The sequence below is a fragment of the Adiantum capillus-veneris genome, chromosome 18 (assembly GCF_014529385.1).
Source record: "Adiantum capillus-veneris isolate H3 chromosome 18, ASM1452938v2, whole genome shotgun sequence".
In the NCBI taxonomy this organism is placed as follows: domain Eukaryota; kingdom Viridiplantae; phylum Streptophyta; class Polypodiopsida; order Polypodiales; family Pteridaceae; genus Adiantum; species Adiantum capillus-veneris.
In genome coordinates, this window is record NC_140948.1 from 101,549,367 (window position 1) to 101,693,545 (window position 144,179).

Below are 144,179 nucleotides of genomic sequence, written 5' to 3' on the forward strand. Positions count from 1 at the left end.
AGTTCATATGCAAAATTTATGGCTAAAATACTGCAAAATACTCAAAAAGCAAGTGAAGGAGATCTTGACACGTGTACAAAAGTGCCATACTTTTGGAAATGTGGCTCCTCCTTGACCCTTAGATCAAGAATAGGGAAACCCTAAACATCCCTTTTTTCATCCAAATTGGCCCTAATGTTGGACTGTAGGGAATCTCTGTCCGTGTGAGGGGTATTTATTGCATAGCTTTCCGAGGAGAAGCCGGCTCAGATCGTAGCTTATAGAAGCTTGTGTGTGTTGAAAATGCATTTGGTTTTGTCAGTGTCGTCCGTCACTCATGCCAAGCTGTTGTGTTTTAGTCGGTTGGGTATGAAGCAGGGGCTTCTGTCCTGCAAGTTCTCCTAGACCTGCAATGCTGTTTTCCCGACTCATTGCTTGGCGCAGGATAGGCCTGTCATGCGCAATGCCAAGATCCAGGAGCAAGGGCTTCTCTCTGATTGCGTGCATGCATGCGTTTTGAAGGCATGGGGCTTTGTGTGACAGGCCTAGTGGGTGCAGAGCACGGCCGAGAGGAGGAGGTGGATGTCACTGGGGAAGGCGCACACCTGCCAGCCCTATTGAGGGAGAAACAGAGATTGCCTCGTTTAAGCAGCATTACAGACATGGAGACAGAGGGCGGAGAGAGAGAGAGAGAGAGAGAGAGAGAGAGAGAGAGAGAGAGAGAGAGAGAGAGAGAGAGAGAGAGAGAGAGAGAGAGAGAGAGAGAGAGAGAGAGAGAGAGAGAGAGAGAGAGAGAGAGAGAGAGAGAGAGAGAGAGAGAGAGAGAGAGAGAGAGAGAGAGAGAGAGAGAGAGAGAGAGAGAGAGAGAGAGAGAGAGAGAGAGAGAGACGGCCATACATATGTGATTTGGCGGAGAGGAGGGGGGGGAGGGGGTCTTTGATGCATGTAGCCAAGCAGGGCGGGACGACGGGCAGACAAAGGGCTATGAGCTCGTTTCAAAAATAGGGGAAAGGGGAGGGAATCTACAGAGATTCCCGCTAATATAATGTGTTTGAGCCATTACTCACTAATATCAAAGTAATCTAAAAATATGTTAAAATTGATGCACTTGGAAGTAGTACGTTGTGGGAAGCTTTTAGACTAGATTCAATGATGGCTAAATATAGAAGAGTTTGGATAAAATTGTGATGATTTTTTCATGGAAAGTTTTTTATTACCCTAATATAGTATTTAAGAAAGATGTGCTATATTTTGTGGGATGGTAAAGATGAACAAAGTAAAAATTTCAACGGTTTGAACTATTCTCTAGAAAAAAGCATCCTCCCAATCTTTTATAAGATGAAGAAACTAGCGTATGGAATGGTATATTGATATGGTTGTTGGGATATGGAGTTTATCCTAGGTGAGAATCACTTCTAGTCTAGATGGATCCTAGGTGGTGTATGGCAAGAGAACCATGGCTAAAAGTGCCCTCATGATGGTATTACCGGGAGGGAGGGGGGGGGGGGTTCATTTTAAAGCATAATAAACCCATTTTGGAGTAGTTTAAGTCACCCAAAAATTCCCTACAAATGTGGATCCAAAAATCTAAGCTTCCTCTTTAGTTTGTGCAATGATCCCAAGTGACAGATGCCTCTACTATTCTATTTAAGCACCCCTCAAAATCTCTCTTCTAATCTAATCAAGTTATCATTTGAGTTTACAGGATTGCTCTCCATCTCTCTCTCTCTCTCTCTCTAAATTATGTACATTAAATTACATCATGTCATCTTGGTCCCATCTTGAAGTACAGTTATGTCACAATTGTGCCATAAACTGCAAACATCTCTCCCGAGATTTGTATCAGAGAGATTGATACAATCCTCCATCATCTTTTTCTTAATGATCTCCCATGGGATAGTGACTTTACACAGTGAGACTTTTTCAAAGCATGCATAATTCGCGGCATTCCAAATCAAAAAAAGTAACCATACTCTTAAGGACTGCAAACAAAACTGCATAGCATCATCTAGAAACTTGCACAATCCAAAAGTCATAGAAAAAATAAAAAATTTAACAGGGACCCAATTTTGCACATGCTATAGAATCCACAACCACCAATGCCTTACATTTTTACAATTCCAAAACATATGTTTGACAGTTTCCTTAGCCTTACATATAGGACATTTTCCACGAGTAATATATTTTTTCGACAGTAGTTCTCCACATGGAAGGGAACCTGTAAGTAGTCTCCGCATACACAATTTATGTTTGTTTGAGAAAGGAAGACTCCATAAAGCAGCCGGTTTCCATATCCACCAGTCTTATGATCTATTAAATCTCCAGTATCCGTTACATCTAACAGATATGTCCACAGCTAGAATGAGCAAACTGTAAAATTGAGTGGTTGAAGACTTCCACCAATCACCTACATTCCCTGGGAGGTTCCAGTCTTTGAATCTCTCCCATAGGTTCTATGTAATGGGAACTTGCAGCCTAAAAGTTTGAATACACAAATCTATCCAACTTCTTCTGAAATCATTGGAAAGTTTGAATTATCTTCTAGCTGCAAAAAAGGGAACAAAAAACCCTGAGAGTCCAACATTTTTTCAATGCACGTGATACCTTTTCTAAACATCCTAATAATAAAAGCATGAGGATTTTTAAAGACAAAGCTCCAGAAGACATTCTTTTTGCCAAGAGAGTTCCTTGCATACCTAAGTTGACCCTGCCATATCAAGTTAGAGTATGTATGTTTCTAGGAGCTGATCATCAGCTAAGTAGTGAGACATCTTGTCTTTAAAGGAGCATGTGAGAACAATTTATCCCATTCATACATATTCCACATCCCATGAAAGTACAAAATTGACAAAGATACAATTTCCCACAGACATCTAGAACAAATAGTGTCTCTTTTGAGCATATGCTTCACCATAGTAGCTCTTCTAGCATGAGCATGTGATTGCAAGTTTAAGACTCCCAAGCCCCCTGGTTCTTAGGACATACAACAAAGTCCCATTTGATAAAAGCACAGGTTTTCCCTTTATTCCTCCATAAAAATGTTGTCAACAAAGTTTGGATCTAACCTAAATGAGTCTTTTTCCAGTCCAACAATGGCAAGCAATACAAAAGATAGGGAACGAGGATAGATTGTATAATTCTGAGCTTGACATGCAAAGGCTACTCATCACAATACCATGCAGCTATTTTAGTTTTGAATCTAGATAATACGCATTGAACGAGCTGGTTGTTGTATGTGTGCACCCCTATAGGGTACCCCAAATACCTGACAATATGACCTTTGTGAACTCTTTTGCCAGCCCAAATGGGATTATCAAACTAATCATCATTTATATCAATAAGTACAATTTTTTTCAAGTTGAAATTCATACATGCAGCCATAGAAAACAGAGCAAATTTAGTCATTTTTAGATTTGTAGCTTGTAAAAAAATCACAGTGTTATCAACAAATCCAAGAGTCTGTAGTTGTTATTTGGTCAATTTTATGCCAGTGATTCTTCCTAAAGTTGCTTGTTTTTCCAGGAAGTAGAATAGTGGATGAGTCCTAACAACAAAGAAAAGAGGACTTAAGGGGAACGCTTGCCTCACATATCTTTGAATATGAACATGGTATGAAAGTTGACCATTCATTATGATCCTTGAAACAACATTTTGACCCAGCAAGAAGATGGAGGCACTCATTTTGGCCTCAAAACCCAATTTTTGCACAATGGCAAGAATAAAGTCCCAAGCTATAGTATCAAAGGCTTTAGCATAATTGAGTTGTAAAATTAATGTTTTCTGGTTAGTTTTGACAGCATATTCAGCCCCCCATTATTGCACAACCATAATGTTATCCATGATGGATCTACCCCCAATATACCCAGTTTGATTCATATGAATATGTTTCCTTAATAGAGGAGACAATATTATGGCCACTGCCTTAGCCAGAACCTTATACAGCAGACCATCATGGTTATGGGTCTTTACAAAGAGAGCGTTGAGAAAAAAAAAATCTTAGGGATGAGTTTATAATCCCCTCCTTAAGAGAGGGTCCATAAATTGTGATGCCTAGATAGCATTGATGACCTGCTTAACCATACATTTGAGGTGAGGCTAGAAATACATTAAGGATTCCTTAGAAATCCCACAAGCTCCAAGAGTTTTTATCATTACCCAACTTAGTGAGATAGCATAATGAAGTTTTCCCTCATCAAAGCATCCCTCAAGCCTCTGGGCATCACAGTTATTAATACAAGAGTCCACTGTACTGATTCTAACATCACATCCATTGCCTACTACCTTTCCTTTGAAACATCCACTGGTTTGTTGAGAATGGCATTAAAATTATCCACACAAGTTTGCATAAGGTTCTGGATGTCAATGACCTCAGACCCATATTTTGTTATTTTGTGATAGATTCTCTATTGTGCTTTGCCTTAAGCTTCAAAAATAACTCCTTAGAGGTGTCATTCACATCAAATAACTCTCTCACTCTACATCTAAACTTGCATTTAGCAACCTCAGTCTCAACTATTGAGAGAAGGGCAGCCCTTTTGTCCTCAATTTCTTTACATATTTGTACAGTTACCCATCCTTTGTGCACCTGGTCCAGCAATGGTTTTAGTTTCTCATTCAAATAAGATAGTCTCTATCTTTTTGTGCAGTCACCATCTTAACCTTATGTCTTATACATTTTTGCATGTCATAGCAGAAAAAAGCCAGGTATTAATAGGGTCAGTATTCAAACCTTTAGCATTGCTAACAAATCTTAATACATCTTCCTGAAAACATTTATTGTGTAGAAACAAATTATTCTTGCTTTACTAGTTTTGACATACATAGCATTAGCATAAAAAAGATTCATAAAGAGAGGAAAGTGATCAGACATACAAAAGTCAACCTGAACCTACATTTGACAATTAGGAGGTAGCCAGACATCCTGCATAAAGTACAATCTATCCAACCTGGACCAAGATGACATATAAGACTTAGAGTGAAAAGTGAATCCATTTTAGGAAACCATTTAACCAGGCATCTGACAACAACTGATGCAAAGATTCTAGCTCATCCCAATAAACAACTTCCTCCTTACACATGACAATGCACGTGGAAGTGGTATCCACCAGCTTAGTTACCATATTGAAATCACCACCAAAAATACCATTTCCTAGATTTAGCAACTTCAGCCATGACTAGAGATCCATTCTATGAGCCCATATGTTAGCAGTATACACATTAACAATATACAATGGTCCCCATTTAGAAACCATTGTAAAAACATAGCATCTCTCAGAAATGTGATCAAGCACCCATTGAGGGTTGAAAGAATTTTTTATAAAGGTAAGCAACCTAGAGTACTCCCCTTCCCCCCCCCCCCCCCCCCCCCCCCCCCCCCCCCCCCCCCCCCCCCCCCCCATAAAGAAAAGAGTATCCTTTAAAGTGATAGATTTATTCAGCTCTTTTATTCCACTTATGTTCTTTTATGAGCACTACATCAAGATCTTTTTGCAGGACCCATTTATTAAGCATGTCCAACCTAGTGGGGTCAGTAAGACCCTTAGCATTAAAGGTTGCAATTTTCATGAGGGGTTATTCATAACAACTTGGGTATTACACCCTCATGAGAACTATCATCACTATCCATCATGTTAACCTCAATATTTATAATAGGAGCATCCCGACTAGTAGGTATGTTTTTAGTAGTAGTACAAGCCTCTTTAATAGCAGCCAAAGTATCAGGTGAAGGCATTTCATGTAGAATATCAAACACATTTGGGCTAATAAACCTTGAGGATTTTTGCCTTGGTTTAAATTACTTTCTAGAAGAAACTGCTTGGAGCTCCTCAACATCAATAGGCCTTTTCCCCTTATCCATGGCTCTACTAAAACCATGAGGGTTAGTAAATGAGGAAGGGCCTTGGTGCCCACTACCAGATTTTGCCCGGCTCTCTACATGGACAGGGTTAAATAGAGGTCTAGAGACCCCTTTAGCATGTCTAGAGACTGTGCTTGGTGCATGAGTATAAGCAAGAGAGAAATTACAGATTTCTGATTCACCACAAGACTACTGCCATTGCTTGGCTGAAATGTAAGAGGAGAATTACCAAATATTTTTTCCCTTGTAACTAAATTCTTACTGCCACGGTAAGAGGGAATTAGATCCCCTGAGGATTGAGACACAGTGGGGTAGCTTCTAGAGAAGTTCCCAAGCTTATTACAATGAAAACAGGCACCTCCTAGAGAATCCTATTTAAGATACAACACCATCCTACCTACATAAGGGATGTCTATATCTATTGGTTGTGAAAAGGTGTTTTTGTTATTCCACAATAGGAAATATTTGTTTCTATTGGGGGAATTAATTGTCGGGGCATACAAGACTTGTCCCAATGTAGCAGTAAGATCCTTAATGCATGGCCACAGAAAGGAAGGAAAGTCAATTTATTCTACCCACATAGGGCACTGGGAAAGCAAGGAATCCTTTATCATTTTAATGGGTTTCCATTCAAACACATGAAAAACTGCCTTAAACAGTATAACATTAGGTTTAGACAAAAAGGCAGATTGATCTTGGGGCTTAAGAAACAATACCTCAAAAAGTCCCTGCCCAACATATAAGATTTTTTCTATAACATGAGCACCAGATCCCTTATCAATGGCCTGTCCTATATCTTTAATCTGTGGCAGTCTGCCAGTAAAAAAGAGAACAACAGCTTTTGCTTCGCAAACAGAGATTTGTTGCCAAACAGTTTCAAAATCCAAACAGATCCCCTTTGATCTGAGGATCGTTAGTGACAGAGTCTTGTAATATATCAAAAGAGCTGATGCGTCAAAGGAGGGAGTGTTATCAAGACTTTCATGAACTAAACTCTGCACTTCTTCCCTAGGGTCTACTCTAAAGGCTGAAGGTAATGTAGAAGAGGCCATTGCAAAGAACAAAGGAAGGACCTGCTTATGTAGGTGATAGTCGTTGAAGCAAGGTGTCAAGGGGAGTGTTGCAGAGTTGCACACAAGTGTTCCGTCCCACACATAAGAAGCTTCATGCTTGAGGTGACAGATCTAATGCAAGGTTTCATCTTCACCCCGCCATCTCTCTCTCTCTCTCTCTCTCTCTCTCTCTCTCTCCCATTGAGTAATTAGCATGTTGATTAACTATGTTATTATTAATGCTACTCTTGCTATTCCCCCTTAGTCTTTCAAAACAAACAAAGTCTTGTAGGACTTCTAGGAGCCTCTAAGAGCTTGTTAGGTGGAAAGGCAAACACCACATGTTTGAGCATAATTATCTTTTCCCTTTGACAAGATTGTATTCCATATTGAGTAGACAAAACTTATCTTTGTATTTCTCTATCAAATCACTACTATAGGTGGATGATATCACTCCTAGAAATCTGCCTAGAGACCACCTGAAATTGCTCTTACCTTTTATGTACTTTTCAGAACCCTTCTAGGTGTTTTGTTGTAAAGACCTCCAACGTGTAGATGGGGGAAAATATATGACCACGGCATATATTCTCATGCCATAATATCACACTTGAGTACATATTGACTCACTTTCATCATGCCTTCATCCTTAGCCCTTATTCACACATCTAGTAGAGATGATGTGAACTTGCATATTTTAACAATTCCTAGAATGACTCACGCCATGAAAAATTAGTTTTTCAACCACACATTCAAGAGATTTGTCCCCAATTCATATGGATTCACACTGGGATAAATTTTAACAAATCAAAACCTACATTGGATGTCCAAAAAATGCTTTTAAAATGTTTGATTCTTCCCTTCATTATCAATTCAATCTCTAGGTTGTATCTCATTTGGAAAAATGCATGATAGTAGTTATTGATTTTGTAGGGATCTCCTTCTTCTCAAGCGGTTACTATTCATGATCTTTACTATCTTCCCTAGGCTGATGAACTCCTAGATGGATTGGGCCACTATCATTACTTTGTATCTTGGGATTTGGCTTCTGGATATTTTCAAAATTCTCGTAGACCTACTAGATTCATAGAAGGTTGTCTTTTGTGTAAAGATTAGGGTGGGATGATAAGTGTAGCATTGACAACAAGAATTAAGTAATGATCAATGGAATCATACACAAGAGAGTTAAGGATTGGAAGTGTATAAAAAATGGGTCACTTAAGTAGAAGTAGATAATGTAGTAAGATATAGTAATACCAATAGATCTAGACCTAGGAGGCACCAAGAGGCAAGCCCATTCAACCCCCCGGGCCCCAAATCATCTAAATGTATTCAGATGAATGACCTGAATGTATTCAAAGAGCTATTCCAGGTTAGTAGTTAGAGTTAGTTCAATTCAAACTCTGACTTCAAATCAAATTTCAGTGCACTGAAAAACAAGAATGAAACTGAAATGACAAGATACTGGAAAAGATTACTAGAATTGGAATTGTATTATTCATATGATAGAGAGTACAATTGGAATTAATATTGAATAAGTGTTTTGCAATGGAAATTGCCTATGAACTTTGAGAATAGAGGAATCAAGAGAATTAGAGTGAGAATTTTTGTGAGACTACTTTGAGAACATAGAGGGTGAACTTAATTACCGGTAGCAACATAACCATAGTACTTAATTAACTTGGCATGAACAATACTTCTTCAAGAGAGAGAGAGTTTAGAGAACTTGAAAATAGTTGAGGATCAGATTTATGTGGAGCCGGTACCCCTTCCAATAGGCTTTTGTATTATAGATTCTCCCATCAAGCACTACAAGAGGCTATTCATATTAGCGACGCTCACACAGCGACGCTCAAAAAAAATATTTCCCGGCGTCGCTATGAGCGTCGCAAATTTACAAGTAAATTTGTGACGCTCATAGCGATGCCGGCTGGGCTAAAAAAAATAACAAAGGGCGCCCTCAAGCAAGGAGCAGGTAACGCTCTCCCTCTCTCTCTCTCTCTCTCTTTCTTCTCCACACACACACACACACACACACACACACACACACACACACACACACACACACACGAGGAGAGGAAGGAGAGCCAGGTATGCTCCTTCCCTCTCCTCACTCTCATGTTCCCTTCCCCTCTTTCTCTCTCTCTCTCTCTCACACACACACACACACACACATACACACACAGTGTTTTTGAGAGAGATAGAGATAGAGAGAGAGAGAGAGAGAGAGAGAGAGAGAGAGAGAGAGAGAGAGAGAGAGAGAGAGAGAGAGAGAGAGAGAGTACAAACATAAACAAAAACGCACACACACATACATAAACAAAGAATGCACACACACATTGAGAGAGGAAAAGAGAGAGAGAGCATGCATAAACAAAAAACGAACACATTGAGAGAGGAAAAGAGAGAGAGAACATGCATAAACAAAAAACGCACACATTGAGAGAGGAAACGAGAGAGAAAACATGCATAAACAAAAAAACGCACACACATTGAGAGAGAAAGAGAGAGAAACTAATTTAACGTCGTAGGAAACTAATTAAAATTAAAAGACCTAAAGATCTAGCCGACGAGGAGTTGAACTCAAGACCTATTATTCAAGAGGGAAATGGCATAACCAATCTATCATACTTGGCATGGGTGATAGAAAGGTTATACCATTTATCTCTTTTTATTGGCACACACATCCACACACGTGCACACACACAAGGAGAAGAGAGTTATAACGTCGTAGGAAAATATCCTAAAAGACGTTAAAGATTAGGTTAGATGTAGACTTACGTTAAATTAGATTTAGGTTTATTTAAGTTAAATTAGATTAGATTTAGGTTTATTTTTAGTTAGATTTACGTTTATTTACGCTAGATTTAGATTTACGTTATATTAGATTAGATTTAGGTCTCCATAGACTGCGATGCCTGCATGAAGCGGGTGAAGAAAGCCCTCAATGGAATATAGGGTATTGCTGCCTTCACTCATGGTGGGCTCCGTCGATCCAAAAGTACTGGTGAAATGTCTTCAGAAGATAGGGAAGAAGGTGGATCATCTGGGCGGCAAGAGTCACTGCATCCCCGACAATGACCATCTAGACAACCTCTAGTCATTCAACAGCAACTTCAAAGTTAGTAACAAGAGCAAGAACGGTCCAAAGGGCCAATTGCTGTCGTCAGATGTGGATGGAGATGAGGCAGCGTCACCGCCGGAAGTTAACTCTCACATCTTTAGTAATGAGAATGCCAACTCTTGCCGAGTTATGTGAAAAATTATGTGTTAAATCAGTTTTAAGGTTCTTATAATCCTTGTTAGTTTAGTTCTTTGTTTTTAATATAACATAATTTACGTTAGATTTAGATTTATGTTATATTAGATTAGACTTAGGTTTATTTAGGTTTACCCACACACACACACACACACACACACACACACACACACACACACACACACACACACATACACAAGAAGAAGAGAGTTTTAACGTCGTAGGAAACTATCCCAAAAGACGTTAAAGATTAGGTTAGATGTAGACTTACGTTAAATTAGATTTAGGTTTATTTTTAGTTAGATTTACGTTTATTTAGATTTATGCTTATTTATGTTAGATCGAGTCCACGCAAGAATTACTTACGGTTTAGGGTTTAGAGTTAGACGAACAGTGAAAAGATCTACTGTGAAAAGATGTTAAGATGCTGTGAAGTGCTACAGCTAGAGAAGAGGCAAAGGGGTTTTGTCCACTACATGCAGTATCATGTAGACGTGGGTCTGTAGATTTCTTGTACCCACAAATATAGGTATTGACCAATAAAGACGAGATTATAACCCGGTGGTTCTGATCTCCGTGCACCTCTAGACCGAGGTGTGCGGGGATTGGACATGACTAGAGAATGTGAGGTAGAGAGAGAGAGAGAGAGAGAGAGAGAGAGAGAGAGAGAGAGAGAGAGAGAGAGAGAGAGAGAGAGAGAGAGAGAGAGAGAGAGGAGAGAGAGAGAGAGAGAGAGAGAGAGAGAGAGAGAGAGAGAGAGAGAGAGAGAGAGATAAGATCAAGAATGCCAATAGAATATTAAATTTTTTGTCCAGGTTATAAGATTTTTATCCTCATTATGAGTAGTGACGAGGATGTGGGACCGTCCAACCGAAACACCTATCTCTCAACGAGGGTCTTATGTCCTTGTAATCAATGCAAGCATGCTGTGCGACGGACAAGACGTGTTTCTTTGCAGCACGTTCAAGAATTTGGCGAGTTCGATCCATCTATTATAGATCGAGTTGTTGCCAATTATAACTCGCCGGACTCTGACGCTTGCCAACAAGCAGCAATCTTGCAACCCAATAGACGTGTTCGCAGGCGCTTTGGTCAAGCAACATATGTGAGGCCACAAGATGTAGCCTCTGACAGCTCGGGGGATGATCATGCAGAGCACATTCCCAAAGAGGCAATGTTTGAGCCCGAGATTGATGAAATGATGGAGACGATCATGGATTCAGAAAGGCTTATCTATGATGATATGAAAAGTGAAGCCGATACGCCATTGTATAATGGAGCACGTATGTCTAGATTGAAAGCACTCCTGGTTCTTCTCAACATGCAGGCAAAGTTTGGATGGAGTGACACTAGCGTCACAGCGCTTTTCAGGTGATCTATTACAATTAGTTTACTTTAATAAAACTCTAAATGTATAATGATCTGATAGATTTTTACACAACTGTATCGTATTTTTATGTTGTGTAGATTGCTTAAAGAGCACATACTACCAGCTGACAATGTGATGCCAGATTCCCGAGATGAAGCAAGAAAGATTTTGCGAAACTTGGGGATGGATTACAATTGTATCCACGCTTGTCCTAATGACTGCATTCTTTTTAGAGGGGAATACATAGACATGGAGAAGTGTCCGAAATGTGATTCCGAAAGATATCGAGTAGATCTCCACGGGACAAAAATTCCACAAAAGGTTTTGCGACATTTTCCTCTGCTTCCTCGCATCAAGCATTTATTCGAATGTAAGTCCATGGCCGCCCTAGCATCATGGCATGAGGAGAATAAATCTTCGGATGGTGTGCTACGAATTCCTGCAGATTGCGCAGCTTGGAAACATATAGATGGAACATGGTCGGATTTTGCAAGGGAAGCTCAAAATTTGTGCTTAGGCCTCGCTATGAATGGCGTAAATCCATTTGGTCAAAGATCAACATCTTACAGTGTATGGCCCGTTGTCATCGTCAACTACAACATTCCCCCGTGGTTGACTACGAAGAAGGGGCACCTATGGCTAAGCTTGATTGTGCCAGGGCGATATAAAGTGGAGAATATGGATGTGTATCTTCGTCCACTATTGGAAGAGCTACAACAATTGTGGATTGGCATAGAGGTGGTGGATATGAGCTCATATTTGGGATTGTCATGTGCAATCTCGGTGTTGAGAAGAAGATGACGGAAGATCTAGAGGCTAAAATCAACCGATTTTGCATGCTTCACAATCCAGTGATGCAAAAGTGGATTTCACAATATGAGGATGCAAAGCAAGAGCGACAAAGGGCACGAATCGAGTGGAGACGGGGAAGACGACCACCGATGCACTATCCGACGGGTCTGGAGAGCCTACCAACATTCATGAGCTTAAGATGGTTGCACAACCAATTGAAAAGCGCACAACAATGCGGTGACAAAGTGACTGAGGAAGAGTGGGAGTACTCTCGCGGTTGCATGACCAAGGTAAGTTTGCAATGTACGAGTAGCTAGTGACTTTATTTCTAAATGTTTGAACGGCCACTCATAATCTTTGTTCGTTGTAGTATAAGTCATACACAGCAGCATGGTGTAAAGGTCGACATTTTAGGGTGGAACGGATCGACAAAAAGTGTTTTACTCAAGATTGTGGAATCATGGCAAAATTTGAACAGTCTAGTCGACGACATTCCTTTGATGCAGATCCTGTGGTGGAGGAACTCACTTACTTCGGCACGCTACAAGAGATTTTGAGGATCGATTACAGAGAATTTTTTGTCGACTTGTTCGACGTGCAATGGTTCAAGATAATCATAGAGGGTCGCAACGCTACCGTGCGTAGAGGAGAGTTTGGTTTTCTTGAGGTGGATTCTACTAAGAAATGGACTGACCTAAGAGACACTTTCGTACTACCCGAGCATTGTGAACAAGTAAGTATGTAAATAGTTAACACCCCCCTTTTACAAGTTATGTGCTCGAAAGCTCTCATGTAAGTTATGTGGCTCTGGAAGGTAATATTTCATCCTACAATGTCTACATCAAACTGGTGGTACGTCATAGAGGTAGCCCCTCGTAGTGCAAGGACGTATGAAGGCTACCATGTGCCAATCACAACGGCATCAATGGAGGAGATCAATGAAGATGCTCAATAAGAATCCGCTGCGGTGGTGCTAGACGAGCATCAAGATGCTACTACTCTATATGGGGTGCATGCAGAGGATCTACAAAATGAAACAGAGGATATGTGTTTAAACGGAGAGCTCTATATAGATATAGGAAGTTATGCTGAGTTATGCGAGGATGAGAGAGAGATCTCTTAAAGCCACAAATATTGTATTTGAAAAATTTTGCTCCGTGTTGTAAAAGCTCTGGCTCTCTAAGTACCTTCCATGGTGTATAACGCTCTTTTCTACTCGCGCTCACATCTTTTGATTGAAAATTCTGAGTTTTTGACTTGCCTCTTTTATCACTCAATTCATTGCGTCATTATTTATAAGCGTCATTACGTCATTGTATTTAATGGTCTTTGCGTCATTGTCTACTCTATTCATTCAATATTAATTTTAAATATTCGTGTGTTTAATCGAGGTATGGATGATGAAGAGTTTCTTTCTTCTTTGTCACCGCAGCAGAGACAGTGGTACGTGGAGCGTCATCGCTCTGGCGCAGCATCACGCGTTCCTACTCCATCCGCATCTCCCTCTCTTTCGGAGGATTCAGCGCGCTCCGAAGCTTCGGTGTCGACGAGACGATCTTCACACTCGTCTAGACACCGACGCTCTAGTGGTGGCGGTGGCGGTTGTTGTGGGGATTCCGCCGCCGATGCCTCCACACCGCCTCGTGTTTGACGAGGCTCTTTATCCTCCCCTTCTTTGCCCGCCCCCACACCACCCACAGCATCGCCATCTACGCCAGGTTTTGCGCGGCTGACTGTTCCAACAGCTACACACCTCTACCTACTCCGCCAGGAGCCACCCCACTCGACACTCCTCGCTTCGGGGCCCAGACGCCGGTGGAGACACCTGACGTCCGTACCCCCATCGACACGCCGCTAGAGACCCCTGCCGGGGACACCCAGGTTCACGCGTCACCGGCCAGAGGGCTTGCCTTACTCCGTCGACTTCAGCGGCGGCATCATCATGGATGATGACGGCAAGAAGGTGATCTCGCGCATGCGTGGTCTTTGCTCTCAGCTGTTTAGACACTACATACTAAACAAATGGAGTGAAGTACCAAGTGATTTAAAAGACAGAGTCATCAGCATACTTCATGATGAGTTTCCCATTCCAACATGGGATCAGCGCTTCAATGAAGACCTGATGAAGATTCGAATGCGCGAATACTGCAAACACAAGCGTTTCGAAGTGCAAAAAGCAATCAAGCATGGGTGGAACAGGCCAGATTGGCTGGCCAAAGAAGATTGGAAGAATGCGAAGAAAGCAGCGCGCGAGAATCCCGACAAGTGGAAGCAACAAAAGGATGCAGCCAGAGCGCGAGTAGAGGCAGGGAGCTCGCACCACTTGGGGAGCGGTGGATGGGCATCATTTGAGGCCGATTTTGTAAGTGTTTTCGCATTGCTCTTTATGTTCGATAGTTTAGGGTTTATGAGTTTTTTAATTCTAACATAATGAAATCTTTGTATGTTTTGACGGTGGTCGATGACAGGACGTGATCCCACACCGTACGAGCATGAGTACGCAAGCAGAAAGGGCTTAAACGCCCTGATGGACATTCTCAGTTCTCGCGGTGGCATGGTTAGTATTAGGGTTTACACTTTTCTATTTTTTGTATTGTTTTATAAATGTCGTTATATGTTTATACTTACTGAAAGCTGTGTTATTGTCTTTTTTTGCAGAATCCGACAGATACGGCGCTTGGACGCGATGAGACGTCTGACTAGACGACGTCAGTTTAGCCGTAGCTAGATAGCATTAGTTTAGGGTTTCTCATAGCTTATGTATCATGAGACAGATTTTATACGTCTTTTTGAACCATGTATATTATTACATTTGTCACCGCAGTTCATTTTGCCAATCAATTCTTTATGCCTATGATGTTGTACAATTGTCATTATTACATTTGCCAATCAATTCATTTTGCCTATGATGTGTACAATTGTCAATTTTACGCTTGTCAATTTTGCAAACAATGCGTCTTGTGGGTGACTATTTTGGGTCTATTATCTACCCTTGCACTTTTTTTAAAAAGTGAATCAAGTACAATATGGTTGATGGGTGGCAGGGCATTCAATGCCCTGTCACCAAAAAAAATTTCTCTCGGGCGTCGCTATAACCGTCACTATTTATGGCTCTGTAGCGTCGCTATGAGCGTCGCTATAGACTTCTGTGTAAACGTCGCTATAACCGTCGCTATGACCGTCGCTATGAGCGTCGCTATGAGCGTCTCTATATAGAGATGCTTATAGCGACGCTCTCGTAGCGACGCTATTAGCGACGATTTTAGCGACGCTGGGGGTTATAAAAACCCTGTGTATTTCCGTCGCTAACAGCGTCACAAGAGCACACAACCTCTTGTAGTGAAGAGAGACTTGGTACAATAAAATCTTTGTGTTCCTTGTGAACTAGGTGATGCAATGAAGATGGAAAGCTTCATGCATCAGGAGGATAATATAGACTTTGTAAAAAGCATTAACCATCCCTGGCCTCAGTTCCAAGGCCTCAAACATCTTCAAAGGTGGAGAGAGATAGCGGGGAATGAGGATAGGGAAGAGGAAGAAGAAACATTCATAGGACAAAGAAATAGTTCCTCACTTATCATCACTCTTCTTGCTTAGCATACATAATAGCATAGTAATGAAGATGGCAAGCTTAAGCATTGGAGCATGGTCTTGGTTGGATTTGCATTCCATAGACAAGAGTGTTGGTGTAGGCTCTCAACTTCTCTACAAACTTGGAGAAGGAGATGGAGCTCTTGCACTTTGAAACTCACACAATGAGTGTGTGTGTGTGTGTGTGTGTGGGGGGGGGGGGGGGGGGGGGGGGGGGGGGGGGGGGGGTATACTCCCCAAGCTAGCCCCCTCCTTGCTTTGGTTGACCCCCTCTTTTAGCACTAGTTTGCACTTGATTGGACCTCCTCAAGCTTGGCCAATCACATTCTTAGTGCATATCAAGCAACAAGGGTTTCAAGTGTCCCCCTTTCCCCTTTGAGAGAGATGACTTGATAATTGCATAAAAATTAACTAAATTATCATTGGACACCTTGGGAGGCCAACCAATAGATTTAGGCACACTATGAGGGCAACATGAAGAGGAGCTTGACAAGTGTCCTATTTGCTTTGTTTGTACCAAGCTTGCCTTGTGTGAGAGTGTGTGTGTTCTCTCTCTAGCTCCTACAAAGAGGGCTCGCCCCTTCATGAGTAGGGATGTGCTTTGACTTTTGAACACCTTAACCCCTCAATCACCTTAGTCATGGAGAACCTTAGCACCTTATTCATTAAGCATCTCAAGCACCTTAGTCAGCAAGCACGACAAGCACCTCAAGCACCTTAGTCCAAAAGCATGATAAGCACCTTAGTCAAAAAGCATGACCAGAACCTCAAGCTTGGGCCAGGTTTCCACCTCAAGCATAGCCCTAGCTTGCGTAAGGTCAAAGGACTTTTAACACTAGCCTTTGGAGGTCTTTAATGAAGATAATCCTATGGTATTTAAGCTCCATTAGCTAGTGTTGCTCTTTGACAGACCATCTCTCATTGGGACCCCTTTTACCATTGGCTCCGTGTTGAGATAGATCCATAAGCACATGTCTATATTCTAACCCTTGTTCCAGTTTATTCTCCCACATTAAATGATCAGTTTAATATGAGAAAATAATTTGGGTTGGTTAGTTACTAGATTTAATTTATGGCATTACCTCTCTCTTGAAATCATAGTCATCCTTGACTATGAGGTAGAAGAGATAAAGTCTTAGTCATTAGTCAATGTTTCTTAGTGGGTAGAGGATAATTTTTTACCCTATGAAATCATTTCAAGATGGATGACTAATCCATTTGGTACTTGGGAGACGTAGCTACCGCAACCATGTCTGATCTTTAGTCCATTTCATTTACCCAATTAGTAGAGTGAAAAATTCTACTTGGTGTTTGAGAGACATCGTCATCACAAACATGATTCTAAGCATGCATACTACTTAAATTTTTCCACAATAAAAAGAGAATTAGTATTATAAGACAAAAAAATTGGTCATTTAAAATAAACATGGACATTTTCTTTCTCTATTGTAGCATTGTAAGCATTGACAAGGTTCATACTATCCTTAAGCTGTATTCCTTGCATCCATCTAGCACCTTCAAAAGGATAATTTTTGAGTTTAATAAGATACCATCAGATAATATTATCATGTCATAGTACCTTGTATTCATGCCGAAGGATAGCTTCGGGTTGTAGCACCTCTTCTTGGTCTTTGATTTCAAGAGGGTCTTCAATAATTGGTTCACTTGGTGGCTCTCCTTTGTAGGGCTTAAATAGGCTAACATGAAAAGCATTGTGTATGAGCCAATGGTTGTAAATTTTGAGTTGATAAGCCATATCATTGATTAGCTTCAAGATTTGGAAAGAACCATAGTATCTTTTTCTTACTTTAGCATAATACTTTTGATGGCACGTAGGATTTTTACTCGTCGTTTGCCTCAATCAAGCCTTGGGAAACTTAAGTAATACCCAATCATTTTCTTTAAATGTTAAGGCCCTTCTGTGCTTGTCAACAACATCTTTTTGCCTTTACTCAGAGATGTATATAGCCTCCTTAATATTTTGGAAAAATTCTTGTAGGTTACGGCTATACTCATTGATAACAAGGCTCTTTCTATGTACTTTAAGTAGCAAGGGACTTTTAGATCTTCCCTCTATGATTTCAAAGGGTGCTTTTCCTGTAGAGGTATGGACAATATTATTGTAAGCATACTCTATAAGAGGTAAGTAATTTTCCCATTGTGAGTGTTGATCTACTTATGTAACATAAGTCTTTAGTAGATCAAGTATCGTAAGATTTTCTATCTCACTTTGGCCATGTGTTTGGGGGTGATAGGCTAAGGAGAAATTCAATCTTGTACCTAGATTTTCAAAGAGACCTTTCCAAAAATTATTGGCCATTCTAGGATCTCTATCTGACACGATGGATGTTGGCAATCCATGGTGTTTGAAAATATGAGATATGAAGAGAGTTGCCATTTGGTGTGCCTTAATAGTCTTGTTGAAAGGAATAAAGTGGGCTTGCTTGCTAAACATGTCAACAATTGTTGTCCATATTCTCGTATTCCCATGGATAGACTTGGGTAATCCAAAGATAAAATCCATGGATATACTTTCGCATGGTGAAGTTGGGATTGGTAATGGCTGGAGTAATCCAGGTTGCTTCCCTCTATCATACTTGGTCTTTTGGCATACCAAACATTTTGAAATATACTCTTGTATGTCCACTTTCATGGTAGGCCAATAGAAGTACGTCTCTACTCCTCAAATAGTAGGTTCAAATGCCTCTATGACCCGCATAGGGAGGAGCATGGGATTCATACTATAACTTTCTCATGAAGGGAGTGGGTAACACATAGCCTATTTCCATGGAGAAGATAACCATCCTACAAGGTGAATGGTTCCTCTTTCTTCCTCAAAGCAAGGACTGACATTATGTTTTTAAAGTCAGGGCGAGTAGCATACTCATCTATCATAGAAGATAGATCATTGTGAGTAGCTATAGACACCGCATTAACTTTTGGTCATCATGAAAGTGCATAGGCCACTTGATTGTACTTACAATCAATGTGAGAAATATGAAAATAAAATTGTAAAAGAAAAATTTCTCACCTCATTTGTTTGTCGGAAGCTTGGTTTGCATCATGAAGTACTTGAGACTTTGGTGGTATGTTTGTAAAATAAATGGAGTCCCAATAGATAATGCTTCCATGTGTCTAGGACATGTAGAACAACTATTTTTAATCTCTTTTTCGTGTATGCCCAAGACTCATTCACTGACATTGAGCCTTCGGATCTCATATGCTATGGCATGCCCTTCTTGAAGCAAGACTGCTCCAAGGCAATCACCTCAAGAATCACATTGGACCTCAAATGGCTTTGAGAGATCCGGAAGCATAAGGACTAGTTGGGAGGTAAGCTTCTCTTTGAGGCTTGTCAAAAGAATTTTTCTCCTTAGCAATCCATAAGTACTTAACGTTCTTCTTTGTTAAGTCATGTAATGGTCCTACTATTTGAGAGAATTTTGCTATGAAGCGTCTATAGTATGCACACATACCAATAAACTTCTTAGATCATGTAGATTCCTTGGATTAGACCATGCTTTTAGTGCCTCCAACTTTGATGGATCCATATGGATTCCATCTTGGAGATAATATGACCTAAGTATTGAATCTCTTGAAGGGAAAATTCACTTTTCTTTTGATTAATAAAAAGCTTGTTCTCCCTCAATGCTTGAAAAATCACTTGGAGATGCTGCTTGTGTTCTTGCAAGGACTTGGAGTAGATGATGATATCATCAAAGAACACTCCAGTGAATTTGCAGTAGGGTCTAAATATTTTCTCCATTAAACAATTGAATGTGGCTAGTGCATTAATCAAGCCAAAAGGCATGACTAGATATTCATAAAGACCAAACATTGTACAAAACACGGTCTTTAGAATATCTTCATACACTATCCTTATTTGATGATAGCCACTTTTAAGGTCAATCCTACTGAAGTAGGTAGAGCCTTGTAGCTTATCAAAAAAATATTTTACTTGAGGTACGAGAAATCTATTTTTGATAGTGATATGGTTTAGTGCTCGATAGTCCACACACATGCGGTATGTGTTGGAGAGGAGAGATGAAAAAGTATTCTTTTCAACGTAGCTTTGGACATGAAGCCCCAACTTCCCAATTAAGGGAGTAATGGAGGCTTGTTGTCCCTTGAAAGCTGTATCAACAGTTATAATATCTCCCATCTTGAATGATTGAATGCCCAATTTGGTGGCCAAATCCATTGATATGAAGTTGTGAGTAGAGCCAGGGTCAAACAAGATGAAGGCGTCATGCTCCTTTACCTTTCTCCAAGCATAGGAGAGAGATGATCCTTTGCTATGAGCATTCTCTTTTGAACACCATTTTAGATTAAATGGGAAAATCCCACAACTTTGGGATTGATTTCAATGCTTATGAAGTCTTATTTCCCATTGGATTTGGGAAAATTTCATGTGATTTGGGAATGTTATAAATAAGCTTTATTGCTGACTCCTTGTAATGCACTAGTCAAAGCGATAACTTCTCAAGAAATGGTGGTGTTTAAAAACACCTTTTATCCCATTGAGGGTTTGGTTTCATGTTGGTTTTAATAAACACCTTATTAAATCATTATTCTGTAGCCAAAGAAAAAAATACACCAAGATATGAATATCAAATGCTATTCATTTTCTCCCATTAAGCTAGCTTGTGCCTTCTCTATAGCATTGGATGGGATCTTAACTGCTTCTGCAAGTCTTCCACCCCTTGGAGTCCATGACCACATGACTGCATCAACACACTCCCAATGCTTTGGTTCAACAAGATTACAACACCAATTCTTTTTCCAACAATCCTCATATTGTTCTTGGATAGTCGGATTTCTTTTTCGATGTTTTGGTGCCCAATAATGAATGAAAAATTTCTTATAGTTAGGAGATGACTTATCTATATCAACGCCTGCCTCTGCAACTCCTAGCCATATTGGATATTTTGGATCTGACAAGAACAAAATTCCCTTTTCTTACATCAATCTACGGCCTAAAAGCTTCTTGTGGCCTTGCACTTTGAGGACCCACAAAATGATCATTCAATTCTTCATAACCTTGAAACTCATCTCTGTCTTCCTCTACGTGCTGCATTTGATGACTCCATGCATTTTTTGGCCAAAATGTTGTGTATTCACGACTGTGTTTGTTGGTTAATGTTTTGCCAATACATAATAATTGGCTCCATGTATTTTGTAGAATCGTGGTCCTTTCCCTTTAATACAAAACATATTTTCCAAAATTCAAGATATATCTGAATCCCTTGAATAACTAGTGGACTACCTCTCACATAGTCTGCTAAAGGTACCACATTTGGGCACCCTATTGGCAATTTTGGTTTCTCTTGATCATCTTTTTTCCACAACTCAATTTTTGACTCCTTTGGCATCCAATCAGGTGATTTAGGGTGAATTTTGTACTACATTACTAGGATTTCACCTTGCATATAGAAACGAAATTGAAGTGTCTTAGAGTGTCCAACTAGAGCATCTTGACCATCACACATGTATCCTTTAACAAAGGATTTGAAGTCAAGAACCTGTGTCATAAAAAATGGTGCTAGAGATGAGCCTTCAATTTTTGGAAATGTTCCATCAAATGTGGAAAAGTGAATGTCATTCCTATTTGCAATCTCTCTGAGAACCTACTAAACATTGCATCAATGTCCTCATGTGTATAACCCACCATTAAGAATCCCAAATGCACGGTTTTGAAAACACCTTTTGCTACTAGCAAGGATAAGTATGCAAATAAATAACGATTATTATTCTCTGTTACACAATTATCTAGTTGTAGCAACAAATTCTCAGGTAATTTTTGGAATGCAGGCGTGACCATGGTACCCATAACACATTGAGAAGAGGCTGATTGAAAGTTAGGGGAGCTAGTAATCTCTTCATTACATCCTTCAATAGTTGATGGTGGTGTTATTGTTGATGTAATCCTCCCACACTCGTGCTTCATTCTGTTTTGGTGGCCTAGAGCAGTCCTTGAGTTTAATGCATTGAATAAAGTTACATTGCTATGTGGCACACCATCATGGCATAAATCTCCTAATCCATGCTTTTCTCTTCTTTTCAAATTCTACAACATAGTGCAAGGGAGCCAATTGTAGCATTGGGAACTGAAGGCCATAGACCATTAAGTGAGAAATTACCATACATCACGTGACCATGTCCATGCATTATCATGTCTGTTAATGATGATACTTGCAATTGATATGCATTTGCATAATCTTTTGAGTTCACATGCAATCTATGTATCGCTATTTTTTTTTGGTCCATTTTATCATGTATAATGCATAAATACTTATCATTCTTCGTTGACTCTAGTTGAGACTTTATCCTACTACATACAACACATTTGGAGAACTCACTTGTTTTTTACAAGGTCACATTGGAAAACTCTATATTCCAAATCCTATTGAATGTAGTGCAAAACATTGGCTTGAGATTCATACTGTCAAGTGTTTTATTGACATCATGTAAAATGTGTATTTGCTTGTACGTGTTTGGTATTGCAAGCAAGGCTTCCCTAGTTCCATCTTCCATAATTCTACTCTTATGTGGCATTCTCTCTGCGTTTTCCTCTACAGAAGAGCGCATCAATGCCCTACCCATTTCTGTGTGCTCTCTTCCCTTTCTTGTGACACCATCATTACCACAATTCTTGTGCTCTATGTTTGTGTGTAAAATGAAGTTTATCACAAGGCCCAAATAGGTGACTGAAAAGGATACCCTATGGCCCCACGACCATAGTTTGCTCTATATAGGTGATCGAGGGGGGTACCCTATGGCCCCAAAGCCATAAGATGCTCTACGTAGGTGTGTGAAGGGACGTTCACCACAAGGCCCAATAGGTGCCCTGGAGCCTATGGCTCCAGGGACATAGGTTGCTCTATACAGGTGACCCAAGGGGATACCCTATACCATATGACTCCAGGGCAATATGATGCTCTATGTAGGTGACCCAAGGGGATACCCTATGGCCCCAATGCCATAGGGTGCTCTATGTAGGTGTGTGAAGGGACGTTTACCAGAAGACCCATTAGGTGACCAAAAAGGATACCCTATGTCCCCAAGGCCATAGGGTGCCCAATAGGTAGGTGTGTGAAAGGAAGTTTACTACGAGGCCCAATAGCTGACCGAAAAGGATACCCTATGGCCTCAGGGCCATATGGTGCCCAATAGGTAGGTGTGTGAATGGAAATTTACCACAAATCCCACTGAAAGTATACTCTATGACCTTAGGTCCATAGGGTGGTCTATGTAGGTGTGTGAAAGAAAGTTTACCACAAGGCCCAATAGCTGACCGAAAAGGATACCCTATGGCCTTAGGTCCATAGGGTGCCCAATAGGTAGATGTGCAAAACGAATTTTACCACAAAGCCCAATAGGTGACCGACACGGATACCCTAAGACCCTAGATCCATAGGGCTATGGCCCAAGGTGTTTGAAGGGAACTTTACCACAAGGCCCAAATAGGTGACCGAAAAGGATACCCTATGGCCCCACGACCATAGTATGCTCTATATAGGTGATCGAGGGGGATACCCTTTGGCCCCAAGGCCATAGGGGTGCTCTACATAGGTGTGCAAAGAGACGTTTACCACAAGGCCCAATAGGTGACCAAAAAAGATACCATATGGCTCTAGGGCCATAAGCTGCTCTATGTAGGGGACCCAAGGGGATACCCTATGGTGATCTATGTAGCCCTGTGAAGGGACGTTTACCACAAGCCCCAATAGGTGACCAAAAAGGATACCCTATGTCCCCAGGACCATAGGGTGCCCAATAGGTAGGTGCTGAGGCAAGCTTTTCCATGCATGGGAACCCCCCATATATTTTTGTCCTTTTACCAAAATATTTCCTATTATATAAGTTACTTTTGATTTTTTCTTCCTTTTTCACGAACGTTTTAGCCTTTATTAAATAAATAAGACTTATGCTAATCAATCACGATGTAGCATAAATAAGTAAGCTTTCTTTGTTGATCTCTCTTTTGACCTTAAATACTAAATATATATATTCTAAATTACATTATATATTTTAGTATTTTCTAATATATTTTTCATGTATGTATATTATTCCACCCTACCAAATATTTTATTCACTAGTTTTCATTTTCAAACCTCAACCCCACTTTCAAATTTCAATAATACCTCCATCTAGATGATTGCCAATCTTTTCAAAACTCTAGGTCATGTTTTCATACACATGAAGGAGCTTACACTTGAAGGCAAGAGAGAAGTCCACTCAAAGGGGACCACCAAAAGAACTTTGCAGCCACAAATAATACATTATTTGGATGAATTTTTTAAGTAAAGATAAACCCCGAATCTGAAGGAGCATTCAACATGAAAGATGTAGCTCGTGATCTCAACTTTTAGCTCAAAATTTTAAAGAATTTTTGGAGTTATGAACACGGAGATATGATTTTTGTGAAACAAGCCATCCGCAATTTTCTTCCCTCTAGAATGGCTATGGTTCTACAAGTCTTCAAACATGATTACAAGAGACAAGGCTCTTTTAATGAGGTATTGGCAAGTCTAGAGTGATTCTTTCACCATTTTTGGAGGATCCATCCTCATCAACAACTATCCACCTTTGACAATCTCTCTTGTAAATTTCTTACCTCTCTCTTCTCTCCCTAATAAGCTTAAGTCTAGCCAAAGCTAGACTATTGTAAATATCTCCTATCCTCTACATCCTACCCACATTCTCTCTTCTTCTCTCTCTATTGACTCTGGTATTTTAAATAATGAGGAGACAAGATGGGAGCCACAGTCACATGCACCCCATTTTCCTAGTCACCGAAGTGGGACACTCACCTCAAATCGAAATAGTGCTAAATCCTCCCCTCCTTCCCTAGATAAGGAGGCCATGAGAGCTCACTAAGGGGGAGAACACACACACACACATACACACACACACACACACACACCTATCCATACACACTCTTGTGCTACATGCTTGTAGCATGAACCCTAATCACATAATCACAACACCATCATCATCACCATCACCATGCACAAAAGATGAGCACCACACTTCCACACCACTCGTAATTAAGGGTTGAAGGCACAATTTCAAGAAGAAGAAGGGTGGACACACTCATGATATTCCTCGCCATCAACTCCCATCTCTCCATTACGCCTTCTACGATCTTGTTCCCTTCTCATTTTCTTGCCATATGCTACCTATTGTATTCATCTTTTGCAAGCAATCAACACACTCCATCTTGGTGCCATACTTTGTGTCGCTTTGGATACATCTCATTGTGAGTATGGTATATGCTTGTTCCTTGCCATTTTTTTTCTGCTTATGTTAAGGTGTGCGGATTTGCCACCATACACACACACACTCTCTCTCCCTCTCATATTCTTATCATCTTGCTACTTCCATCTTGAGGTGTGCGGATTCGCCACCTTTTGTATGAGAAGTGAGCATACTTGCATGTATCCCTGACCTCGTTATCTTCCTTACTACATGCACGAGTAGCGAGCCCATTCTCACTCACTCACCACTCCTCTCACCTTATTCTCTGACCACCCCATTCCACTTTTGGGTGTGGATCTTGAAATTGTTTTCCATGGCATGTTTCATTGTGTATATGTATGCGTCCTAGCCGCATATTTTGCTAGGTGGTGTCCCTATTGTGTATCCCCCATGATGAGGCCATTGTGCATCGTCTTGGTGTAGAGGCCACCAGGTCTATTTTTCACTTCCGCCTCTCATTTGGTGCCCCCACTGAGGAGGGCTCTTGAAAACTTCAGTTTACAAGGCTGACATGTTTACTTCTCTTCATGGAGGTGTGGCTTTTTGAATTCTCTAATTGGACCACTGAAGAGGAGGAGCTTCAAGCAGGTTTGACACAAGTCATCAAGACACTCTTGCCAGGGTGTTGTATTGTTAGCATAGAAGAATTGGTAAGACCCTCTTTCCCTACTCAGATTGTCTATATTTCTCATCATCCCCGCAAGCATAAAAGCAAGACACAAGCTGCATCATGCTCACATTGTAGCCAAAAACCGCACCTTCGACATGAGTGCAACCCAAAGTGAAGAAAAGGCCATCATTTTCTCCCTCGACATCCGCACAGGAGTTCTCACATCATTAGGCTTTCAAGTAGGACCAGGCTTCTCTACATCTACGTACACATCTTTGCCACCTATTCCACCTACGCCCACAACAAGCCTTCACAACTTGAGGAAGCTACTACGAACACGTGGTCCCTCCCTCTCCCTTGCACCAAAAGATTCAAGGGTTTTCCAGCGCCGACAATCACCCCGTCTCCAAAACAAAAGGGTAAATCCTCCAAAGTCTTTCTATACCTCACTCTCATCTCATGAGCTAGGAACTAGAAACAGCAGCATGGATTCTACTTCGTCTACCGAGTGAAGTGGCGGAGCTTGTCATCGACAAGGTCTTTGACACTGGTTTTGCTTGGCGGAAAGACAAGACCCTCCACCTTCAAGGGGTGTTGCTTGTGAATCAAGGCTATGATGACGACTTTACAGCTTGCTATGTATCCATCCAACTTGGATTAATACAAGTGGTAAGACTCACCACCTACCTCATCACACCTGTGTATACACTAGATGGCACTCTATCTTGCAGGAAAGTGAAGTTGCTCAAAGAGAGAGAGTTCAAGCTTTTCCAAGAGCTTGCTAGAGGGGCAGTCCTAGAGCTAGAAGACGAAGACAACCTTGTCCTGTGGTACTATAAATTTGACCTCAACTACCAAGAGCTCTACACCTCCGACTATAATCTTCCACCACAAAGGAGAGAGACTTTCCGAATCACTACAAGAGGCTATTCATATTAGCGACGCTCACACAATGACGCTCAAAAAAAAAATTTCCCGACGTCGCTATGAGCTTCGCAAATTTACAAGTAAATTTGCGATGCTCATTGCGACGCTCATAGAGACGCCGGTTGGGCTAAAAAAAATAAAAGAGAGCGCCCAAAAACTCAGATCTCAGATCTGAGTTTTTCGGCGCCCTCAAGCAAGGAGCAGGTAACGCTCTCCCTCTCTCTCTCTCTCTCTCTCTCTCTTTCTTCTCCACACACACACACACACACACACGAGGAGAGGAAGGAGAGCCAGGTATGCTCCTTCCCTCTCCTCACTCTCATGTTCCCTTCCCCTCTTTTTCTCTCCCTCTCTCTCTCTCTCACACACACACACATAGTGTTTTTGAGAGAGAGATAGAGAGAGAGAGAGAGAGAGAGAGAGAGAGAGAGAGAGAGAGAGAGAGAGAGAGAGAGTACAAACATAAACAAAAACGCACACACACATACATAAACAAAGAATGCACACACACATTGAGAGAGGAAAAGAGAGAGAGAGCATGCATAAACAAAAAACGCACACATTGAGAGAGGAAAGGAGAGAGAGAACATGCATAATCAAAAAACGCACACATTGAGAGAGGAAAAGAGAGAGAAAACATGCATAAACAAAAAAACGCACACACATTGAGAGAGAAAGAGAGAGAAACTAATTTAACGTCGTAGGAAACTAATTAAAATTAAAAGACCTAAAGATCTAGCCGACGAGGAGTTGAACTCAAGACCTATTATTCAAGAGGGAAATGGCATAACCAATCTATCATACTTGGCATGGGTGATAGAAAGGTTATACCATTTATCTCTTTTTATTGGCACACACATCCACACACGCGCACACACACAAGAAGAAGAGAGTTATAACGTCGTAGGAAACTATCCTAAAAGACGTTAAAGATTAGGTTAGATGTAGACTTACGTTAAATTAGATTCAGGTTTATTTAAGTTAAATTAGATAAGATTTAGGTTTATTTTTAGTTAGATTTACGTTTATTTACGCTAGATTTAGATTTACGTTATATTAGATTAGATTTAGGTCTCCATAGACTGCGATGCCTGCATGAAGCGGGTGAAGAAAGCCCTCAATGGAATAAAGGGTATTGCTGCCTTCACTCATGGTGGGCTCCGTCGATCCAAAAGTACTGGTGAAATGTCTTCAGAAGATAGGGAAGAAGGTGGATCTTCAGGGCGGCAAGAGTCACTACATCCCCGACAATGACCATCTAGACAACCTCTAGTCATTCGACAGCAGCTTCAAAGTTAGTAACAAGAGCAAGAACGGTCCAAAGGGCCAATTTCTGTCGTCAGATGTGGATGGAGATGAGGCAGCGTCACCGCCGGAAGTTAACTCTCACATCTTTAGTGATGAGAATGCCAACTCTTGCCGAGTTATGTGAAAAATTATGTGTTAAATCAGTTTTAAGGTTCTTATAATCCTTGTTAGTTTAGTTCTTTGTTTTTAATATAACATAATTTACGTTAGATTTAGATTTATGTTATATTAGATTAGACTTAGGTTTATTTAGGTTTACCCCCCCCACACACACACACACACACAAGAAGAAGAGAGTTTTAACGTCGTAGGAAACTATCCCAAAAGACGTTAAAGATTAGGTTAGATGTAGACTTACGTTAAATTAGATTTAGGTTTATTTTTAGTTAGATTTACGTTTATTTAGATTTACGCTTATTTATGTTAGATCGAGTCCACGCAAGAATTACTTACGGTTTAGGGTTTAGAGTTAGACGAACAGTGAAAAGATCTACTGTGAAAAGATGTTAAGATGCTGTGAAGTGCTACAGCTAGAGAAGAGGCAAAGGGGTTTTGTCCACTACATGCAGTATCATATAGACGTGGGTCTGTAGATTTCTTGTACCCACAAATATAGGTATTGACCAATAAAGACGAGATTATAACCCGGTGGTTCTGATCTCTGTGCACCTCTAGACCGAGGTGTGCGGGGATTGGACATGACTAGAGAATGTGAGGTAGAGAGAGAGAGAGAGAGAGAGAGAGAGAGAGAGAGAGAGAGAGAGAGAGAGAGAGAGAGAGAGAGAGAGAGAGAGAGAGAGAGAGAGATAAGACGAAGAATACCAATAGAATATTAAATTTGTTGTCCAGGTTATAAGATTTTTATCCTCATTATGAGTAGTGACGAGGATGTGGGACCGTCCAACCGAAACACCTATCTCTCAACGAGGGTCTTATGTCCTTGTAATCAATGCAAGCATGCTGTGCGACGGACAAGACTTGTTTCTTTGCAGCACGTTCAAGAATTTGGCGAGTTCGATCCATCTATTATAGATCGAGTTGTTGCCAATTATAACTCGCCGGACTCTGACGCTTGCCAACAAGCAGCAATCTTGCAACCCAATAGACGTGTTCGCAGGCGCTTTGGTCAAGCAACATATGTGAGGCCACAAGATGTAGCCTCTGACAGCTCGGGGGATGATCATGCAGAGCACATTCCCAAAGAGGCAATGTTTGAGCCCGAGATTGATGAAATGATGGAGACGATCATGGATTCAGAAAGGCTTATCTATGATGATATGAAAAGTGAAGCCGATACGCCATTGTATAATGGAGCACGTATGTCTAGATTGAAAGCACTCCTGGTTCTTCTCAACATGCAGGCAAAGTTTGGATGGAGTGACACTAGCGTCACAGCGCTTTTCAGGTGATCTATTACAATTAGTTTACTTTAATAAAACTCTAAATGTATAATGATCTGATAGATTTTTACACAACTGTATCGTATTTTTATGTTGTGTAGATTGCTTAAAGAGCACATACTACCAGCTGACAATGTGATGCCAGATTCCCGAGATGAAGCAAGAAAGATTTTGCGAAACTTGGGGATGGATTACAATTGTATCCACGCTTGTCCTAATGACTGCATTCTTTTTAGAGGGGAATACATAGACATGGAGAAGTGTCCGAAATGTGATTCCGAAAGATATCGAGTAGATCTCCACGAGACAAAAATTCCACAAAAGGTTTTGCGACATTTTCCTCTGCTTCCTCGCATCAAGCATTTCTTCAAATGTAAGTCCATGGCCGCCCTAGCATCATGGCATGAGGAGAATAAATCTTCGGATGGTGTGCTACGAATTCCTGCAGACTGCGTAGCCTGGAAACATATAGATGAAACATGGTCGGATTTTGCCAGGGAAGCTCGAAATTTGCGCTTAGGCCTGGCTATGGATGGCGTAAATCCATTTGGTCAAAGATCAACATCTTACAGTGTATGGCCCGTTGTCATCGTCAACTACAACATTCCCCCGTGGTTGACTACGAAGAAGGGGCACCTATGGCTAAGCTTGATTGTGCCAGGGCGATATAAAGTGGAGAATATGGATGTGTATCTTCGTCCACTATTGGAAGAGCTACAACAATTGTGGATTGGCATAGAGGTGGTGGATATGAGCCGACACACAGGACGACGGAATGCTTTGATCAGAGGCATTCTAATGTGGACCATGCATGACTATCCCGGGCTAACAGAATGCTCAGGTGATCTATTGACACTCCTCACTCAGACACTGTAAATCTTGTGTTTTCCCATAGTTGATCTATTATCATGTGTATACATGCAGGGCTTTAAACAAGCAGATACAGAGCATGTGTCACATGTGGACCTAGACTGAATGCACGTAGGGCGCCCATACTGAAGAAGCAAATCTACGAAGGTATCAAGCGTATCTTCCAGAGAATCATGTGTTACGCCACGGCTTTTTGGGAAGAGAGCCACCAAGGATGTCTGCACAAGCATGGTTAGAGCAGAAGGAGATGTGCGATGACGGATTGCCTCCAGGGATGAAGAGACTATCTCTATGGTACGAGTTACCATACTGGCCCCGACTCATGATCAATCACTTGCTCAATCCAATGCACATATTCAAGAATGTGGGTAATCTACTATGGGACCATCTGACCGGCAAGAAAGATACTTTGGGAGCCAGAGTTGACCTTAGAAATGTGGATCGTATGGAGCAATATTGGCCGCAAACAGCGTCTGATGGATCGATAAAACTCCCTAAAGCACCATGGATTTTCACAGGAGCCCAAGAACGCAAAGTAAAAGAGACCATTCGATCTTTGCGGACCCCCACTGGCGTAATGCACTAGCTCCGAACGTGTTTTACTAAAGAAGGAAACGTGTTTTACTAAAGAACGCGTTTCTTTCTTCTTTGTCACCGTAGCAGAGACAGTGGTACGTGGAGCATCATCGCTTTGGCGCATCATCGCGCGTTCCTACTCCATCCGCATCTCCCTCTCTTTCGGAGCATTCAGCGCGCTCCGAAGCTTCGGTGTCGATGAGACGATCTTCACACTCGTCTAGACACCAACGCTCTAGTGGTGGCGGTGGCGGTTGTTGCGGGGATTCCGCCGCCGATGCCTCCACACCGCCTCGTGTTCGACGAGGCTCTTTACCCTCCCCTTCTTTGCCCGCCCCCACACCAACCACAGCATCGCCATCTACGCCAGGTTTCGCGCAGCTCATTGTTCCTAGCAGCTACACACCTCTACCTAGTCTGCCAGGAGCCACCCCACTCGACACTCCTCGCTTCGGGGCCCAGACGCCGGTGGAGACACCTCACGTCCGTACCCCCATCGACACGCCGCTAGAGACCCCTGCCGGGACACCCAGGTTCACGCGTCACCGGCCAGAGGGCTTGCCTTACTCCGTCGACTTCAGCGGTGGCATCATCATGGATGATGACGGCAAGAAGGTGATCTCGCGCATGCGTGGTCTTTGCTCTCAGCTGTTTAGACACTACATACTAAACAAATGGAGTGAAGTACCAAGTGATTTAAAAGCCAGAGTCATTAGCATACTTCATGATGAGTTTCCCGTTCCAACACGGCATCAACGCTTCAATGAAGACCTGATGAAGATTCGAATGCGCGAATACTGCAAACACAAGCGTTCCGAAGTGCAAAAAGCAATCAAGCATGGGTGGAACAGGCCAGATTGGCTGGCCAAAGAAGATTGGAAGAATGCGAAGAAAGCAGCGCGCGAGAATCCCGACAAGTGGAAGCAACAAAAGGATGCAGCCAGAGCGCGAGTAGAGGCAGGGAGCTCACACCACTTGGGGAGCGGTGGATGGGCATCATTTGAGGCCGATTTTGTAAGTGTTTTCGCATTGCTCTTTATGTTCGATAGTTTAGGGTTTATGAGTTTTTTAATTCTAACATAATGAAATCTTTGTATGTTTTGACGGTGGTCGATGACAGGACGTGATCCCACACCGTACGAGCATGAGTACGCAAGCAGAAAGGGCTTAAACGCCCTGATGGACATTCTCAGTTCTCGCGGTGGCATGGTTAGTATTAGGGTTTACACTTTTCTATTTTTTGTATTGTTTTATAAATGTCGTTATATGTTTATACTTACTGAAAGCTGTGTTATTGTCTTTTTTTGCAGAATCCGACAGATACGGCGCTTGGACGCGATGAGACGTCTGACTAGACGACGTCAGTTTAGCCGTAGCTAGATAGCATTAGTTTAGGGTTTCTCATAGCTTATGTATCATGAGACAGATTTTATACGTCTTTTTGAACCATGTATATTATTACATTTGTCACCGCAGTTCATTTTGCCAATCAATTCTTTATGCCTATGATGTTGTACAATTGTCATTATATATTACATTTGCCTATCAATTCATTTTGCCTATGATGTGTACAATTGTCAATTTTACGCTTGTCAATTTTGCAAACAATGCATCTTGTGGGTGACTATTTTGGGTCTATTATCTACCCTTGCACTTTTTTTAAAAAGTGAATCAAGTACAATATGGTTGATGGGTGGCAGGGCATTCAATGCCCTGTCACCAAAAAAAATTTCTCTCGGGCGTCGCTATAACCGTCGCTATTTATGGCTCTGTAGCGTCGCTATGAGCGTCGCTATAGACTTCTGTGTAAACGTCGCTATAACCGTCGCTATGACCGTCGCTATGAGCGTCGCGGTGGATGGGCATCATTTGAGGCCGATTTTGTAAGTGTTTTCGCATTGCTCTTTATGTTCGATAGTTTAGGGTTTATGAGTTTTTTAATTCTAACATAATTAAATCTTTGTATGTTTTGATAGTGGTCGATGACAGGACGTGATCCCACACCGTACGAGCGCGAGTACACAGGCAGGAAGGGCTTAAACGCCCTGATGGACATTCTCAGTTCTCGCGGCGGCATGGTTAGTATTAGGGTTTACTCTTTTGTATTTTTTGTATTGTTTTATAAATGTCGTTATATGTTTATACTTACTGAAAGCTGTCTTATTGTCTTTTTTTGCAGAATCCGACAGATACGCCGCTTGGACGCGATGAGACGTTTGACTAAACGACGTCAGTTTAGCCATAGCTAGATAGCATTAGTTTAGGGTTTCTCATAGCTTATGTATCATGAGACGGATTTTATACGTCATTTTGAACCATGTATATTATTACATTTGTCACCGCAGTTCATTTTGCCAATCAATTCTTTATGCCTATGATGTTGTACAATTGTCATTATTACATTTGCCAATCAATTCATTTTGCCTATGATGTGTACAATTGTCAATTTTACGCTTGTCAATTTTGCAAACAATGCGTCTTGTGGGTGACTAATTTGGGTCTATTATCTACCCTTGCACTTTTTTTAAAAAGTGAATCAAGTATAATATGGTTGATGGGTGGCAGGGCATTCAATGCCCTGTCACCAAAAAGATTTCTCTCGGGCATCGCTATAACCGTCGCTATTTATGGCTCTGTAGCGTCGCTATAGACTTCTGTGTAAACGTCGCTATAACTGTCGCTATGAGCGTCTCTATATAGCGACGCTTATAGCGACGCTCTCGTAGAGACGCTATTAGCGACGGTTTTAGTGACGCCGGGGGTTATAAAAACCCAATGTATTTCCGTCACTAACAGCGTCACAAGAGCACACAACCTCTTGTAGTGAATTATCATGTGATGGACCCAGCACATCAACCTTTTGCAAGGAATCAAACTTATGCACCACAACGAATTCAATCAATCAAAGTAATCTTGGACCGCAAGATGTTTTATCAGCAGATCATTACAACCATGTTTGGTAGAAAACGACTGCAAGAGATAAACACCTCTTCTCTACCCTTTATCATCCCTATGATTAATCATGAAGTGTCTTTTGATGTAGTTATTTTCATCCTTGTATAGTATGTTTTCCATCCACCGAGCACCCATGTATTGAATCTCTATAAATTTTTTTAATAAAAAAAATCTAAGTCGAGTTAATTTTCTCACTCTCACAATGGCAAGTGTAGCATTTCCAACATTTACTCGTAAGGTGGGTGAGGATGCTGCAAACTTTCTAGACAACTTGGAAATAGCATGTGTCATCTCTGCGAGAGATGATGATGCTTCACGCTTGCGCATCTTCCCACTTCTAATGAAGGTGGAGGCAAGATCATGGTACAAGAAACCAAGGAACGGTGGGACTTATTAAAAGCAGCCTTTGTCAAGCGTTTTGGAGAGGGCACAACATCAGAGAAGCTATGGCAATTGTTGACAGAGTTGAAGCAGGGCAGTATGCTGGAATACGCATCATATGAGTCAAAGTTTGTAGATTTATGGGGGCGATGGGTTGCATCGCTAAGAGAGGATGAGGGGGTACCTGATTTCCTAAAAAAAGATCGTTTTGTGGCTGGGTTATGGCCAACGCTTAAAGAGAAGGTGAAGGGAAGGTTTCCTGCTACGTATGAGCTAGCAGTTGAAGTGGCCCGCCTTAAAGACAAGAAGTTGCGCCTACAAGCCAGGAATATCAATGAAGAGGAAGCCGTTAGGACTCGACCACCTCTAGCACCACCTACAACAGCCGCCCAGAGGATTCAACCACAAGAACCAATTGAAGATCAGCAAGACCTGCTCAATCGAATCACCAATCAACTTGAGAATCTCTCAGTCCATTTGATACAACAAGGGCATGCACACAATCACAACCAAGAGCAAGGGAGAGGACAACGAAGGAAAAACCAAGAATACCATTGCTACAATTGTGGGGAGGATGGTCATGGCATGTACTACTGTCCACACCCAAGGAGGCAAAATTTCAACAGAGGAGCCAGGCAAAACCAGGTTTCACCACCGAGAGCAAGACCACCACCACCAAGGGCACCACAACAAGCACCACCCATGCAAATCCTACAACCACCCATTCAACCACAACCACAACCACCACCACCACCACCACAACCTCTCATTCCACCCTTACCCCCACCACCAGTTGGCAATCAAACAGTAAGCGTCATCAGTCTTGAAGGTAAAGGAAAGGTTAAAGTGGAGGAGGATATGACCAAAGTTAAAGGAGTAGATGCCATAGGGGTAAAACGCGCTAGGCAAGGTGAATCTTCCCAAAAGGAAGAAAAGATGAAGACTAAAGGGGAATCTAGCAAAAAGCCATCGAAGTCACGACGTAAAATTGACATTGTAGATTTCTCTTTGGGTGAATGTTCTAAACCATATGATTTGGTTCAAGATGTTTCTGTGCAGGGCCCAAAAATCACCTGGCCCCAATTACTCCACCTAGCACTTAGGGTCAGGAGACAATGGACAAAGATGGTTAGCACGAGACGACCAAATCCAAAGATAGCTGGGGCTATCTCTGGGAGGAATCTAGATGAAATACTACCAGTGATGGATGCTTACATCAAAGGGAAACACATCTCCAATATCTACATCGATGGTGGCGCACACATATGCGTCATGAGTGAAAAAATGATGCACCGTTTGGGTTTAGAGGTGAGTCGGCCGGCACCATGCATAGCCAAAATGGCAAATAATTTAAAAGTTCAATGTGTTGGTGTCATAAATGCAGTTAGGATAAAGGCATTCAACACCGAGGTAAATGTGGACATCTTTGTCATGCCACACAAAGGGGAGGGCTATCCTATCATTCTAGGGAGGCCTTGGATTATGGCTATGAGAGCTAAGCAGGATTGGGACACCGGCATAATCCAGATGAAGGATGCAAAAGGGAGGCCAATACTTTATGACATGAAGAAAGGTCGGCAATGCGACATGGATCTAAAAACCTCTATGGATGAGTTTTCTAGTGGTGACTCTTTAACCACTTCAAAGGAGTCAACAGTGAGTGAAGAAAGTAACAGTAGCATTGAGGTGATGGGGATCATTCTCAAGGACCCTAAGAAGATGGAGCAACCTAATTTCTCATCATCAAACCAAGGGGAGACACCAGGTATACAACCTCTGGTAGAAGCAAGTAAGCTACATCAAATGCTCTCTAGTGAGTTGTGTGGGAAGGAGCGTGAAGATTATATTTTGATGCTAAGTAATTTTTCCACATTGTTCATTGATGAATATGATAAAATCACTGGCATCACAGTAGTTCAACATCACATTAAGCTCAAGGAGGGAAGTAAACCTGTAGTGCAGAAGCTCAGGCGGCTAGGAGTAATTCAACAAGACGCCCTACTCAAAGAGGTGAGGAAATTGCTAGAAGCCGGTTTTATCTATCTTGTTGAAGACTCAGAGTGGGTTTCTCCAGTGGTAGTCACACCAAACAAGAATGGTAAGTGGAGGGTTTGTGTTGATTACAAGCCTCTTAATGCAGCCACAAAGAGGGACCATTTTCCTCTTCCTTTTCAAGACAAAATACTCAATGAGGTAGTAGGACATGAGCGCTACACGGTATGTGATGGCTACTCAGGCTACTTCCAAATTAGCATCGCTGAAGAAGATCAAAAGAAGACAAACTTCATCACACCATGGGGATGTTTTGCTTACAGAGTTATGCCTTTTGGTCTCACTAATGCTCCAGCCACTTTTCAGCGATATGTGACATTTGTTTTTCAGCCATTCTTTGGAAAATCAATCCGTGTTTTTATTGATGACTTTTGTGTCTATAGTTCTCGCTCTCTTCATTTGGAGAAAGTTTATGAAGGTCTAGCTAGGCTACAAGCTTTGGGGGTCCAACTCAATGTGGAGAAATGTCACATTGGTGAAAGCAAGGTTACTCTTCTTGGCCATGTGATCTCGGCCAATGGCATTGAAGCTGACCCAAGCAAGATTCAAGCCTTGCTGGCTTTGACCTCTCCCACCACAACAAAGCAGTTGGTCTCTTTTCTTCAAAAGGTGAGGTATTTGAGTAGGTTCATTCACTTGCTCTCCCAAGTGGTTCTCCCTTTACAACAAGTTACCCATCAAGAGATCTTCACTTGGAGTGAAGAAAATGAACAACAATTCAATGAGGTAAAACAAATTCTAGCTTCACTTCCCACCATAGCACCTCCAAAGTGGGATGAGCCATTTTATGTAAACCCTAGTGTGGGCAATGACACACTTGGGGCAGTATTGATGCAAAAGGATCCTCAAACTTCGTTCATGCGTCCTATCTACTTCTCTAGTCGAATGATGACTCCATCAGAAAAGGGATACACGGCAGTGGAGCACATGGTGCTTGCATTAATGTTTTCTACCACCAAATTTTGCTCTTATTTATTGTCTAGATCATTCATAATCTTAACAATGGAAGAAGTATTTCCTTATGTAATGCAGCACATGGATGTTTCTTTTAGGATTTCCAAATGGCTCACAAGGCTACAAGAGTTTGACTACACAATGCAAGTGGAGAACTCCACAAGGGCCAGTCTAGGAGGTATTCTCACTCATCGCCACTATGAAAAGAAGCTAAAGATAAAGCCAAATGATCAAGATATTAGACCTGTGTTGGAAGCCCCTAAGGTAAAGGAGGCTCACTCTCTTTTCTTTGATGGAGCCTACAAGAGGAAAGTGGACAAAGCTGCAGCAGGCATTGTCATCTTCAACGAGCAAGGGGATAAGGTTTTCTCCATTGGGAATCTCTTGGATTCTCACTCTAACAATGAGGCAGAATATGCAGCCTTAACTCTTGGGTTAGAGTGGTGTGTGACACAGGGCATTCAACGGTTAAATGTATTTGATGATGCCATGCTTTTAATAAAACAAATACAAGGAACTTGGGCTTGTAAAAATCATAGCTTGCTAGGCCATTTGCACAAAGTCAAGGAACTTTTAGGAAAATTTCAAGTTGTACAATTACATCATGTCCCTCGAGCAGAAAATCAAGAAGCAGATGCTCTATCTAGAGAGAAGCTGCAATATGTTTCAGTGGTGGGTGCTATCAAGTTGAAGCTGCCTCTCTTCCAAGGTAGCGATGCTATGCCTGACATCATGAGTTTCTTGGACACAGGAGAGTGTCCTAAGGATCTTACTAAGGGACAAAAGAAGTGGCTTGTGCGCAAGGCAACAAAATACCGCCTTATCAATGACGACCTCTACTGCAAGGGTAAGGATCAAATTCTTAGGCATGTACCTCTCTCTAGAGAGATTTCTGAAATCATTTCAAGTTGCCATGATGGTGTTTGCGGAGGACACTTTGCACTTGACATCACTAGTAGAGAGATTCTACAAGCCGGGTTTGTATGGCCTAGTCTACATAGGGATGTGCATCATTGGTGTAAAACATGCAAGGAATTTCAAAAGGCAGGGGATAGGAGGCTCACATATGAGCCACAGACTCCTATAATCTCATATGGACCATTTGAGAAATGGGGAATTGATGCTATTGGGCCTTTGCCAAGGAGCCAATCAGGTAAATTTTATATCATCATGGGTGTGGACTACATGACCAAGTGGGCTGAAGCAGTTGCCACCACCCGGATTACAGCTAAGGAAGTGGCTAAGTTCGTATTTGAAAACATTTGTTGCCGTTTTGACACTCCTCTTGAAATAATTTCTGATAGGGGACCAAGTTTTAGAGGAGACCTTGTAGGAGAGATAATGGAGAAGTTAGGTATCTCACGACGACACTCAACTCCCTACTACCCACAATGCAATGGTTTGGTGGAAAAGGTAAATGGTATGATGTGCAAGATCATCACTAAACATGTAAACAATCACAAAAGTGATTGGGACAAGCATCTTATGGCTGCACTTTGGGCTTATTGCACTTCATTTCGCACATCCCTTGGGTTCACACCATATCACTTGGTGTTTGGTAAGGAAGCCATTTTACCCATTGAAGTACAATTGGCTAGTCTCAGGGTGCTAGCTGGGCAGGTGGAACGTCCTAATGCTCATCTCCACAACCACATTCTTGATCTAGAGAGGCTTCAACTAGACAGAGAAGATGCTATCAACTATTATGCAGCACAGGCAGAGCAACGTCAACTTACCTTCAACAAGGGACTTAGGGCAAAAGGTCTCAAGAAAGGTATGTTGGTCCTACGGTATGATAAAAGGTTTGACACTAGGAAGGATAAAAAGTTTTCACCCAGATGGGAGGGGCCATTTGTCATTAGAAAGCGCTACGCCAATGGCAGTTACCGATTGATGGATGCAGATGGTAGGCTCCACAAAACACGTGTCAATGGATGGAGGTTGAAGCAATACTTTTTGAGATTTGATCAAACACCTATGATGGAAATCCCGGAGCAGGGAGACTCCTCCACCTCAATTGAAGAAGAATCAAGTACAACGCTAGAGGCATGAATACCTCTAGCCTTAGGGGGAGGGCTAATGAGGCAAGCTTTTCCATGCATGGGAACCCCCCATATATTTTTGCCCTTTTACCAAAATATTTCCTATTATATAAGTTACTTTTGATTTTTTCCTCCTTTTTCATGAATGTTTTAGCCTTTATTAAATAAATAAGACTTATGCTAATCAATCACGATGTAGCATAAATAAGTAAGCTTTCTTTGTTGATCTCTTTTGACCTTAAATATTAAATATATATATTCTAAATTACATTATATATTTTAGTATTTTCTAATATATTTTTCATGTATGTATATTATTCCACCCTACCAAATATTTTATTCACTAGTTTTCATTTTCAAACCTCAACCCCACTTTCAAATTTCAATAATACCTCCATCTAGATGATTGCCAATCTTTTCAAAACTCTAGGTCATGTTTTCATACACATGAAGGAGCTTACACTTGAAGGCAAGAGAGAAGTCCACTCAAAGGGGACCACCAAAAGACCTTTGCAGCCACAAATAATACATTATTTGGATGAATTTTTAAAGTAAAGTTAAAACCCGAATCTGAAGGAGCGTTCAACATGAAAGATGTAGCTCGTGATGTAAACTTTTAGCTCAAAGTTTTTCAAAATTTTTGGAGTTATGAACACGGAGATATGATTTTTATAGTGGACCCCAGTTTTCTCGTGTAATGGTGACACAGGCCATCCCCAATTTTCTTCCCTCTAGAATGGCTATGGTTCTACAAGTCTTCAAACATGATTACAAGAGACAAGGCTCTTTTAATGAGGTATTGGCAAGTCTAGAGTGATGCTATCACCATTTTTGGAGGATCCATCCTCATCAACAACTATCCACCTTTGACAATCTCTCTTGTAAATTTCTTACCTCTCTCTTCTCTCCCTAATAAGCTTAAGTCTAGCCAAAGCTAGACTATTGTAAATATCTCCTATCCTCTACATCCTACCCACATTCTCTCTTCTTCTCTCTCTATTGACTCTGGTATTTTAAATAATGAGGAGACAAGATGGGAGCCACAGTCACATGCACCCCATTTTCCTAGTCACTGAAGTGGGACACTCACCTCAAATCGAAATAGTGCTAAATCCTCCCCTCCTTCCCTAGATAAGGAGGCCATGAGAGCTCACTAAGGGGGAGAGCACACACACACACATACACACACACACACACACACACACACACACCTATCCATACACACTCTTGTGCTACATGCTTGTAGCATGAACCCTAATCACATAATCACAACACCATCATCATCACCATCACCATGCACAAAAGATGAGCACCACACTTCCACACCACTCGTAATTAAGGGTTGAAGGCACAATTTCAAGAAGAAGAAGGGTGGACACACTCATGATATTCCTCGCCATCAACTCCCATCTCTCCATTACGCCTTCTACGATCTTGTTCCCTTCTCATTTTCTTGCCATATGCTACCTATTGTATTCATCTTTTGCAAGCAATCAACACACTCCATCTTGGTGCCATACTTTGTGTCGCTTTGGATACATCTCATTGTGAGTATGGTATATGCTTGTTCCTTGCCATTTTTTTTCTGCTTATGTTAAGGTGTGCGGATTTGCCACCATACACACACACACTCTCTCTCCCTCTCATATTCTTATCATCTTGCTACTTCCATCTTGAGGTGTGCGGATTCGCCACCTTTTGTATGAGAAGTGAGCATACTTGCATGTATCCCTGACCTCATTATCTTCCTTACTACATGCACGAGTAGCGAGCCCATTCTCACTCACTCACCACTCCTCTCACCTTATTCTCTGACCACCCCATTCCACTTTTGGGTGTGGATCTTGAAATTGTTTTCCATGTCATGTTTCATTGTGTATATGTATGCGTCCTAACCGCATATTTTGCTAGGTGGTGCCCCTATTGCGTATCCCCCATGATGAGGCCATTGTGCATAGTCTTGGTGTAGAGGCCACCAGGTCTATTTTTCACTTCCGCCTGTCAGGGCGTGAAAGGAACTTTACCACAAAGCCCACTGAAAGTATACCCTATGACCCAGGGTCCCTAGGGTGCTCTATTTAGGTGTGTGAAAGGAAGTTTACTATGAGGCCCAATAGCTAACCGAAAAGGATACCCTATGGCCCCAGTGCCATATGGTGCCCAATAGGTAGGTGTATGAATGGAAGTTTACCACAAAGCCCATTGAAAGTATACCCTATGACCTTAGGTCCATAGGGTGGTCTATGTTGGTGTGTGAAAGGAAGTTTACCACCACAAGGCCCAATAGCTGACCGAAAAAGATACCCTATGGCCTTAGGGCCATAGGTTGCCCAATAGGTAGGTGTGAAAAATGAAGTTTACCACAAAGCCCAATAGGCGACTGTCCGACAAGAATACCCTATGGCCCTAGATCCATAGGGCTATGGCCCAAGGTGTTTGAAAGGAAGTTTACCACAAGGCCCAAATAGGTGAGCAAAAAGGATACCCTATGGCCCCATGACCATAGTCTACTCTATATAGGTGATCGAGGGGGATACCGTATGGCCCCAAGGCCATAGGGTGCTCTACATAGGTGTGCGAAGAGATGTTTACCACAAGGCCCAATAGGTGACCAAAAAAGATACCATATGGCTCCACGGCCATAGGCTGCTCTATGTAGGTGACCCAAGGGGATACCCTATGGCCCCAAGGCCATAGGGTGCTCTATGTAGGTGTGTGAAGGGACGTTTACCATAAGACCCAATAGGTGACCAAAAAGGATACCCTATATCCCCAGGGCCATACGGTGCGTAATAGGTAGGCGTGTGAAAGGAAGTTTACCACAAATCCCACTGAAAGTACACCCTATGACCCTAGGTCCATAGGGTGCTTTATGTAGATGTGTGAAAGGAAGTTTACTATGAGGCCCAATAGCTGAACGAAAAGGATACCCTATGGCCTTAGGGCCATATGGTTTCCAATAGGTAGGTGTGTGAAAGGAATTTTACCACAAAGCCCATTGAAAGTATACCCTATGACCTTAGGTCAATAGGGTGGTCTATGTAGGTGTGTGAAAGGAAGTTTACCACAAGGCCCAATAGCTGACCGAAAAGGATACCCTATGGCCTTAGGGCCATAGGGTGCCCAATAGGTAGGTGCGCAAAACAAAGTTTACCACAAAGCCCAATAGCTAGGTGACCGACAAGGATACCCTATGTCCCTAGATCCATACGGCTATGGCCCAAGGTGTTTGAAAGGAATTTTACCACAAGGCCCAAGTAGGTGACCTAAAAGGATACCCTATGGCCCTATGGCCATAGGGTGCTTTATGTAAGTTTTCTGAAAAAGGATACCATTTGGCCCAAGGGGCATAGGTTGCTTTATGTAGGTGATCAAAAAAGATACCCTATGGCCCCAGGGCCATAGAGTGCTCTATGTAGGTGTGCGAAAGGCATTACAACATGTAGGTTTCTCTATGAAGGCACCTTAAGGAGACTACATCCACATCCCAAGGCCTTTGGGCCATAGGGTGCTCGATGTAGGTGCAAAAAGGACACCCTACATAGGAGGGAAAAGTGGTTTCTCTACATAGATGCTTCATGGAGATTATATATGTGCATCCTATGGCCCTAGGATTCTACATGAAGGAGAGAAGTTCACCACATAGTCCAATATTTGACCCAAAAGGATACCCTACAGCTTCAAGTCTACAGGTTTTAGGGGTCACAAAGGGATACCCTATGCCCCTAAGAGAATGTGCTGATGTAGCATGCACACTTGTGCACATACTTTTGTCAAATAAGTAATTATGCATAGGAGCTACACAGGAATGGGTAAGTTCAACACATTTTAATGTGCGTTTCAACTTTCATTCGGATATTTTCATGTAAGGTACAAAATGTTTTTAAAAAGGTGTAAAAGGTGCAAGAGAGTGCTCGTAAGCCCACATTGCACATTCAAATATGTAGGTGTTTCATGAGGAGTAGATATACATTCGATGATACAACCTTAAAGGGTGCCCTATGTATTTGTCACAAAGGGAACCACATATACCAATAGATATCAGAAAATGAAACCCTATGGCCTTAGGGTCATAGGTTGCTCCATGTAAGTGCTTCACAAAGAGTATATATGCAGCCTATGGCCCTAGGGTTCTCTATGTAGGTGTGACAAAACATGTTTTTGTGCCCCTCTTTAACTGCAAGTGGGCATTTGTGTCAAACATTTGTGCAATGTTTTTTTAAGGGTTGCAAATTATTTTAGAAAAAATGTTGCCCGTGCCTCATGTGCGAGTGAATGGTCACGTGGCACATTTTTTTTTTAAAGGGACACATAATTTTTTTATAAATGTGTGGTTGTACAACACATGTAGGTGAAAGTGGGTGTCACACATAAGGGGGTATGTACACATTGCACGTTTGAATTTGCAGGTGTCGCACATCCTTGCAATTGTGCATACTTTTTAAAGAAAATGTGCATTTATGCTGCATGTGTAAGAGCACTCATGCCACATAGTCAAATGTGTGCCCATGCCACACATTTTGAATTGGAAGCCTAACAGGTTGTTAAGTATGTAGCCTCAATTGATTTTTGGGCTTTTAAGAGGTATCTATAGGAAGGCGGCCTAGAGAGGGGAGAAAATATCTCCCCTCCTACAAGTGTTTCTCTCTCGCCACTTCTCTCTATCTCTGTATGCTTGCACAGCTGCCTGAAGGATCTTGCAGTTCAATTCAACACATGTTGACGAGAGATTATCAGGATTCCTTCAGAGGATTATCGCCAAAATGGAGAAAGACAGGTCAACAACAATGATAGTATAGGAAGGAGGATTGATTCAGAGAATTGAAATCTCTCTCTCTTTCTCTCTCTCTCTCTCTCTCTCTCTCTCGTCACCTCTCTTTTTTTCTCTTCCTTTTCTCTCTCCCTCTACACTTGGGATGGAGGGAATGCTCTAGCTCTCTCTCTCTCTCTCTCTCTCTCTCTCTCTCTCTCTCTCTCTCTCTCTCTCTCTCTCTCTCTCTCTCTCTCTCTCTCTCTCTCTCTCTCTCTCTCTCTCTCTCTCTCTCTCTCTCTCTCTCTCTCTCTCTCATGTCTCGTCTCTCGCGTGCTCTCCACCTAGGCTCCATCTAATTCTTGGGGGATGATAACAGGGGAGCACAATGCGTGGCTAAATTGTTTTGAAGGCGAATCAACGTCAAATATGCCATTAAAACTCCAAATGTTTATCTAATTTTTTGCGGCAAATTATAAACAATTACTATGAAATGCCACAAATCGTGAGTGAGATGAAGGGTAAATGCCAAAAGTGAGAGAAGCGCACGATAAAGAGAGGGAGCGAGAAAGAGAGAGAGAAGAGAGAGAGAGAGAGAGAGAGAGAGAGAGAGAGAGAGAGAGAGAGAGAGAGAGAGAGAGAGAGAGAGAGAGAGAGAGAGAGAGAAGAGAGAGAGAGAGAGAGAGAGAGAGAGAGAGAGAGAGAGAGAGAGAGAGAGAGAGAGAGAGAGGGAGAGAGAGAGAGGGAGAGAGAGAGGGAGGAGAGAGAGAGAGAGAGAGAGAGAGAGAGAGAGAGAGAGAGAGAGAGAGAGAGAGAGAGAGAGAGAGAGAGAGAGAGAGAGAGAGAGAGAGAGAGAGAGAGAGAGAGAGAGAGAGGCCATACTCATAGGTTTAAAATTTGAAATGGCCCATAGCTCCGAACTTCAAAATTTTCTTAAAAACTAAACATTATCTCTTTCGCTCTCTTTCTGTTTCAGGTGTAACAGAACTGCCGCTCCCCCTTTCTCTGTGTTCTATTGCGCACCAACAGATCCCGCAACTTGGAAGAGAAGAAGATGCTGTGGATGGTCAACAAGAGAAAGAGCCCAAGGAGAAACTTTGCCATGGCTTCTGCTCTCGCCTGATGGGGACGCTCCCTCTTTCTACCGCCCCCTCTTTATTCCTCTCCTCTCTCTCTTTGAACAACCTCCACCCCCTCCATCCCACCCTCTCTCTCTCTCTCTCTCTCTCTCTCTCTCTCTCTCTCTCTCTCTCTCTCTCTCTCTCTCTCTCTCTCTCTCTCTCTCTCTCTCTCTTTCCACTATCTTCCTACAAGTTGCCTCTTCCTCGACATCGAAGCTGCGTTTCATCTGATGTGATTAGTGCCCTGAAGAACGGGCAAGCTTGTCTACCAAAACTGTGATTAGCGCCCTGGGGCAGCTCTATACACGCCACCACACTCTCCCGTCGGTGTGGCTATTTCAGCTCCCCTGACCCATGGATGCAACTCTCTTGTCCCCCCTTCAAGATTATTCTTTTACTGCATTAAAGTTCACACCTCTAGAAATTTAACAAAAACATGGAAATGGCTACCTCAATTTATTCTTGCTTTTCTTTGTATTGTTGATGTTGATGTTGCTGTTGTTGTTGTTATTGTTGCTGCTCTGATTTCCACTCAGGATGTGTCCTTCTCTTCCTGTTTTGTTGCAACCTTCTAGACCCACTTGATTGTGTCTCCAATTTGTGCTAATTGTTCTACTAGCTCACTTCTAGGAATCTCTTTGCTCAATGGATTGGCGTTTTTCCCCAACATGATAAAATATACCCAAAGGCCTTAGGGATATAGGGTTCCTATTAATAGAGATGATACACATTGTCCTTAGGACTAGAGGCTTTTAAGCTAGAGGCTCTATTCTAAGGGCACCTTATCCACCCTATGGCCCTAGCCATAGGGATCCTTCACATAAGCTAAACTCTAAGGCCATAAGGGGCCAAGATAGAGGCTCTACAAGAGGCACCTTAAGGAGCCTTAGGGAACCTTGGCCACCTTATGGCCTTAGAGCCATACGGTTCCTATTATCATAGAGGACACCCTATGGCCCTAGGGCCATAAGGTGCCAATATAGAGGGTCCACAATGATACGGTATGTAGAGAACACAGAGAATACCCTATGTATGTAGAGCCATAAAGTTCCATGATAGAGGCTCCATTGGGGTAGCTTGGCCACCCTATGGCCCTACGGACACATGCTTCAATCTTCACATAGAGTAAATCCTATGCCCTAGGGCCATAGGGTGCCAAGATAGAGGCTCTACAAGGGGGGACCTTAGGCCACCTTGGCCACCCTATGGTCATAATTCCAAAGGGTGTCTATTAACATAGAGGACATCCTATGGCATCAGGCCCATAGGGTGCCATGATAGAGGCTCAAAAAGGACACCTAAGCCACTCCCCACTGGCCCAAGGTAGTGACACCCTATCTCGATTCTCTAGGCTTCATATGAAGCTTCCCACATGGCCCTAGGACCATATGGTTCCTTCTTGACATAGAGTAAACCCTACGACCCTAGGGTCATAGGGTTCCTTCTTCATGCAGACTAAACCTTGTGGCCCTAGGACCATAAGGTGCCAACATAGACACTCTATTGGGGCCCCTTGGCCATCCTAGGCTCTTCACATAAATAAAACCCTAGGGCCATAGGGTTGCAACATAGAGGATCTACAAGAGGTACCTTAGGGCACCTTGACCACCCTATGGGCTTAGGGCCATAGGGTTCTTATTAGCATAGAGGACAACAATGGTCCTAGACCCCTATGGTGCCATAATAAAGAAGACACCCTATGACCCCTCGGCCATAGCTAGGGCCATAGGGTACCAAGATCGATGCTCCACAAAGACACCTAGGCTACCCTATGACTGTATGGCCATGATGGTTCTTTTTGGACATAGAGGGTCCACAAGGACACCTAGGTCACTACATGTCCCTAAGGCCATAGGGTTCCTTCTTCATATGCCCTAGGGCTACAAGGTGCTAAGGTAAAGACTCTTTTGGGGAACCTTGGCCACCTTATGGTCCTAGGGCTACACGGTTCAAAGTTAGAGGCTCTATTGGATATCTTGGCCATCCTATGGCTCTAGGAGCATATGGTTACTTATTGACATAAGAATAAACCCTACGACCCTAGGGTCATAGGGTTCCTTCTGCAAAGACTAAACCTTGTAGCCCTAGGATCATAAGGTACCAAGGTAGACACTCAATTGGGGCACCTTGGCCATCCTAGGCTCTCCACATTAAAAAACCCTAGGACCATAGGGTGCCAACATAGAGGCTCTACAAGAGCTACCTTAGGGCACCTTGATCACCCTATGTCCCTAAGGTCATAGGGTTCATATTAGCTTATCCATGGAAGCTTGGATTGCTAAAGTAAAGCTTCAAAAAAATCATGAGATGGCTCAGGAGTCTAAATGGGCTTCAATTTTAAAGCTACAAGGTGCCAAGGTAAAGACTCTTCTGGGGAACCTTGGCCACCCTATGGTCCTAGGGCTACATGGTGCAAAGTTAGAGGCTCTACTAGATATCTACCCTCTATGTGAAGAAGAAACCCTATGGCCTTAGGGCCATAGGGTGGCCTAGGTGTCCTTATGGAGTCTCTATCTTGTCACCCTCTCAACCTAGGGCCATACGGCGTCCTCTATGCTAATAGAAACCCTATGTCCCTAAGGCCATAGGGTTCCTTTTAACATTGAAGACACACTATGTACCTAGGGTCATAGGTTGGAAAGATAGAGGCTCCATTGGTAGGTCCATACGTGTTCCTTCTTCACATAGAGTAAATCCTATGGCCCTAGGGAAATAGGGTGCCAAGATAGAGGCTCTATAGGGGGGACCTAAGTCCATCATGGTTCTTTTTCACATAGAGGGTTGCCCTATGGCCCCAAGGCCATAGGATACCCTCTATGTGAAGAAGAAGATCCATGGCCAAAGAGCGATATGGCCATAGGAAAAAGGATGGCTTGGGTTTCCCTGTGGAGTACCTTGTGGCCTTGGGGCTATAGGGTTTCTAGATAGCAAACATAGCACTCTATGGCCTTAGGGCCATAGGGTTTCTTGCTAATAAACAAGAACTTTTTGGCCTTATGATTCTAGTACAGAACCCTAGTACATAAGTCTTTGTATGTATTACCTAAGGCAAATTGATCACATTATGGCCTTAGGGCCATAGGGTTCCTTGTTAACGTAAGGAAAGAAGAGAAGAAGGCACCTTATGGCCATAGGACTATAAGATGTTAAGGGCACCTCAGTGACCCATAGGGTGCAAATACAAAGGCCCTTGTTTTAGTTCCCACAGTCCTGTGTGTGTATGTATATGGCACCTTATGGCCTATGGCCATAGGGGTCCTTATTAACATATAGGTGCAAGAAGATGAGATTGTGGTCCTTAGGCATAGAGCAAAGTACCTTATCGTCATAGGACTATAAAGTGTCAATAATAAAGAGGGTACCCTATGCCCCTAGAGAATAAGATGTAAATATAAAAGCCCTTGCTATAGTTCCGGGAGATTTTGTGTGTGGACGTATTTCACACACATGGACATAGGATTTGACCGATAAAGACGAGATTATGACCCAGTGGTCCTTAGCTCTGTACACCTCAACCAGGTGTGCAGAGATTGGTCATGACTAGAGAGTGTGAGGTAGTTTATTGTTTGACCAATAGCATTTTCTTACCCATGTGTGAATATAAAGGTGCAAAAGAATGATCACTCTATGGTACTAGGGACATAGGGTGTCAACATAGAGGCTCTACATGGGCACCTAGGCCACCCAATGGCCTTAGGGCCATTTAGGAGAGTTTTTATGTAGTACAAACTGCTATAGGGTTCCTAGCTAATGTACCAAAAAAAAAGTTATATTGTTATGCTTAGAGAAATATGGCTCAAACCTCTATAAAGAAAGGAATGCCAAAGTCAGTTCATGCAACGGGCTCCACTCCAAGTTTGTGGTATCTAGATTTTCACATACCAAATGGTGGATCTAATGAGAGAGTCCACTTGTTCTTTAAAGATAAAGAGCAGTCTCCCTTCATAGACTGTGGAATTGTCAAGGAGATAAAGAAAGACTGTTTAGATCTTGATATGTCCCTATGTCTTGGTGTAAAAGTACTCAATGGTGATTGCTACTTGCTAAAGCCCACGACCTTTGCTCAAGAATTGCTGAAAGTTAACAATGATGGAGAGACAATGGTAAAACCAAGGTGGATAGAGATCAAAGAGGACACTCCAAGTAAGAATTTTATAGACATGTGCACTGAAGGCTTCAAGAAAGTTAGTCACTATTTAACCAAATTGAGGACAAAGAAAAGTAGAGAAGCAAAAAAATGAAGATATAAGTGAAGCCAAGCAGAATAAGACTCCAAAGGGGAGTGAGGCTCCCTCAATTGGTGATAACACTTGAAATGTGGAGCATGAAAGGTTTTCACTTGTACCTCTAGAGGCTCCAAAAATAATTGAAGCTAGTTTATTTGAAACTCCTTCAATGGCAGTGGTTGCAGACTCAGCCTCAGTAGTTGTGCTTGAGTTAATTCTACAGCCCCAAGAAAAAGATCTTGATGTCTCTAATCCAAAGAATGATGATTGCAAAGATTTAGAGAATGAAGAAATTGACGATCCATTAGATGAAAGTGTTGATGCCATTCTAGAACTTCTACAGAGAACATGTTAAGTTGGCTATTTTCAAATTTCCCATGATATTTAGATCATTGATATTTGGATTGTTGTTTTTCTTTGATTTTATAGCCTTGAACATCGATTTTATAATCTTGGACATAAATTTTGTTTTCTTTTGAAAAATGTTTATGTATGCTTTTGAATTAGAGTATTTTCAAATTAAATGAATTAAATTTAAGTGTGTAAATATTACATGGACATATGGTGGCAAAGAGCACCCTGTGATGATACAATGTTTATTGTAACACATTTTACATTATACCACCTAAGGCTAGGGGTCTTGTTAAAACCCTATCATCATAGGGTACTTCATAGAAGACAAGTCCTATGGTTGTAACATCATAACATTCTTTGTATACATGTTGTAACGTCATGACATTCTTTGTAGACATGCAACCTTATGGCCCTAAGGCCATAGGGTGACAATTATTTGTAGCCTCTGAATAATTTAGAGGAACCCATGATCCTAAGGCTTAGGGTCATAGGGTGGTGTGGCCAGTGGGTGTAAAGCATATGGTTCGTATAGTACCCTATGGCCTTGAGGCCATAGGGTGTTGACTCTAAGAAACATTAAAGAATCCTAATTAGGAGTGGCAAAACGTTTATCCTATAGCCTAAGAGGCTTTAAGTTGTCAAAAAAAGGGATCCAAAGTGTCTTGCTAGTGACCTTATGGTCATAAGGTGTTGATTGTAGAACACACTTCGTAAGTAGCTTGTAGAAGAACATATAACAAATTATGGCCTTAGGATCATAGGGGTCATACACCACAAAAACCATGGTGGAAATACCTTGGCTCTTGTATGTAGAACATGAATCAACATGACCACCCTATGGCCTTGTGGGGCCATAGGGTTCCTTGTTAACACAAATGTCCTTACCTTCAAAAGAGAGCAGCTTATGGTCATAAAAGCTCTACATAGGTACCTAGGTGACCTTATGTACACCTAATGGCCTAAGATCCATTAGGTGTACTATGTAGGTAGTACATACTCTTGTAGGCCGCTTTGGTGACCATAGGGTTTCTAATTAGAGTAGAAAGCACCCTTTAGCCCTAGGGCCATAGGGTGCCAGTATAGATATGCAATATAATGATCCTATGGTCCCAATAGCTCAAAATAGAGCACCTTATGGACATGAGGTACATGTATGTAGTACATATTACTCTTGTAGGGCCATATGGCCCTAGGACTAGATGGTGTCACTATTGAGGTGCAAAAAGATGAGCTTATAGTCCTTAGGTATAAAATTGAGCACCTTATGATCAAAGAACTATAAAATTTCAATATATAGGGAATCCGTATGACCCTAGGGCCATAAGGTTCCTCACTAACATAGAGAGCACTCTATGGCCCTAGGGCCATAGGGTGCTAGTATAGAGCCAATAAGTGAACTTTGCATGTAGTATGTAAAGCATTGCAATTTAATTCTCAAGTATTAATTTTGTCATTCGGAATCTCAATATTATTTTTTAAGCGCATGACTACAAAAATCCATCACGATTGTAGGTATTTCCAAAGCTAAAAGTAGGTGTTGTTTAAACTTGCAGTTCTTCAACAAGATATTGCGATTCACAATGTTTCATGTGAGGTCATTGGTACAAAGGATGCTCAAGCTATTGAACCTATCGAGAAAGAGTATATCGTTCCCCATTTGAAGCAAAGAGCTTCTAAAGATGATGACAAAGAGCTACAAGTTTTTGAAGGTCAACCATTGACAATTCTCCCATGATACATAGATCATTGATATTTTTGTTATTCTTTGATTTTGTAATCTTAAACATTGATTTTGTTTTCTTTTGAAAAATATTCATGTATGCTTGTGAATTAGAGTTTTTTCAAATTTGATGAATTAAATTTAAGTGTGTAAATATCACATGGAGATATGGTGGCAAAGAGCACCATTTAACCATGTGGCCCTAAGATATGTATGCTTGTGAATTAAAGTATTTTCAAAATAGACGAGCTCAATTTAAATGTTTAAATAACACATGGACATATGGTTACAAAGAGAACCCTTTAGTTATGTGACCATAAGATATATGATGTAATATTGTAAGGCTATGTCGTTATAAAATATACTATGTAGCACTTTTAGGTTGTGTGATGATGTGATGTTTATTATGACACATTTTACTTTGTACCACCTTAGGCTAGGGGTCTTGTCAAAGCACCCTATGATCTATGGATCATAGGGTACTTCATAGAAGACAAGTCATATGGCCGTAACATTCTTTGTAGACATGCCACCCTATGACTCTAAGGCCATAGGCTGGCAATCGTATGTATCCTCTGAAGAATTTAGAGGAATCAATGACCCTAAGGCCTAGGGCCATAGGGTGGTGTGATCATTGGGTGAAAAGCATATGGCTCCTATGGTACCTTGTGGCCTCAAGGCCATAGGGTGTTGACTCTAAGAAACATTAAAGAATCATAATTAGGAGTGTCAAATAGTTTAGCCTATATCCTAAGGTGCTTATACATTTTTTGAAGTTGCCATAAAAGGTTGGTTTCCTTATACTCATAAGGTGTTGATTGTTGTCCACACTTTATAAGTAGCTTGTATAAGAACATATAACAAATTATGGACTTAGGATCATAGGGGTCATACATCACAAAAACCAAGGTGTAAATCCCTTGGCTCTTGTATGTAGTACATAAAGCAACATGACCACCCTATGGCCTTGGTGCCATAGAGCTCATTGCTAACATAAATAGCGCCCTATGGCCTTAGGGCCATAGGTTTCTTGTTATCATGAAGAGCACCCATGACCCTAGAGTCCTAGTACATAGGTGAAAAGAAGATGAGCGTATGGTCCTTAGCTTCAAAAGAGAGCACCTTATGGTCATATAGGCTCTACATAGGTACCTAGGGGCACCCTAAGTTCTGAAGGCCATAAAATTTATGTACACCTAATGGCCTAAGAACCATTAGATATACTATGTAGGTAGTACATAATGCTCTTGTAGGTCACTTTGGTGACCATAGGGTTCCTAATTAGCATAGAAAGTAGCGTGTGGCCCTATTGCATAGGGTGCCAATATTGATGTGCAATATAATGAGCCTATGGTCCCAATGGCTCAAATAGTATGTACTACTCTTTTCGGGCCATATGGTTCCTCACTAACATAGAGAGGATCAAATGGCCCTAGGGCCAGAGGGTGCAAAAAGATCAGCCTATATTCCTTAGGCATAAAATTGAGCACATTATGGTCATAGAACTATAGAATGTCAATATAGAGGGCACCGTATGACTCTAGGGCCATAAGGTTCCTCACTAACATAGAGAGAACCCTATGGCCTTAGGGCCATAGGATGCTAGTATAGAGCCATTAAGTGAACTTTTCATGTAGTACATAAACCATTGCAATTTAAGTTTCAGATATTAAATTTATCATTTGGATACTAAGTATTTTTTTCTAAGCACGTGACTACAAAAATCCATCAGGATTGTAGGTATTTCCAAAGCTAAAAATAGGTGTTGTTTAAACTTGCAGTTCTTCAACAAGATATCGTGATTGACAATGTTTCATGTGAGTTCATTGGTACAAAGGATGCTCAAGCTATTGACCAGATTGAAAAAGAGTATATCGCTCCCCATTTGAAGCAAAGAGCTTCTAAAGATGATGAAAAAGAAATACAAGTTTTTGAAGGTCAACCATTGCAATTGTTGGGGAGAAATTTGAGTGATATAATGGAAGTGGAAGATGATGCAAGTTCCAGAACATATAGAAGGACACAAGAAGAATCTGCTAAAAACATTTTAGTAGCTCAAGATTTGAGCACTAGAGTGCATGGTGAGCCAAATCTTTCATCCAATGATGGACCAATGCTGACTATAATACTGAGCTTGTGCGGATTTCTCTTAAGGCGTTGTTGACAAAAGTCCAAGAAAATGAAGAGCTTAAATTTCGAACATGAGTATATTGTTTTGCTTCCAAGATGCATTGAGTTTTTAAAGAGTCTCCTAAGCATGTCCAATGTAGGGATATAGTTAGCATCTAATGATACACATGTTATGGACATCATCAAGATTTTAGAGAAGGAAGCTGGAGAAAGGTTTCGATTCTTTATGATTTGGGGGCAAAGCCAATGTCAAGAATGTGTAGAATCAAGAATCACTTGCCCCGAAAATCCTAGAGTAGAGGCACTTTTCAAACCTTTGGCTATTGCATCAACAAAATTTGGGATTGATTTAAAAAGAATGCTTCTTATAGATGATGCACCATTAAAGGGATGCGTTAATCCTGCACTGAATTGTATATTTCCACCATCATTTAAGGTTGATGAGAAGGATAATATCCTTCTTGGGGAGCTACTACCATATACCAAACCTCTACATCATGTCAGCAACATTCGTATGTTTACACGATCTTGTTTGTATGGACAAGCACCCATAGTGCAAGGTCATGAACTTTACAATAATGTATCCAAGGTTGTTACAGAGTGGGAGGAGATAAATTTGGTTTGTTTAGGAAAAACCTATTCTACAGAGAGACTACCAGAAGCTCCTCGTCTTCTTGACGAAGAGAATGGTGCCTCATCTAGCACTACTAGAATTCCCACTCGAAGTCGAGATAAGAAAAGTCTAAGCCTAAGCTTCTTAGTTCACACTTAGGCTCAATTTATTGGTAGCTAAAAAGGAAGGCCTAAGCCTTTTAGGGAAAAGGGTAAATCTTTTCAAACCCCTATGACCTTGAGTACATAAGACAAAAAAGGTTCTCTTTCTAGAATGTACCGCAAAAGTGTCAGATAATCCATTGAGTGCTATGTGTAGAATGTGCTCATTGTTTATTAGACACAATTTGATTTGTGGTTGCATGATCATATGAGTTGGAGTGAAATTGTTCAGATGAGTTATTTGTTATCATTTCAAAATATCAACGTTACAATTGTGTTCTAATATGACCTAGCTACATGTATGCAATATAATCTTGTATCTAATATAATATTTGTATGCAATACATAAGGATTTTGTATGTAGTACACAAAGAAACTTGACCACCTTACGACCTTAGGGCCATAGGGTTCTTTGGTAACATAAAGGTGTCATAAATTCATCAATAACATAAAGAGAACTCTATGGTCATAGGATTATATGGTGTCAATATAGAGGGCACCCTATGACCACTAACATAGGGTAATAGAGTTCCTCACTAACATACATAGCACGCCAGTACAGAGAAATTAGGTGAATTATATATGTAGTATGTAAGGCTCTTATATGTAGAACATAGACCCTTTAGCCTTAAGGCAGTAGGGTTCCTTGTTGAGTACATAAAGATCATGCTATGGCCTTAGGGCCATAAGCTTCCTTGTTACCAAAGAGGTGCAAAAAACATTGAGTGAGTTTTGCATGTACTACATAATGCTCTTGTATGTAGTACATAAGACATCTTGACCACCTATGGCCTTAGGGTCATGAGATTCCTTGGTAACATAAGGGTGAAAAAGATGAGCCTATTTTCATAGGACTATGAAAATAGGACCTAAGGTGTACTACATAATGCTCTTGTATGTAGTACATAAGACATCTTGACCACCTATGGCCTTAGGGTCATAAGATTCCTTGGTAACATAAGGGTGAAAAAGATGAGCCTATTTTCATAGGACTATGACCATAGGACCTAAGGTGCCAATATAGAGAGCACATATCACAGTAGGGCCATATGATCAAAATATAAAGACCCAATGGTTCAAAATAGACCACCTTACGGACATGAGGTGCACGTTATACTTAGTATATAGAGAACACTTTCCACTTAGTATATAGAAAGAAATCAATGTCCCTAGGGCCAGAGAGAATCCATATACAAGTACAGAAAGATGAGCCTATGGTCATAGGGTGCCCATACAAAGGTGCAAAAAGATGAGACTATGGTCATAATCACCTTATGGTCATAAGACTATAAGATATTAATATGGAGGGCACTCTATGACCCTAGGGTCATATGGCACAAATATAAAGGCCCTTGTAGTAGTTATTGTAATTTTGTGTATGGATGTATGTCGCACCTTATGACCTTATAGCCATAGGGTTCCTTCTTAATGTAAAGGTGAAAAAAGATGAGCTTTTGGTCCTAGCCAGAGGGTGTCAGTACATACCCATTAGATACTTTTCATATACTACACTTGGTAACATAAGGATGCAAAAAGATGCATAAGGACCTAGAGTGCAAATATAGAGGACACGCTATGACTGTAGGGCAGCCATAGAATGGAAATGTAAAGGCCCAATGGCTCAAAATAGATCACCTTATGGAAATGAGGTGCACTTTCTATTAGTACATAGAAAACACCCTATGGCCCTCGGACCACAAGGTTCCCAAATATAGGTGAAAAAAGATGAGTCTAAGGTTCTCTAGGAGAGAAGAAGCACCTTATGGCCATATGACTATAAGATGTTAATATAGAGTGCACCCTATGACCCTAGGGCCCTATGGTGAAAACACAAAGGCCCTTGTTGTAGTTCCTGTAGTTTTGTGTGTGGATGTATGTGGCACCGTATGGCCTTACATCCATAGGGCTTCTTCTTAACATAAAGGTGCAAGAAGATGAGCTAGTGGTCCTTAGGTATAGAGAAAAGTACCTTATGGTCATAAGGCTATAAGGTGTCAATAATATAGAGGGCACCCTATGACCCTAGGGCCATAGGGTGTAAATATAAAAGTCCTTGCTATAGTTCTTGCAAATGTGTGTGTGAACATATGTCGTACACATGAACATAGGCTTTGAACAATAATGTTTTAGAGGATTCAAAATCTAAAGAAAGAGAGTTGAAACTTTCTTTTATCTCTAGTGTTCTAATCATGTATCCTAAAGATCAACCCCTAAAACTTTTGGCATTGTATATACTTTTTAAACTTTTTATTTCATGAGAACATATGTGGAATAGCTTGAAAAGTGACAAAGATTTGGATTTATAAGGTGCATCATATTGTGAGGATACTTTTCTTATTTAAATAAAATTGTCAATCTAGTGGTTTAATAATTCTAGAATATATTTATGGTTTCCTTCTTAGTTTTTTTTTTTGGGTGATATAAACTACCAAAATGTTATTCAAGAATGACAACACTACAAAAACGGTGTTTGTTTAACACCCTTTGTCTTGGAGATACCATACTTTGTTTTACATGAGATCAAGACCATCAATTTTATGAATTAAGTTGTTAGTATTCTTTGTGTCTACAATTCATATGATTTGGCATAATCTATGTATAAAATTTTTATTAGTCACATTGAATGGTGTTTCTAAACACCTCTTTTCATTGAGACAACATCTCTAGAATTCTCTATTAAAGTTTTAAAGCATGTACTAAGGGGTCAAATATAGCATATTAATATAGACTCCACTTTCCACAAACTTAGATGGAAAGTTCTTATATTGTATTCATATGTCAAGAAAAAAAATTCGTAGTTAGATCCATAAAAAATTATTTATGTAAGTGTCTCATAGAACAATATAGGGTCACAAAAGAATATAGTTTCATATGTGGCATCTTATGTTCTTAGGGCCATAGGGTACTCTAATATTCTTGTTCAGGTTTTTCAATTGCTAAATGTTAGTTATGGTGTTATTAGATACTATAGTGTAATTGAAACTTGAAACCATTACATTTTATTTTTATAAGTGTCTCGTGTAACATTATAGGGTCAAAAAAAAAACCAAATGGCACTATAGGTGTCATATGTGTCATCTTATGGTCTTAGGGCCATAGGGTACTCTATAGTACTATTAAGGTTTTCCAATTGTTAAATGTTAGTTATGGTGCTATAACATGCTATAGTGTAATTGAATCTTGAAAGTCATGCAAAGTCAATAAGTTTAGTATTTTGTTGTACAAGTCCAAGTGAATTAAGGTCATTGATATTATGATAAGAGTTGTTATTGGCACAATAAACCTATATGTTGCTTAGTAGTCATCTTATCGTTGGACAACTCTTTTTTTTAAAGATGCCATCTTTAAATACTTTCACTAAAGTTTTGAAAGAATTTATTGATTGATAATCCTTTTGCAAGAACTTATTAGTAGTTTATTTATAGAATTTATAGAAGAGAAACCAAATTGAGAGGTAGAATCTTGAAATTTATTCTAAACTAAAAGCAAACTGAGCATCATAAAAGTAGAACAACAGACATCTAACATGCTAATGTAGCATTTGGGAAATGGGATTTTCCCAAATTATATAAAATAGTGTTTTTGGAGCTTTGCTAGTGGAAGATCTAGGAGTCTCATTGCGGAAATTTCTCTTGGGGCAAGAACGATAGCCATGTCGTTGCTCCCCACATTTAAAACATTTGCAGTCCTTACTAAAAGCTTCAAGCTTTTTAGGAGAGTTTAATTTTACCTTTGTAAACTTCCTTCTCCTTGGACCAATTGTTGTTGTTGTCGTTGAAATTGCCTTGGGAAGAATTTTGGGTATTGGTTTTCCCTTTGCATCACTTTTGTCTTTGCTTTCCATGGGCTTGAAATTCCTTCTAGCCCCTTTGGAAATTGATGCACAAAGCAACCATTGTGTGGTGGATTACTTCGGTGATAGAACCGGGTTGTTGGGAGTTGACGTAATCGGCCATCTCTTCAATTAATTTCGCACAAAATTATTGCTTTTTCTCGACAAAGTCTACCTTTTGAAAGACAGTAGACTTGAGATGTAAATCCCAAAACTTGTCCACATATTTGTGGATAGACTCATAGGAGAGAAGCTTCAAACTCCACCATTTGGTAATCACTTGTTCCTTTGCATCGCTTGCAAGGAATTGCAAGCGATGGAAACTTGTAGAAGAATTGCTTCATGATGGAAACTTGTAGAGTTTTCCATGTCTTTTGGGTCTTCTTTGTGTTTCCACGAAGGCTAGCCCACCATTGACAAACAGATTTTTGGAAGTGCATAGCTACATGGTGTATCTTGGAGGACTCCGTGAAGACCTCGTCTCCAAAGGCCGCATCAAATTGCTGGATGAAGGCCAATACTTTGTTGGTAGCACCAAAGGTGCCATCATAGGTGAAAAAAGAGATACTCTTTCCTCCCTCTTTGAACTTCTTGAGCTTTTGGGACCTTTGCCATGCAGGGTAAGATTTTTGATGTCCTCTCCTCTTGTATTCTCTAGGAGAATAGCTATTGCTTTCGTCGTAAGGGTAGGAAGGTGAAGAAGAAGAAGAAGATGGTGACCTCTTTCTTACCCTTTTCTTCCTTTGTTTCCTCTCTTCCCTTTTGGAGTGATGAGGAGAAGGATTGTGAGTTGACCATTTCCTCTTGGGAGGAGTTGGCAATCGTTTAGACCACCGTCTTTGTGGAGCCACATCTTCAAAGGAACTTAGGGATTTGCTTTCTTTGGATTCCTCCTCTCTTATGGGAGAGAGTCTAAGTTTTTGGGGTTCTCATCAAGAGGCATCCTAAGCTCTCTCTCCTCTTGGAGAGTAAGGGAAATCCCATAAGCACAAAGTTGTTGAGTAACTTTTGCTTGCAAAGCAGGGTTGGCCATAGCTTGCTGCAACCTAGTAACAAGGTAGCTAACAAACATGGGGGCATCATCATTAGCAGCTTCATGTGAAAATTCAAAGTTACCAATGTTTATTCTACTCTGTTGGTTATTGTTAGCCATGCTAATTAAACTTATGTATATATTACTTTGTGCTTTGGTACCCTCAAAAACCTTAGTCACTACTCTTTTTAATGTTTGAAAATCAGTTCTCAAGCAGCCACATCCGTGGTTTAGACACTATTGATTGCAAAGACAAGTGGAGACCCGAGGGATTCACTCTACATACAAAACGGGACACCACTGCAAGCAGACAACTTTGATAAAACCCCTATATATGACTCATATTAGGGAATATGACCCTCTTTCCATACTTATACGACAATCACTGAAGGAAACTATCATACCCCTATCTTACGTATAAAATTTAGGTCTCACATGATCTAACTGAGTAAAACTAATCAAAGAGTGTGTAGCATAGTGATTGGCAACGTACTAAGGAGCCACTTATATTGATAACTAGATGTACCCTCAATGTTTCTTATCTTGACTTTCAAACTATGTTCTAAATCAGCCTACACTCTGGCTACTACTCCAATTATGACCCATCCAAAGCTGGTGTAAATCAACCCTTGAACTACTCCAAATCAGTCCTTATCTTTGACTGGCTTGATGCAAAATTTGATGTGTGACCTGATAAAAAACTTCCCCAAAATTCATCCGAGTTCTAGTGTACACCGGTGATTAAATGTTACAAGTAATCGTCAGGTCAGTCCCCCCCCCCCCCCCCCCCCCCCCCTCGCCCACAAATATGATACTCCCCTCCCTTATTTTTGAGCTTGGGAGATAAATTATTGGGGGCTTGCCCCTAACTTATACGCTTATGTAACTTGTAAAAAACCCCCTCCCCTGCACTTACATGGTGCGATAATTTTTCCACGGTGAATCCCCTGGGAGTGGAGAGGGTCTAACATTGCTCGGTTGATTATGGTTCCTGTTGAGCTTTCTCGTAGCTCAATAATGGTTAAGCCAAAGGCAAGCCCCGAGAGGATCCATTAGTAAGACTTTAGTTCCCAATGGTGAAGCTCAAATTAAGTCCTTCTCAACCAAGATAATAGATCCACATCCCACTTACCCTATTGCAATAATCAGTCCTAACCTTTCATGTACTACCTAAGGACCTAACTTTTCAAGAAAGAAAAGAGAAACCAATAGCTCTGATATCAATGTAATAGAAATGGCCTATGAACTTTAAGAATATTGGAATTAGGAGAATTAGAGTGAGCATTTTTGTGAGACTACTTTGAGAACATAGAGGGTGAACTTAATTAGCGATAGCAAAATAACCATAGTACTTAATTAACTTGGCATGAACAATACTTTTTCAAGAGAGAGAGTTTAGAGAAGTTGACAACAGTTCAGGACTGGATTTATGTGGAGCCGGTCCCCCCTCCAATAGGCTTTTGTATTATAGATTCTCCCATCAAGAGAGACTTGGTACAATACAATCTTTGTGTTCCTTGTGACCTAGGTGCTACAATGAAGATGGAAAGCTTCATGCATCACGATCATAAGATAGACTTTGTAAAAATCATTAACCATCCCCGGCCTCAGTCCCAAGGCCTCAAACACCTTCAAAGGTGGAGAGAGCTAGCGGGGAATGAGGATAGGGAAGAGGAAGAAGAAACATTTATAGGACAAAGAAATAGTTCCTCACTTATCATCACTCTTCTTGCTTAACATACATAATAGCATAGTAATGAAGATGGAGAAGATGGCAAGATTAAGCATTGGAGCATGGCTCTTGGTTGGATTTGCATTCCATAGACAAGAGTGTTGGTGTAGGATCTCAACTTCTCTACACACTTGGAGAAGGAGATGGAGCTCTTGCACTTTGAAACTCACACAATGAGTGTGTGTGTGTGTGTGTACCCCCCAAGCTAGCCCCCTCCTTGCTTTGGTCGACCCCCTCTTCTAGCACTAGATTGCACTTGATTGGACCTCCTCAATCTTGGCCAATCACATGCTTAGTTCATATCAAGAAACAAGGATATTCTTGGGACAAGTGTCCCCCTTTCCCCTTTGAGAGAGAGGGCTTGATAAATGCATAAACAATTAATTAAATTGACTAAATTGTCATTGGACCCCTTGGGAGGCCAACCAATAGGCTTTAGGAACAGTATGAGGGCAACATGAAGAGGAGCTTGACAAGTGTCCTATTTGATTTATTTGTAGCAAGCTTGCCTTGTGTGAGGGTGTGTGTGTTCTCTCTCTATACCAATAGAGGGATCATCCCCTCATGAGTAGGGATGTGCTTTGATGTTTGAACACCTTAGCCCCTCAAGCACATTAGTCATGGAGCACCTTAGCACCTTAGTCATTAAGCACCTCAAGCACCTTAGTCTCAACAAGCATGACAAGCACCTCAAACTTGGGTCGCGTTCCCACCTCAAGCACAACCCTATCTTGCCTAAGGTCAAAGGATTTTTAAAAATTACCTTTGAAGGTCTTTGATGAAGCTAACCCTATGGTCTTTAAGCTCCATTAGCTAGTCTTGCTGTTTGATAGACCATCTCTCATTTGGACCCCTTTTACCATTGGCCCCTTGTTGAGATAGATTCGTAAGAACATGTCTATATTCTAACCCTTGTTCCAGTTTATTCTCCCACATTAAATGATCAGTTTAATATGAGAAAATCATTTGGGTTGATTAGTTATTAGATTTTATGACATGTTTAGCTTACCGAGAATACAAAGTACATCATCTAATGTCTCAAAATACAAGTATTGGGCTTTGGATTACAACTCTAGGTAAGTAGGAAGAAAGAGTAAGAGAGAGATAAAATGAAGTAGTGGGTCCTATTTATAGCCTTCTTTTGACAGACTGTGTACTATCAGTTACCACGGTAACTATCTTTAGATTAGTGCTTCTAAAATCCTCTGGTGTAGTCACCTATCATTCAATTGCTATGGGTTGTTCCCACCTTCTACATTTCTCCTCCCCTTTCTTGAATTGTGGTATTTTCCAAGTAGCACTCTGGTTTTACCTAGTATCTGTCCATCCGACTTTTTCTTGTCAGGTGCCTTATTTTTACTACGTCTGTGAAGAACTTTGAAGGGTTTAGGAGCACTTGGAGCCACGTTGCTCTTCTGAAACAACCTAAATAGGGCCTCTTGCTCCAGATGCTCTTTCCAGACTGTCGTCATTTACACTTCATAGGGTGTTAGTGGATTCCATGTCTTGGTATCGGGGTCATATATGGTGTATTTGCCTCTTGTTATAGAGTGTGCATCCACCCTTGAGGCAATGGTTGGTTGCATTTGATGCAAGCCTCGAATAAAATCTCAGCCATATCTCTGATTAGGGTTCAGATCTTTCCTTATTAGCTAATTCTAGAGGCTTTGCCCGTTAGCTAAATAAGCTGGTTCATGATCTTAATGAGCCTTTTGATTTGTAGCTTCCATAGCCCCATTAGAGTTGAAACTGTTTTAAGTCGTCAATGAGCTCATTAATCATCGTCTTTATCAGTGTCTCTTGCAGCACTTGATTCCATGTCAGGCACTCTATGGAAGCTTCCTCATATTAGACCTTGATTCCATCTACAATTAGAACAAATCATTGCTGAGCTACTGGCTCAGTGTGAGGCAGATATAGTGTTGGAAAGAAGCGAGGCAACTCTTCTTCTTTAGCTAGAATTGCATAGAAAAGTGCTAGGGAATCAGACACAAACTCCAAAAAGTTCATGATCATCTTGTTCTCCTGCTGCATTTCAACTTTCGAATAAACTAGATGAGATAAACTTTTCAAACGCATTTCTTTCTCACTGAGAGTCATCCTAGTCTTGGGTCCTTGATTGCAAGTTGCATGGTTTTCTACTAAGGTTTTGACCCTTAGATCCAAAACTCTCCTTTCACTTTGCATCTACATCAACATTTCGTTGATCTTTAGACAAAAATATTTCATATATACATTGGTTGGTTTGGTGCCTAATAACATCTCCACCAGTATCTGTAGAGACTTGAGGTCAGCATTAGTTAATTCCTTAATAGCTAGGTTTACTACTTTGTCATCATTGGTCAAGCACCATTCTAGAACTCTTTCTAGTAGTTGGACACAAATAGGATGTGGAGGTAATTGACACACTGTCTGGTTATGGTAACAGATTTCTAGTCCTCTTGAAACATTTGTGTGGCCCCCACATATAACATATGAAACCTCTCTAGATCCGAATAGAGTGTCATCATCTAAGTAATTTTGGATCTAGAGGTGCTTCTCCTTTTGTAAGCTTTTGTTGAATGTGAGTATCTTAGTAGAGTAATTATGGTCAAATTCATAGTCAGGCTCTAGTAGGATGGTCTTACCTTAACATCTCTCCACTGACTATGAATTGCCTCTTGCCCAGTTTGCTGTTGGTCAAGTGGATTCTGTTGTTGGTTTTCACGAGCAGGTGGTGGTTGAATTGTCAGTAGACCGATTTGTAGCATGATCTAGAGGCTATCTCCTAGTGGGTGTTAATACACACACGGTTGACCCTATGTTATGTACATCCTGATTATCATCATAATTTTTATGGTGGTGTTGTTGATCCTCTATCTCCTCCTCTTTGTCCTCTTCTTCATAGTTCTCATCATTGTTTTTTAAATTCTCTAGATACTTTGTTATTGCTTCATTCACCAATGTTGTAGTGTATAACCCAGCCTTCTGTTGTAGGTCTTGCTGAATGGATTCAATGACATTTTCTAGATCGCTCACATTCAGAGTTAAATTGCCATTTTTATCCAATATTAGTACCATATAATGATAAATATATTTCTCACCAAAGCATCCTTTGTAATATGATTATTCTCTTGCAAATTCTTGTAAGTTGCTCATTTTGCTTCTAGCAAGGTTTGGAATCTGTCAACGTCTCATTGAGAAATATCTTTTTCCTCCTCTAGCACCCTGTTTGCATCCATTGGTTTGTTTATCTTCTCTGTTGTGGTGTTTTTGCTGAAGCTGTAGCTCTAAAATTTGTTGTGTCCACCCAACCCTATCCTTTTTTATCTTTTCTAGCTTAGCTTGTGTATCTTGAAGCTCTTTCTGCATCTTATCCACCTCTGAGCTAGAAATTGATGCCTCAACTTCCATCATCTAGCCTATAGAGTGTATAATTGTATTCCAGTCCAATTGTATGGCCACAACACATCCTTTCATAATGGTATTAGGATATGTTTAGTCAGTATTCTATACTGTCATTCGAAACGCATAAGGCAATTTGGTGCGATCCGGTTTTTTCCTGACCATTATTCTTCTCAGTGGTTGCTTCTGCAAGCACTATAGCCTATCAAAATTCATGATGGACATATAGGCTTGATTGGCCTTTGAGCCATTACCTGAGGCCCAGTGCCCCTCCTCAGGTTTGGTGCTAATCTAGGCTTGTTCAGTAGTGTTATATTTGTTAGTGGTCTATGTGTTAGTTTTCCTGCCTTCCTTTTGCATTGTATCTATTAGAGGCTTCTCATTGCCATATGGTTTTTGTACTTTGTCTTAAATCCTTTTAGGATTTCAGTCATTTTCTACTTTTTGCTCGACAACCCATGCCAGCCTCTATCTAGGTTGAGGACCTTTTTTCTCCAGTTGGCACACTCTCTTTTCCTTTGCCCTCAGATTGCTTTGTTGTAGTGTCCGTCATCCGCTCAGCTCTAGTCTTGGTTGTTTTCCCTATTGCAGTCTCTTCAGAGGATGTTATTGTGATTCTTAGCGCCATGTCCTTAGTCACCTTAGCCCAGATTGTCTGAACATTTCCATGTATTAGTGCCAGATATTCCCAATAAAGAAATTACCAAATATACCAGGCTTTAAACAAATTTCTAGATTTAGCCTTGGTAGTCTATTACACTGCCCTAATATACAAGAACTTGCTTATGTTGATACTGGCTGTTGGGTTTTAATTCTTATCCAGTAGCACAACAAACAAATTTTTTGACAGATAAGTTCGGTTATTCTTTAAACTGATAGTTTCAGCAAATGAATCTATATCCTACAGTGCATTCCAGTGCTGCTACTAGAATTTTCTGAGTATCATCCTTCCTCTTTTTTTTTTGGCTTGATTGTCTTGTTTCAAAAATCTACTAACCTCATCAACTGTGGCTGATGTGGGTTTTGGTGCATCTTCAATTCTGAACACGTGAGCCAACTCACCATGTGTGAATTCCAGTTTCCTGTTGTTCACCAATGTTGTGCCCTTGTTAGCTTGGTATGTGGCTAATACTTTCTGAGTGATTCTTACATCAAATGATGGTGTTGTAGCCTCTACCACTACTTCTAAGCACCACAACCTTAATAGAGCCTGCTCCTTGTTTTGAAACATATATTTGGAAATTTTGATGTATGCTACAACTCGTATGGCTTCTGCTATTGAATCTTTCAAACTCTTCGCTTCTATTGCCATGGTGTCTAAAGTCTCTTGCTTTTTTTTTGAGGTTGTCCTTTTGACCATACATGAATCAAATGAACACGTTTGGGTACAAGAACACTTACTTGTTGTGGTGAAAGATCCGTATAGAGAGTAGCTAGGGGTCTTGGGTAGTGTGACTACAATTGTTGAGGGTGTTTGTTGTTGCTGCAAGCTTGAAGAGGTTGCTGCAGGTTGTGATGCAAGCGGCATAAGAGGATGCGAGTAAAGTGAAGATAAGCGAACCCTTCCCATAGCTATATGCACACACACCATGAATGCACCACTCCTTGAACTTATCCAAACGATGTGCACCATTCGTGACATGTTACACATGTAGTGGTCCATTATAATGGTTATTATTGAAGAGATCATTTTGATGATTGTGGCATTTATTTTTTATTGTGATCATTAGGTAATGTGACTAAATTGTCCCATTGTTTTTGAACTGGCTTATCAATTTTGGGATTAGTATGAGGCTGAGTTTGCATAGGTTTTGAAATTGTCCCCAGTGATTTGATATGAAACAAATTCAATGATTCATTATCTAATTTTGATGATACCTTAAGTATCGGTTCTACTAGAATTTTCTCTGTTCTAGCATAGTATAGCTTGATCTTGGCTTCATTGTATAGTAGCAGGAGTCCTAGAAAATCTCTAAATCTTACAATACCATTGGAGAATACATAGTCCACCTCATAGGGTCTTAACCAAGCTATTTTAGATTTGGTTTCTTAGGTCCCAACTTGGGCTGATAAAGCAATACCAAATCACCTTTATTGAATTCTCTGTCCTTAATCTTACTATCATGTTAGTTCTTCCTCCTCTATTAGACTACTGCTTGTTCTAACATGGCCCTCTATCTGATTTTCTCTAGTCCAATATGTGCTTCAAATTTGGATAAAAGTCCATTCTATATTCAATTGCCATTCTTAGACTGGGAGTAGAAAATTCCATTGGTACTACTGCCTTTGTGTCATACACCATCCTGAAAGGTGTCATGCTAGTAGTGACCTTGTAGATAGTTCTATAGGCCCATAATGATGACTGAATCTTAGTGTCCCACTAATGCGGTTCCATCTAAACTATCTTGGTGAGGATAGACTTGCTGGTTTTATTACTACTCTTTGCTTGGCCGTTGCACCTTGGATAATCCGATGTGGATTTTTGATGCTTTACTAAAAACATCTTAGTTAGTATCTGAATAATTTTATTGATAAAATGTGTTTCGTGATATGAAACTATTTCTACTAGACATCCATTGGTGTTTTCATACAAAAATGTAGCTCTTGATTTAGCAGTGTTGTCTGGCAAAGACTTTGCTTCAACCCACTTGTTGACATAATAGGTGGCCATAACAATATACTTATTCTTTCTTGGAGTTATTTTCTTGAATGACCCCATAAATGTAGACCCCATTTCCTAAAAGTTCCTAGTGGGTACACTGGATTCAGTGGTGTCATATCACCTTTTGTTGGCCTTCCTATCCTATGGAAAATATCACACGGTTTGCAAAAATCTTTGACATTAGCCATCACAGTTTGCCACCATAATCCTCGCTAAAGTACCTTCTTATATCAATGATATGAATTGAAAAGTTCCCTCTAGCATCTCCATATGAGCTTCAATGATCACTTGAATTCTCCTTCTCATTGGAACACATCTACAAAGCACACCGTCAATGCCTAGTCTATAAAATGCTCCGACAATCATAGTGAATTTCAATTTTTCCATGATTAGTGATTTCCTCTTATTCTAGGAACAGTCATCTAGAAATAGCCCCAGCTGAAGAAAATCATAAACATTCTATCATTCTAGGTCTGGCTCTTCTTCACTTATTTTCTAGAATAATTCAGCATCTACTGGCTCATCCCTCAATCAAGTTTTTGAACAACCTTATGTGCTTCTAGAAAGAAAGTGTGCTCCACAATGTGTTTTCCTTGGTTTATGGAAAATATTGAATTCAAACTCCATCAGAAACATCATCCACTTGATTAGTCTTCCTTGTATAATAAAATTTTGATTAAAAAAAAAGGAGCTTGATGGGCTAAAAAATGGAAAATGATAAAATCAAGTGCATTCAACAAGCTAGAGTGCCAACCATGGTGTGTGAGTTGAGATCATTTCACGGATACATATAGGAGGTTTGATCATATACTCACAGCCAATACATTACCTTTATATGAACCAACCAAGAAAGGGAATAAATTCATATTGAATGAAGAATGTGAACAAATTTTCTAGTGCTTAAAAGATGTGATTAGTAGGAAGCTAGCACTTTGCCAGCCTAATTGGGATGTTATTTTCCATGGACAAGTAGATTCTTGTAGTATGGCTATGGGAGCCATACTAGCAAAACCTCATGGGAAGATGGACTACACAGTCTACTTTGCTAGCCGCAGGTTAAGCAGTTCTAAACGGGGATACTCAACTAATAAAAGAGAAGCACTAGGATTCTATTCAACGCTACCAAATTCAGACCTTATCTACGGGGCAAGCTATTTCACTTCTATGTAGTTCTCTAGTCCTTTTAGTGTAAAAGAAAGATGGTACATACCGTATGTGTGTGGACTATTGAGCACTAAACCATATCACTATCAAAAACTGATTTCCCGTGCCTCGGGTAGAAGATCTGTTTGATAAGCTACAAGGCTCTACCTACTTTAGTAGGATTGACCTTAACAATGGCTATCATCAAATAAGGATAGTGGATGAAGATATCCTAAAGACCACGTTTTGCACAACGTTTGGTCTTTATGAATATCTAGTCATGCCTTTTGGCTTGACTAATGCACCAGCTACATTCAATCGTCTAATGGAGAAATTTTTAGACCTTATTTTAAATTCACTGGAGTGTTCTTTGATGATATCATCATCTACTCCAAGTCTTTGGAGGAACATAAGCAACATCTCCAAGTGATTTTTCAAGCATTGAGGGAGAATAAGCTTTTTCTCAACCAAAAGAAAAGTGACATTTCAATCCAATTCTTGGACACTATATGTCCTAGAAGTTGTCCTTTCCAAACCATGAATACTGACTTGAAGGGGTTGAGATAGATCCTTTTCTCTTTCCACCTTTTGAACACCATTTCCAAAAACAATAAGTGCATCTCTCCAGTGGAAAAATTTGTGAAGTATTGGCCAAAAACTTATGTAAAAATCACTACAAGAGGTCACTTGAATTCCGGCGCCACATTACCGGCGTCATTGGCGGGTGTCGGTATATGTGTGTGTATTTATGGAAGGAGCTAAGGTTTTTTAAAAAATTCCATTTTCAAATTTCCAACGCCTATTCTGGCAAGTCTTCCGACGCGAGCGCGAATGCGCATTCCGACGCCCCTTCCGTTGACTGTTCCGACGCCTATACCGATAGCTCTGCAAAAACCAAAACCGTGGGTTTTCTATGCGCATTTGTCTTAATTCTTGCACCACATCTCAAGCTCTCCTCTTTACCCTCTCTCATAGATCTGCTGCGATACATGCTGTCGGAGGTGCTAATCTTGCTTGTGGGTTAGCGCATAACACTAAGGTAAGATTGTTTTCATGTTTACTTGTAGATTTAGGGTTTAGGGTTTAACTGTGTTTGTGTGTGTTTTTGCAGGTTCTAGGACTTAGGCGACAACTTTCATTGCTCAAATAGGACTAATGTGAGTGCTCAAATAGGACTAATAGGACTTAGGCAACAACTTTCATTGCTCAAATAGGACTAATGTGAGTGCTCAAACCTTTAAATGCATATTAAGTTTATTTAAATTACTTTGTATATTAAAAAAAGAAATTTTCATGCTTTAAACTTTCAATGCTTTAAAAGAAATTAGGATTTTTTAATGTGAAATTTTATTTTAAATTATGGAAAACATTTGTTTAAGTTTATGAAAAAATATTGTTTTGAAGAAATTTTTTATTGAATTATGTCGTTTTTCAAATTATGTAGTAGATGGGGTTTATGTTTTAGGTTAAGTTTAAGTTATAAGTTAAGTTAGATTAGGTAAGGTTATGTTAAGTTAAGGTACATTGTTATGTTAGGTTATACGTTAGGTTAGGTTAGGTTATCTTATACGTTGGGTTAGATTAAGTTAAGCTACGTTAGGTTAAGTTATATTAGGTTAGGTTAGGTTAAGCTACGTTAAGTTAGGTTAGATTATCTTATATGTTAGGTTAGGTTAAGTTAATCTATGTTGAGTTTAGTTACGTTGGGTTATGTTACGTTAGGTTAGGGAAAGCTACATTAGGTTCAGTTAGGTTAAGCTACGTTTGACAATATGGCAAGCTATAGAGCTTACCCACAACGCATATTGAAAACAACACAATGGCGATCCGTTCGTCAATACGGCAAGCCATAAAGCTTAACCGCAACACATATGCATTGTGGGAAAGCTCTATGGCTTTTCGTACTGCCAACGACTCGCTATTGTGTTGTTTATATGTCCGCGAGCGGATTTCAAGTCCTAAAATAGCACCATGGCAAGCCGTTTGGCAATACGGCAAGCCATAGATCTTGCTTACAATGCATATGCATTGTGGGCAAGCTTTATGGCTTGCCGTATTGCAAAACGGCTCGCCATGGTGTTGTCTATATGTTTGCGAGCGATTTTCAAGCGCTAAAATTACCTCGTGCCTCTAAAAACAACACAATGGCGATCTGTTTCGCAATACAGCAAGTCATAAAGCTTGCCCACAAGGCGTATGCATTGTGGGAAATCTCTATGGCTTGCCATATTGCCAATGGCTTTCCACTGTGTTGTCTATATGTCTGTGAGCGGTTTTCAGGCCATAAAATCATTTCGCAACTCTAAAAAAAACACAATGGTGACCCGTTTGCCAAATTGGCAAGCCATAGAGCTTGCCCACATCGCATATGCATTGTGGGCAAGATCTATGGCTTGTCGTTTTGCTAAACGCCTCACCATTGTGTTGTTTTTATGTTAAATTCAGCTATGTTAGGTTTAGGTTATATGTTAGGTGAGATTATATGTTAGTTTAGAGCTATCGACGGCATAATAGTCGAGAAAATACAAACGGACTTCGAATATGACTCGTGTACTTCTAAAAACGCAAACAGACTTCGGTTAGAATAGGTTATAGGTTAGGTAGATGTTATAAGATAGGTTACATTAAGTTAGGTTAGGTATAGGTTTTATGTCATTAAGAGAAATATGAACCTTGCATGGGCCTTGTAAGGAATCCTAATTTTTAGGGATTAAGGCTAATGTTGTGTGGGGTTAGGGGGCAAGGGCATTGAAGAAGGTAGTTTTGAGTAGGCTTTTCTAGCCTTTTTTTTAGACAAATGTAGGATGTGGACCTAAAGGGTTGCTTTCTCTCTCTAGCTTTTTTTAAAGTGAAGGAAGCATAGGGGTGTGTCCACATCAGCAATTCCGTGGGTCAAAAAGAGTCAAAATTTGACTTTTTTAAAAAAAAATCAGTTTTATTTGTTTTTTACTTAAAAATCCCTCCCAACATATATACATATCCAAAAATCATTTTTTGACCCATTTTTTAACCCAGAAGCTTAGAAAGTCCATTTTTTCAAAAATCTTTTCCCCCAAAAAGTAATAAATATTTTTTTCTCTCCTCCTCCTCCCTCCTCTCTCCCTTTTCCTCTCCTCTCCCTCTCTGCCCCTACCTTCCTCCTCCTCCCCAATCTCTCCCTCCCCCCCCCCTCCCTCCTTCTCTCCTCCCATCCTGCTCGGCCTCTCTACCCTTCCCCCTCTATCTTTTCATCATTTGCTTCCTCACGCAATAGCTTCCATGGTGCTCACGGACATCACAAATGGTTTTCTTCCACCACCACGTACTCCGCACACCAAAAGCATACATATTCGCTTACCCATGGCATTTGCACCGAAGACCACTAGTGAGGGTGATCAAAGGTCATCACAGGAACGTCGCACCGCTTGTGAGACCAATGCTGACATTTGGGTGGATGGCCATTTGTACCCTTACGATCCTATAAGCCGCTTCCACCGCCACGTACTCCACACACCAAAAGCATACATATTCGCTTACCCACGGAATTTGCACCGAAGACCACTAGTGAGGGTGATCAAAGGTCATCACAGGAACGTCGCACCGCTTGTGAGACCAATGTTGACATTTGGGTGGATGGCCATTTTTACCCTTACGATCCTATAAGCCGCTTCCATCAACCGTTTAATAGCCTTTCCACATTTCTTCAATTTCTTGGGAGGGGAGAAGCAAGCTTGTTAGGCTATTGCAAGCGGCTGTGTATGGGTGCAGGTGCTTCTTTGCATATGTGGATGCACGAATGTCAAGATCTTCACCTCAAGACGACGGCATTACAAGAGAGTGTTTCCTCTTCCAACAAATGCAAGAAAAGGAGTCCCACATCCAGAAGCTTACCAACACCATCACATACTTGAAAGAAACACCCCTTGGTGCAAGGGAATGCAAACGCCCGTATTCATCCATTGAAACTCTTGCACATTCCGGAGGAGCACGCAAACGACGAGTTACAGCCACAAGGTGATTTGGTCTTTACTTGCATGATGCATTCTTACTTCACACTATTTTCTAACATTTATGTTTATTTGTTGCCAGAAACTTCATCCAGGATCAGGCATGCGGTGGAACAAGCCAAGATAATCGAGTCAACCTTATCACTAGTTGTCTCAATACCGAGGACGTGATTTCTATCTTACAATCACCTGGAGGTCAGCACATTAAGGATGCAGTCACCAAGGACCTTATGCGTAAATTAAGAAATGTGGTTAGTGATGATGATGTTCAACAAGCTTGTGATGAGGCTGGAATCAGCACCAAAGCCTATCAGGCAATTTTTCAACTCCTAAAGGATGCCCTCAAAGAACATGGCATTGTGGAAAACCTATTTCCCGTTCCTCACAAGGTCAAGCTCGCAAAGAAGGCAACAAACGAAGATGTGTTCTCCCGCATTGGGACATACCTACACATTGAGGACACAATGCCAACTTCCCTTTATGCTTTGTGTGCAACAAAGACAAGGGAAAAAGGTAAGAAATAATCCATAAGACCTTCGGAGAAGGGCTTTCCTTACACAATGTGGAACAATATTTTCGTGGATCTTAGAAGGCTTCAAGAAGCCATGCTTAGATTTTACGAGTTACCTGAAGAAGGTGACACACTTTACTTTTTTCTTTGGTATTATTCTTATCATAGACGCTGAAGTTTAAGGTCTTAGCACTATTTATTTTGTAGTGCTTGGCACAAAAGTTGCTTTTGTGCTGAAACTCGATGAGTGTAAAATAGTGAAAGACCGAAGGTTAGAGAGGCTAAGTGTCACTCTAATGAACGAGGCCCTTCTGCAAACCAAGCGAAGGGATTCAGTCGAGCCATATCCCACCCTATCTTTTAGCGTGTAATCAGAGAAATACATTTGGTGGTTGGGTGCTATTGAGGTGCCCAAAGAGACCAATGGAGTACTTTCATGGATTTTTGAGAGAACTCCATGGATCACAGAAGTAATACACTCCCAAATTGTAGGTCAGAAGTTGGAGATTGAGGGCTTTGGTAGTTATGATGTGGAGTGGCACTTAGGTGGGGATTTAAAGACCATAAAGTGTTTGCTTGGATGCAAACAAGGGGCTTCTTCTCTCATGCCTTGTCCATTTTGCACTCGAGGGTACAAACCTAATGGACAAAAATCACATAAGAGCACTGCAAAGGCTGGTTACATGCTTCCATGGCAAGGGCATGGAGAACAAGGGTTAGATTGTCATGATGTCAGAGATGAAGGTAGAGAATAGGAAGCGTCTATTCTGAGATGTCCCATGCTCAATGCCCCAGACCATGATCAAAAGGACCACGCCTGGAATCCAATCTTTCGATTTCCTCTATCGAATGTACATTTTTGTACATTACACGCATTCGTGCGCATTTTTGATAGGCTATTGAAGCTCCACATTGACTATGCTTTCACAATGAAACCGTTGGAAAATTCCCCGAAAGCGATCGAAAGAGTGGAGGTACTCTTGAATTCCATTGGCTGTCACGGTGGAAATGTGTCTATAGTTGCTGCAAAGAACACAGGGGAGGCCCATGAAATTGCTCAACAAGTGTTAATGAGTGGACAAAAAGCTAGACACTTTTTGAAGAGAGTTTCCCAAGGAAAGCCAAGTCGATATGATGCTCAAAACAGCTCCAACCAGCAGGCAGGTAACCTTTGGGAGCTTTGGAAGGAGTTATGCAAAGCTACTACTGACAATGATTCAAATGGCAAGCTTGCAAACAAGCGCAAGCAAGTTTGGGCCCATTTTGATAAAATGGTCAAGCTTATGGACCTTAACAGCACAACAAAAGAACAACGTCAATCATTTCAAGAAGCTTTGGCGGATTTTACCAAGGTCTTCACCCTTTCTTGGGGTGAAAATAATATCACACATTACATGGTAAGTCATTCATGGTGTATTCATTACAAGGGATTGTTTTTATTTAATAATGTGGATCGTTTACTCATGTGAACAACATATCTTGTTTGCGCATGGTGCATTTTTTATGCACAAGTATGGATCGCTTGAAATTTTTAGCACTCAAGGCATGGAGAAGTCCCATTATCGAGCAAGGGGAGTGTACTTCAAAAATACTCGACATGGTGGTGGAATGGTGCAATCCAATTATTTGGAGGAGATGTTCAACTGATTTTTTCGCACAACATTTGCTCGTAAGCTCACAATGGAGCGTGCGCGACAATCCAAGATTGCTATTGAAGTGCGCAAATGGAGTCGTCAAGAGCATAGCAACAAGTGGCAAATGTCACAAGGTCCCACCAAGCATGCTGATTGGTGGCGATGCAGAGTGCGACAAGGATCAAAGTGGATACTGCGCAAGTCACTAAACGTGAACGCAGGGTCCAACTCTTAGCGACATGTTTATTTAAAAAATAATACTTCTTTTAAAAAAATTAGTGTGAACAGGGCCCTTTTTAAATGGGCCCTTATAAATATTGCATGCTCTCATAAATCACTCATTTCTTAAGAACAGGTGAGCTCTTACCAACGAAATGGCGTGCACCAAATAAACCGCGAAAGAGCATCCGCCTGCTAACAAAAACACCCTCCAAGGATGTGAGAAGCCGTCATGGCTTAAAGGCACAAGAAAACAACCACGAACACCTGGCCGTTCCAGGAACTCTTCTGGTAGTGGGCATGGTGGTAGGGCACGAGAGTCATCAAGGACTGTTGACTCTCCACCTCCTCAAGATATAACACCTAGAAAGAGAATGAAGCAACGTGCCCAGCGCTGGAGAGAAGCAGAGGGCCAGCAAACATCAGAGTCCGATAGGGAGCAGCCGTCGCGCCCCCAATCACAAGCAGGACCATCCAGGACTCGGGTGGTCCATACAGACACCGAATCAGAGAGTGAGCCACCATGGCTGCGAGAAAAAATACCGCGCACACACCGGGTGGCCGTTGGGGGGAAGACATTGCCTCAAGGCTAGGGAGCTCTCCCCACACGACAAGATCGGCAACCAAGGGAAGAAGAAGAATCAAAAGAGGCTGTAGAGCCAACCCCTAAGCATGTAAATATGAGCAAGTCTAAGTTTTTCAAGAAGCCTAAACGCTGCCCGCCAGCAAATGTGCAAGTGCCCCCAAGACAACCGCAGCGGCGCCAAAAAATAGCAAGGGCATTTGCAGAAATCCGCCACTACCAGAAGACGACAGAGCTCTTGATTCGACGCGCCCCCTTTGCTCGCACTGTGAAGGAGGTGCTTCAAGGCTATGGAAATCAGTATAGAATGCAAGCAATAGCGCTAGAGGCTATTCAAGAAGCTGCAGAGGCCCACATCATTTCGGTGTTGGAAGATACCAACCTATGCGCCATTCATGCAAAGCGAGTGACAATACAGCCAAAAGATATGCAGCTTGCATGTCGATTGCGATGAGACTTCGAGCATTAGCCGAAGTTACCCCTCTTTTTGTATTGCACACCCTTATCTTTGTAATGATTTGACTTTCCAATGACAATATGATCAACAATTGTGTCTACTCTGTCTATTATCTTTGTAATTTCAAGTTCTATATGTAATTGCAGTCAATTTCAGTAAATTTGTGCATTTTAAGTACCCTTGGGGGTAGATAAGCCTATAAGGGGCCAAAAAAAGGCCCATCCAAAACTGATGGATGGGCCATTTGCGCGCCCTTGTGGCCAGGCCTTTTTCTGCCCCTTTTAGGCTTATCTACCCCCAAGGGTACTTAAAATGCACAAATTTACTAAAACCTATTGGTTTTGCATCAATATTTTACATGGATCCTTGTGGACACCTTTTTTTGGTCATTTCAAGCTTTGAATTCCTTATAGGATATCAAAACAAATAACATATTGTGATACCAAGTGTCTATGCAACATTAATTTGGATTTTTCAAATGTCCAATGTAATTGGACTTTTTGGTGGAGGGGTGTACTAGGTAGAGCTAAAGCAGGTGATAGTGTGCTGGAAAATTCATTTCATAATTGATTTCAGCTTTTCTAGTGTCCTTGAGTCTGAACATATGCTGGAATTGCCATAAAAAGGGTGCATTTAAATGAATGATGCAAAACCAATCCATTGCAGTATATTTGTGCTTTTTAAGTACCCTAGGGGGTAGATTGGCTTATAAGGGGCAAAAAAATGCCTGGCCACAAGGGCGCGCAAATGGCCCATCCAAAACTGATGGATGGGCCATTTGCGTGCCCTTGTGGCTAGGCCTTTTTCTGCCCCTTTTAGGCTTATCTACCCCCAAGGGTACTTAAAATGCACAAATTTACTAAAACCTATTGGTTTTGCATTAATATTTTACATGGATCCTTGTGGACACCTTTTTTTGGTCATTTCAAGCTTTGAATTCCTTATAGGATATCAAAACAAATAACATATTGTGAAACCAAGTGTCTATGCAACATTAATTTGGATTTTTCAAATGTCCAATACAATTGGACTTTTTGGTGGAGGGGTGTACTAGGTAGAGCTAAAGCAGGTGATAGTGTGCTGGAAAATTCATTTCATAATTGATTTCAGCTTTTCTAGTGTCCTTGAGTCTGAACATATGCTGGAATTTCCATAAAAAGGGTGCATTTAAATGAATGATGCAAAACCAATCCATTGCAGTATATTTGTTCTTTTTAAGTACCCTAGGGGGTAGATTGGCTTATAAGGGGCAAAAAAATGCCTGGCCACAAGGGCGCGCAAATGGCCCATCCAAAACTGATGGATGGGCCATTTGTGCGCCCTTGTGGCCAGGCATTTTTTTGCCCCTTATAGGCCAATCTACCCCCTAGGGTACTTAAAAAGCACAAATATACTGAAATTGACTGCAATTACATACAGAACTTGAAATAACAAATTCACCAATCAAAAAACAATTCATATCACCAATTGAAACAATTTTCAAGATTGACAAATGAGATTCAAAAGAATTTTCAATATAGAGAGACAATTTCAAATATTTTTTATTCCTTCCAGCACGGTGATTTTACATCATGTATCTGAGGAGTTCATAATTTTTTTGACCATTTCCTGGCGCCTATTTTGCGCGTAAGGCAACTCCCTAGTCAAGAGAGACTGCGCTATGGCATTTGGGTCAGTTGAGCCAATGGAAGCATGTATGCCTATCTGGGCAAGCACTTTACCACGAAAGCCAGTGCCAAACGCTGTGCATACAAGGAATCTACGCACTACGAACACTTGATGCGCAGTTTGAGCAATGGTGCTCAAACACAAAAACTTGCTCAAAGCTTTTAACAACCAAGTCATAAAATGGGCTTGGGGAGTAAATTCATTATGGATAATGGCCACATCGCCAGGGGGGAGTTGTCCTAGGTAATGCGCAAGGGAAGCTTGAGGTCCAAAGCCCGTCCGCTTGCCACCCGTCCTTGCAGCAAAATCATCAACCTCCACAACATCCTGTCATAAAACGATGAAGGTAAAGAAAAAAGACAATGAAGGATAAAATAGTAACATGAAAATTAGGATACATTTTACCTCCTCCTCCTTGTCGTCCTCCTCCCTGTTGCCCTTTGCATCTAAGTCAATGCTCCCATGCACCACAGATACAAGCTTTGGATCATCAGATGGGAGGTCGCATAATGGCATAGGCATCCTAGCAGCCTCAACCTTGGCTTGCGTGGCTTGGAAATCTTCATCAACCACGTGCAACTGCTCTGCTACCAGGACCTCTGCACATACAATTGCAATAGTGTCAGCAACAGAGTCCCCATCTGGCAAGAGCTTGCTTTCTAGGGCATCTGGAGTATTGTCTAAGGGACATTTGCTGCTGTTGCATAGCACGCTCAAGCATTCATCCATGCGCAGGCCAAATGCTTTTTCCAAATCATGGAGGAACACATACTCCTCCCCATCCACTAACACTGAGGAGAAGCGGCTGATTTCTACCTCTGGGATTGCCACATCTGTCAGTGGTAGTGGCACTGGAGTGTCACTAGGTCCAGCCGCAACTATGGATTTCTCAACCTCTTCCTCAAGACCCCTAAGGTACTCTAGCCGGTGTGCTTTTCCTTCTGCTGCAGGGTTCATGGGGATAACCTGCTGCTCCTTGGTGTCCTTGATAAAGGACCCAACTTGAAGGTGTGGTAAGCGGAGCTCCTCCAAATCAGGTTCCTTGCTCACTAAGAAGATAAATGTTGCTAGCCGAGAAAGGTACTCCACCCCCAACTTGCGCTTCTTGAGCGCTGACACCCCAGGGGCTTGCTCGTCCAAGTAATGGCCTGCATCGGTTGCAATTTCTTAGAATCGTTGCAACCGCTTGGAGAATGGGCGATCACCTTTGTGTATATAGCGCAAAAGATCGCAAGGCACCCAGATCCCTGCATGTGGGGGGATAGATACATAATATTTTATGATGTGCTCCTCCATGAATGCAGAAATCTCCTCAAATGCATCCATGTGAAGGGAAACTGTGGCGTCAAGGTCAGGGAGACGAATAAAAAAGGTGTGGAGGTCCAACTTCCCTTTGTATTTGGTGTCCTCAAGGAAGATAATGAAGCGTGACAAAGGGGTGGATGTGGGTGTAGATGCAGAGGCTGTGACAGCATCCGTGTCTAGCTCGGGGTGTGGATAGAGAGTGGAGGAGCTCAAGAGTTGCAAAAGTGAAAATAGTGAATGAGTTAGGTGGCCCCCCTTTTATAATGGACACTTTTTTTAAGACATAAAAAAAAGGCACTTTCACCAAAAAATGATTTCTCATCCCAATGCAAAAAATTATATTCAAAGGCATTATTTGCCAAAGCAAATCATGTTGATTACAGCGGGGATCAATATGAAAATTGCAAGAGCTACAAAGTTATAAGATCGATAGCATAGTTCCATCTATCCCCCAGTCCTCCTCGACCTTCAATTTGTCTTCCATTCTCTTCCCAATCTGCGGACATTCATTACAATAAGCATCTAATGATCGACAAACCATGATGTATTGAAAATGTGGTGGAAGGATTCTCACCTTGTGACCTTGTAAACGAAATTGTGCTTGTTGAAGGGCCTCAAAACCCATAATAACCAAATGTTCTCGAACATTACTGAGAGTCCAATGCTTGTTCACTTGGACTGCCTCCAATTAAGCATCGTTGGGAATCTTCACTGCAATGTCAAAGCTTGCAATAGCGCCGTCTACACTCTATAAGGGAGTCCACACTCCAAGATTGCACATCCAACGATCATAGTGAAATCGTATGTACAAGGAGGTGCAGGATTTCAAATAGTGCATTCCAATACCTGAAGCTCCAATCTTACAACGGTACCGGTCCCCGTTGTGCATGCCCTCCACAAAACCCCAGTCCTCTTCTAAAAGCCTTCCTAATTCCTCGTAATGCGCATCTTTACATACAAGCATTGTGGTAGTCTCCACAAATCCAAACTCTTTAAAAATGTGCACAAAACAATGAATAGGCAAACACCAACTCAAGCCCACAGACCTAGAAGATTTAGAGTATTTCAAAGAGTTTTGGACATCCATTATCATCTTTTGCTTGAAAGATGCTACCGACCACAAATCTGGGACCGGCCACTCCATACTTAATAAGGAAGTTACTTTGATGGGTTCAAGCGTTCCAAATGCTTGTGTAGAAGTAGGGACAATATAGGAGTGAAAATAGAAGAAAATCCTTCTTTGAACCAGTTTGGTTTTGCAAAGATGTGGGAACATTATTGCTCCAATATCCGCATGTATAGCATTGAATGTGCCGGAGAGACTATGTAGTGGCTGCTCCTCCACCAACGTGGATGGAAATATGACTATAAATGCATGACAAATGTTAAGTATGAATCCATAATAACATTACACTGTGATTTCACAACTAGCTTTGTATTCTCAAAACATGTACTCACAATGTGTTGGAAATCGAGGTGGTTGTTGCAAGTGCATGGTGGACATTGAGAAAACATGTTGCACAATGGCTACGGTCCCCTTGTCTTTGCGGTTCTTGAAGCCAAGGAGCTTTCCTTTCCAACAAAGATCCAAGTTTGCACGATTCCGCACATGATGAGGGCCAACAGCAGATGGTTGCATGTATACCCAAGCACCTTTGGTGAACTCTTGTGGCACCTACTCATCATCTACACCTCTAGTGTTGTGGCATGCAAGTGCTGTGACCTCATCCTTTGGCTGCCTTTGCGAAGTAGAGTTGGCCATGGTTGAGCAAAGCAAACTAGGAGAAGGAGAAGAACCTTGCTTGTTGCTACAATGTAGGTGGGATAAAGTGATATGAGAAAGTGGTTAACCCTTGTGGCAATGGGAGGAGAAGGTGGACAACCCTTGCTTGGTGTGGCACTGGGAGGAGAAGGTGGATAACCCTTGCTTGGTGTGGCAATGGAAGGTGGTAGGGGAGGAGAGAGGAGCTTCCTTGCTGCAGCAATGGAGATGGTCTAGAGAGAGAGAGAGTGTTGGAGTAGAGGATGAGTGTGATGGTTGCAACCAAGGAGGGGCTGGAAAAGGGGTTCTAGAGAGAGAAAATCACTTTTTGCCTAATAACTACTTTTGGGGGAGCTCTGGATAGCAAAAAAATATTTTTAAAAGGTTTTTAAAAAAATTTGAATTTTAGGGTTTTTGGATGCACGTTTTGACTTTTTGAGATCAAAAAATGCTTTTTTGACCATAAAATAGTTTTAGGGAGTTTTCAGAAGATGAAATTTGAGTTTTGAAAAATTTGAAAAATTTCAAATTTTTGGGATTTTTTCAAAACCGGATAAAAAAGGAGGAAAGTTGGAGGTTCCATATGGCCCACCCCCCCCCCCCCCCCCCCCAACCCCACCTTCTCACTAGGTAAGAGCCCATTTAAGAAGTGTAAGACTACTTTGTCCCCCTACATTTTTGAGGGCATAGAGTGTGTCCACCACCCTCTTCTCATTGGCTGGCCTCTAATTAACCTTAATCCCAAAGGGCCCGTAGAGGGTTCATATTTTTCCTAATGTTAGTTTAGATTATATTATAGGTTAGACATAATGATTATAGGTTAGGTTAGAGCTAGCGTCAAATTAATAGTAGTAAAAACGCAATCGGATTTCGAAGATGACTCGTATACTTCTAAAAACGCAAACGAACTTTGGTTAGGTTAGGTTATAGGTTAGGTAGATGTTGTAAGTTAGGTTATATACATTAAGTTAAGTTAGATATAGGTTTTATGTTAGGTTAGATTATAGGTTAGGCATAACGATTATAGGTTATATTAGGTTAGAGCTATCGTCAAACTAATAGTAAAAAAACGCAATCGAACTTCGAAGATGACTCGTGTATTTCTAAAAATGCAAACGGACTTCGGTTAGGTTAGGTTAGGTGATAGGTTATAAGTTAGGTTATGGTTATGTTATAAGTTAGGTTAGATTATAGGTTAGGTTAGAGCTAGCGTCAAATTAATAGTAGAAAAAACGCAATCGGACTTCAAAACTGCACACAGACTGGAAGAACCTTAATATATAGTCATTGACCAATAAAGACGAGATTATTACCTTGTGGTCCTAATCTCCATGCACCTCTAGACCGAGGTGTGCAGAGATCGGGCCTGGCTAGAGAATGTGAGGTTGTTAGAGCTAGCAGAAAATAGTTGAAAAAATGCAATCGGACTTCAAAAGTGCACACAGACTTCAAGAACTTTAATATATACTCATTGACCAATAAAGACGAGATTATTACCCTGTGGTCCTAATATCCATGCACCTCTAGACCATGGTGTGCGGGGATCGGGCCTGGCTAGAGAATGTGAGATTGTTAAAGCTTGTAGTTATAACAACTAGAGTGTTTTAATTATTTGTTGCATCATTGGTAGATAAAGTATGGACAATAGGATGGCGTGTCCTTGTGCGCATTGCAATCATCATATATTTCGAAAACAAAAAATCTGCGACCAACACATACGCAATCATGGTCTCTTTCTGACAGAGCAAGTACAAGACCCGCGTTATCAATCTCATGGTCTAGACATTGAAGGTCAAAGTCCGCAAGTAGATATTGCTCCAACTTCATCCCAGAGAAGACAATTTTCAAACGAGCAGCCATCAACTGAGTCCTCCCAACCAATACCTGAAGCGGAATTTCAAGAAGTAGAGATGGAGTAGATGTTGGACGCGTTCTTTGACATGGATTCCAACATAGAAGGCGACAACATTGAACGCAGTACTGTGGACCAACATCAGCCATCCCGTTCATATCGAAGGCATGATAGCAATGATGAGGAGGGCGAGATGATGAAAAGTCTTGCACGCATTGCCGCTCTACACTGGTGCAAAAATCTCAGTTCTTCGTACCGCATTGGCAATGCTTAATTTGCAGTCTGTCTACGATTGGTCTGACGCCTCAATCACAGAGCTTTTCAGGTAAACATATTTATCCTAAGCATGGTAAAGTGCAAATTACAGTTCATATAAAGTGATCAAAGGGCTGACTTGTTCATGTAACGCCAGGTTGCTGAATGAGCAAATCTTGCCAGAAGGGAATCACGTGCCCCCTACCCATCCAGGCGCTAAAAAGATTCTTATTAATTTGGACTTGGATTATCAGAAAATACATGCATGTCCTAATGATTGTATACTTTTTTGCAATGAGTATGCAAAATTGGAACAGTGTCTCAATTGTGGATCAAACAGGTACAGGGAGGACACACAAGGAAAATTTATCCCAGCAAAGGTCCTTCGACACTTTCCTATCATTCCAAGAATAAAGAGCATGTTCAGGTGCAAGTCCATAGCCTCTTTGATGACATGGCACTCAAATACTAGATCGACAGATGATGTTATGAGGGTACCTGCTGACTCTCGTGCATGGAAGCACATAGAGGAAAGTTGGCCTATATTTAAGAACGAGGCTCGATGTATCCGCTTTGGTCTGGCAATGGACGGAGTAAACCCATTCGGATTACGGAGTTCGTCATGGAGCACGTGGCCTATTTGTCTGGTTAATTATAATCTTCCACCATGGCTCGCTATCAAGAAGGGCCATCTGTTGTTGTCATTGATCATCGCAAGAAAGTACAAAGCAAAGAACATGGACGTCTATCTGGAACCACTTATAGAAGAGATCCAAATCTTGTGGATAGGAATCGATGTGGTTGATATGTCCCAACCAATCGAACGATGGAATGTACATGTGCAAGGCATTCTCATGTGGACCATGCACGATTGGCCAGGGTATGGTGAGTACTCAGGTAAGTGCCTTTAAAACCCTCACATGCATGTGATTCATGGCTATATCAATGATTTTAAATATTAATATGTGATGTTTTAGGCTTGAGTTGCAATCATGCATGTCCGAAATGTGGTCCTTGACTTGGCTTTCGCCGCTCTGAGCATTTGAGCAAGACAGTTTACGAGGAGCATGGTAGATTTTTGCCTGAAGGACTTGAGCTACGTGGACCAAACATATGCAAACATGATATGCATCCATTGAAAGCGAGCAATTGGAAAAACATGTGGCTGGAGAGGGGAGATTGGATGCCACCTGGAATGAAAAGAATTTCTATTTTCCATGATCTCCCGTACTGGAGTGACCTGTTGATTAATCATTTGCTCGACCCAATGCACATGTTCAAGAATGTGGGGAAGATCATCTAGAAGACCATCACTGGAAAAAGGGAGAGGAAGGCCCAAAGAGATGACCTGCAGGCTGTGGGTCGAATGCCAGAGATGTGGCCTCGACTTAAACCCAATGGAAAGTGTTCTATACCAAAAGGTCCATGGGTTCTGAGTCGCTAGAAGAGCAACAAGTGAAGAAGACTATATCTTCATTCAAGACTCCACAGGTGCATGCGATGTTTGGAAACGGCTTTTACGAGAGATGACAATCTCAGTGGTCTTAAGTCCCACGATTGGCACAAATTTTTACATTTCATCTTACCAATTTCCATAAAGGGTTCTCTGATAGATGACATTAGAAGAAAAATCTACAAAATCAGTGAGTTGGTACGCTGGATCAGTTCAAAAGAGATAAGAGAAGACAACATCGATGCAGCACGCTTAAATGCTATTGAAGCAGTGTGCATGGTGGAGAAGTACTTTCCAACAGACATTCTTACCATCCAAATGCATGTACTTGTGCATGTGGTCGATGAAGTTGCAGTTGTTGGGGTGGTCCATAGCAGGTGGATGTTCTTCTTGGAGAGATTTATGAAGACTTTAAAGGGGTTTGTTCGTCAAAGGGCTCGCCCCGAGGGTAGCATGGCCGAAGGATGGCTTGTACAAGAGTCTCTTGTCCTCATCAATGAACTTTTGGCCTTAACACTAGGTTGGTAATGGGACACTTTTATGTCCTGGGACACTTTTATGTTCTGTTAAGTGACCATTTTCCTTGAATTATGTCAAGAGTTTCAAAATGGATTTTGAGGTGCTATCTATCTAGAAAGTTGTCTCGTGAGCTGAAAAAAACTCGACATTTTTTTGGAACATCAATTCCATCTTTAACCTTGTCCTTGCACAACATTTCACAACCTAAACTGTGTGAAAAAACGGGTCCTGTTTTTGCCTTTTTTCAACTTTTTGCAACTATACCACTCTAGAATTCATGTTTGTGAGGTCTATAATGCTAGAGAACTATCTTTAGTAGTCCTTAACATGTCCTGATGCTTCTAGGGAGAAATAAATATAAAAGTTGTAAGTTATGACCAAATTACAAAAATTGTCAAATCCTGTATTTTAGCCAATTTTGGCTCTTCTATGATTTTTTTGGTGGATTTCATGATATCCAAATGCATTTTTGATTTTCTATGTCGCATATTGTAACATAAAGCTAATATTTCTTGAGTTTTGGGGCACCTAATACCCTATTTTGCATAGTACACAACCATGGTTGATTTTTTCAATTATAGAAGAAAACGAAACATTCTAGTATATCAAGTATAGCTTTTTCAATATTGTTAGTTTCTTGTGACAACTACATGCATTTTGTAGGTAGTAACCATATCTAGTCATAAGGATCAAATTTGGCTAGATATTGAATAGTTTCTATGGGATTCTACAACGCATAATATTGAACCCAGTTTTTTCATGTTTGCTGTATTTAGCACTTCATCTTTGTCCCCAAGATTCCCCTTGGTAAGAGATGTATTATTCTTTTGACATGCTCCATGGCTCCTTATGAACATAAAGGACAATAGGGAACCAAGAAAACATGCATATATTATTTGTATTGAGCGTGGCTATAGAAACTTTGATGATAGGTTTGCAGAATGGTAAAAATTCAACTTTTTTGTACCTATTTATTTTGGCAAAACAAAAAATAGTGAGTGAGAAGCAATCATATGTTCTGATCACCAACCATTGAAGTTAACTAGGGAATTTATATCAAGTCCTACAAAAATCCCTAATCTTATTTTTATGCAACAAAACGTAAGAAATGACTGTTTTGATGAAAATGCACTGGTCCATCAACTTTGGAGGCTTGGTGTGACCAAAAGATGAGAAATTTTACAAGTTTCTTATTTTTTCCATGTATAGTAGGCCTTGAACTATAACCTCATTAAAAGATTTTACAAAATGAGTGGATCTACTATGGTTTTGGAGGTTTTTTTCAAAACCCTGAAATGACACTTTTATGTCCTGTTAGGTTACCAACCTAGTGTTAATTGATCCAGAGATGCCCCGAATGTGGACTACTGAGTTCAATGTCAAGGTGAAAGAGGACGAGCCGCAGGGACAAGGCATCGTTAGGAAGATGGACATCACAATGCGAGAAAAGGTTATGAGATTTTGCTTTCTCAACTCAAACATCATGCAAAAGTGGCTAGAGAGATATGAAGGGGAAAAGCAACAACCTTTGACAGATCGCCTTCAATTCAAGTGCAACCGTGCAAATAGAAACCTTCCTTTTCCTGACCATCTTCAGAAATTGCCCGACTTTCCAATTGGGCGGTGGTTAGATGCGACACTCTCAGAGGCAAAGAGGATGGAATGTTGATTACTGAAGAGGAAGAGGAGATGTCAAGGAGTTGCAATTGGCATGTACATTTCACAACTTCCTTTTCGAGCTATACATGAAAATTAGTTTGCTTTAATAACTTTTAGTCTGTTTCAATTTTGTGGCTGCAGTATCACAAATATGGAGCTTTGTGGTCGCATGGGAAGCACTTCAGAGTGCAACAGATCGACAAACAAGGGGTCACTTTCGACAGTGGTGTTAGGGAAAGCTTCATGCAAGAAAGTAGGAGTAGTGCTAGGAATGAGAATACAGAGACTGACCAGCTTGAATACTTTGGCTACATCCAAGACATCTTGAAGATTAGCTTTAGAAAGTTTGAGATGTTTATCTTTGATGTCAAGTGGTTCAAAGTTATTACCAGCAGCCCTAATGCAACTGTGCGCAAAGACAAGAGTGGGTTGATTCAAGTGAACTCTAGGCAGGTGTGGACAGATGTGCGGGATACATTCGTACTTCCATAGAATTGTGAACAAGTTGTGTTCATACACGATCCACTATGGACAGAAAATGATGAGAACGATCTGTCTAAACCCTGCTGGCTCTATGTCATTCAAGTTGCTCCACATAGCAAGCGTATGAAGGATTGGATGTTGATCTCGAAGAGGTGATTCATGAACAAAGTGCAGGACTGACTCCAACTTTAAGTTTAGATTTTGAGGTGGATGTCAGCATTGAGCAATTGTCTGAACCTAGAGATGAGGTGTCAAATAGTGAAGCTGATGTGGAGAGCGACAAAGAAGTAGAGCTCGATGACAAAGATGCAGAAGTATAGATTGAGCTAGACATCTTTGGTGCATCGAATCTCATAGAGGATGAGAGATTAACTAATGAATTTTGCTAGGAAAACTTTTGCATGGCTCTTTTTATTAGTCTACAATACACTTTAGATTTTGGTCATTTATGTAGCAGTTTCATTGATTTGTTTCATTTGTGTAGCAGTTTTGTTGATTTGTTGTTTATATTGATTAAGCATTTCTTACATAAACTAACGTATTTTGTGGGTTTTGTTTGTGTATGATTTGCCATGGCCGATGACGATAAGCCCTACTCTCCTAGTTTTAATTTTCTAGTCACTCCGACCGGCATGTTACCCGAGCAGATGGGTTCATTTTTGTCTCAGTTCACACTTGAGCAAATCGCGATGGCACAACACCTTTGGGGTGCATGTGCAGGTACCTCTAGACCTACTATGGCCGACCCTACCCCCGGGACTCGTGTGGTCCCTACACCTAGCGGCCCCACACCTCAGTCTAGTGTGCCCCCTACGCCTAGGACTCGTGTGTCCTCTACACGGACGAGTGGTTCATCCTCGAGACGACATCACCGTCGTTCTGGAGGTGGTGGTTGCTATGGTAGTGGTTCTACCGATGCGTCCACACCACCGAGAGCGCCCACCACTCTCTTTAGTAGATAGTTCACTGATGGGCACACCACGTACACCTTGGGGATCACACGAGCATGATCCTAGCAAGGTGTACAGGAGCAGGGATGGGGCTGTTGTGGAAGATAGGGTGGGAAAGGAAATGCGACAGAGGATTTGACAGCTCTATATGATTCAGGTTGGTCATACTGTGATGGAGATTTGGGAAAATCTCGATCTTAAGAGAAAGAATTACATTGTCGATACCATTCAGAGAGAGTACAGGCCCGCAGAGGGGTAGGACTAGGTCTCAAATGCCTGGATTTTGAGCATGGCTAGGTCCACAATGTCACACCATCGGTTAGAGGCCAGAGACAGGTTCAATGACGGCGATACCAAGCCGGATGGTTGGACGCAGAGGAGTGGATTGAGATTGCACGAGAGACACAAGACAATCCCAATAGATTTCAGCAGTAGAGAGATGCAGCCAGAGCCCGTTTGTAGTCTACTGGAGCGTCACATCTTGGGAGTGGAGGCTACGATACGCTTCGACATGAGTTTGTAAGTATTATACGTATGCTTTAAATTATTGATAGTATATATGTTATTTGAAGATTTATCTAATGATTAAACCATAATTTTGCAGGAAGTTTCCGTGAAGCGCCTTCCGACACGCCAAGAGGAGAAGTATGGGTACAAGCATGGACTTGTGGACCTTTTGACCCAGCTGTAGGAGGAGGGAGAGGACGTCGATTGGGAGGCATTACCATGAGGGATTCTCACTCAGTGACCTCTTGCATATGTACAGTTTTGTAGTACTTATGTTTATGGTTTATGGTTTATGGTTATGGTTATGGTTATGGTTGTGCAAGGTTATGGTTATGGTTATGGTTGTGCAAGGTTATGGTTATGGTTTTGGTTCAGGTGATGGTTATGGTTTTTCTATGATGGTATAGCAATCGTGCTATGGTTATGTTATGGTTATGGTTGTGCAAGGTTATGGTTATGGTTTTGGTTCAGGTGATGGTTATAGCTTTGCTATGATGGGGTAGCAATCATGTGATGGTTATGGTATAACAAGTAAGTTATGTTAATGGTAATTGTTATGGTATGGCACACAGGTTATGTTTATGGTTTTACAGTTTTTGACTCATGTTTTAATCATGTTAACAAGTTATGTTATTCTTACAATTTTGCTAATTTCCATACACTCGCTCTTTAGCATCAGCTTGTAGGTGGAGTGCGGTTGCTTGTGCACTCTTACTTTGGGCAGAGAGGATTGTTTTCTTTTGCTGTAGTACACTTAGCATTAGTTCCCAGCCCTCTCTGCCCAATTTGTTTTTGCAGGTTTTAGTTGTCGGTATAGGTTACGGTATCACCATCGGTAGGTGTCACGGAATAGGCGTCGGAATTTAATATATTAATACCAGTGCTTATTCCGTTGATTATTCCGATGCCTATTTATAGGCATATTCTGATGCCTACCACACCGATAGTTATACCGACGCTACGATACCAACGTCTCTTCCGAACCTTATTTCAGTGCTTTTTAGTTTAAAATTTAGCGCTATTTCGTCGGTACGTGCGCCGACTTCTGCTCGACGTCTTGTAGTGAATTCGCTACAAATTTCCATCATACATCATTGAAAAGTTTTTGGAGCATTGCATAGCCCAAATGGCATCACCAGATACATGAATGCTCCCCATTCAGTGATGAATGTAGTTTGGGTCCTATCCTAAGATGCAATCTTTACTTGATTGTAGCAATTATAGCCATCCATAACTATGCATTCCGTGGCTTGCAATCTGATCTAGCATCATATATGTGAATGGTAATGGAAAAGAAACTTTAATGGTCTGGGAATTCAGTTTTTTGTAGTCCACACATACTTTCAATTTCCTATTCTTCTTAGGGACTACCACTATAGGAATTGTAATTACAACCAATCATTACTTGCTACCTCTGTGATGAACCCTGCTTTGACAAGATTGTCAATCTCCTCCTTAACCTTCTTAGCATAGTTAGGGTTCATTCTGTACCTTTGTGACCTGACTGGTCTACCATCTGACTTCAGTGGAATGGGACGTTGGAACATTTTTGGGGATCTTCGTCTTTCAGTTTAGTATGTTCCCATGCAAATACATCCTAGTATTTTTGGAACATTACATTTGTCTTTTCTTTGATCTCTGACTTTAGGTGCTTCTTGATCTTAATCATTCAAGGATTGTCTTCAGAGTCGACATTCCACTCCTCAACCTCTTAATCATATGGGAGTAACCAATTTGGGTCTCCTTCTTTTCGTTTTGCCATTGACTCTGCTTCCTTCTCCGTTCAAATGCGAGCATTATAATCATTAAAATGATTTCTTATTTACCAAAGATCATTCTAAATTTTTGGTGCGAGTGCTACTGGATCTTCTTCACCAACGTTGTCTAAAATGGTCTCGCTTTCTGGTTGAAATCAAACTTATCTGATGCCGATCATTCTGGTAGATGTCCATCTAGTTGAACTTGTACCCTTATTTGCATATTCTCAATGAGTCTAGCAGCTTGGACTACTTTGTGTTCATCAATCCTTACTCAAAATAGGGCTATTTTAATCTCAATTATCCCTAGCTTCCAGCTCAGATGCTCACTAAGGATTTTTACTCCAGCTCTCCCATTCATGATTACTCTAGACAATGGTTTCAATTGCTTCCTAAGTTTGTAGTCTATCTGAATCATGGGAACCTTTGTCATCCCAAATGGCTGGTAAGTCCAATGTTCTCACTTCAGCTTCAACTTTTCTCTTCTGTTTGATAAATTTTGCAGCTGCTAGTAATGTTCACTATCATCTAACTCAAGTGTCAACTTTTGTATTCTTTTGCAGACTTTGATATAAATACTATCTTGATTATTACTAGATTTGTTGTCTGAACTTGAAAATGTCAGAATTGATTGCAGCCTTTGAAAGGACAAAAATCTAGGCCTTGAATAACCTAACCTGCAATCCAATGTGATTTGTGTTCCAATTTGCAAGTTCCATGCGTGAAACTGCCCTAATGGCTTGATTTTACTAAAAATACATTTAAAACTGCACTTTTATATGCTCGATCCCATTTTGATACGGTTTTGATCGTTCGCTCAAACTGCTCAATTTTTTGCTAACTATTGTGATTGGTCTGTGTTTATCACTTCAATCTGAGCTAAGTAAGTCAACAAATGATATTTCCAAATTCTATCCTTGCAAAGAGCTAAAGAACTAATCTACAACCTAAAAATTGAGTTATCATGTATTAATTTTGATCCGATGGAACCCAAACTTGATTAGTGACCTTGTATTATGTTTTCCTAACACTGTATAAGCTCAAAAGTCCAAAATCTTGTCTCTTGGGCTCAAAAATAAATAATATGATTATTTACTTTTTCTTGGTTTTCTCACTTTTGAGATTTTTTTTGCCATATAGGCACCTTATTGTAGTCTCTGGACAAGTTTCACTGAGTTTAAACAAGATTTGTCCAAGTTATCAACTGTTTAGTGCTCGTAGACTCAATTTTTGATATTTGGCTTAAGTCTCACTTTTGTGATCCAATATCACCAAACTTGATATGAGTAGTCTACTTGATGTGCTTAACCTTGTGGTACACTCAGTTACGCAAAAATTCTCAAATCTGGGGTAAATATAAATAATGCGATTATTTACTTTTCTCAGTTTTTCTCACTTTTTAGAATTGTTTTGCCACGTAGACACCTTGTTGAAGTCTTTGGACAAGTTTCACTGAGTTTGAACAAGATTTGTCCAAGTTATCAATTGTTTAGTGTCCACAAACTCAGTTTCGAGAATCTGTCTTAAGTCTCACTTTTGTGATCCAAATTTCACCAAACTTGATATGAGTACTCTACTTGATGTGCTTAACCTTGTGGTATGCTTGGTTGGCCAGAAATGTTAGAAAATTGGACAAAAGTAAAGAATCACGGCTATTTACTTCTACCAAATTTTAGCATATTTTTGATCATCTGAGCATACACACATGTTAAACGCTTTAAACTAAGCCTCTTAGTCAAGTTTCACCAAATTTGAACAAGATTTATCAAGTCAAACTCAATTTCTCGACAATCAATACAGATTTCAGTTTTGATCAATTTTTTGGTTTGTTTTGTGATCCAAACTCTATGAGCCTTCACAAAAGATGTTTGTAATCATGCATAGATCGAGTCTTTGACATCAATCCTAATCCATTTTGAGCTAAAAGTAAATAATTACGATTATTTACTTTTGACCTAAAATGAGCACTTTTTTCAATACTCAATCTTTTTGTGACATGTTTTAAGCCTCTGAGTCAAGTTTCATAGAATTTGAAGAAGATTCATAAAGTCAAACTCAATTTCTCGACAATCAGTATAGATTTCAATTTTTATCAAGTTTTTGGTCTGTTTTGTGATTCAAACTCTATGAGCCTTCACAAAAGATGTTTGTAATCATGCATAGAGTCTTTTGTATCAACCTTGATCCATTTTGAGCTAAAAGTAAATAATCACAATTATTTACTTTTGACCTAAAATGAACACTTTTTGCATTTTTTTCAATACTCAGTCTTTTTGTGACATGTTTTAAGCCTCTGAGTCAAAAAGTCAAAATTTAATTTGGCCTGAATTCTCAAGAAAATGTAAATAATCTGAGTTTTTGCAAACTCTTGAAAATTTACCTCAAATGCATCCTTATGCTTACCCACTGGTCCATACAACTTTTATGAGCATAATCTCCAGCCGATTTCAGTGGTTGATAGTCTTTTGATCTTGTTTCAAGCCGTAGACCTGAAATTTTGCATTTTCACATAAACAACTCACAGATGATTCTTTTGGAGTGAGCAATGATTTGAGACTCCACCTCGGATTCTTCTTACCCTACTTCTAGGTTCTGTTGTAATTGGGTTGTGAAAGGTGTCCACAAACACTTATTTTCTTGTTTTTTATGGTTTCTTGAGCATTGATCTTAAGACTTGTCTTGTCCATCAATCATTCTCAAAATCCCAACCTAATCCTACAATCCTACAAGGTACTTAGCAAGTACAATCTACTTCCAAGCTACCTCTACATAGCAAAAGACGACACTCTTAAGCTATGCAGTTTTAAAAATAAAGTTTAACTCTAGGTGATCCTAGAGTAAGTTAAAGGACAACTACACTAGATGCTCTTGTTTTTCCTAGTTTAGGTCCAATCGTCCTCAGTAACGGTGCCAAATGTGGATGAGTTTCCTAATGTTGCTCTTATCTTATTGCACACATAGCGAGAACCATGAACATAATTGTCAATCCATGGAATGAAGCTGACTCGACTAGTGCATGGAGGCTATAAGAGGGTGTCAATCTCTTGGAAAACAACAAAAAACTTACATCTAACACAAGCTACACTCAAATGACCTAATCAAAAGCTACTCACTAATTGGCAAACAAACCATGATCGTTACAACATCAAACGACATTCGAGTACTATGAAACTCTAGGACAAGTATATAAGACCTAAGTGGCACATGCTTATGGTCTCAAATCTCACTTTCGATGAAGTGCAAAAAATGCGATTATAACAGTAGTGATATTTTGACCTAATTGTTTCTGACCCTGAATGCATCTAGCAATGATGCCCCAATACCCCGTCTATACTTATTTTATGATTTCCTAGCTTAAATTCCTACTTGTGATGAAATTAGGCCCCGGGTTGGCGACGCCAAAAGCTAGATTTCCCATGATATGTTTATGTCAATGCGTAGAGCTCTTACCTGTGGTTGCAACGCAACAGACGACACTGCAATGTGACAAAAGACATGGGAGATGGAAGCATGAGAAAGAGATTTAAGTGGGCGTTGTTAGCTCACACTGTGTATTTCTTATCCAAAACTTAATAAAATCTTTACAAAGTTGGCTTTTATACCTTAGCCAAGGTTTAAAATGTGTAATGTCCCAGTATCCAAGACCTTTGAGGCTCCACAACTTATTTTATCTACAACCTAGGTACACTAGCTAACCTATTCTTTACATCTTGGAAGTCTTATTGAACTCGTAACATGTTACAATTATCACAATGGCTAGATAAATCAAAAAATTATAATACATGGTCATTTTGGAAAAATGTGAAAAGTGTGTAACTCCAATCTTCACTACTTCTTCATATTCATCTACGATGTGCATTCATAAGGCTTCAATCTTTAGCAGCTCCTGTTAACTGACGTCGGGTCAGTTAACAAAATCCCTTGATTTATCAGTTGTGCCTACTCTTAGGGCCACATTCGTCTCATTTCTAGGTTTCTGGTTTGTTTTATAGCGTCGCTCTGACTCTTTTGGAATTGGGCTAATGCGGTTAGGATCCTCCCTAAATCTGGTAGCTGGCCTTCAACCTCTCTTGGGCGGATGTCTGATCTATATTTGCTCTAAAGGAGATAGTTAACCTATCTAGAGCAGCTTTAGCTCAAGCCATCGTGGGTTCCAAAATGGAATGAGATAAATGTATTCAGATATCTATTCCAATTTGGTAGTTAGAGCTAGTTCAATTCACACTCAGACTTTAGATCAGACTTTAGTGCACTCGAAGACAAGATTGGAGCTGAAATGACAAGATATTGTAAACGATGACTGGAATTGGAATTGTATTATTGAAATGATACAAGAGTACAACTAGAATGAAAATTGAATAAGTTGTCAGCTTAATAAGAATACAGAGTACATCAACCAATGGCTCAAGATACAAGTATTGGGCTTTGGATTACAACTCAGGGTAAACAAGAAGAAAGAGTCAGAGAGCCAAAATGAAGTAGTGGGTCTTGTTTATAGCCTATGAATGGTGTCTACTTACTCTGTATTGTCAATTACCCTCGTAAAGTCTGTCTCTAGATTACTGCTTCTAGAAGCCTCTAGTATAGTCACCCACCATCCACCTGCTAAGGGTTGTTCCCACTTTCTACATCATCCCTATAAATGTAGGAAAAACCCATGAGGCTAAGGGGGTGGTTTGGACTCATGTTATACTCATTTGGATGCTAGGACACCTCACATGCATCACATGGAAGTCACATGATGAGCTAACACATAAGCTAGCGACTAAACTAGCGAGCATACACACCATATGTTAGTGCACTATTGAATATCTTACTTTAGGTGATACTAGTATGAAATTAGGTTCCTTGTTTCATGTGTTATACAATATTGATTCTTATGAAAAGTGTGTGGAAATTTTTTTGAATGCAGTTACAAATTCTAAATTCGTTTCAAATGCTAACCTATGATATACAAGCTTTAGATATTTTCAACTTTATGCGTTTGCAAAAATACGATAAGGTTGCCTCATTGTCCCCTTTAGAGGCACCATCTAAGCATATTCATGAAGGCTATAATTTTGAAAAAAAATGAAAGACTCTAAGTTTTAAAAAGATGCTTTAATGTGGGCTACTTGAAAGTTGCAGCTTATTCAAAGTGATGTTTGTAGCCCAATTGATGCACACTAAACAATTCATACTTTGTGACTTTCATTGATTATTACTCTTATCATACATGTACATATCCTCTTAAGGCTAGGTCTAAAGTATTTATGTGCTTCAAACAATTTTTTATGTTGATTGAAAATATATTAGGTCGTACTGTGGGTACCCTTCATCCAAATCAAGGAGGAAAGTATACGTCAAAATAATTTGATGCATTTCTACTGGTTGTGAGATAAAACACTGTGTACAATGACTTATACACCTCAATAAAACTATGTTGCTGAACTAAAAAATAGTTCACTTATGGAAATGGCATGATGTATGTTTGAAAACCAAGCTTTGGCACATGCTTTTTGACTAGACGTTGTCATGTATGTTGCATACATATCCAACACGTGTCTCACCAAATCTTTGTACTCTATGATTCCATACAAGACATGTCATGATAAGAAACCACCTATTGGTCACGTGTGTGTTTCTGGTTACTTGGATTATGCTCTTGTCCTACACAAACAATGTAGGAAATTGGAAGTTAAGGCTATCAAATGCATACATTGTTGAAGCAAGGTTTACAAGTTATATCATCCATAGTTGAAATGTATCTTGAATTTTGAGATATTGTTTTAGTGGAAGATGTAGTTGAACCCTTGTTATCATGTATCAAAGAGACAGGCGTGAGATCACATGACATTTTTTTAATGCATATTAAATGATGCACTTGACGAGGACAAGAATGAAAATGAGGAAACAATAATGTCATGTACATATTGTATGTGATAATAGATTTGATGCACCTTTATCTAGTCCTACTTGTTCAGATTCTTATCATGCATTAGATTGTTATGCTTTGGATATGTCAAGTATGTGTGACGAGGATGAACCTCTTACACTTGATGAAGGGCAAATTTCAAAAAATGGATGGCTACTATGCCCTTGTGAAGAAAAATTTGTAACTTTCCTCCTAGCAAGAAGGCCATTGGTAAAAAGTGGGGTTGTAAGTTGAAACTAATATAGATGTAGAATTGTTAAGTACAAGGTAAGTTTTGTTGCAAAAGATTATGCTCAGCAAAAGGGTGTAGATTATGAAGAAAATTTACACCCACTTGTTGTATGACTACTGTTTGTTTCATTTTTGCATTGGAAGCTTACTTTATATGGATGTACATTCACCTAGCATTAAAACCGCTTTCTTCAATGGTAACCTATATGAGGAAGTGTATGTAATGTAGCCTCATGGTTTTGTCATAAAAACACATGAAAGAAAGAGTGTAGATATAGTAGAGCATTGCATGGTTTAAATCAGTCTTCTCGTGTTTGGTATGAGCAAATGGATAATCATTTGACTACATGTGGCTTTCAAAATAGTCCAACTCAGAGAAGTTTGCATGTAAAATGTGTAAATGATGTATATCTTATCGTTGTTGTGTATGTGGATTATTGATTACTGGTCCAAATATGATACATATTGTTGAATTTAAGGTTAGATTGAATGCCACATTTGAGACATCAGATTTGGGGCTTTTGCATCATTATTTGGGCATTCAATTTAATTAGTGTGATGAGGATACTTCATTATGTGAGGCAAACAATGTGCAAAATTTAGTAAGCAGATTTACACTTGATAATTCCAAGACAATTTCCACTCCTATGCAGTCAGGTTTCAAGTCAAGTCTACATGATGCTAGAGATCCTGGAAAGGTTACCCTCCCACTAGACAATTGTTGGTTGCCTCATTTATGTATGCATTAGAAGGAAATTCAGTGTTCACTCTTGAAAGTGATTAGATTTATGCATAGCTTAGGGTCTAAGCATTGGCAGGTAATTAAGAGGATATTTGTCTACTTCAGTGGCACTCTACGTCTTGGGTTGTTTTATCCCAGGAGATCATTTCCACCATATTTACATTCTTTTTCTCACATAGATTGGGCATGTTGCTATGACAAACAAGTGTCCATGAGTTTTTCTTGTTTCATGCTTTGTAGCTCATGCACATATCTTTTTTGAGCAAGAAGAAACGAGCAAGAAACAATCCACTATGACCACCTCTAGTTGAGAAGCTATGTATAGGATAACTTCCACAACTATGATTGAGAGAGTGTGGTTTACATGCCTTATGAGAGTTGTAGAAGAGACCAACACTCTCATCTATACTGATAGTGAGGGTGCATTGGCAGTTATGAGGAGACACATCTTTCATGCTTGCACAATGCACATTGAGGTGCATGCCAGGGAGAGTGTTTCAGCTAGAGAGATCATCTTGGCTTATGTGCCAACACAAGAAAATCTTGTAGATCTTTTCACAAAATCATTGTCTCATGATAAATTCAAAGATTTGGGTTTGCTTCCCTTTGTGAACTGATCATGTCCATAAGACAGGGAAATTCCCTATACTCTATGTGCCAACTCTTGTTAACCAATTCACTCCTAGGGTTATTCGTTGCCATGTATATGGTAGTGATATGTATGAACACACTTAGCACCTCCGAGGCAACTTTTTCTTTGAATAGGAGGCTTTTGTCCCACATGATTTGTATTTACACTCATCACTCCAGAGATATCTCATTTTGTATTTGCACACTTAGTAATACACTCTTTGTTGTCTGCCTCGATCTTATTGTCCTTTGTGTGTATTTCTACAACCCTAACTCCAACAATTTTCTTCTTTGAGAACATCAATATTGATGTATGTGAGTTGCAGGGTAATGATGCTCATTAGTTTATTGATGAGAATAAATACATCTTCCCATTGATCAAGCATGAATAAATTTTACAAATTTTTCTTGAAGTTTATTCTACTTTTCATGGTCTTTGCAACAAAATTCTTGTTTATCATGTTCTATGCTTGAATTGTATTGGTGCAAGTGTCAATGAAATGAAAAATATTACCATACAATGTAGGGATAAATACTCCATGGATTGAGCTTTTGCACTTAGTGCTCTAGTTTGAATGCCCTCACTAGTAGATGACTCATTGATTGATGGCCTATGCATGACAACAAATCACATTGCTTTTTCATAAGGTGCCGTCACAACTTGCTTTGCCATGTGTGTAACCCCTTGCCATTAAACTTATCAACATTCCTTTCACCCATTATGCAATTAGAGGGGTCTTAACACTTGGATCAGGTGTTCCAAGGACAACTTCTACGTATTTGCAATATCATAAGCATTGTGTCATCTATAAAACTAAACATGAATGCATACATTGCAAAAATGTTGTGCTTGGTTGTGTAAACTTTGTGTTAATAGCAACCTAATAGGTGGAGAAAGAGTGAGGAAATATTCCCTTTGAAGTAAAAACTTTGGCCTAAATGTATTCCTTTTTGGGTCCTTCTGAAGAGCTTTGATTGGTCATCAACTTTGATTGCCTTGGGGGAATGTTTACTGCCCATGGAAGGCTCCCCTTTGGAGGAGGGAGGCCCGTGAGACTAAGGCTCATGGGAACCTCAAGAGCTCTAGCTGGTAGATCTCTCTTTACAAAGATGGCACACAAGATTTAGTGGGATACTCTAAGGGGTATTGGCCCTTTGGGAGAAAAAGAATCACTTGCAGGAAGACACCCTAATAGACTCACTGCCCCTCACTAACTCAGTGTCCTATGGACTTGATTGCATATCATTTGGCATCCTAACACCTTGCATAAAATAGGGTGTCAGATTTGAACCCAAGCCATTTAATACAATGTTCTATTTTGGGTGTAGTGGTCAAAGAGCCTACATGACTTGATTGTGTGGGGTATCCAAAGAGTAAAACTTCTAGGATCGGATATGTGGTGTGTTGTCACACAATATAACCTATATTAAGAAAGATATTTAATTAGAAATCTTATAATTTGAGCTAATGGTTCCCAAAAGATGAGATTCGGGGCTCTATTGTAAGCTTTGAAGTGAGCTAAGCAATGTACGATGAAAATAATGTCAAGGAAAGTAATTAAGATGCAAGATTAAGGGAAAATGGTGGTAAGTATGCTTAAAGAGAGACTCTAACCTTCCAATTATGTACTCAACAATAAATCACCCATTTGGTCATTCCAAAATGAGGTATTTGGAGCTAATTAATGAATCAATCAATAGGATTATTAGCAAACACAAACATGAAAAGCTCCTACTGGATTGTGTGCCTAGGTTTCTTTTTAATTAACTATTAACCAACAATGGAGGGTAGTGGCTCACTTGGGTCTTCCAAGAGCATGACCAAACATGGTTAATCAAGTGCTTGGTTATATATTAGTTATAATTTCAAGTATTTATATTGCTAGAAGTATAAGAAGTTAACTACTTTTCATGGCTCTAAATCAACGTTAAGGAAATAGCTAGAACCTAACTAGATTATTGACACTAAAATCACACTAAAATTGTGTACATGATGCTTCATTTAAGTAGAAGTAGCTATTGTAGTACAATGTAGTAGAACTAATGAATGTGGCCCTGGGATGCACCAAGAGGTACCCCAAATCATCCCTATATATGTGAGAATGATCCATTAGGCTATGAAGGTGGTTTGGACTCATTGACAATTCATTTGGATACTACTACATCTCATACGCATCACATGGAAGTCACATTGCAAGGTACCTCATAGGCTAGTGACTAGACTTTGGAAGGTACACACCATTTGTTGGTGCACATGCCAAAGGGCCATATAGAAAATTGTTTAAACTCCCTCGTGCCTCTAAAAATCCGTGCATATTTCATTTGGATGTTTGTGGATGTTGGCTTCACATTCTAGTGCATGACAAGAACCATATTTCATGGCCTCATTTGTCAAGGGGTGCTACTCCTTGTCTAGCTTGATGCCATTGTAGTACACACACCTACATGGGAGCATCACTAAAAAATCCTTCATGATGTTCCATATCCAAAGGGTTAAATTACACCTCCAACTTATATAATGCAAAGGAGGAACCTCAAAACTCAAACTTGTTGTATATATAGCTTTTGTCAATGTGATCAAGATAGACTCAAGTAATATCACTTCTGTAAAAATTATTTTACTCCATCTTGTTTAGGGACATGTATGACCTTTCCACATCTAATGTTTTGGTGAGGTTTCTTGCACACATGACCCCCATTACTTACCCTCTTAGACAACCTCTTGACAAAGGAACCAAATAGGTGTGTTGTTATGAAAGTATGAATGGAATAGTTTTTATAAATATAATTCTAATTCAAATTCATACTTCATTAGTAGACGTAATATTTAATGTGCAGTTGATGTATTGGTAAATGAGAGTAGACACTGACTACAAGGACTCATTCACTTTGAACAACCTCAACTTCATAGAGAATAAAGAGCAACATATACTTAGCTATTGGTTATCTCTTAGTTTATATGTTGCCTCTCTTGAAACAGATAGACTCTATTTTGAATAATGTAGTTATCTTTTCACACTTGAAGTCAAATGTAGAGGCATGGATTATACCCCTACAGTCTCTTTGATGGAAGGTGTTGTACTCCAAAGATTACTTCATGACTATGGTGGCTCATACTGTGCATAGCTCCTTGCATGCTAATTCTCCTTAGGGTAGGACCATTTTCTAGACATTACTTCCCCCTAAAAGAAGATTTTCCTTCCTTTATAAAAGATTTTGATTTACTGATAGTAATGCTTTTCGGTTGCAGGCATCATGTCATACAATCAAGCCGCCAAGCTTCATGCAGTGAAGGATCTTAGATTCAACATACATAATAGTCTTGCATGTAGATGATTCCAAATGGGACATATCTCACTATTTCTTTGAAACAACCAAACATGTTGGTAGCTTAAAACATTGATGGACTCAAGCATGTGTAGTCCAATAGAGTAATAGACTCTATTAGTCAAGTATGTATACTTAATATTCCACTCGCTTCAATGCAAGTAATAGTGGTGGATCCCAACATTCCTTCCAATATGCTACTCCTTTAAACATAGTAAATTCCATAGGGTCATAAAATGAGAACTAATCAGTCATAATCAACTTAATCCAATTCATTAGGATTAAACAAGTAAGTGTGTAAACTTTAAAGTGATACTATTGTCACTATCAGCAGTCAATGATACTATTGTCACTATCAGCAGTTAGTAAATATCACAGTGAGTGTTTCTCTCCATCAACAAGGATCGAATATTGACTAAGGATTTATTACCTTACTAAATTTCTCATCCTTTGAACAAGTACCTTGCTTGTTGGTCTCTACTATCTTAGCAAACATAAAATTCTCTCAAATAAAATTACCAAGAGGCTTTGGAGCATTTGACACAAAAAAAATTGGTTCCATGTGTCTAGTCCTAGATAACTCAAACTCACCACATGTACAATATGTCCCTATAGTAATCAACATACTTGGATAAATTTAGTTCCTCACTCCCAAAGTGTGAAACTGTGTGAAAAAAATTGAAAACACAAGCTCTGTATTGAGAAGGATCCTTTGATCCACCTGACTCTGTATTCCTCTCATCATGCTCACTCAGGCCTTACAAAGATGCTCCCCACAACTTTGGATACAAAAATTTGCTTCACACAACTAGCCAAGAGTGATTATAGTATATTGCCGGCTTGCACAAGATGGTAACATTATTCCCTATATAGTGAACGAGTCGCTACCCTTTTGGCTAGTTCATTGTTTCATCTAGCTACCTAGGTATTGCAAAAGTACTACTTCCAAGTATTGCTTATGATCAGTACGTGCTAGCATGATACCCATCTTTGGTTATGATAGCTTATTACTTCTTTCATCTAATCCAAATCTAGTGAGAGTATCGCCAAACTTGGGTTAGTATACTGCTTCTTTCACCTATTTCCAAAGTATTGACAAGCCTTGCCTAATAATTTCTTACCTGTTACTGTAGAAACAAAAGAGTTCGTTTCATATGTAAAGAAAATCTTGAAGTGGGCTAGTTTTCTTCCACTCAAACCATGGCTTACGAGTTTTATTGAATGCAAATGTAGAGAAAGTTTCTAAACTTGATGACAAGCCTATAAGTCCTTCCCTTAAGTCCTCTTGGGAGAGAAAAAATTGAAGCCAAGATGGGTTTAATGCCAAATTGAAGCCGAGATGGGTCATGTGGGCCCACATGACCCATCAATTTTTCCTAATCAATGCCAATAACTAGTATATGCCCACAGATCGTTTTTTTGTAATTGGGTTCATGACCTGTATCTACCCAATTACAAAAAAACGAGGGAAGCCTATAAATTAAGGAATGAGCTTCTGTTTTATCTCCGTGTAAGTGTAATTAAGACCGCAAGCCAAGTCTTAGAGACGTTGATTTCAAGACAAAGTACATAATAATTGTACGTAGTGATACTATTCAGATCTGCACTCAGTAACCGAAGAAATGCATATAGATTCAATCTCATAAGAACCTACCTCTAATTATAGTTAGGTCATTATAGATGAGACAGCTTACCCGTGTGGAGAAGAAGTCAGTGACTGCCGGTAGCTGGTGAGGGGTTTTGACCCAAGCGAAGCTCCAAATCCAACCTTCCGGAGCTGTATGATTGTCCTGGCTGCGCCCTAATTAGCGTATTGGCAGACGCCGCAATATTGTTTTGCAGAGAATTGAGATTCGCAGACATTGATGGCAGCGCACTAGAGACAGCACTCAAAGATGATGACTGCCAGCGCTCGCCTTCAGTTAACCACGGCTCACTGCCTTGGCAGGGTATCAACACTGCAGCTAATTGTGCCACGGAGGACGCCCCGGAGGAATTAGCCGTGGTTGTCCCGGATATTTGGGTCAAGTTGTCGGAACTAACTGACAAGTAGTTTGGAGACTTCATGATCAGTGCCTCACCACTTGCAGGTGTGGTAGTCCGCCATTCCAGATCTGAAATGGGAGCAGTCTCTGGATAAGCTGGTTCAAAGGAACCAGCTGGACCATGAGCTCCAGCTGCTGCTAGCTGACACAAGATTTTGGGACGCTGGAAACATGATTGGGAAGTACAATAAGCTGGATGACAGAGGCGCGACTGCAGGTCTTCACAGAAACTATGGGAGCCTCGTGCAGGTGGCGCCAAATTCCTCGGTGTGTTCATCAGCTGCATGTGATCAGGGGATGTGCGTGTCATAATAATAGGGTACTCTGCAAAGTTGTCTGCGAATGGAGAAGTGAGCTGAGATTGTGGTGCACATGCAAAGACTGCGGTCTGATAATTATGATGATCAAAAGTCGGGGACGGCTGCAAATTTTCCAAAGACGTGCGAAGGCGAGCGCGATCCCGACGATGAATGTTCATATGGCCGCCCAGGGCTTGCGCCGAGCTGAACTCCCGCCCACAGAAGTTACATCCGTAGGAGCGAGTACACGGCCATGCGCCTCCCACTATCTCATCACTTGGGCTGACACCACCAGCAGCAGACGCTTGTGCTGGCCGTACCTGACTGCCGGCGCTGGTAGTCATCTTGGCCGGCTGTGACGTCGCACCTGGCGCTGGCGGGCTCGAAGAAGATAATACGTCAACTCTGCTGCTACGCTGCATATAAGGCGCCGGTTTAGCAGCAGAAAGAGGGTTATTGAAGCCAAGCCCGCTTGGATCTGCACCGTCGCCACCCGGTTTTCTATCAGAGTAACCGTGCGGTAACGCCACCGCGTGGCTGTGCCTATCTGGCGCAGCACCATCATTCTCCTCAATCAAACCAAGAGGAGGAAGAGGAAGAGGAAGAGGAAAATGAAGATCGGAGCAACTGCGACCTCTCTTCATATGTGCCGTTATAATAAGCTGGGTTTTTGCTGATCACAACTCATGGAATTACATGTAATATAATTGTTGCAGCAGTGCAGCAGTCGATGACCGATGGATGACGCCGGGCCATGTGGTTGATTAGTAGTTGGACACTCTCTCAAGATCACTGATGTCTTGCAACTCTCCTTTCCAAAGGCAATGAAACTCAGTAGAAACTCCATCCTATCGCGGAAACCTCAACATCACCACACGTGGACAGCTGACTCCGCAAGAAAGCTGACTCCAAAGTTCAAACTTCAACCTCTAGAGTCCAAACTAGGAGTTCATTTGAAAGGACTCAGGAGTCATTACACACACACGTGTACCTGCGTGCATAGATTCCGCCACCACGTCGAGAGAGAGAGAGAGAGGAGAGAGAGAGACGGTAGACCATTCTCTCTCTTTCTATGTTTGTAATGCATTGATTTTTGGTCTCACGGGAGTACTTATTCTAGGTACTCAACTAGTGCTTTGATCATAAACAACATGTGCCACCTAAATGAAGCACTTGTCATCGATGTGGAGCTGCACAGTTTTGAAAGCCTAAAGTCTTACTATGAATAGTCAATTATTGGAGTAGGGACCGAGGAAAGAGTCTTCAAATGACCAATTCTCTTGATCAACCACCATAATCAATCCTCATAAAGAATTGGAGGTGCTCCTTGTGTTTTGGGGGGGGGGGGGGGGGGGGGGGGGTTGTTTGATTAGTAGAGTTGTGCAAGGAAGTGTGAGGTGGTTAATTGTGAGTGGGGTAGTCCACCATGGAAAAAGGGAGAAATTTTATTCACTTTCCATGACAATTATGATGAGGACATTGAGCAGTATATTGGAAATGGTGTGAGCTTGTACTATAATTCAAAGAGTGGTCACAATTCGTATATGTTTGAAAAACCATGCAGGCTAAATATCTTCGTGAAGCAAAAAATCCATGATAATGATAACATGAAAGTCTTTGTACGTGCTTAGGTGGGTTTTCTATGCCAATAGGTAGAGGGCTATGTGTAACCCACGTTAGCTTTAGGATTTTGATCGAAGATTCCATTGACAGGGCCACATGGCACTAATATGTGTGATAGAAGCATGAAGGTAGAGATTACAACAGGTGTTATATGTACGTACGTATGTCTATGTCATTGAATATGAATGTTATCAATTAGCCATGTATTGAGCTGCAAGACCTCTGCCTTAGAGAAAGAAAGGTGATTTCCATATGCATGAGATGACCAAGTGCCACTACTGTATCTGGAGGGGAGCCTTCCAAAGGAGAAATAATTTTGATGAAGATCAAAATAATAATTGATGAGGGAGTTGATGATGGGGCTTAGGCCAATATCTGCATTATTAATGATGTTCTCAGAACATTCCTCAATGTCCGATGAGAAGATAAAGGATACGTCTTCTAGTATGTTGAGAATTACATCATACATACATTCTACAACCCACTAAGATTGATAAAAGAGAGATTTTTTATTTGATAAGTGTGTCGTCTTTTTAGGCTTGGGATACATGTTGTTGGGAGAAGAGGGGGAGATCGACCGCTTAAAATACTCAACACAAGCTTCCAAGCAATCACCATAAAACTGTCCACCTCTTAGATTCCAATTTTCAAGCACACACACTCACCTAGACTATGCCACACACACACACACACACACACACACAGTAAACATAGAATTGACATAGACAAGCTTGTAAGAGAGTGTAAGAGATGGAGACTAGATTAGAGAGTACACAACAAATAACCATAGCATAAGAGAGTAGAGAAGAGAATCTGCAAGAGAAAGGCTTAAATCTAGCCCCAAACTCCACTGCACCTCTCTTGTGGAGTTGGTATTTAATATATTATTTTGAGTTTAAGGTGCCAAAAATTGAGGCCCCTCTTTTTACAACCACTTCACTTTTGCAAATAAGTGAAGCTCATTAGTTCTTGCATGACCCATAAGGGCAGTTCCCACTACAACTATTTACAGAGCCATAGTGGCTTATTGAAATGATGTTCTAAGATACTGTGCAAATATAAAATGGCCAAGAGAATTGCCGTCGCCTCTTCATCAACTCCCCGCATTCCACTCTATAAAATCATCATCAACTCAATTAGTAAAATAAATAGACAGCACATAATTAACCATTACGCCAGTTATCCCAATTGCACCTAACCACTACAACAGGAGGGTGCCCAGTCTCGTAACATCCCTCCCACCAGGGATAACAACTGTCCTCAGTTGCTCAATAGAGAAATCAACTCGACCGTGAGTGATGGAAAGTGTGGAGAAGGTCGGGAAAGTTGCGAAAAAACTTTTCAGGCATCCATTTGGCATCCTCTCTAGGGTGGCCCTTGAAAGTCAAAAGGCAACGGTTATAAACCATTCCAGTGCATGTAGTGGTGGTCTCATGGTCAGCTATTTTACGAGGGATGAGTTGCTCTTGTTGGTCTACAAGTGAAGGTTGGTCTTCATAAATGTGGTGTGTAGGTAGGGGTCCTCGGAATGGGCGTAAAAGACTAATGTGAAAGGCATTGTGAATATGCCAATGTGCATGTAGTTCTAAAGGAAAAGAAACATCATTAATGACGGCTGAAATTTTGAAAGGTCCATAAAAACAAGGAGCAAGCTTAACAAAGACATTAGTATCAACACTTTTGATCCTTCATTTTGCGATGCGAAGTAAAAATGATCACCTTCTTTGAATTGGTGTGCCTTGCGGTGCTTGTTAGCATGCTTGGTGTAAAGTTCTTGTGAGTGTTTAATGGTAGAATGTACACTTGCATAAATATCATGAAAGTCAGTAGTGAAATCATCAGCCGGTAGGCACAACATTAGAAAGACGTGAAGCAGGAGTAGGAAGAGAGTGACCGTATACAATTTCAAATGGAGACTTACCCGTGGCAGTGTGAGTGGTGTTGTTGTATGAAAATTGCAAAATATGTATGTAATCATCCCATTTCTTAGGTTGAGAAGAAACATAAGCCTTTAACAAGTCAATAATAGTGCGATTGGTGACTTCGGTTTGACCATTAGATTCAGGATGAAATGCAGAAGTGAAGTCAAGTGTAGTGCCAAGATTTTCAAACACAGTAGTCCAAAAAGCACTACAAAATTTTGAATCGCGATCAGAAATAATCACTTTAGGCAAACAATAATGTGGGAAAACAGTCTTAAGAAACAAAAGTGCAGCTTGATGTACTGTGAGTGTTTTCTTACACGGAACAAAATACGCTTGTTTAGAGAAACGATCAATAATAGTCCATATCATGTCATGTTTGTGTGTTGTGAGTGGGAAACCAGTAACAAAATCCATTGAAATATGTTCCTAAGGTCTTTCAGGAATGGGGAGAGGGTGTCAAAGTCCTAGTTTCTTACCTGTAGTAGCTACTTTGATTTTTTGACAAATCAAACAAGTGGACACATACTGTTTAACATCCATTCTCATAGTAGGCCAATAGAAATCACGACACAAATTTTAAAAAATTGCAGCAAATCCTCTATGTCCAGCATAAGGAGGTTTGTGCAATTCTTCAATAATTAATGTACGGAAAGGTTTAGTCACACACAATTTTTGTTTGAAATAAAGAAAGCTTTCTTGAATAGTGTATTCGAGAAATGTGTGTACAGAATTATCAAGCATGTGCAACCACATTTTGAAGTCATCATCATGTGCATAAGTGTTAGGCATAGTGTCAAATGAAGTTCCTGTAATGGTTGATAAATGATTAAGTGAGGGTCTTCGACTCAAAGCATCAGCTACAACGTTTTCTTTACCAGGTTGGTATTGAATGTTGGGCTGAAAACTTTGAATAAAAGCGGCCCACTTGATATGTCTATCATCTATTAAGGGATGAGAGAGTAAATATTTGATACTTTGTTGATCAGTTTTAATGATCAAGTCAGTACCATTAGAGTTTGGAGGAGAACGGTGGTTGAAAGAATTTTGGTTGCCTCGTTGCTGAGTGTTGTTGTTATTGTTGCTCGTATGAGGTTGAGCAATGGTAGGAGGATTGTCAAATCCTCGTCTTTTGAAAACGGTACGGCTTTGGTGTTTACTTTTGTCAAAATTAGGAGAGAGAGGAGGTCTCTTGTTGCGGTTAGTGTTAGCAGGTTGATCAGTGTGAGAGGAATGTCCACCTTTCTTCTTTTCTACGTTGAGAGCCAAATTAATGGCCTTTGACAGAGAATCTGGTTCGAACATATCGACCTCAACACTAATTTGTACTGCCAAGCGTGATATGTACTTTCGCTACAATTTCCTGCGACTAACATGTTCAACCGTTTTTGCAATTGAATTAGACAATTCCAAAAGCGGTCAGTGTAACCCTGTACATCTTCATTTCTACCCTGTCGAATTAAATCCCATTGACATCGTGCCTTAGCTTTGTACTGTGTGGACAAAAATTGGGGTAAAAACACTTTTTTAAATGCATTCCAGGTGCGTGGTCTTCTTCCATGTTGTTTGGTGGCGTTCCACCACAATGCAACGCTGCTAGTGAGATGATTTGATGCACACTTTACCATTTCACGCTCGGGAAATTCTTCATCATGAAAATAGTCATCTAACTGACTAACCCATGCTAGAACCGTGGTAGCATTTTTAGTGCCATCAAAATCTTTGAAAGTGAAGGCTTTTCTGCTAATTTTATTTTTCTTGGGTGCCGGTGCAGATTCGGTGCGTGCAAAATGCAATAATTTATCTTCAAGTTCTTGCCTTCGCATGCGTTCATATGTGAGCGACTGCTGCAAATTTTGAAGTGGCTCTGCAATCGTGGGTGCCTGAGGAAGGTGTGCCATGATTGCGTGCTTTTTTTTTCTTTTCTTTATATATATATATATATATATATATTTATTTATTTATTTATTTATTCTTTTATATAAATACTTAAATGGTAATGCTGAAAAAGGCTATTTGGTAATATTCACAGATGCAATAGGCGGAAAATAAAACAAATAATAGAAATGTAAGGTACTTAGCTGAGAAATAGCGGTGGCGTCCAGTCGGAATGGCGATGCGCTAGGAAACTGCCAGAGAAGTAGACGGTCCGACGGTGCTTTACCGAGCCAGTTGAATTTTGTAGCGTGCGGTCTCCTTATTTCAAAAGATAGTGGTAATTTTAACTTTCACCCCAAAGGTTGTCGAAGTTGTTCGGCGAAGAATGGACGGCCTATATTCCCCTTTGAACAACGAAATAGAAAGCTTGTGCGTCCAAGGAGTCAGTCGAACTGGTTTTAATACACTCGGTGACTTATTGATGATTTGGATTGGTGGAGACCGACAAGGCGATGATAGAAGGGTGCCGAGTCCTTAATAAAAGGGGCCAACTTAATACTTAAGTTGAAACGGACACAATTGAATTGGAAAGTCTTTAGAGGCTTGGGTTAAATGAGTTTGAAGGTTTATTTTTGAAACGGGACCATATGCTGCAGTGGGAGGCCGGGGAGGAACAATGAGCGGCCAAGCTTTAAATAGTAAGACTTGTAAGCTTTTTTTTTTGGTACAGTGGGCGGCCGGCCAGAACTCAATTAATTTCTTTAAGGCTTGACGCCACATTCTTTTGATTAAAGTGTGTACTCCAATTGCATGGTGGCGTGCAATCACGGCTGCCGACAGCGCGAGGGATTGCACGGTCTGCTACGGCCTGTAGAAGGCTTCTCGGCCCGCGAGCAAGAAGGACCAAGTATACATGCCCCCTGGGAGACCACTTTGAGGGCAAGTCCGACAGGTTTCAAGCAAGTCGACAGAGGAGCTTTTTCAGTTGTAGGCGTTGATTCCCACTGAGACTCGGCAGTAATGTTGAGAACCAAAAATTGTTGGTTTTCGAGCTAAACTTGCTCCCTTATCGGTTCGCGTCTTCTTCGTTTGCCTCAACCTTCGAGTTTCCGAGACAAGCTTTTATTTCCTCCTCTCTCCTTCAATCCATCTCTCTTTCCTCCTTAACTAAGCTTTCCGACATCGTCCATATGACAAAGTAATTGCTCGATTGTAACTAGCTTTCCGAAATCAAGAATTTCCCGACTCTCCAAGCTTTTATGCTTTCTTCTTGCCTTCACAATCCACAAGGATTATGCATTAAGTTTGAAAGTTGAGACTCGACATACCATATTTTGACCATCATGAAGCTGAAATTGAAAATCAGTTGCCAATTAGCCACCAATTAACAATCGAGTTTTCTTCTGCAAATTCGATCAATTATACTTCGAATTTCCACGAGTCCTTGAATCCTTGAATTGCAAGGTCGATGAATTGCAATTGGGATTTTGTCGATTTGAGGAACTCCTTAAAATTGAAATCTGGTGCTGATTTATCCTCGAACCTGAAGCTCTGATACCACTGTTGGGAGAAGAGGGGGAGATCGACCGCTTAAAATATTCAACACAAGATTCCAAGCAATCACCATCAAACTGTCCATCTCTTTTTCCAATTTCCAAGCACACACACTCACCTAGACTATCACACACACACACACACACACAATAAACATAGAATTGACATAGACAAGCTTGTAAGAGAGTGTAAGAGATGGAGACTAGATTAGAGAGTACACAACAAATAACCATAGCATAAGAGAGTAGAGAAGAGAATCTGCAAGAGAAAGGCCTAAATCTAGCCCCAAACTCCACGGCACCTCTCTTGTGGAGTTGGTATTTAATATATTATTTTGAGTTTAAGGTGCCAAAAATTGATGCCCCTCTTTTTACAACCACTTTACTTTTGCAAATGAGTGAAGCTCATTAGTTCTTGCATGACCCATAAGGGGAGTTCCCACTACAACTATTTACAGAGCCATAGTGGCTTATTGAAATGATGTTCTAAGATACTGTGCAAATATAAAATGTCCAAGAGAATTGCCGTCTCCTCTTCATCAACTCCCCGCATTCCACTCTACAAAATCATCATCAACTCAATTAGTAAAATAAATAGACAACACATAATTAACCATTATGCCAGCTATCCCAATTGCAGCTAACCACTACAATAGGAGGGTGCCCAGTCTCGTAACACATGTTGTTAAGATACAAGGTAATAGGAGAGAGGCTTCTAAGAAGAAGCAATTGATGATCCATCAAAATGCTTATCAAAATTTGGTACTTGGTTTTTGATTGGATGGTCCGAACCTCATGTGTAATGACTACATGTGTGCCTTATCGATGTATGTTAAGTATGCAGGTGTAAAGAATTTGGTACTTGGTATTGTGTTAGGAAGGTCCCAACCTCATGTGTAATGACTACAAAGCTAGTAAGACTAGGTAGGATGTCATTTCTTCCATCAATCCCTTCTTAGCTTCTTGTATCATAAGCATTGGACATATGAACATGAGGTTATTGGGGGCCTTGTCAAACAAAGTGATGTAATTAATGCTGAGACTTGAGAATGTCTATGTGATGGTAAAGGATGGGGATCGTACTCTTAAGAGAATGTTGGAATGGGAGGAAAGTAAGTCCAAAAAAGTGTCAAGCTAGTTCTTCCAAAGTAATTCCTACTGGAATTAAGAGTAGGACGTACCAGATGGTAAGGCTAGAAGAAATTGGTGAGTGTCTATTGTGAGGTGTGTTGGTTCTCTTTATAGTAGAGTAATTAGTCGACGATTGAAAGGGTGATACAATAGGGTCCAAGAAGGAGGATTTGCGGCTAAGTAAAGCATCGATCTAGTATTTTTAGACCTATTCCTACCTCTACATTGATCCAAGAAATAGTGTTTTCCACTCCATGAGACAAATCTAGAGTCTTTAATGGGAAAAATAGCCCTTTCAAGAAAGTTTCCAATTCTTCATTGGGAACAATAGAGGGCATTTTTTGAAAAGGAGTTGTCTATAGACCAAATTTGGCCTTTCCCTATACATGTAATGTATAAGCATTGGTGTGATAGATTTGTGTCCTTCAATAAAAGCCATCCATTTCAAAAACTTGAGGGTAATTTTTTTTTAGAGAACCAATTTTGAAAAAGGAGGCCTTTGTATGGATGATAATCCATGGGGCATGATCAAACCAAAGGAGATTTCCATCATTGTGTAGGTCTCCTTCACCATTAAAATAACACCCACATATATTTGATATAGGATCGAAGGATATTCTATAGCTAAGTGATATAGCTAGGGTGTCTTTGAATAAGTGAGATAACACAATCTACACCAAGTCATGGCCTAGACTAATATTGTACCTTTGTGTTTCAAAGTGTGGCATGTGAAGGGGACGTAGCCAATCAAGTAGGGCTCAATGATGTTGGAGGAGTTAGTTAGAAGTATCTATGGTAGGCCTATTCTTGGAGCCTCTTTGTTCTTATGCTTGTGTAATGGAAATGGCCTATGAACTTTGAGAATAACGGAATTAAGAGAATTAGAGTGAGCATTTTCAGGGGACTACTTTGAGAACATAGAGGGTGAACTTATTTAGCGGTAGCAACATAACCATTATACTTAATTGGCATGAACAATAATTTTGCAGGAGAGAGAATTAGAGAACATGACAACTGAGGACCAGATTTATGTGGATCCGGGTCCCCCCTCCAATAGGCTTTTGTATTATAGATTCTCCCATTAAGAGAGACTTGGTACAATACAATCTTTGTGTTCCTTGTGACCTAGGTGATGCGATGAAGATGGAAAGCTTCATGCATCACGAGCATAACATAAACTTTTTAAAAGCATTAACCATCCTCGAACTCAATCGCAAGGCCTCAAACACCTTCAAAGGTGGAGAGAGCTAGCGGGGAAGGAGGGTAGGAAAGAGGAAGAAGAAACATCATATAATAAATAAATAGTTCCTCACTTACCATCACTCTTCTTGCTTAGCATAGCATAATAGCATAGTATTGAAGATGGAGAAGATGACAAGCTTAAGCATTGAAGCATGGCTCTTGGTTGGATTTGCATTCCATAGCCAAGAGTGTTGGTGTAGGCTCTCAACTTCTCATCAAGATTGGAGAAGGACATGGAGTTCTTGCACTTTTCCCAAGTGAGAATGAGCATATGGGTGTGTGTGAGAGAGAGTATACCCCCCAAGCACACCCCTAGCTTCTCTTGGTCGCCCCCTCCTTGCAGATCAAGGTAAATTGTGATTGGACCCCTACAATCCTAGCCATTTGCATGCATAGTGCATATCAAGCAACCATGGTAGCATTTGAACAAGTGTCCTCTTTTCCCCTTTGAGAGAGAGGGTTTGGAAATTCTTTAGACGATTGATTAAATAACGAAATGATCATTGGACCCCTCTTTAGCCTAGCCAATAGGATTCAAGCACCCCATGTGGCTAAGCATAGGGAGAACTTTACACGTGTCCTTGTGCCCCTTGAGGAAGAGGTGTCCTTTGGGTGAGTGAGGGGTTGGTCAAATCATTCCCCTAGCTTTAAGGCTCGCCCCCTCCTTTGTAGGGAACTTTTTTGATTCAAGCTCCTGAAGCACCTTACCCCCCAAGCATGGGAAGCTTCTTAAGCACCTTAGTCACCAAGTGCAATCTTAGCAAGAGTATGGGATCTCTCTCACTCATTCCCCTAGCTTCAAGGGATCTCCCCCTCCTTTTAGGGATTGATTTGACTTTTCAATCTCATGCCTAGCTTAAGCATGCACCTTAGCTATCAAGCATCTCATGCATTTTAATCATGATGCACCGCAAGCATAGACCTAGCTTAAACCTAAGGTCGAAGGACTTTTACACTAACCATTGGAGGTCTTTAATGAAGCTATGAAGCTAGCCCTAAGTTCTTTCAAGCTCCATTCTAGCATTTCTCTTTGACATACCATCTCTCATTTGGACCCTTTCACTCTGGCCCCATGTTGAGATAGATCCATAAGCACATGTCCATATTCTAACCCTTGTTCTCGTTTATTCTCCCACATTAAATGATCAGTTTAATATGAGAAAATCATTTGGGTTGGTTAGATATTAGATTTTATGACACTTGTGCAAGAAGGATATTTCCGTTTATGGGGGCTATTAAGACAAAATTTCCAAATCCCCCCACCTTTTGGTAAGTATCCATTAACATGGGCTCCAACGGGTCAGGCAGGGACAAAAGGTTCAATACATTCCTCCATCAATTTAACATGTTTATTGAGAAGGGGTGTAGACACTCATAATTCTTCCTTGATCCCTTTAGAGCCCATCATCCTTAATCAAGCATGTATGAGATTACTAGTTGAGGACTAGTGGTAGGTCTAAACAAGAATGGTGGTGCTCCTTACAACATATCTTTCTTCATTTTCCAAACTAGAGGCCCCTTTCAGTGTTTCTTTCCATGCATCTTCATGAACCTTCTCATGATGGAAGTTGAGTGCTCCCACCACTCTTTTTGTTGTCAAGTATCAATGTATCATCATTGACAACATTGCAGATGAGAGTGGCTATGTCCTTGATCCTCTTAAAATCTTGAGCAAGGTCTTCTTGAGCAAGAGTATAAAGGATGGAAAGCCATGCAAGGACATCCAAAACTGAGAGAAATATATTATCATAGGCTGTCATTACCTCTATGCACCTAATTTTATGTTCAATGATGGCTCTAGGGGTCCACTTATATTAAGAGCCCCCTATTTATAAGATGTGTATTTTTCTCCAAAATGGATTTAAGAATCCACTCTCATTGATTTAGTTCTATTAAATTTGTTTAAAAAAAAGAAAATCCCTCCTATTGAATTTATGTCGTATATTAATTTTGGTTATATAGTGGATCCCACCGATCGAGAATGATGGCAATGTGGGAGAGAGGGTCTTGGATGCAAAGTAGCAAGCCTTTAATCAAGGAGGGAATTCTAGGGAGCTTTTTAGAGCAGCCAATTGGCATAACGTCCTTCATGCCAAGAAATAACAATATACTATGGCAATGAAGTAAGAGAGCCCATGACCGGTAGAGCAAATTAATTTAGACAACCAGGGCACTCGGACCATGATAAGCATGTGCAAGAGACTATTAATTACAAGATCAATGGGATTTTAGAGCAAAGTATTTTAAACAATTGCAACCAAGGTGCTCCGACCATGATAAGCGTGTGTAGGAGACTATGAATTACAAGATCAATGGGACTGACAAAACTAGAGTAGATATTACGGGACAAAATATAGAACTTCTATTATTGGTGACAAATACATATGGAAAAACAAAAAAAGTGTGTAGCAAAGAACATTAATCTTCATAGATGATACTTGCATCCATCATGAAAAAACACCAAATATTTCGTTAATCATGGACTGCATGTTTCATCTAACAAAACTTGCATTTTCTCCTACCTCTCATTCAATAAATCAACGTCCCATCTATTTAGAATCTGTTCAAATTGTTCCATATGTTTGCATAAGCTCCTCACTGCGAGTCACCAGACACCCATCCTCTTTCTCAAAATTGGTCATAAATTCTCTTCAGCTACTATTACATTTGATTCTCCTGAAGAAAGCCTTAGAGTAGTCATGAATATTTGAAAAATCCCTCGAATGCAAAGCATTCTTGCTCTCTTTACCCTTTCCATCTCATCCTTCTTTATCAAATGTTTTATTAGTAAAAAGTCCTCCACATCTCAAATTCTTACCTAGTTTTGACTGCCCAAACACTCATACAATGTTAAGTATGGAGCCTTATTTACCCCTGATAACTTTTTGTATTTAAAACTCACACTTGTAAGGGCCCTTGTTATGAGGAGAAGCCATCGTGTGTGAAGAAAAATCACTCGTCAAAAAACCAAAATTTCACGGACATCACCAAAATACTCCTTTTCGTCGGAATATTATGGCCGGACCGCGGTCAAAAAACGACCGGTTGGCCGGTGGTTGATAGTCAATGGTTAGTGTCCGGTAGTCATAATTCAATGCCCGCTAGCCGATTTCAATTTGGACTTGTCTTTTCAAGGACATCCACACATGAGTGCATGGGAGAATTCAACTAAGACTTGTCTACACAAGGGTGGCTACACACGGCTGCCTAACATGAGAGAGAGAAACCCTTTTGGCCTATAAAAGGAGGCCTTTTCTACATACAAAAACAGATTGAAGAGGTGAATCATTGTGGTGCATTGTGAAGTTGATGCAACAAGGTGGGTGTGAGGTGGTGAGAGTAAAGCAAGGCGGGAGCTCTATTAAGGGTACTATAATCCCTTTGTAACCTACTTCTTGTTTGAAGTACTAAAGCCATTGAGTGGCTACTTTCTCATGGATGTAGCCCACATTGGGTGAACCACGTATATCATGTTCTCTCTTTCTCTCTCTCTCTCTCTCTACTCTATAACCTCTCGTGTCTGAAAATTATCTCTCTCCATTAAGTAAACTACTCTAATATCTGATTAGCTTTGTCCTATTTCCTAATAACTGGTATCAGAGAAAGGTTTGCTCGTAGCTAAATTATCTCAAGGAAAAGATTCTTTGAATTGACTAGGAGTAATTGTGGAGGAAGGGAAGCTCAAGATCGAGAAGTTCAATGGCAGAAACTACCAACATTGGAAGATGCAGATTGAAGAATATCTCCACCAAAAGGACCTTTATTTGTCGCTACGCGGTATTGCAAAGAAGACTGCAACAATGGCAGGTGAAGCATGGATTTTTCTTGACCGAAAGGCATTAGGAATAATCTGGCTAAGCTTGACCTCAACGGTGGCCTTCAATGTTTCGGAGATGAAGACCACAGAGGACTTGATGAAGTCACTCGGCAACCTCTAAGAGAAACCATCGGCATCCAATAAGGTATTTCTCATGAAGCTCTTGTTCAATCTAAAGATGATAGAGAATGGTTTAGTTGCAAAACACCTAAATTACTTTAACACGACATAAGCCAACTTCGATTGGTGAAAATCAATTTTGATGATGAAGTGGGAGCTCTCCTTATACTATTGTCTCTACCGAATAGTTGAAATAGCCTTGTAATGGTTGTAAGTAACTCTATCTCTGGCACAAATACTCTTAAGGTTGATGATGTTGTGGGTGTTCTCCTAAGCAAGGAGATGCAAAGGAGAAGTACAGGTGAATCATCAAGTATTGAACTGTCAATGGAAACAAGAGGAAGACCTAAGGAGAGGTTCAAAAATCAAAAGGGTCGGGATCACTAAAGGTGGAGCAAATCACGCACAAAGTCAGTTCTCAAATGTTGGACCTGCGGCAAGAAGGTTCACGTCAAGAAGGATTTCTGGTCCAAGAGAAGAAGGAGTTGGAGTCTCAAGACAACAAGCCAACACTGGAGGCCAATGTGGTAGATAAAGTAGAGCAAGATGCTCTAATTTTCTAATTAGACAATGTGTCTAGTTCCTGGATAGTAGAGGCTCAATTCCATGTGACACCGCACAAGAAACGTTTCCAAGATTACACCAAAGGTAATTTTGGGTATGTACACTTGGGCGATGGTGACGCTTGTGGAATTATCGACAAAGGTATAGTTTGTGTCAAAACTGCTAACGGAAATGAATGGAAGCTTAAAGATGTTAGGCATGTCCCTTCTCTTCGCAAAATTTTGATCTCTATAGGACAATTCGATGATGAAGGTCACCCCATGGCATTCAAAAACAAACATTGGAAGATCTCAAAGGGAACTTTGGTGGTTTCCAAAGGAGAAAAGGTCGGTACACTTTACTTGTGTACTGTTAGCATGCAACCTTCAACTTGTGTAACGGCTATAGAAGTCAATAGTGCAGTGTGGCACTATTGGCTTGGGCATATGAGTGCCAAAGGAATGCAAATCCTTCAATCAAAGGAGCTTCTACCCTGTGAAGATTGCATTTATGGCAAGCAAAAGAGGGTAAAATTTCAAAAAGCAAGAAATGAAAATAAAAATAAAAAACTTGAATTGGTTCATTTTGATGTTTGGGGTCTTGCAAGTACACCATCTCTTGGTGGCTTGTTGTACTATGTAACAGTCATAGAGGATGCAACTAGGAAAACATGGGTTTGTGTAATGAAGAATAAATCAAATGTGTTTTTCATATTTTAAAGGTGAAAATCCTTTGTGGAGAATGAAGCAGGTACCACGGTTAAATGCCACTCGACAATGGAGGCGAATATTGCAGCCAAGCTTTTGAAATCTTGTGTGCAATGGCATTCGGAGGAAAAGGACAACCCCAAGGACATCTGGAATTAAAGGATCCTGGGGAGGTCACCTAATAAAAATGTAACATATCACGTGAGTTCAACAGAAGGTTATTTAAAGTTCTTGAAACTTACAGAAATATATATACAGAAGGGTATTATTTTTCAAATTTTAAAAAAACTTGCAGATTTTAAAAGAAAATGGTACATTATATTCTTAAAAAAATTCACAGATAAGGGGTTTTACAAACATGTCTTGAACGTATGTGATATCGTAATTTTACACAAAGTGAACCCCCCGAGGAAAGGATGAACATAACAATCATGCATGGAGCGAGTACGAAGCATGCGGCGACATGCAGGCCTACCGCTTGTTCTTTGGGAGGAAGCAGTAAGTATGTCTGTGTACTTAATCAACTGGTCACCCTCAATGACGTTGAATAGGGGAGTTCCAAAAGAGGCATAGATATGTAAACCGGTTAATTATGCATTCCTCAAAGTGTTTGTGGGCGAGGCTTTCATGCACACAGATAGAAACCTAAGGTCAAATCTAGATGCAAAGTTCAAAAAGTATTTCTTCATTGGCTATGGAGAAGTTGACTTTGGGTATCGCCTATGGAATCCTGAGGATGGTAAAATATTTAGAACTAGGGATGCAGTTTTCAACGAACAAAATATGTACAAAGATTGCTTGGAAAGAAAACAAACAAAAGATATAAGTGATTACATGGATCGTGAGGACGATGAAGACTCAAGGAGGGCAAACGGTGACAATGTGAAATAACGTCAACCAAATGAAGAGCCTCAACCTACGTATTGAAGATCTACGAGAGAAAGTAGACCTCCAGAAAGGATTGTTCCTTCCTTCAACCATCTCTTAATTATTCTTAGATTAATTTTGGAGAGCCAGAATCATATGAAGAAGCTATGCACAACACGAATCCAAAGAAGAATGGAGCATTACAGATCAAATGGATGTATAAGCTAAATGAAGAAGAAGATGGGAAGAAAAGTTACAAGTCCAGGCTTGTAGTAAAAGGGTTTTCTCAAAAGAAAGGTATTAAATTCAATGAAATATTTTTTCTTGTTGTAAAAAAGTACTCAATTAGGATGTCTTAAGCCTTGTGGTTGCTCACGATTCAAATCTTTGAGCAAATGGATGTAAGTATGGCATTCCCTTACGATGATTTAGAGGGGGAAATTTACATGCTTCAACCAAAGGGATATGAAGTAAAAGGTAAGGAGAAAATGATTTGCAGATTAAAGATGAGCTTGTATGGTTTAAAGCAAGCATCAAGACAATGGTATTTGAAGTTCGATCGATGGATGTTGGATCATGGATTCAAAAGATGCAGCTCAAATCATTGCATCTACACAAAGAATTTGGGAGATGATAAGTTCATCATCCTAATGTTGTACATAACAAGCTGATGGCAAGTGCTAACATGCAGGATATCAAAGACCTAAAAGAGGAGTTGTCTAAATCTTTTTCATGAAAGATTTAAGTGTTGCAAAGAGGATACTTTGAATGAAGATATCAAGGAACAGGACAAAGAAGACATTAAAGCTATCTCAAGAGAATTACATTAAGAAGATACCAGAAAGGTTTGCAATGCAAAATGAAAAATTGGTTTCTACACCTTTGGCCAGTTACTTTAAACTAGCCAAGGATATGTGTCCAAAGACACAAGAGGAGATAGCCTATACGTCTAAAGTTCCATATGCTACATAGGTAGGTTCTCTAATGAATGTTATGGTTTGGACAAGGACACACATTGCACATGCATTGGGAGTTGTAAGTAGATTCATGGACAATCTGGATAAAGAGTACTGGCAAGCTGTGAAGTGGATACTTGGGTATCTAAAAGAGACAACAACAAATTCTTTCATTTTCTTGCAAGGGTATGCTGATGAAGATATGTCAGGTGACAAAGACACTTAAAGGAGCACTACTGGCTACGTCTTCACAATTGGAGGCACAATAATAAGTTGGGCTTCAAAGCTGCAGAAAGTGGCCTCACTTTCTAGCACGGAAGCACAATATCACTACAAGAGGCTATTCATATTAGCGACGCTCACACAGCGACGCTCAAAAAAAATAATTCCGGCGTCGCTATGAGCGTCGCAACTTTCTTTGTAAATTTGCGACGCTCATAGCGACGCCGGCTGGGCTAAAAAAATAACCGAGCACGCCCAAAAACTCAGATCTCAGATCTGAGTTTTTCGGCGCCCTCAAGCAAGGAGCAGGTAACGCTCTCCCTCTCCCTCTCTCTCTCTCTCTCTCTCTCTCTTTCTTCTCCACACACACACACACACACACACACACACACACACACACACACACACACACACACACACACACACACACGAGGAGAGGAAGGAGAGCCAGGTATGCTCCTTCCCTCTCCTCATTCTCATGTTCCCTTCCCCTCTTTCTCTCTCCCTCTCTCTCTCTCTCACACACACACATACACACACACATAGTGTTTTTGAGAGAGAGAGAGAGAGAGAGAGAGAGAGAGAGAGAGAGAGAGAGTACAAAAAAAAAAAACGCACACACACATACATAAACAAAGAATGCACACACACATTGAGAGAGGAAAAGAGAGAGAGAGCATGCATAAACAAAAAACGCACGCATTGAGAGAGGAAAAGAGAGAGAGAACATGCATAAATAAAAAACGCACACATTGAGAGAGGAAAAGAGAGAGAAAACATGCATACGATCCAAAAAAACGCACACACATTGAGAGAGAAAGAGAGAGAAACTAATTTAACGTCGTAGGAAACTAATTAAAATTAAAAGACCTAAAGATCTAGTCGACGAGGAGTTGAACTCAAGACCTATTATTCAAGAGGGAAATGGCATAATCAATCTATCATACTTGGCATGGGTGATAGAAAGGTTATACCATTTATCTCTTTTTATTGGCACACACATCCACACACGCGCACACACACAAGAAGAAGAGAGTTATAACGTCGTAGGAAACTATCTTAAAAGACGTTAAAGATTAGGTTATATGTAGACTTACATTAAATTAGATTTAGATTTATTTTTAACTAGATTTACGTTTATTTACACTAGATTTAGATTTACGTTATATTAGATTAGATTTAGGTCTCCATAGACTGCGATGCCTGCATGAAGCGGGTGAAGAAAGCCCTCAATGGAATATATGGTATTGCTGCCTTCACTCATGGTGGGCTCCGTCGATCCAAAAGTACTGGTGAAATGTCTTCAGAAGATAGGGAAGAAGGTGGATCTTCAGGGCGGCAAGAGTCACTACATCCCCGACACAATGACCATCTAGACAACCTCTAGTCATTCAACAGCAACTTCCAAGCTAGTAACAAGAGCAAGAACGGTCTAAAGGGTCAATTGCTGTCGTCAGATGTGGATGGAGATGAGGCAGCGTCACCGCCGGAAGTTAACTCTCACATCTTTAGTGATGAGAATGCCAACTCTTGCCGAGTTATGTGAAAAATTATGTGTTAAATCAGTTTTAAGGTTCTTATAACCCCTGTTAGTTTAGTTCTTTGTTTTTAATATAACATAATTTACGTTAGATTTAGATTTATGTTATATTAGATTAGACTTAGGTTTATTTAGGTTTACCCACACACACACACACACACACACACACACACACACACACACACACACACACACACACACACACACACACACACAAGAAGAAGAGAGTTTTAACGTCATAGGAAACTATCCCAAAAGACGTTAAAGATTAGGTTAGATGTAGACTTACGTTAAATTAGATTTAGGTTTATTTTTAGTTAGATTTACGTTTATTTAGATTTACGCTTATTTACGTTAGATCGAGTCCACGCAAGAATTACTTACGGTTTAGGGTTTAGAGTTAGACGAAGAGTGAAAAGATCTACTGTGAAAAGATGTTAAGATGCTGTGAAGTGCTACAGCTAGAGAAGAGGCAAAGGGGTTTTGTCCACTACATGCAGTATCATGTAGACGTGGGTGTGTAGACTTCTTGTACCCACAAATATAGGTATTGACCAATAAAGACGAGATTATAACCCGGTGGTTCTGATCTCCGTGCACCTCTAGACCGAGGTGTGCGGGGATTGGACATGACTAGAGAATGTGAGGTAAAGAGAGTGAGAGAGAGAGAGAGAGAGAGAGAGAGAGAGAGAGAGAGAGAGAGAGAGAGAGAGAGAGAGAGAGAGAGAGAGAGAGAGAGATAAGACGAAGAATGCCAATAGAATATTAAATTTTTTGTCCAGGTTATAAGTTTTTTATCCTCATTATGAGTAGCGACGAGGATGTGGGACCGTCCAACCGAAACACCTGTCTCTCAACGAGGGTCTTATGTCCTTGTAATCAATGCAAGCATGCTGTGCGACGGACAAGACGTGTTTCTTTGTAGCACGTTTGCGAATTTGGCGAGTTCGATCCACCTATTATAGATCAAGTTGTTGCAAATTATAACTCGTCGGACTCTGACGCTGGCCAACAAGCAACAATCTTGCAACCCAATAGATGTGTTCGCAGGCGCTTTGGTCAAGCAGCATATGTGAGGCCACAAGATGTAGCCTCTGACAGCTCGGGGGATGATCATGCAGAGCACATTCCCAACGAGGCAATGTTTGAGCCCGACATTGATGAAATGATCGAGACGATCATGGATTCAGAAAGGCTTATCTATGATGATATGAAAAGTGAAGCCGATACGCCAATATTGTATAATGGAGCACGTATGTCTAGATTGAAAGCACTCTTGGTTCTTCTCAACATGCAGGCAAAGTTCGGATGGAGTGACACTAGCGTCACAGCGCTTTTCAGGTGATCTATTACAATTAGTTTACTTTAATAAAACTCTAAATGTATAATGATCTGATAGATTTTTACACGACTGTATCATATTTTTATGTTGTGTAGATTGCTGAAAGAGCACATACTACCAGCTGACAATGTGATGCCAGATTCTCGAGATGAAGCAAGAAAGATTTTGCGAAACTTGGGGATGGATTACAATTCTATCCACGCTTGTCCTAATGACTGCATTCTTTTCAGAGGGGAATACATAGACATGGAGAAGTGTCCAAAATGTGATTCCGAAAGATATCGAGTAGATCTCCACGGGACAAAAATTCCACAAAAGGTTTTGTGACATTTCCCTCTGCTTCCTCGCATCAAGCATTTCTTCGAATGTAAGTCCATGGCCGCCCTAGCATCATGGCATGAGGAGAATAAATCTTCGGATGGTGTGCTACGAATTCCTGCAGATTGCGTAGCGTGGAAACATATAGATGGAACATGGTCGGATTTTGCCAAGGAACATCTTACAGTGTATGGCCCGTTGTCATCGTCAACTACAACATTCCCCCGTGGTTGACTACGAAGAAGGGGCACCTATGGCTAAGCTTGATTGTGCCAGGGCGATATAAAGTGGGGAATATGGATGTGTATCTTCGTCCACTATTGGCATAGAGGTGGTGGATATGAGCCGACACACAGGACGACGGAATGCTTTGATCATAGGCATTCTAATGTGGACCATGCATGACTATCCCGGGCTAACAGAATGCTCAGGTGATCTATTGACACTCCTCACTCAGACACTGTAAATCTTGTTTTTTCCCATAGTTGATCTATTATCATGTGTATACATGCAGGGCTTCAAACAAGCGGATACAGAGCATGTGTCACATGTGGACCTAGACTGAATGCACGTAGGGCACCCTCACTGAAGAAGCAAATCTACGAAGGTCATCAAGCGTATCTTCCAGAGAATCATGTGTTACGCGACGGCTTTTTGGGAAGAGAGCCACCAAGGATGTCTGCACAAGCATGGTTAGAGCAGAAGGAGACGTGCGATGACGGATTGCCTCCAGGGATGAAGAGACTATCTCTATGGTACGAGTTACCATACTAGCCCCGACTCATTATCAATCACTCGCTCGATCCAATGCACATATTCCAGAATGTGGGTAATCTATTATGGGACCATCTGACCGGCAAGAAAGATACTTTGGGAGCCAGAGTTGACCTTAGAAATGTGGATCGTATGGAGCAATATTGGCCGCAAACAGCGTCTGATGGATCGATAAAACTCCCTAAAGCACCATGGATTTTCACAGGAGCCCAAGAACGCAAAGTAAAAGAGACCATTCGATCTTTGCGGACCCCCACTGGCGTAATGCACTCGCTCCGAACGTGTTTTACTAAAGAAGGAAAGCTTACCGGTTTGAAGTCACACGATTGGCATAAAATGTGTCAGGTACGTTCATAGTGGACTTTAATATCATTGCATAAAATGTGGACTTTAATATCATTGCTGCACATACTTTACAGTTTATTTTACCGGTTGCCATTGAGGGATGTTTGTCTCTCGACATCCGTAACACAATCTACAAACTTGCAAAGCTGGTGCAATGGATCTCACAAAAGGAGATCAACGTAGACTCCATACCATTCGCCAAACTAAATGCTGCGGAGCTTGTGTGCATGTTTGAGAAACATTTTCCTACTACAATGCTAACCATTCAGGTGCATCTTCTTGTTCACATAGTTGATGAGGTGGAAATAGCTGGCACAGTTCATTCCAGATGGATGTTCTTCTTAGAACGTTTCATGAAAACGCTTAAGGGATATGTGCGTCAAAAGGCACGTCCGGAGGGTAGCATGGCAGAAGGTTGGTTGGTATCAGAGTCCCTAGTGTACATTGGAGAGTGGCTAGACGGATTTGATAAATCCCGGGACACGCTATGGCGAACCATAGATGATGAGCGCATATCTGGGATTGTCATGTGCAATCTCGGTGTTGAGAAGAAGATGACGGAAGATCTAGAGGCTAAAATCAACCGATTTTGCATGCTTCACAATCCAGTGATGCAAAAGTGGATTTCACAATATGAGGATGCAAAGCAAGAGCGACAAAGGGCACGAATCGAGTGGAGACGGGGAAGACGACCACCGATGCACTATCCAGCGGTTCTGGAGAGCCTACCAACCTTCATGAGCTTAAGATGGTTGCACAACCAATTGAAAAGCGCACAACAATGCGGTGACGAAGTGACTGAAGAAGAGTGGGAGTACTCTCGGGGTTGCGCGACCAAGGTAAGTTTGCAATGTACGACTAGCAAGTGACTTTATTTATAAACGTTTGAACGGCCACTCATAATCTTTTTTCGTTGTAGTATAAGTCATACACAGCAGCATGGTGTAAAGGTCGACATTTTAGGGTGGAACGAATCGACAAAAAGCGTTTTACTCAAGATTGTGGAATCATGGAAAAATTTGAACAGTCTAGTCGACGACGTTCCTCTGATGCAGATCCTGTGGTGGCGGAACTCACTTACTTCGGCACGCTGCAAGAGATTTTGAGGATCGATTACAGAGGATTTTTTGTCGACTTGTTCGACGTGCAATGGTTCAAGATAATCATGGAGGGTCGCAACGCTACTGTGCGTAGAGGAGAGTCTGGTTTTCTTGAGGTGGATTCTACTAAGAAATGGACTGACCTAAGAGACACTTTCGTACTACCCGAGCATTGTGAACAAGTAAGTATGTAAATAGTTAACATCCCCCTTTTACAAGTTATGTGCTTGAAAGCTCTCATGTAAGTTATGTGGCTCTGGCAGGTAATATTTCATCCTACAAAGTCTACATCAAACTGGTGGTACGTCATAGAGGTAGCCCCTCGTAGTGCAAGGACGTATGAAGGCTACCATGTGCCAATCACAATGGCATCAATGGAGGAGATCAGAGAAGATGCTCAATCAGAAGCCGCTGCGGTGGTGCCAGACGAGCATCAAGATGCTACTACTCTATATGGGGTGCATGTAGAGGAGCTACAAAATGAAACAGAGGATATGTGTTTAAACGGAGAGCTCTATATAGATATAGGAAGTTATGCTGAGTTATGCGAGGATGAGAGAGAGATCTCTTAAAGCCACAAATATTGTATTTGAACAATTTTGCTCCGTGTTGTAAAAGCTCTGGCTCTCTAAGTACCTTCCATGGTGTATAACGCTCTTTTCTACTCGCGCTCACATCTTTTGATTGAAAATTCTGAGTCTGCGTCATTGTATTTATATGCGTCATTACGTCATTGTATTTAATGGTCTTTGCGTCATTGTATTTATATGCGTCATTACGTCATTGTATTTAATGGTCTTTGCGTCATTGTCTACTCTATTCATTCAATATTAAGTTTAAATATTCGTGTGTTTAATGCAGGTATGGATGATGAGGAGTTTCTTTCTTCTTTGTCACCGCAGCAGAGACAGTGGTACGTGGAGCGTCATCGCTCTGGCGCATCATCGCGCGTTCCTACTCCATCCGCATCTCCCTCTCTTTCGGAGCATTCGGCGCGCTCCGAAGCTTCGGCGTCGACGAGGCGAGCTTCACACTCGTCTAGACACCGGCGCTCTAGTGGTGGCGGTGGCGGTTGTTGTGGGGATTCAGCCACCGATGCCTCCACACCGCCTCGTGTTCGACGAGGCTCTTTACCCTCCCCTTCTTTGGCCGCCCCCACACCAGCCATAGCATCGCCATCTACGCCAGGTTTTGCACGGCTAACTGTTCCTAGAAGCTACACACCTCTACCTACTCCGCCAGGAGCCACCACACTCGACACTCCTCGCTTCGGGGCCCAGACGCCGGTGGAGACACCTGACGTCCGTACCCCCATCGACACGCCGCTAGAGACCCCTGCCGAGACACCCAGGTTCACGCGTCACCGGCCAGAGGGCTTGTCTTACTCCATCGACTTCAGCGGCGGCATCATCATGGATGATGACGACAAGAAGGTGATCTCGCGCATGCGTGGTCTTTGCTCTTAGCTGTTTAGACACTACATACTAAACAAATGGAGTGAAGTACCAAGTGATTTAAAAAACAGAGTCATCAGCATACTTCATGATGAGTTTCCCGTTCCAACACGAGATCAGCGCTTCAATGAAGACCTGATGAAGATTCGAATGCGCGAATACTGCAAACACAAGCGTTCCGAAGTGCAAAAAGCAATCAAGAATGGGTGGAACAGGCCAGATTGGCTGGCCAAAGAAGATTGGTAGAATGCGAAGAAAGCAGCGCGCGAGAATCCTGACAAGTGGAAGCAACAAAAGGATGCAGCCAGAGCGCGAGTGGAGGCAGGGAGCTCGCACCACTTGGGGAGCGGTGGATGGGCATCATTTGAGGCCGATTTTGTAAGTGTTTTGACATTGCTCTTTATGTTCGATAGTTTAGGGTTTATGAGTTTTTTAATTCTAACATAATGAAATCTTTGTATGTTTTGACAGTGGTCGATGACAGGACGTGATCCCACACCGTACGAGCGCGAGTACGCAGGCAGGAAGGGCTTAAACGCCCTGATGGACATTCTCAGTTCTCGCGGCGGCATGGTTAGTATTAGGGTTTACTCTTTTTTATTTTTTGTATTGTTTTATAAATGTCGTTATATGTTTATACTTACTGAAAGCTGTCTTATTGTCTTTTTTTGCAGAATCCGACAGATACGCCGCTTGGACGCGATGAGACGTCTGACTAGACGACGTCAGTTTAGTCGTAGCTAGATAGCATTAGTTTAGGGTTTCTCATAGCTTATGTATCATGAGATGGATTTTATACGTCTTTTTGAACCATGTATATTATTACATTTGTCACGGCAGTTCCTTTTGCCAATCAATTCTTTATGCCTATGATGTTGTACAATTGTCATTATTACATTTTCCAATCAATTCATTTTGCCTATGATGTGTACAATTGTCAATTTTGCAAACAATGCGTCTTGTGGGTGACTATTTTGGGTCTATTATCTACCCTTGCACTTTTTTTAAAAAGTGAATCAAGTACAATATGGTTGATGGGTGAATGCCCTGCCACCAAAAAAAAATTCTCTCGGGCGTCGCTATAACCGTCGCTATTTATGGCTCTGTAGCGTGGCTATGAGCGTCGCTATAGTCTGCAGTGTAATCGTCGCTATAACCGTCGCTATGAGCGTCTCTATATAGCAACGCTTATAGCGACGCCTATAGCGACGGTTATAGGGACGCTCTCGTAGCGACGCTATTAGCGACGCCGGGGGTTATAAAAACCCAATGTATTTCCGTCGCTAACAGCGTCACAAGAGCACACAACCTCTTGTAGTGTATGTAGCAATGATGGAGGCAAGCAAAGAGATTCTATGGCCTCAGAGATTCTTGGAGGAGTTTTGATACAAGCAGGCCAATTGTTTCTTGTACAGTGACAGTCAAATTGCCATTTATCTTGCGAAGAATTCAACCTTTTAGTCAAGGATAAAGCACATTGAGGTGAGATATCACTTCATACGTACTCTTTTGGAAGAGGGAAAACTAAAGAAAAGGAAGGTGTACATCAGTGAAAATCTTGCTAAGATGTTTACTAAATTAGTCAACAAGGAGAAGTTGAGCTTTTTCTCATCTTCAATCAGCATTCAAGATAAGAAGCCAGGATGGAAAGCAGTCAGAGGTTTGGTGTGGAGATCAGTCTCCAAGTGGGAGACTGTTGAGTATGGAGCCTGATTTGCTCCTTGTAAATTTTTGTATTAAAAGAACACATTTGTAAGGCCCCCTCTATGAGGAGAAGCCATCGTGCGTGAAGAAAAATCACTCGTCAGTAAACCAAAATTTCACGGCCATCGTTGAAATATTCCCTTTTTCCGGGATATTATGGTCGGAAGGCAATCACAAAATTGTTGAAATTGATTGGTTGGCCGGTGGCTAGTAGCCGAAAGTCAATGGTCGGTGGCCAATTTCAAATCAGACTTGTCTTCTCAAGGATGGCCACACATGGGTGCATGGGAGAATTCAACTCGTACTTGTCTACACAAGGGCGGCTGGCTTCACACAACTGCCTCTTATAAGAGAGGGCAACCCTTTTGGCCTATAAAAGGAGGCCATTTCTACATAAAAAATGGATTGAAGAGGTGAAGCATTGTGGTGCATTGTGAAGTTGATACAATAAGGTGGGTGTGAGGTGGTGAGAGTGAAGCAAGGCGGGAGCTCTACTAAGGATATAATCCCTTTGTAACCTACTTCTTGTTTGAAGTACTAAAGCCATTGAGTGACTTATTTCCGTGGATGTAGCTCACATTGGGTGAACCACAAATATCGTGTGCTCTCTCTCTCTCTCTCTCTCTCTCTCTCTCTCTCTCTCTCTCTCTCTACTCTATAATCTCTCGTGTGTGAAAATTGTCTCTCTCCATTAAATAAACTACTCTAATATCTACTTAGCTATGTCCTATTTCTTGACATACAATGCTAGGATTTAAAGAAATTTCATCGATGTTGTGATACCAATGCTTTACCCACATCCCTAATATGTCATTGTAATCCCTAAGTAAAGTGCCACTTCATTGAGATAGAAGAATGTATAGCATTTACTGTAGCAATAATATTTATAACACTTTTAGAAAACACATTGTACGCTTGACTTATTGATCATCAATGGACTCACCTTCCCATCATTTTTAGTAGCTTTATAACAGTCAATCTCTTCCAAGCTGCTATGAGAAATAGAAAAATGATTAGAAAATACATGTAGAGTTCACATCAACTATAACGTTTTCCATAGTTGGCAACCAATGAGCAACAAATCAGCATTAAGAAAGTATAGTTGAATTCATATGAATCTCAATGCTGACAGCAAGGGGATGCCTACCTATATATTGGTGTCTCTTAGAGATTTCTAGAGTGTAGCCGTACTCAAGAGGAGGAGGCGAGCAGAGGCTTGGGGGGGGGGGGGGGAACCTTGTTGCACATCAAACACAGTAGGACTTATGCATCTTGATGCAAAGCTTTGTTTCTAGAGGGTTTTCTTCAAGATGTCATTTGAATTCCAATAGAGTCCATGCTAAAAGCAATGTATAACATTAGGCATGCCATCTAATTAATTTTTTAAACCAAATAAAAATTTGTCAAATCTTCTAGATTTAAATTTCTTATTTCAAGAGCTTTCTAGTGATATCTATATAGCATGATACATTATGCAATATAGAGTAACCATCATCAAATCCAATTAGTATATCTCCATTTTATCTTGACTAACACTATCCATGGACATGCTTTTTGATAAAAGTTAACGCGCTTTCACCCTCCACGACTCTCTGAGCCTTTTTAAAAAAAAAAGTAGGATGAGTGGGATTATGCTTCACAACGTCCTTATAAGAAGACCCTTCCTATGGTGATAGCATTACTTGGTGAATGTCTGTGTGGGGGGGGGGGGGTGTGTGGGTGGAGGGATCCAACCATTCTCTAACTATTCTAGGAGAATTTTCATTAGATGTCTCTAAGAGAGGGAGCATATATGGTCTTACAATGTAGATCAGTAATAGTAAATTCTACCTTGCATGGCTGTTCTAAAATTTTGTTCCTTTGATGCCATGATCTTACTACTTGAAAAAGCAAGTACGAGGGTTATATTTTTTGAAGTAAGAGTATAACAAGCTTTGGAGAATTTGTGGCCCAAGTGCCCACAATGAAATCATGATCTAGCTAAAGGCTTTGGAGAAGTGGTCCAAGTGCCTACAATGAAGTCATGATCTAGATAAACTACCAAGCTTGAGGTAAATAATGATTCCTTCTACATCCAACACCTTAATCTCTAGAGTCTTCAAACAATTCTTACCACTTTTCCAAAACACAAAGGCCTTGATTTTGTTAGGTGTTGGAATAGAAGGGGCATACAAAGGTTTACCAGGAAGATACAAGCTCCTTAAAGCATGGCCATAGGAAGGAGAGAGAATCTATGAACTCCACCCACACAAGGTTGTTAATCATTCATTCTTGTTTGATGCATTTGGAGGGCTACTAGTTTAATACATACACAACTTGATTTCGCAATTTTCTCTCGCTCTCTTGGTGTAGATGAAACCCCATTAAAGGCTTGCTCTCAATAAAACTCTAATAAACTCAACTTGAATGTAGAAAATTAATCTATCGGTTTTTTGCAAAAACTTGATATCCTCCTTCTCTTCATGTTCATGGGCTTTTGTCTCTTCCTTGCTATTCATAGTGCTTTTGGATCTAGTTTGCAACCTTTATGTAGCCGTGATCGCTTGTCCATTGGACTTTGCAGAAAAATGGAAGGAGAATATGAGAGAAAGGAGATTAATGAAGCGTGGAATTGGAGCTGATCTCTTGAGACAGCTAATTCCAGTGTTGAAGGATTTCAGCTACTAGTGTGGAAAGATTTCAGACAGCAGACAAACAGAAATTAGAGACTAAACTGAAATGTGGATACTGAAATAAGAATCAGACTTATAGACTGTAGTAAGGTTCAAATTCAGATTCAGAAGACTGGTCGAGAATTAAGTATCACTGAAATGTATACCATGATTGAGATTACGGCGAATATGATAACAGAGAGAGAGAAAGTATAGCCGACAATATTGCCATTGATGCTCAAGTACAATTATAGCCCAAAGCGCGAATACAAGTGATAACAATTGCCCACCCGATAATAATGTAATGGGCCCTATTTATACACTTCGGTTTTATTGTAGTAATTACTCCAATAATTTCTAAGTAATTCGTTGCCCATCTTCTAAGAACACGTTCCCACATGGTGATTACCCAACCATCTACATCCTTTCCTTCTTTCTTGAATTTTGGCAAGATTCTAAAATTTTTGAAAAATTCCCGTCTGATGCTGATGAAAAATCCATCGTCTTGTTCTGGTGTGGAACTGAAAAATCCATTGTCTGGTTCTTATGTTGGGATGCAGGAGTTCAAGAAGGACCAAGGATTGCGGAAGGCAGCGGAAAAGGCCAAGGTGGAGCTCTCACCAGGCCCACGTGGAGCTATCATCAGGCCAAGGTAGAACTGTCATCTCTCCCTGTCTGCTGAGAAGAAAAGTCGCCACTCAATTCTGAGATGGAACTACCCAGTATCCTTCCACTGGACCGTCTTCCTTTTGCCTTTGCTCTTTGACCGGTATGGTGCCTGAGAAGTCCCAGCACCAGCATTCTCCTTCTGAATCAGTCAGTAAATGGCCTCCTGCTCAAGCTGATCCCGTAATTCTATGGTCATCTCTACCTCATAAGGTGTGAGAGAATGATAGGTTTTGGTGTCAGGATCATAGAGTGTACGCCTGCCCTTGGTCAGTTTGGTTCTGGCCAGCTTATGACAATGCGAATCAGTATGGATCCATCCTTCTGGAAGAGGCTGATTTGTTTTGACACGAGCTTCAAAAAGAATCTCAGCCATCTCTCTGTACTGCGGTGCTAGACCCGGCTTTGCTGCAATGTCTTTCTCAAGCAGTTTGAAAGATTCGATCGTAAGCTGTAGAAACTGATTAGTAATCCTAGTCAATCCTATGACTTGAATCTTCCACTGGCCCATACACAGCTGAATCCTATGTAGCTCTTCTTTCATTGCCTGAATGTCATTGATGTGAAGAGCATCATTGAGCAATGTCTGCCAAGTCTTCCATTCCACAGTTGATCGCTCATACCAATCCTGAAGCTCATCAATTATTTTGAAATATGTGAGTCGATCAACTGGTTCTTGATGTTGAGGACACAGCGCTGGAAAGAATCTTGGCAGCTCAATTTCTCTTGCTGGAACAACATACAAGAGAACTGGAGAATCATGCACAAATTCCAAGAAGTTGAGAACAGCCTGGTTCTCTTGTTGCATCATCTTTCTAGTGATTCTCACTAGCTGGAATAGGGTTCGGAGAGCAGTTGCCTGTGCTCCTACTAACATTCGCGTTTGGGGTCCTCTGCTAGTGGCTGTCTGGTCCTCAAGAATGGCTTTCACTCTCTGATCCAAAACACCTCTGGCAGCTTTCAGTTGTACCAAAACTTCCTTGAGTTGGACCCGAACATCCTTCATGCAGCGGTAAGTTGGTTTGTTACCCAACAAAAGTTCCAGTTCTAGAGCTAAAGATCGACAATCTACAGTAGACTGTCTTTGCGAGTGCAGGTTTACCACTTTCTCATCAGCATTGAGTATCAATTCCAGAACTCGTTTCAACAACTGAAGTGTACTGGGATGCGCAGGTAGTCTACAAGCTTCTTTATCATGGAAAGCAGCGGATCTGAAATGTTCTACCATTTCTCTGGCTCCCACATATAGTCTTTGGAATTTTTCTAAATCAGTCCAGAGAGCATCATCCTCCAGATACTGTCTAGTGATGGAGGCCTGTTGATGTCTCAGCTACTTATTCAAAGTAATGAGTTGCAGTGAATGCTGATGATCAGTCACTAGTCCCTCATCCTAAACCTTCATTTTCCCTTTATCCTCTCTGCTGTGATGGGATTGATCAGTTGGCTGATTCCCAATGTTACTGGGCTACTGCTCTTCAGTCTGCTCATGACCCGACTGGTGCTCTTTATCCTGTCCTTCTTGCTAACCCTCATTCTAGTCTGTCTGGTCTGGCTATGACTGGCCTCCTTCATCTGGCCTTGTCCCACCAGTACCAGGTCCTGGAGGTGGAGATGGTGGTGGGGCATCATCATCATCCTTTGTATGCCCAGTTTCTTGATCGTCCTCCTCCTGATCAGCTTCATCTTCTTCATCTTCTCCATCCTCATTCGGGGAAGTCTGTTGCTCAATATAATCCATTATAGCTTGGTTCATCAGAGCATTATTGAACTCACCCATCTTGTCTTGCAAATTGCTCTGCATACTTTTCATTAAGGACTTTAAATTTTCTAAGTCAAAAAGAGCATTGCTTGCGGGGTTTAAAATTTTAGACAAGCTATTGTAGATGTATCTGTCAGTTAGTGAACGCTTCAAAGCTGTATGGTGCAATAGCAGCTTTCTGAATTCTGCCCGCTTCATCCTGAGCATTGTTTCAGCTCGCTCGACAGCTCTCAGTGCTTCATTCCTTTGACTTTTCATGATCATAATTTCAGACTCAGCTTTAGCTAACTTTTTGTTCAACAACTCTTGAGCCCTTTCTGATTGAGCTTCCAGTACCCTGTGTTGTATGTTCTACACTTAGTGGGCTTTCTGGAGTGTTGCAATCTGATGTTGTGCTTCTGCCAAGTCAGCTTTAAGCTTTTTGACTTCATCTTCTAATACAACAACCTCCACCAATTGTCCCATACAACTGACAATGGTATTCCAAGACGACTATATCAGTACTGAACATCTGTCTTTGACTGTGGTTGTATCAGAATCAACAGGTTCATATATTGCCACAGGAGCCACGTAGGGTAAAGTTGCATAATCAGTGTTTCTGAGCAAAATATGCCCTCTCAATTTCTGAGTTTGCATTTGCTGCAACTTATCCTTTTTAACCAGTTGCATAAGGTTTCCAGAAATGGCAGGAACTTCTTCAGACAAAGTCGAGGACGCTGGACCTTTCCCTTTGTCCAGTTGACTCTTGCCTTTGTCCCATGACTGGTCTGGTACCTTCTCCTCAGTGAGACTGGCTTTACATGATCTTTCCAAGAGCCAGTAGCAATTTTATGTTTGACAACTGACTGATCAGACACAGTTTTCTGAGCAAATTGCTGCTCAGTTTTACTTTTCTCAGCTTTCTCAGTGCTCACTGCCTTAACCTGGCTTTCTATCTGCTTCAAGAACTCACTGCTTTTTGTCAGTGTAATTCTTGGCTTGTTTGAACTACCAGCTTCCTTTGTAGTGGCTTTCCTTTTCAGGTCATTGGAAATTGTTTGACTGTCTGTTTCCTCGTCGTCTGAGGACAATTCAATCTTCTATGGTTCAGAAATGGGCTGCTCACTCCAAGCCTGCTTTACCTACTATTAATATATGCAGCAGTAGCCCAATACAGGAATTGCCAGACATACCATGCCTTGAAAACAGTTTGAGATTTCAGCTTGGCAGTCTGTTGGAGTACATTATGTGAGAGTATTTCACAAAGGTTGATATGGAATTGTGGATCCAGTATCTTGGCCAATAGCATAGCAAATAATTTCTCTAACACATACATTGGTTATTCTTAAGACTGACTGCTTCAGCTACAAACTTGTATGCAGCGGAGGCTTCCAGTCCTGTTACTGGAACTCCTTGAGCACTTGCCTTGTGCTTCTTTCTAGCTGTTTCATCCTCCTTTAGAGCAATACTTATTTGCTGCACAGTCGCCACAGACGGTTTGGGCTCATTAGACATCCGAAATGCAAAAGCAATAGATTCTGGTGTCACTGAGACCTTCCTATTATTTATCATAGCACTGCTAGTTTCAGCATCAAAGGAATCAAGAACTTGCTTGATGATATCTGCATCAAAAGATATCCTTGTAGCTTGCAACACAACTCGCAGATCCCAGAGTTGTAGCAGAGTCATTGCGTGATCAATAAAGAAGTATCGCTGGATTTTACTGTATGGAAGAACATGAAGGCTTGCCTTTGCCTCAGCAACTATAGCCTGGGTTTCTTCAAGAGTTTCCTGTATCTTCTCTGAGCGTTTCCTTCTACCCATACACTGTGAGGTTGAAGACGATGAAACATGCGAAGGCGAAGAGGACTTACTTGTGCCAAAGCCGTTTCCTGGTGTCGCTGGTAAGGCTGTCTGACAGTCAGCTGTCTCGTCAGAGGTTGAAGTTTGCGGCTGTAGTGAAGAAACCTAGGAGCTTGGCGATGGCGAATGGTTGACAGGAGGAAAGCGTCGCGCAGGAGATTTATGAGGAAAAATGCTAACTCTCCTTACTGTTATACGTGTTCGCGCCATAAAAGCTCCACCACTCGCCGCTCCTAGACTTGTGTGCACCGTTGTTGTCGTGGCAAACATGCATTGGACAAGACTGCAACCCATCCTTGTAATAATTACCACTGTCATACCACTTGACTGTTGGCCACTTAAAATTTGGAAAGTGTGTCCATACTGGTTCTGAACTGACTCCCATTCTAGCTGGACCATACTAGTATTGGTTCTCAGGTCAGCCTGATCTGGTTCTCTGGTACTAGTTGTGAAGTTGGAACTGGTTGCACATGGAAAAGACCAAAAATATCTGATTCCGGTATCTCTTGATCAACAACCTCCAGTTCCTTAGTACCTTGTTCCAACCGAGTTTTTCTGGTCTCTGAATAATAAAGTTTGATCTTGCTCCATTATATACTCCCAGCAACATCAGTCTAGATAAATCTTTCAATCTGACTCTACCATTAGAGAAGACCCAATCGACCTCAAAAGGTACTGCCCAGGCAATCTTCAAATTCGGCTTCTTTGGACCCAATTTAGACTGATATAGAAGCACTAAGTCTCCTTTCTGGAATTCTCAAACTTTAATTCGGCGATCATGAATACTCCCAATGGTTGTATTGGCATTAAGGGAGTCATGTCTGTAGTTGTTGGTCGGCCCATTCTTTGGCATATGTCACAAGTTTTACAAAAGCTTTTGACATCAGCAATCATTGTTTGCCACCACAGACCTGTTTGCAGAATCTTCTTGTAGGTCACTTCGTTGGAAAAGTGTCCACCGGACTCGCCATTATGCGCTTCTGAAATAACTTGCAGTCTTCCTTCCATAGGGACACATCTTCGAAGTACACCATCCACACCTAATCGATAAAGTACTCCTCCGATGATGGTAAATTTCAGGCTTTTTATGATCAGATATTTCTTCTGATTCTGTTTCCAATCCTCTCGAAAGGCACCTTGGGAAAGGAATTGATAAATATCATACCATTCAGGATCCACTGATTCTTCTGCTTCTAACTGAAATAAATCAACATCCACTGGCTCATCTCTCAGAGGTAATTCTGAATATCCTTCTGTACTTCTGGAAAGAAAGTCGTCTCCACAGTGGTTTCGGCTAGGCTTATGGAAAATTCTGAATTCAAATTCCATAAGGAACAACATCCATTTTATCAGCCTACCTTGAATAAAAACTTTGTTAATCAGAAATAGAAGAGCTTGATGATCCACATAAAAATGGAATAACTTTCCCAATAGGTAATGCCTGAACTTCGTAGCACTAAAAACCATTCTGAGGGCTTCTCTTTCAGTAGTGGTATAGCCTTGTTCAGCCTGACTGAATCTCCAACTAGCAAACTAGACCAGATAATTTGTTCTGCCATCTGGATGAGCTAATATTGCCCCCATTTCCAATCCTGAAGCATCTACAGGTACATGAAAAATAATATCCCAATTCGGCTGCCTGAGGACTGGTTTACTGGTAATGGCTTTTTTCAAATTCTAGAAACTCTCCTCACACTCAGCAGTCCAATTGAACTTACTAGTCTTCTTTGTAAGCTCATATAGTGGTACTGCTTGAGAAGCAAACTTGTGTACAAATCTTCTATAGAAATTCACATACCCCAAGAAATAACTCAACTCAGAAGCAGTTCTGGGTGCTTTAGCTTGCTGGACACACTGTATTTTGTCATTGGCCATTTCTATTCCATTGCGGGAAACCACATGTCCCAGTAGCTGTCCCTTCCAAACCAAAAATACAGATTTGAATGGATTCAAACAAATCCTTTTCTCCTGACAACGTTTAAAAACCATCTCTAGGAATAGAAGGTGTTGTTTCTCATCTGAATAGACAGTGAAGTCATCCATGAAAATGGCAAGGAACCGATGAATAAATTCATTAAACATCTCCATCATACACCACTGAAAAGTAGCTGGTGCATTGCACAATCCAAAAGGCATCACCAGATTCATGAATTCTCCCCACTCAGTGATGAAAGTGGTCTTAGCCTTATCTTCAGGAGCAATCTGTAACTGGTTATAGACGCTATAACCATCCATGAAGCTATACATCTCATATCCTGCAATCTCATCAAGCAACATATCAGTAAAAGGTAAGGGAAATGGATCCTTAATGGTTTGGGCATTTAGTTTCCTATAGTCAACACAAACTCTTAATTTCCCATTCTTCTTAGGAACAACGACTATGGGAAATAACCAATCACTGCTTGCTACTTCCGTAATGAACCCAGCCTTGAGAAGATTATCAATCTCCTCCTTGACCTTATTTGCATAGTTGGGGTTCATCCGGTATCTTTGCAATCTGAGTGGCCTAGCATCCGGTTTCAGTGGTATTCGGTGCTAACAGACTTCAGGATCTACTCCCTTCAAATCTGTATGTTCCCAGGAAAATTAATACATCTTTATAGTTCTGGAACATTTTCTGTGCCTTTTCCTTCATTGCCGGTTTCAGGTGCTTGTTGACTTTGATCATTCTGGGATTTTCCTCTGATCCCAGGTTCCACTCCTCTACTTCCTGATCATCTAGAAGCAACCAGTTTGGTCCGCCTCCTTTTCGTTTGGTCGATTCTTCAGCGTAGTCCCAAGAAGGTCCATTCATTTCTGAATCATTCAGTGGGTACTCACTGGTTCTTCCATTATCCCAGTATCAGCTGGTTCCTCCATTCTTCCAGTTAGCTGAATTGTTCTTTCCCCTGTATTGACTTCAGTAAACTGATTAGGGAATTGTCTCTTCTGCTTATCAGCTTGCTCTTTGTTCAGTAGGACTGCATTCAGATCAATTTCTGCCAAAGGAAATATGTTCATAGCTGCTAGCATTCGCTCAATTTTCTTAGCTCAATTTTCTGCCAAAGGAAACTGATTCTGTCACTGGCCCCTTCTATCATTAAGGTTTGGTTTGCGTAGTCATGAACAACATGTGCTGTTCTTAACCATGGACAGCCTAGTAGCATTCCATATGCTCCCTGCACATCCAAGACTAGGAAACTGGTTTTGAATTTCTCCGTCCCAACTCTTATCTGCATGTTTTCAATCATACCTGTCGCTTGTACGACTCGATGATCTGCCATTCTTACTTTGAATGGTGCTGGTTTCATGTTAGTGATACCCATTCTTTGCTGAAGATGGGCTCCCATTATGTTGACTCCTACTCCTCCATCCAGTATGATGCTTGAAAGAGGTTCCCACTGCTTCCTGACCTTGTAGTCTACCTGAATAAGTGGAACTTCATCATCCCGGACAGCCGTCAGGTCCACTGTTCTGGCCTCTGCCTTAGTCTTCCTACGTTGTCTGATAATATTGGCCACCTCAGGTAAGGTCTTTCTTATATCCTCCAGCTCTAAAGTCAGCTTCTGGATTCTATCACAAATTTTCACCTAAATTTCCTCTCGCTCCTGGTCAAACTGATTGTCAGAGCTTGAAGAACTAGTGTCTTCACACTGCCATTCTTCTTTAGCAGTACTTCTACTCTTTCCATCCACTCCCATTTCATCAGCTAGTCCATGTACTATAGCTAGCATGGTCTCTGTCACGGTACTGACTGAGCTTTATCAGTCGATTGGACTGGTATCTTCTGAATAACTCTAGCTTCGGAAGTCTCTGGCTGCTCTGGCAGCTTCTTAGCTAAATCCTCTATGATTTTAGCTGCTAGTTCCTGCTGCTCTTGCCACTCATCTGCCACCTTTTCTTTACCTTTGGCCCTCTAAACTTCCCGTTTTTGGGCCCACTTGCTGCTGTTAGGATTGGCTGTTACTTCTGAAATGTCTGGATTTTCTTCAATGATCACTCCCCATTAGGAAAAATATGGACTCTCCTTGGGCCTTTTTGATTAGTGAAGGCTTAAGGGAGAACCAATGAGAAGGCTCTTGGGATATCACCTAGAGGGGGAAGAATGGTAGGGGTGCAGCCTAATTGTCTCCCTCTTCAATGCTTGGTTCTTAGAGAGAGGTGGGAGGTAGGCTAGGGGGGGGGGGGGGGTAAATAGGAGGAGAGAGGTGTCATAAAAGAGGGAGGGACCCCCCAAAAAAAAACGCGCATGCTTAAAAACCCAAAGAATTGAAAATTTTTTAAAAGTTCCAAAGTTGACCCATTTGCCTCCAAAACTGCCCCAAAACATAAACTAACTTAAAAAAGTCAAATTTTCCCCCCAAAATCCACTTTTCTCTCTCTCCCTCATTACTTTTCTCTCCCACACTCTCCCTCTTCTCCCTCCTCCCATTCTCTCTCTACAGTCAAGGCAGCCATCGCCAAAGTGTAATGGGGTTGATCAGGAAAGGCTTAGACAGATTCTGCATATTCCCTGATAATTGCCTAACACTTAACCAACCACCAATACAGGACTACACAGTATGTATGCACTTCAAACCTTCAGATACTTCATCGACAAGATCAAAGGGAATACATATATCTCATATTTATACTCAAGATTTCATCAGTTATTCATCAGACATAGATCAGAATCAGAACAGACAATAGACAGATAGATATAACTGCCGCCTTCCATTTCCCATCATCATCACACACATCAGCGTCATCCCCTTACTTCCTTACATCATCGAAGATCACAAAAGATACAAAAGCCCCTACGAAAAGTTACATCCTTTCACATAATGTCTTTTCCTACTTACTTCCTAATAGGTTTCTGATTATCTCCTGAGTTGACTCTAACCTGATGACTTCCTGATTGGAATCTGAAGTCATCCTGACATTTCCCTGACTGCATATTAATTATGGTAAAGGTCCCCTTTACCAGGTACGGATCCCACAAGTGTTCAAGAAGGGTGCATGGATCTACATGAAACCGTCACGTGCTGGACCTCATCGCGTACGGTGTCGAGGCGTATTGGAACGTCATTGGAAGGGCCGGCTATTGACATTCAAAGAAACAAAGTCCGGAATGGTGGCCATCGTGCAACACGTCTACAGTGCAGCTGAGCTCCACCTTAAGAGAGCTTCTAATCAATTTGCACCTCATTGTAAGTTTTCATGGTTTAGCTATCCCATGCATATGTCATGTTTACGTTTATGTGATCATTATGTTTAACTAAGGACATTTGTAAAGATGTTTTTCCATCCAGCTTAGTTGAGGAGCAGCTGCTTGAGTGCCTCTCAGGCACGTTCATGGTTGTGCATGCTCAAATATTCATGTACTCCCACAAGTACGTGGTGCCGAAGTCAAGCCAAAGCTATGGTAGGTTAGAAGCCGTGGAGACACCCTCATTGCAGAGTGCAGAATGGCCAACTCCAGACCATTGGGCTTTGCTTTCTTTCAAGCGCAAGGTGCTGCAAGATTTCCAAGGGTCCCTAAAGTTTGGTAAGGCAACCAGATCGGTGGGTCTCAGTTGGCATTGTCCCATTCATTTGTTTGTGCATGCATTCCGCTCTCTACTGATTGTAGAAACACCAACAATGTTTGTTTGCAAAGAAGTTGACATAGATGCAATTGACACCATTCTAGGTGTCAATTGGGGCTATGTTGACGGTTTGCATGATGGTGACCGTTATAAGAGCAATGTGTCCCCCACACAGCTTTGCCTTCGGTATTTGAAAGCAAGGTGGACCTTGTATGCACGGTTTAGCTATGAGAGGTGGATGCACAAACGTGGCAAATGGATACCCTTGCAGCTGACAGCCGAAGAGATTCAATCCTTTGAAATTCGTGTCCACATGCCCAATAACGAGGTGGAGGTGGTTGCAGTGAATCCGCATTGGACTCTTGCCAATCTTCGGGAACATTTTGTCATAATGGGATTCGAGGATGTCGGTAATGCAAGTTTCAAACTAGAACAACACAAGGTCTGCTTTGTGCTTCCTTAGCTACCTTTTCTTATTTTCTGTGGGTTTTTGTATTTGGATTGCCCATTTTTGGTTGTATAGATTGGAAGGCGGATGGAGGCCACTATGCTTGTTTACAAAGATTGGGCTATAGACGAAATCATCTTGTCTAAGTGAATTGGCTTGTAACTTTAATCGTTTATATATTGGATATTTTATTAAAGATTTTGAAAAGTTTTAAGGTGTTGTACTTGAGTTTTAAGGTGGTGTAAATTTATTTTTTAAATCCATATTTTATTTTTTTCGAGACAGAATATGTCTATATAAGGAGGACCACCTCCTCATTTCACCATTTTCATCCCAGCATTGCAGAGAGACCTAGCATACCCAATCACGCAAAGAGAAGACATGGCTGCTACTAGTGCTTTAGATGCATTCCTTACTGAGGTTGGGCATGCAAATCGCCCTGAGCTTCGAGCATTTTTCACAACCCAACCCGATTTGGAAACCACCTTGACCCTCCACTCTCAATCTCTTGAGCACATTACTTCATACATTTCCACGTGCATGGGGAGATTCATTGTTGAGTTACCAAACCGACCAGGGAAATGGTTCCCTGAAGGCCTTCTCCACCACATCTACCAAGGGGACATGCCATTTCATCAGCGGCTTGCACGCTTTGCCACCATAGCACAACCCGCCGGACAATATGTGCGGCTTGAAGCTGATGATGTGCGAGCAATGCGTAAGGGAAGGATCGGAAACACTTTTTTCTCTGTTCAGGCCATAATGATCTTCCTCCTTCACGAGTGCCCAGCAGGCCCTGACGTAGTGCTACCTCACTTGCAGATCGGCGGGGTATTGGCTGATGTGAAGGACCCCAAGCCCGCGGCCATGGACTCATCCGCAGAGGAGAGGACGCTTGCCTTGACCTACCCTATAGGGATTCAAGGCCTCGCTCTTGGAGGCCTCTCCATCAGTCGGTTCATCCTCGGGACCGCCAAAAGGAACCACCACTCGGGATTCCATCCCTGAGGTAGAGATTACCCGCTTCTCCTCCATTGTGGTGGGTGGGGAGGAGTTTGTGTTTATGCACGATCTGGAGAAATCCTTTGAGCTTCGCACGGATGAGTGTTTAGCCATCCTCGATGACCATGGAAAGTTTGAGCTTGATACCACCATCTCCCATGACGGTGATCTCCTACTGCCCATGGGGAATACTTTGGCGGACACAGTGGTGATCGCACAAGCCGAGGTGGCAGCGGCCGAGCAGGCCAAGGTCTCTGAGGAGGAGTTAATTTGTGGCCATGCAAGCCATGTGTTTGGCTAAACGCGCAAGAGTGGATTCACCACCACCTCCTGCAACACCTGTTTTGCTTGATCCAAAGGGGAAGTCAAGCGTGGATCTTTACTTGCACCCGGATGCCGATGAGGAGGATCGTAGACAAGAGGTATAGATGCTCACTTACATTTGATTGTTACAAATGATTTTGTTAATGTTATATCATAATTCTGTGTCATATCTCAGAAAACATATGTTCTGCACGATGTTCTGGAGGTTGACGCCTGGGTGCAACGGTCAGGGGGGTGGAGGACGCCGTTCGGACCTCAAGCGACACTTGCTCACTACCTCGGCACACTTCCCACTGGTGTCGTGATGTTTGTCCATGCCGACTACTCTCCCAATGGTTGCTACAACATTTTTGCTCTCCGTTCACTCTCCAAGGCGTTGTGTTTAACAACACTTGCCCAAACGGCCAACCTTGTAGTGCTTGTAAAGAAAGATTTTGCAATATCCACTTTCGGTGTAAACTTTCGTGGGCACCTTATTGCCCATGTCGGCATGAACCAAGCTATAGCGGTTAATGACACCCAAGAAATCACAACCACTTTACTTAACAGGGAGCCACCCCAAAAGGCCAAGCGCCAGAAAATTGTAATTAGAAATATCCTAAAGCAAAAGCCGGATATCATGTAAAGCATTGATTTCTTTAATGAAACTACTTTTTGCTGTCTATGACTCTCTTTTTTGCAAGGTTTTGAATTTCTTATATGTTGGGCTTCCATTGTGTATGAGAAGCACCATAATTTTTGCTATGACTACTAAAGGGTTTGCCAGGCATTAAAATTTAAAAAATGTATACTTTGTTATTTAAGTTATGTATGTGCCTAGTAAAGGTCTTGGAAGTGCCTAAACAATGCTGCCACAAGGGCGCGCATTAGGGCTTTCCATCAGCAGATGAAGTGTGCAAATGCGTGCCCTTGTGGCAGATGAATTTGGACACATCTAAGAGCATACCCAAGTACAAAACAGAGTTTCAAGGCATTAATACCCAGTTGCAAAAGAGAAACACATGGATACCCAGGTAACCTTAAGTCCATCTTGCCCCAGATACCTAAAGATGTATTAACAAACCACAAAACTGTGGCAATATCTAACCCTTCTCGGAGAATAGAAGCATATCCAGTTACAAAACAGAGTGAGAAGACAATAATACCCAGCTGCAAAACAGAAAGACATGGATACCCAGGTAACCTTAAGCCCATCTTTCCCCAGATACCTAAAGTTGTATTAATTAACAAACCACAAGAGTAAACTTTGTGGCAATATCTAAGCCCTTTCTGGAGTTTAGGACTGACATGGACTAAGGGGGGATGAATTCCAGCAGCATCTATGCTAATTGAAGCATTGAAGCAAACAAAACATACTTATTGCTTGTCAAAATTGTCTGGAAACCACTGGAGAGTGTCAGCAAAGCACTAGGAGAGGCTGCCACAAGGGCGCGCATTATGTCCATCCATAGGCCTCTGGAAGCCCCAAATGCGCGCCCTTGTGGCAGCCAACTTGGGGGCATTCCACGCCCTTTTGAACACTTTGTAGATGTTTTTGCCATGCAATAGTGAGTCACATAGCATGGATACATCAGGAAGTGCATGCCCCACCTAGCTAAGGTGCTAAACGTAGGCAATTTTTCACAATAACAAGCTAATGGCTACATACATACAATAGAAGGTAGACAAAACTTGAACCACTGCTACATTGCATGGTGCTGAATTAAAACAATACATTGAGCACTGGGGTATACAATAAAAGACGCTTATATTCAAATTCTTCCCAATACAATGCACAGAGTGGGATATAGAATCAAAAGATGCTTGTATTCAAATTCTTCCCAATCTTGGAGTTCCGTAAATACAAAAAGGTTGATGCCTAATTACAAGCTACTCCTCATGGCGCAAACGGTGAGCAAGCTGCATATCCTTGGGCATAATGGTTACACGCTTTGCATGGATG

General features: G+C 40.9%; 1 protein-coding gene across 7 annotated transcripts; it reads right to left on the reverse strand.

Moving 5' to 3' along the window:
• Positions 1-2,007: 2,007 nt before the first annotated feature.
• LOC147436102 (uncharacterized) lies at positions 2,008-103,807 on the reverse strand. 7 transcript variants are annotated; one of them, XR_015185157.1, is made up of 3 exons: positions 102,192-103,807; positions 49,449-49,546; positions 2,008-2,524 (listed from the first exon to the last, which is right to left on the reverse strand). XR_015185157.1 is itself a non-coding variant. In XM_086489000.1 (2 exons), the coding sequence occupies exon 1, from the start codon at positions 103,483-103,485 to the stop codon at positions 102,208-102,210; it is 1,278 nt and encodes a 425-aa protein (XP_086345126.1). In that variant the 5' UTR covers positions 103,486-103,801; the 3' UTR covers positions 2,008-2,524; positions 102,192-102,207. The 7 variants fall into 7 exon arrangements, 5 of the variants coding, with proteins under 5 accessions (XP_086345126.1, XP_086345127.1, XP_086345131.1 ...); XR_015185156.1 differs by lacking the exons at positions 2,008-2,524; positions 49,449-49,546 and adding exons at positions 77,038-77,478; positions 77,557-77,750; XM_086489000.1 differs by lacking the exon at positions 49,449-49,546 and having other exon boundaries at positions 102,192-103,801.
• Between the last annotated feature and the right edge of the window lie 40,372 nt (positions 103,808-144,179).

Excerpts from the sequence above, each read along its gene's own strand:
- LOC147436102 (XM_086489000.1), bottom strand. The coding sequence starts at position 103,485 with ATGAAGAGAGGTCGCAGTTGCTCCGATCTTCATTTTCCTCTTCCTCTT.